The sequence below is a fragment of the Salmo salar genome, chromosome 04 (genome assembly GCF_965601325.2).
Source record: "Salmo salar chromosome 04, fSalSal1, whole genome shotgun sequence".
Lineage (NCBI taxonomy): Eukaryota > Metazoa > Chordata > Actinopteri > Salmoniformes > Salmonidae > Salmo > Salmo salar.
Genome location: NC_138294.1, coordinates 11,520,943 through 11,665,121, shown reverse-complemented (window position 1 = coordinate 11,665,121; position 144,179 = coordinate 11,520,943). Strand labels below are relative to the sequence as shown.

General features: G+C 40.4%; 1 protein-coding gene and 1 long non-coding RNA gene across 5 annotated transcripts; both read right to left on the bottom strand.

The window, feature by feature from the left end:
- Positions 1-36,074: 36,074 nt before the first annotated feature.
- On the bottom strand, positions 36,075-119,787 carry LOC106569656 (uncharacterized). Of its 3 annotated transcripts, XM_045711689.2 has the most exons (10): positions 64,454-64,698; positions 50,857-51,160; positions 49,933-49,975; positions 46,667-46,936; positions 44,830-45,099; positions 43,238-43,321; positions 43,077-43,160; positions 42,818-42,960; positions 37,988-38,082; positions 36,075-36,774 (listed from the first exon to the last, which is right to left on the bottom strand). In XM_045711689.2, exons 2-10 carry the CDS (start codon positions 50,938-50,940, stop codon positions 36,633-36,635), a joined length of 1,215 nt encoding a protein of 404 aa, XP_045567645.1. In that variant the 5' UTR covers positions 50,941-51,160; positions 64,454-64,698; the 3' UTR covers positions 36,075-36,632. The 3 variants fall into 3 exon arrangements, with proteins under 3 accessions (XP_045567645.1, XP_082830232.1, XP_082830233.1); XM_082974106.1 differs by lacking the exons at positions 46,667-46,936; positions 49,933-49,975; positions 50,857-51,160; positions 64,454-64,698 and adding exons at positions 102,432-102,522; positions 114,751-115,137; positions 119,577-119,730; XM_082974107.1 differs by lacking the exons at positions 36,075-36,774; positions 37,988-38,082; positions 42,818-42,960; ... (5 more) ...; positions 50,857-51,160; positions 64,454-64,698 and adding exons at positions 75,410-76,065; positions 77,407-77,516; positions 77,783-77,922; ... (3 more) ...; positions 114,751-115,137; positions 119,577-119,787.
- Positions 119,788-129,753: 9,966 nt separating this feature from the next.
- LOC106592304 (uncharacterized) lies at positions 129,754-133,488 on the bottom strand. 2 transcript variants are annotated; one of them, XR_014392086.1, is made up of 5 exons: positions 132,383-133,488; positions 131,168-131,549; positions 130,910-131,052; positions 130,513-130,563; positions 129,754-130,312 (listed from the first exon to the last, which is right to left on the bottom strand). It is a non-coding gene; the product is annotated as an uncharacterized LOC106592304 (long non-coding RNA). The 2 variants fall into 2 exon arrangements; XR_014392087.1 differs by lacking the exon at positions 130,513-130,563 and having other exon boundaries at positions 132,383-133,484.
- Between the last annotated feature and the right edge of the window lie 10,691 nt (positions 133,489-144,179).

Below are 144,179 nucleotides of genomic sequence, written 5' to 3'. Positions count from 1 at the left end.
CCGGAAGTTGTTAAAAACACCCTAAAGGTGTTTTGATTTAACCAGCTTGCTGATTGTGAAAATCACTGCATTCAACCCTATGTAGATCAGTCAATTCTTAACATAAAGACTTTAAACTCAGGATTCTGTAAGAGCATACCCCAATCAGGATATGTGTTTACTTATATCTTCTTGTGCCAACCGGAAGTGCCTTAAATATGGGTCACAGGGGCTGTTTCGAAGGGTTAAAAAAGTCAGATAATTTCGAAACTTCACATGTGTGACTAGGTAACCCTCATGAACTGTAAATCAGTCATTTATCACATCAGATTTCCCCAGAAAACTAACACACACACATAGCTAGGACATAGTGACACAGTGTGGGGCTTAGAGACATACAGAGCCTGCAATAGTTACCTTCGTTCAAACTATCAAAGAACTGTCAGACCTAGAGCTCTGAAACTTTAGAAACCAGTTCTAGAGCTCAATTCAATAGTGCACGGTGAGTTATGTGGCTCTAGACGGTTCTCAGACCGAGAAACAGCCTCGTAGATTTGCAATTACTTCAATTCATTTTGACATCACGAAAATGACGACATTTAGAAATGTCCCAGAGTCGCAAGACCAGGTTGTAACGGTCGTCGTAGTAATTGGACCAAAGTGCAGCGGGTTGAGTGCTCATTATATATTTATTTTGAACACTGAAGAAAACAAAACAAGAAAACGTATGAACGAACAGGATTACAGGCTAAACACAGCTATGCAATCACAACTTCCCACAAAACCCAAACAAAACACACCCCTCTATATAAGACCTTCAATGAGAGGCAACGAGGAACAGCTACCTCCAATTGAAGGCCAAATCAATAAACTAAACATAGAACTAAAAAGACTAGACTAGAACATAGAAATATACTAACATAGAACATAGCCCAAAAACCCCGGAAAACACTAACCAAACACCCCTCTACATAAACACACACCCCGAACCACATAAAACAAATACCTCCCTACCACGTCCTGACCAAACTACAATAACAAATAACCCCTTTACTGGTCAGAACGTGACACAGGTGCATTGAAACCGCCTCGGCCCATAGAGACGGACCTCAACGTTTCTCTCTGATAGCTCATTCAAGGACCCCGTAGCAACGCCCGGATAAAGTGGATTTTCAGCACCAATTAAGGTCGTTGCTCGGGCACTGAATGACCTATCGAGCCGAAACTCGGGATTCGGGTCGCCTCACATAGGCCTACACATAATGTCAGAGCTGGACCCGCAGTTAGAACGTAACTATGTGTTTTATGTTTTTATTATGTTTTAAACTAAAGGCGCTATGAATTATGGGCCTGTTCTGAAATATGTGATAGTTGGCTTCTAAACGAGTTGGAAAAAGTGGATTTGGTGTCAGATGATATCAGTTTGGTGTCAGAATGATATCAAACTGACTGATGGACGCTGACTTGCTGGGTGACTTTTGTACATTTGCAATATGTTTAAACACTGAGTGTGAGTCCCACTTCTCTCATGTCACCATCGATCGATGGAGAGGAACCACAGTCACTGCCCGGCCATCTCGAGTTCATCGGGCCAGTCAATTATGCATTTCTGCAGTATTTTTGAGCATGTCAAATTCGTGATGCTAAATGCCCATTGAAACATATTGCAAATGTAACGCGCATTTGCAATATGATTCAACAGTGAAAAATCATCACCAAATGGACATGATGAAATCAACACAACGAGTGATGGAGAAGAACCACAGTCATTGCCCGGCCATCCCGAGTTCATCGGGCCAGTCAATTATGCATTTCTGCTGTATTTTTGAGCATGTCAAATTCATGATGCTAAATGCCCATTGAAACATATTGCAAATGTACAGCCGTACACCTGGTGATTGGAATGGGTCATCAGAAGCACATTTTTAAATGGTTTTTAATGCCTTTAGGGGGAGCAAGGGGTCTACGGTTGGGTAGGGAGCACCCCCCACCCGTGCCCATCCAATAGGGGGCGCCCGTGGTCATTTTGGACTTTTTTCAAAAAATCATTAAAAAACAACAGAGTCCCACTTCTCCCTCATCATACATGACAAATAGACCATCTTGGTTGATTCATAGCTTAAAATTGGGCTATATATCATTTGGGCAGTATAAATGCCATTTGGACATGGTTCACTGACTTTTGGGTTTGGAAACCGACTTCCTATGATCGTACATGGCAAATGGACAAACATCCTGATTTGGCACATTCAATACTTTCATATTGTATTTGAACATTTCTTATGGCATTTGGCAAAAAAAAGAAAAAAAAGTGACTTTTCACTTCAACTTTTTACTTCCTATGAAATCATATTGCAAATGGACAAAACATACGCCTTATGGACAAGTAAAAAAAAAATTATGACTATAAAATATGCCAAAATATATGTTCATGCAGCTCTTATACATGTATAATTGACAAAACAATCGAAAGAATTTAGAAAAACGGTCCAGAAAGCACTTTTTTAAGGGGGTGATACGTTTTTGAAAAAACTTTCAAATTTTCGACATTTTACTGTTGGTTCTTGACTTGTGTTACATTTGCAATAAGAAAGTTCACGGTGGAGCGCGTTCGCCATTTATTGGATTTTTGCTGTGATTTGGCACATTCAATACTTTCATACATGTGTAATTGACAAAATAATTTGTGGACATTTCATTTGGACATTTCTTAAGGCATTTGGCAAAAAAAAGAGAAAAAAAGTTACTTTTGACTTCGACTTTTGACTTCCTATGAAATCATATTGCCTTATGGACAAGCAAAAAAGATTTTAAAATGATGTCAATAAAATATGACAAAAGTATGTTTATACAGTTCTTATACATGTGTAATTGACAAAAAAATCTAAAGAATTTCGAAAAACAGTCCAGAAAGCACTTTTTTAAGGGGGTGATAAGTTTTCGATAAGTGTTGACTTGTGTTATATTTGCAATAAGAAAATTCACGGTGGAGCGCGCTCGCCATCTATAGGATTTTTTTGGTGTGACACTTGGCATTTGCCATATGACATTTGCAATATGTTTTGGATGAAAATGGGCCAAATTGAGTGGTATTGTCCATCATGTGTATGTTTCGTGCGGTGCCAATATGTTCCCATTCTATTTTGTCCATTTCATGGGGGTCTTCCCTTACAAGGCTACAGTGCCTTGCAAAAGTATTCATCCCCCTTGGCATTTAAAAAAAAAAAATGTTGCATTACAACCTGTCATTTAAATTGATTTTTATTTTGATTTCATATAATGGACATACAAAATAGTCCGAATTGGTGAAGTGAAACAAAAAAAAAGGGAAAAGTGGTGAGTGCATATGTATTCACCCCCTTTGCTATGAAGCCCCTAAAGAAGATCTGGTGCAACCAATTAAATTCAAAAGTCACATAATTGGTGAAATAAAGTCCACCTGTGTGCAATCTAAGTGTCACATGATCTGTCACATGATCTCAGTATATATACACCTGTTCTGAACACCACTAAGCAATGGGCACCATCAAGCAAGTGGCACCATGAAGACCAAGGAGCTCTCCAAACAGATCAGGGACAAAGTTGTGGAGAAGTACAGATTGGGGTTGGGTTATAAAAAAATATCAGAAACTTTGAACATCCCACGGAGCACCAATAAATCTATAATTAAAAAAATTGAAGAATATGGCACCACAACAAACCTGCCAAGAGAGGGCCGCCCACCAAAACTCACGGACCAGGCAAGGAGGGCATTAATCAGAGAGCCAACAAAGATACCAAAGATAACCCTGAAGGAGGTGCAAAGCTCCACAGCAGATATTGGAGTATCTGTCCATAGAACCAGTTTAAGCCGTACACTCCACAGAGCTGGGCTTTATGGAAGAGTGGCCAGAAAAAAAGCCATTGCTTAAAGAAAAAAATAAGTAAATCCGTTTGGTGTTCGCCAAAAGGTATGTGGGAGACTCCCCAAACATATGGAAGAAGGTACTCTGGTTAGATGAGACTAATATTGAGCTTTTTGGCCATCAAGGAAAACGCTATGTCTGGTGCAAACCCAACACCTCTCATCACCCTGAGACACCATCCCCACAGTGAAGCATGGTGGTGGCAGCATCATGCTGTGGGGATGTTTTTAATCGGCAGGGACTGGGAAACTGGTCAGAATTGAAGGAATGATGGATGGCGCTAAATACAGGGAAATTCTTGAGGGAAACCTGTTTCAGTCTTCCACATATTTGAGACTGGGACAGAGGTTCACCTTCCAGCAGGACAATGACCCTAAGCATACTGCTAAAGCAACACTCGAGTGGTGGGGAAACATTTAACCTGTTAGGGCTAGGGGGCAGTATTTACACGGCCGGACAAAAAACGTACCCGATTTAATCTGGTTACTACTCCTACCCAGTAACTAGAATATGCATATAATTATTGGCTTTGGATAGAAACCACCCTAAAGTTTCTAAAACTGTTTGAATGGTGTCTGTGAGTTTAACCTCTCTGGGCTAGGCAGATAAAACGCAGATACCCGGTCGGAATATTATCGCTTTTTTATGAGAAAAATGGCATAAAAATTGATTTTAAACAGCGGTTGACATGCTTCGAAATACGGTAATGGAATATATAGAAATTTTTTGTCACAAAATGCGCCGTGCTCCTAACCCTTATTTACCCTTTCGGATAGTGTCTTGAACGCACGAACAAAACACCGCTGTTTGGATATAACAATGGATTATTTGGGACCAAACCATAATTTGTTATTGAAGTAGAAGTCCTGGGAGTGCATTCTGACGAAGAACACCAAAGGTAATCAAACTTTTCTAATAGTAAATCGGAGTTTGGTGAAGGCTAAACTTGCTGGGTGTCTAAATAGCTAGCCCTGTGATGCCGGGCTATCTACTTAGAATATTGCAAAATGTGCTTTCACCAAAAAGCTATTTTAAAATCGGACATATCGAGTGCATAGAGGAGTTCTGTATCTATAATTCTTAAAATAATTGTTATGTTTTTTGTGAACGTTTATCGTGAGTAATTTAGTAAATTGTTAGTAAATTCGCCGGAAGTTTGCGGGGGGTATGCTAGTTCTGAACGTCACATGCTAATGTAAAAAGCTGGTTTTTGATATAAATATGAACTTGATTGAACAAAACATGCATGTATTGTATAACATAATGTCCTAGGTGTGTCATCTGATGAAGATAATCAAAGGTTAGTACTGCATTTAGCTGTCTTCTGGGTTTTTGTGACATTATATGCTAGTTTGAAAAATGGGTGTCTGATTATTTCTGGCTGGGTACTCTGCTGACATAATCTAATGTTTTGCTTTCGTTGTAAAGCCTTTTTGAAATCGGACAGTGTGGTTAGATTAACAAGAGTCTTGTCTTTAAAATGCTGTAAAATAGTCATATGTTTGAGAAATTTAAGTAATAGCAATTCTTAGGTTTTTGAAAATCGCGCCACGGGATTCAACTGGCTGTTGCGTAGGTGGGACGATTTGGTGCCACCTACCCTAGAGAGGTTAAATCTCTTGGAATGGCCTAGTCAAAGCCCAGACCTCAATCCAATTGAGAATTTGTGGTATGAATTAAAGATTGCTGTACACCAGCGGAACCCATCCACCTTGAAGGAGCTGGAGCAGTTTTGCCTTGAAAAATGGGAAAAAATCCCAGTGTCTAGATGTGCCAAGCTTATAGAGACATACCCCAAGAGACATGCAGCAGTAATTGCTGCAAAAGGTGGCTCTACAAAGTATTGACTTTGTTTGTCTTATTTCTTGTTTGTTTCACAATAAAAAATATATAGCATCTTCAAAGTGGTAGGCATGTTGTATTGACTTCAGGAAACAGAAGACATGCCCCATCGATGGGACTGCAGTGGAGAGAGTCAGCAGTTTTAAGTTCCTTGGCATCCACATCACCGAGAACTTGACATGGACCAACAACACCACCACTCTCGCCAAGAGGGCGCAACAGCGCCTTCACTTCCTAAGGCGGCTGAAGAAATTTGTCATGTCCCCCCCCGGGTACTCTCCATATTCTACCGCTGTACCATCGTTAGCGTCCTGACTGGCTGCATCATGGCCTGGTACGGGAAGTGCTCTGTCCACGACCGCAAGGCCCTCCAGCAGGTATTGAAGATGGCCCAGTACATCACTGGGGCCGTGCTCCCTTCCCAGTCAGGACGTCTACTCAAAGCGGTGCCTGAGGAAGTCCCGCAGCATCATCAAGTACCCCACATGGCCAGACACTATCTGAGCATTGGGTCTCAGACCAACAGGCTCAGAGACTGTTTCTCTCGACAAGCCATCAGAGTGCTGAACACTTGATCTGGACTGACCAACTGCAATCACTCACGCACACAAGCACACACCTACACATACATACACACACACACATCCACACACACATAGACCCCCCCCCCCCCCCCCCCCCACACACACACACATATAAACTAAATGGCATCATGAACTTTACCAGGCCATTTTAGCAAAAACCTGGTTGCCTCTTGGCCACAAGTGAATCTTCCAGCAAGACATTAACCTCAAACACTAATCAAAATCCACAAAGAAATGGTTAATTGACCACAAAATGAACGTTTTGCAATGGCCATCTCAGTCTCCAGACTTGAACCCCATTGATAACATGTGATTTGAATTGAAAAGGGCATAAAAACAGATGAAGGATATCAAGGATCTGGAAAGATTCTATATGGAGGAATGTTCTAAGATCCCTTCCAACGTGTTCTCCAATCCCATAAAACATTTTAGAAAAAGACTCAGTGTCATTATCCTCGAAGGGGAGGGTGCTAGAGTATTGAAAACAGGTTTGCCAATAATTTGGACCCCTGACTTTTCGAGTAAAGAAAATAATAAATTCAACAAAATCTTTCTCTGAGCAATTGTATTAGTATATAATTATATAATTTCAGATTTTTTTAAGCATACAATATAGCTCAGTGTTTTCATTACTTATTTTTTGCTCATCTTCATCAAGGGTGCCAATAATTATGGACCTCATGCTAAACACAACTTCTGCTACTAGACTTCGTATTTATGTACTGCACAATTTAAACACTTGCTCTTCCTGACACACGTGTAAATATTGTACTATACATTGTTGAGTGGTTTCCTGCTATATGTTTATTCTGTTCTACCGAGCCCATTTACTTTAAATGTTTTATTCTTATATTTTATTATTTCTTAATGGTGTCACTTTATTGAGAGAGAACATGCAAGTGAGCATTTTGTTGGACGTGAATACCATGTGTATCCTGTACCGATCCTGTATATTATCATCATATTATACAGAAGATGGCGTCGACAGACATGGAAGCTTTGCTTCTAGCTCCTGAGCAACTTTGCAGTATTTTTTTTTTTTTTGTGTGTTATTTCTGACATTATTAGCCCAGAAAGTATTTTGTGTTATTACATAAAGCCGAAAAGAGCTTTTGGATATCAGAGCGGGGGTAACTCAGCAGCAATACAAACAGTTTTTCCTAGGGAGTTTTTCCTAGCCACCGTGCTTCTTTCACATGCATTGCTTGCTGTTTGGGGTTTTAGGCTGGGTTTCTGTACAGCACTTTGAGATTTCAGCTGATGTACGAAGGTCTATATAAATACATTTCATTTGATGATTTCATTTGATTTGCCTCTGAGAATAACATTTACATGTACATGGACACGGTGACTGAGTTCATCAGGAAGTGTATAGGGGATGTTGTTCCCACTGTGACTATTAAAACCTACCCTGGTGACCACCTCCTCTGATAGCTTGTACATTATTAGAAAAATCTAGAAGAAAAGCTTTACTATTTTTTGCAAATTTTCATTTTGGAATTAGTTGGAAGCTGCAAAGACAAGTTTAATCTATTTATAGATGTTACCGAACCATCAGTACTGTACCAGTAATGTGGAAGTTGGACGTGAATCAATTTGCAAAAGCAAATTGAATTAATTAATCAATGATAATGATTAATCATATCTGGATAGGCTATCTGGGAATTACACTTTAATTGACCTGAGAAGTTAGGTTATCCAATATGCAAAGTTTAAAAGTGTCTCATTTGAATGGAAGAACATTAAGGTATGTTCAACACTTTCTTATTAAATTGAATGAGACGATAATCCATACAATCTCCATTGATTGGATATCTTAAGTGTAAACCGTAGTTCAAATGTTAGGGTACATTCACCACTAGGTTCACTTTTCCCTAAGGCCGAAGCCACATGGGATTCCCGCTGGAGGCGGGACTTCTGTCAGTACTCGGTCACTGAATGTGTTTTGCAAAAACTGCTCAGCAAGCTGGATGTAATCTATTACAGTGCCATCCGTTTTGTTACGAGAGCCCCATATACTACCCACCACCGCGACCTGTGTGCTCTTGTTGGCTGGCCCTCGCTACATATTCGTCGCCAAACCCACTGGCTCCAGGTCATTTGTAAGTCTATGCTAGGTAAAGCCCCGCCTTATCAAAGCTCACTGGTCACCTTAGCAACACCCCCCATAGCCCGCGCTCCAGCAGGTATATTTCACTGGTCATCCCCAAAGCCAACACCTATTTGGCTGCCTTTCCTTCCAGTTCTCTGCTGCCAATGACTGGAACGAAATGCAAATATCACTGAAGCTGGAGACTTATATCCCCCTCTCTAACTTTAAGCATCAGCTGTCAGAGCAGTTTACCAATCACTATACCGGCACACAGACCATCTGTAAATAGCTCACCAAACTACCTCATCCTCATATTGTTATTTGTTTTTTTGCTCTTTTGCACCCCAGTATCTCTACCTGCACATCATCATCTGCACATCTATCATTCCACTGTCAATGCCACATTTTTATTATTTTGCCTCTATGGCCTATTTATTGCCATACCTCCCTAACCCTACTACATTTGCACACACTGTACATAGATTTTTCTATTGTGTTATTGACTGTACGTTTGTTTATGTGTAACTCTGTGTTGTAGTTTTTGTCGAACTGCTTTGCTTTATTTTGGCCAGGTCTCAGTTGTAAATGAGAACTTGTACTCAACTGGCCTACCTGGTTAAATAAAGGTGAAATAAATAAATAAAACACAGGGGATAATGAGGGGAGATGGGAGACACTTGGTGGGGGGTGGAGGCAAGCACAAAGACATGTGAAACAGATCAGGGTGTGACACGAAGAGATGGTAGCATGACAGGAAGGATAGACCTAAACGGGAAAGAACATTTATGTAGAAGAGGTGGGGATAAGGTATAGAAACGGTAATTTCCTCTTCAAGTCTCTGTGCCATGAGTAGTAGTTTTTTTGCCAACACCTAAAGGTAGAAACTGTGGGCCTCCCATGGTCACAGAGGCAGGAATTTGAAATGTGACTTAAGTTGTGTGACTTACTTTACATAGCCGCTGGAAGTCATTTGGGGATGGGGGTGCCTGGTTAAAAAAAAATCTTAGATTTTTTGTTAAAATCATTTTCAAGGGGATGTAGAATTTTTGGGGCAGACATTTGCTCTAAAATCCAAAATGCTACATTGTAGACCCACATTTAACCATTTTGCATCACTGTCCAAAGACATATTGTGGAGGGGATATCGGTAGACATCAACAGAAAAGATTAGTGAACAATAATTTAGTACGAGTCAACACAAATGTTGTGTGTCAAGGGGCAAGACATTGTAATGCAAAGACACATTTTCTATATACAACCACGTAACTTAGAGGAAGCAGCCACTTTAGACTACGTTTACGTTTATGTCATTTAGCAGACGCTCTTATCCAGAGCGACTTACAAATTGGTGCATTCACCTTATGATATCCAGTGGAACAACCACTTTACAATAGTACAGCTATATCTTTTTTTTGGGGGGGGGGGGGGGTTAGAAGGATTAGAAGGACTTAATCCTATCCCAGGTATTCCTTAAAGAGGTGGGGTTTCAGGTGTCTCCGGAAGGTGGTGATTGACTCCGCTGTCCTGGTGTCGTGAGGGAGCTTGTTCCACTATTGGGGTGCCAGAGCAGCGAACAGTTTTGACTGGGCTGAGCAGGAACTGTGCTTCCGCAGAGGTAGGGAGGCGAGCAGGTCAGAGGTGGATGAAACCAGTGCCCTTCTTTGGGTGTAGGGACTGATCAGAGCCTGAAGGTACGGAGGTGCCGTTCCCCTCACAGCTCCGTAGGCAAGCACCATGGTCTTGTAGCAGATGCGAGCTTCAACTGGAAGCCAGTGGAGTGTGCGGAGGAGCGGGGTGACGTGAGAGAACTTGGGAAGATTGAACACCAGACGGGCTGCGGCGTTCTGGATGAGTTGTAGGGGTTTGATGGCACAGATGACAAGTGCCTGGATTAGGACCTGCGCCGCTTCCTGTGTGAGGCAGGGTCGTACTCTGCGAATGTTGTAGAGCATGAACCTAAAGGATCGGGTCACCGCCTTGATGTTAGCGGACTATACTGCTGTACTTTCATTACACTAATGGTGGCATAGATTTAGACCTACTCATCTTTCATCATATTATTCTTTGCTTTGTGCTTTGCATTTTGAAGTGAATAAAAATTGCTTTACAAATTAAGGTGTTATCATTAGTAGTATTGTCAGTATTATCATTAGAACTATTATTATTCACATTGTGGGGCCAAAACCCAATGCTGAAACCTGGTCTCAGAGCATTTTGTATTATTCTGTATGTAAATCCGAGACACTACATTTAGTATGATATGTTACATTTCGTATGCTATGTATTCATTTGTGGATGTCCATCACCCATTTTGTATATGTTACGAATAACAATTCGTATTATATATTACGAATTTGCAAAACGTGTGATATTTTATGAATTCTAACTAGGTGGCTAACGTTAGCTAGCTAGCTAACGTTAGCTAGGCTAGGAGTTATGGTTAAGATTAGGGTTAAGTTAAGGAGTTACGTTAAAGGGTTAATGTTAGGGTTAGGGGAAGGATTACCTAAAAGGGTTAAGGTTAGGGTTAGGGTTAGCTAACATGCTAAGTAGTCGCAAAGTAGCTAAAAAGTAGTATGTAGTCTAGAAGTTGCTAATTAGCTAAAATGCACAAGTTGTCCATGATGAGATTCAAACATGGCTCACAATCAGCTCCCGGAGCATTTTCCCAAATCGTAGGAAATCATAGCAAACCCTGAGTAAAACGTAATGCGACAGCCCAGTAAAGTGTAAGCACATACGTAATTTGCATTTGATTCCTTTCACAGACTTCGGGGCACTTAACATTTTTTTTGAATAGATTCGGCCTCAAATAAGTATCATTACAAGAGCAAATTACTACACTGTAGCTTTTAAGTATCCTTACAGGTATACAGAAACTACTACAACTGACATATCTTCACTCCAAACATGAACAGCAAAGTGTCTTATTCTGGTGAGAAGCCTTTAGTGTCCAGAAGTGGGAAGTGAAGTTAATTACTTGGAATAGATGGGTATTGATGATGTTTTTTCCTATGTGTTTTTTCCTTTGAACTTCATGTGCTCTAGAAATATAATGAGGGGGAGCATTACTGTCATGTTACCCCAATGCTTTTCTTTTTTTTGTCAAGTTCACAAAAATAGTTAATCGTATTTGTTACATTATAATATACAAGTCAGTGGAGTAATACCTTTTTTAAACGCAATTTGAGGATGATGGCTCTCACGAGCTCCCGGGCACTCTACGGCACTTACAGTGTCCTGAAAAATGTCAAACATGTTGAATAGATTCGGCCTCAAATAAGGCCATTATCGTCCAATCGTACATCCGATTACTAGTTCACTATGATTTGGCTTGACTGAATCGTTATATGTGAGAGGTTCTCCAATGGTTACACCAGGCAATTTTTTTTATTGCATTTCAGTCATTACTAGTGGGAAAGGATTTCAGTAAATGTATGACGGTGAAGAGAAAGCCTATGGGTGTGTCAGGGGGTGGGCACCTGAGAGATGCTGTATAAAGGAAGTGGGCAGACCCACTCTCACAATGTAGCTCTTTAGTATCCTTACAGGAGCATAGAAAGTACTACTACTACTACTACTGCTGCTACTACTACTACTACTACTCTCACATAGTGTTTAAGACTGACAGATCTTCACATGAACAACAATGTTTCTGTCACGAGAATTTTGTTCTCAATGTTCTAAACTGAACTTCAATTAAACTACTCAGTCTGTAACCCAGAGTTTGTAAGGTTCTGGTTGAATGAAACAGACAGAGTCCCAGCTTACAATGATCAGATTCTTTATTCAGAGAGCGCTCTGCCTTCAAATGAGAACACAGTCTTTTTATATGCACACACACACACACACACACACACACACACACACACACACACACACACACACACACACATACATACATACACACACGAACTCACATCAGTAGAAACTCCACCTCTCTTCAGGTAGGCTGTATTCTTCCACAATACTAACACATAGTTTCTCATTATCTTCTGCAAGCCTAGCCATTTCTAACGTTACTCCCCTACCTAGCCTCTCTAGGGTAGGTGGCACCAAATCGTCCCACCTACGCAACAGCCAGTCTAATCCCGTGGCGCGATATTCAAATACCTTAAAAATGCTATTACTTCAATTTCTCAAACATATAACTATTTTACACCATTTTAAAGACAAGACTCTCCTTTATCTAACCACACTGTCCGATTTCAAAAAGGCTTTACAACGAAAACAAAACATTAGATTATGTCAGCAGAGTACCCAGCCAGAAATAATCAGACACCCATTTTTCAAACTAGCATATAATGTCACATAAACCCAAACCACAGCTAAATGCAGCACTAACCTTTGATGATCTTCATCAGATGACAACCCTAGGACATTATGTTATACAATACATGCATGTTTTGTTCAATCAAGTTCATATTTATATCAAAAACAGCTTTTTACATTAGCATGTGATGTTCAGAACTAGCATACCCCCTGCAAACTTCCGGGGCATTTACTAACAATTTACTCAATTACTCACGATAAACGTTCACAAAAAGCATAACAATTATTTTAAGAATTATAGATACAGAACTCCTCTATGCACTCGATATGTCCGATTTTAAAATAGCTCTTTGGTGAAAGCACATTTTGCAATATTCTAAGTACATAGCCCAGCCATCACGGGCTAGCTATTTAGACACCCAGCAAGTTTAGCCTTCACCAAAATCAGATTTACTATAACAAAAATGTTATTACCTTTGCTGTTCTTCGTCAGAATGCACTCCCAGGACTTCTACTTCAATAACAAATGTTGGTTTGGTCCCAAATAATCCATTGTTATATCCAAACAGCGGCGTTTTGTTCGTGCGTTCTAGACACTATCCGAAATGGTAAATCAGGGTTACGAGCATGGCGCATTTCGTGACAAAAAATGTCTAAATATTCCATTACCGTACTTCGAAGCATGTCAACCGCTGTTTAAAATCAATTTTTATGCAATTTATCTCGTAAAAAAGCGATAATATTCCGACCGGGAATCTGCGTTTCGGTAAACAGAGGAAAAAAAAGAAAGACGGGGGCGACCAGTGCACGCGCCTAAGCCCACTGTCCCCTGATCGGCCACTTGACAAAGGCGATAATGTGTTTCAGCCTGGGGCTGGAATGACGACATTCAGCTTTTTCCCGGACTCTGAGAGCCTATGGGAGCCGTGGGAAGTGTCACGTAACCGCAGAGATCCTTTGTTTTGGAAAGAGATGTCAAAGAAAGCCAATAAATGGTCAGACAGGCCACTTCCTGTAAAGGAATCTCTCAGGTTTTTGCCTGCCATATGAGTTCTGTTATACTCACAGACACCATTCAAACAGTTTTAGAAACTTTAGGGTGTTTTCTATCCATATCTAATAAGTATATGCATATTCTAGTTACTGGGTAGGAGTAGTAACCAGATTAAATCGGGTACGTTTTTTATCCGGCGGTGTGAATACTGCCCCCTAGCCCTAAGAGGCTAGGTTGGGGAGGCCTCAGTTATCACAAGTCGACAGTTCAGTTGGCCTTGAATGTCTCAACTATACCCAGCTCTTATTGCAAAATAGTAACACAGTGTCCTAGTCTTAAACATTGCTTGTGATTCACAGCTTTCTCTCTTTATTCCTACTCAGAAATGATACAACTGTTCAGTTGATTTGCTGTAACTGGTGACATCTTACCTCCTTTTCTATAAAGTTGTTTGTGATAAATGCTGACTAAACTCAGTGTCATTACTGGGCCCAATGATGTCCACAAAATCTCATGAATCTGAAAGACCATCAAGTTTATACAAGATGTGATATATTGGAGACAAGGCTTAACATTTCCTTTGAGATGTATGTTTTAATTGTACATTGTCCAAATAAATGAATTAAATTGACCTCAGTGCATAGTGTGGACAATGAACCTTTCTTTGAATTATGAAACCCATGAGGTCATAAGGGTAAGGTCCCATGATTTTAATGTTGAGATATTCTAAAAGACTTTGGGCCATTCCTATTTGGTGAAAATACCAAGTTAGTATACAGTGGTATCAAGCAGCACTGTAGCAGGCGTAGTAAGATCCAATATGGCCTGGTCAAGTAGGCGGACCGATACACTATCTCTGGATGGTTTCACCAGACTACCTCCAAAATGCTCAACTGAGTAAATACATGCAATGTCTCTTTTAAAGTATTGCAAGTCGGTGTGTGGTGGTTAATTTCTTTACAATCAAATGAGGAGACAAACCTATCACACAAGTCAGAGTTATACTTAAACTAAATATTTAATAGTGAGTGCTTTGCAATAGCAATGGCATTTCGACGAATCACCGTTTCTGATGATCCATTGAAAAAGCCCCAAGACAAAAGTATAAAGGTATTTTATAGCCAAGATACACCCCTTTCAACCTACTTGATGAACAACAGATATATAGAATGGGTCACAATGTCCGACTTTTTAAATGAGAAAGGAGTATCCCGTAGCCAGATAGCATTCGCTATAAATTATCGTTCAGTTTGGTCCCTAAGACAAGGTTCCGATCTCATTCCTGGTACTCATAGCACAAAAACACCAACTCGACCAATGATATAAATCAATGGTCAACTCCAGACACTACCACACACATCCCCCAAGGCCAAAGGAGGGAGTGACTGGCGCCCTGACATTGTGGAAACCAGTAATTGGTTCCCCATTAATCAGGCCATCCCTTCACATGGTTTAAGAATACGTAAAGACACATTCACATATGAAGATAATGTTCCCTCCTGTCCTCTTCCCTTTCTCATATTCTGCATAGCACCAGGGACATGTGAAAGACAAGTCTGACTTCTCCCCTCTCTGGGCCCCAGTTGACGGAGCCCCAGCTGAGGGAAGAAGTGCAACTGCCAACACCAGTCTGAAGAGATACATTCTAATAACAAGTATATCACAAAGAATATTATGCACATAAGACATCTTAATGATCTATGTTACCCAACTAATTCTGATTCATCCGCCACAAGTGTTTGATATAATATACAAGGTCAACCTCTACTTGTCGTTTGATAAACTGTCTCTGGAGCTCATTGTCCCTAATACAAATTCTGGAAATTGCTAAATAACTTAAAAAAGTTTTGAAGACCATAGGGAAGACAAAAAGAAGCAACAATTTTTTACTAAATTTTCCCTTTAAAGCTTTGGCCTATTTTCACTCTGATTAGGATGTGGAACTGAAACCCCATTGTCGTGTTCCAGGCGGCAAAGAGCCACAAGTAATATATCATTTAATTACATAGGCAAGTCAGATAAGAGCAAGTTCTTATTAGCAATGACAGGGTTAACTGCCTTGTTCTGGGGCAGAACAACATATTTTTACCTTGTTAGCTCATGGATTCGATCCAGCAACCTTTCAATTACTGACCCAACACTCTAACCACTAGGGTACCTGCCACCCCACTGTTTTAATATACACGGTTGGTTTGGGTATGACATCATTCAGCACACAGACACTTCAGTTAGATGAAACTATTTTGGGCTCCTGAGTGGTGCAGCAGTCTAACGTACTGCATATCAGTGCTAGAAGTGTCATTACAGACCCTGGTTTGATCCCGGGCTGTATCACAACCTGCCGTGATCGGGAGTCCCACAGGGGGCGCACAATTGGCCCAGCGTAGTCCAGGTTAGAGGAGGGTTTGGCCCGGGTAGCCCGTCATTGTAAAATAAGAATTTGATCTTAATTGACTTGCCTAGTTAAATAAAGGTTAAATATAAATATTGTGTGTGTCTTTTAACTATGCTTATTATTCTGTTGAATGCTGCAGAAATGTTTTGGTACCCTTCTCCAGATCGGTGCCTCGACACAATCCTGTCTCGGCGCTCTACAGACAATTCCTTTGACCTCATGGCTTGGTTTTTGCTCTGACATGCACTGTCAACTGTGGGACCTTATATAGACAGGTGTGTGCCTTTCCAAATCATATCCAATCAATTTAATTTAAGGTGATCAATGGAAACAGGATGCACCCGAGCTCAATTTTGAGTCTGATAGCAAAGGGTCTGAATATTTATGTAAAAAAGGTATTTCTGTTTTTTATTTTTAATACATTTGCCAAAAAAATATCACTTCATCATTATGGGGTATTGTGTGTAGATTGATAACGTAAAAACATTATTTAATACATTTTAGAATATGGCTGTAACGTAAGAACATGTGGAAATAGTCAAGGGGTCTGAATCCTTTCTGAATTAACTCTTTATACAATTTAACAATTTTAATAGTTATTAATGCTATAATACACACTTTAGTCTTCCTGTGCCTTCCTGTGGCTCAGTTGGTAGAGAATGGTGTTTGCAATGCCAGGGTTGTGGGTTTGATTCCCACGGGGGGCCAGTATGGGGGAGAAAAAAAGAAATGAATTGAAATGTATGCTCTGTAAGTTGCTCTGGATAAGAGTGTCTGCTAAATGACAAAAAAAAAATGTTTAAAAAATGACATTGCAAGTGCAGATATTGCCCTTCTGTTAAAGCCAAGGTAACCTATGACATGTGGTCACTATCCAACCCTGCCTATAATAAGTAACCTTATAACTGTAGCTTTGTGGTATATTCATTATATAGCATGTCTTCCTGCAACAGCTCTCAGCATATATGTAGGACGATACACACTATTCAACCATTGTCCTGTAGAGCCAAAGGGAAAGTTGACTTGAGGTCAAGCCTTCCAGGGTGTATGTCCACATAGTGTTAGCTTGGACAAAAGCCTGCACACCCTGTGGCTCTCCAGGAACAGGGTTGCTGACCAATGCCCAAGATGCCATGACAGGTCAAGAATGCCTGATCCCTCATCCCTCTTTGGCTTTTTTCCAATTCTGTTGCATTACAACCTGCATTTTCAATTTATTTTATTTTGGATTTCATGTAATGGACATACAAAAATAGTCCAAATTGGTGAAGTGAAAAGAAAAAAATAACTTGTTTAAAAAAAAAATATATATATATATATATATATATATATATATATATGCATGTTGTGTAAATCAAATGACACAAACCCCCCAAAAAACTTTTAATTACAGATCGTAAGGCAACAAAATAGAAAAAATGCCAAGCGCGGTGAATACTTTCGCAATCCGCTGTATACTTTATAGCAGAGATAGTCTCTTGTTATTGTGGTGTTGGCCTTAAGACTACTCAAGGGTTTTGGTCCATTAGCGCTAATCCCTGAAACCCAAATCAACCCCTAGTCCCTGGGAACTTGTGTGGATCTGGAAGTATTTAATAGGTGTAAGCAATATGCTGGTAGCGCCATCTTGACCTCTGCCAGGTGGGAATAAGGAAATATCCTCTGTGTTATATGTTGTTTATGTACTTTTACATTGCTGGTACCTTGGATTTTATTTGTTTAGCTAGCTATGTTTCAAAATGCTTGCTGGAGCTCAGACCTCGACTTTGCAAGACACTGCTTCTCTCTGCAATACATATACAGGCAGGTAGCTAGCTAGCTAAGTATACGTAAGTATTAGCAGTGTATAAAATAACAAACGTTTTCCCCTGTTAAATACCTTAAATCTGCATTAACGTTACCATTCTAGCTAGCTAACGTTATTTGTTAGCCAACCAAGCAAACGTTAGCTGACCATATTGTAAACAGATAAATCATTAGCATCGCATTCAGGTTTGATTTCTTTACTTTGTAAAAAACTAGAAATATGATCTGTTGCATACCGACTAACTTGCTGGCTATCTATACTTATTTCTTGACATTCCATTCTCATCTATGATTTATTCTTGCGGTCTGTGTTGTATGTGTCTAGTAAAAAATGATTAGGACCAATTAGAGTAGAGTTGCTGACTCGGACATCAACATGACCGGATATTCGTCTTCTTCGTCTTTGCAAGGTTGCCAGATCCTGTCATGTCTGCTCCCGCTCTTCCCTCCCCCTGGTTCTTGAGGGTGCCAGATTACCCTGCATCATGCACTCCTGCCATCCATCACCCACACCTGCCTTCCCTCGTCACTCGCATCAGCATTATTGGACTCACCTGGACTCACTTATCTCCTGTTTATTTCCTCCCCTATATTTGTCTGTTCCCTTGCTCTGTTCCCCGCTGCTGCATTGATTGTTTTTGTCTTTAGTTTTTGACGCTGTTCCTGTCTCGTGTTATTTCAGTCATTTATTAAATGTTTACTCCCCGTACCTGCTTCGTCTCTCCAGCGTCATCTCATGTGACAGACCCATTACAATTTGACAAGGCTAGAAGGACGGGAACTACCATTCATCAAACTAATCCTAACCCTTTTCCTAATGTTAATCTAATTCTCCTAACCTGCTATGTTAATTATCCTAACCTGCTGTGTAAATTCTCCTAACCTGATACGAAACGTAAAATCGGACATTAATTTGACAAAATCTGGATGACTTCGAGACATGACCATTAAAAATGGACATAGAGAACAATAGTAATAGCGTCTTTTTGTAGGCACTAACTCTGACATGGTTCGTTGGACAAATTGAGTTTTTGTAGGGTTTTTGAATAAAAGCCGAAAATAAGGTCCATGCTAAACACAGGCTTAGGAGACCTTGTACTTTTTCCCTATGAGATTATCTTTATCAGCTAACATCACTTTTTGTGAATTTTGAAGCGTTTATGTAATTAAAAAATGTTTCTCATAAAGGTCAGGTTAACTGACTGATATTATCTCATAGAACAAAACATATAAGATCTCCAAAGCCTGTGGTAATAACCTCAGACCTTATTTTCGCCGTTTATCCTAAAACCCTATTCTTTCCCCATAAATTCCCCTTAGGAATGGCTGAATAACTAGAGGTAACTCCCTTCTGGGTTTTAGGACAACAAGCTGGTGAGCTTAAACATGCGGTGAAAATGCTTGCAACCTCTAGATCACATCACTAGACGCGAGCTGGACGTGATCCCAGCGCTGCCGCCAATGTAGTGGAAGAAAGTGAAAGTTGCAACAGGGACTTAAACTGTGGCTCATACAGTGGCAACGGGAGCTCTAACGGCCCTAATTGAGATGACTGTAATAATAATCAAACGGCCTCGGAAGTGGCATAAGTGTAAGCCAACATATTTCATTATTTTACATTAACCTGTTTAACTGCATTGATATGGCTGAATTGATCATAGTCCAGATAGACTTGTTATAGTTGCAAATACACCCATCTGTGCAGCAAATACCATGCAGAGTTGCACTAGGGGAATTTAAACCAAACATATTCTTTTACAGGTCTTTTCTTTCCCCACATTTATTGATGAAGTAATTTCCCATCATGAAAATGTATCCCCATTCCACAATCAAATACCTTCAATGATTTTTACTCCAATCTGGGAACCCTCATAAAATCTGACATAGAGTGCCCTCCACTAATTATTGGCACCCTTGGTAAATATGGGCAAAACAGCCTGTGAAAAAATGTCTTTGCTGTTTATCCTCTTGGCCTTTCATTCAAAATATTCACAAAAATCTAACCTTAAATTGAAGTCAAATTATTGAAAATAATACATGTGAAATAAATTAAATAATTATTTTTCTCAGAAACATGTGTGTCACAATTATTGGCACCCCTAGTAATTCTTATGAGTAAATCTAACTGAAGCATATTCCCATTCATATTTTACGTTTTTAAGTTCACCTGAGTGATTAGGAACACTTAAGAGGAAAGCCATGACTTCCTGTTTCACTGGGGCATAAATATGAGGTGACAGACAGGCCACGTTCCCATAGTCATCCATCACTGTGGGAAAGACCCGAGAATACAGTAATGATGTGCGACAAAAGGTCGTTGAGCGGCACAAATTAGGAAATGGCTATAAGAAAATAGCTCAATGGTTGAAAATGTCATTTCCACTATCAGGGCAAAAATTAAGAAGTTTAAAGCAACTAGAAATGTTAACAATCTGCCTGGAAGAGGACGTGCATCTATATTCACCCCACGCACAGTGAGGAGGATGCTTCGAGTGGGCAAAAAATTGCCAAGTACCATAGCTGGAGAATTGCAGACATAATTTTGGTCTTGGGGTCAGAAAGTCTCCAGAATTACGATCAAACGCCACCTGCATAACCACAAGTTGTTTGGGATGGTTGCCATAAAAAAGAATTTGCTGTCATAAAACAAAAAAACTCAAGCGTCTACAGTTTGCCAAAAGATTACTGGGACTTTCAATAGGACCGGGTTCTATGGTCAGATGAGACCAAAATAGAGCTTTTTGGAAATAAACACCAGTGGTGGGTTTTGCGTAGACAGAAAGATAGCCATGCAGAAAAGTACCTCATCCCCACTGTGAAGTATGGTGGTGGATCTTTGATGTTGTGTGGCTGTTTTTCTTCCAAAGGCCCTGAACAACTTGTTAGGATACATGGTATCATGGACTCCATCAAGTACCAGTAGATATTAAATCAAAACCTGACAGCCTCTGTTAGGAAGCTTAAACTGGACCGTGGTTGGATCTTCCAGCAGGACAATGATCCAAAATGATTCACTGTGTCACGTTCTGACCAGTATGAGGGTTATTTTGTTAGTGTAGGCTGGTCAGGACGTGGCAGAGGGTATTTGGTTTATGTGGTTCGGGGTGTGTGTATTATGTAGAGGGTAGTTGATTTATGTATTCCGGGGTTTTTTGGTCACTGCTCTATGTTAGTCTATTTCTATGTTCTTTCTAGTTAATCTGTTTCTACGTTTAGTTAATTGGGGTGTGGACTCTCAATTGAAGGCTGGTGTTGTCTAGTTGCCTTTGATTGAGAGTCCTATATATTAGGGTGTGTTTGTAAATTGTGGGAGGTTGTTTCTTGTTTTGTGTGTGTGTGTGTGTGGTGTGTGTGTGTGTGTGTGTGTGTGTGTGTGTGTGTGTGTGTGTGTGTGTGTGTGTGTGTGTGGCGTGCGCACGCGCGCCTGACAAGACTGTATTTTCGTCGTTCATCAATGTTGTTATTTTTGTAAACGTGTTTGTTTGGTTTACCTTCTTTCACCTATTAAAAGAACATGAGTATACAACCCGCTGCGCCTTGGTCCTCCTTTCCAGACGACAACCGTTACACACTGACTTCAGAATCAAGGTTTTGCTCTTGCCATCCCAGTCCCCTATCTTTAAACCCCATAGAAAACCTGTGGGATGAGCTGAAGAGGAGAGTCCACAAGCGTGGACCTTGGAATCGGAAGGATCTAGAGAGATTCTGTATTGAGCAATGGTCTCAGATACCTTACCATGTGTTCTCAAACCTCATTACGCATAGGAGAAGACTCAGAGATGTTATCTTGGCAAAGGGATGTTGCACAAAGTATTGAATGAATGGGTGCCAATAATTGTGGCACATATATTTATGAGAAAAATATTTGTTTTATGATAATAATTTATTTTTTCTTTCAGATATTTCACTTTAATTAAAGGTTAGATTTTTGTGAATATTTTGAATGAAAGACCAAGAGGATAAACAATAAAGACATTTTCTTCACAGTCCATTTTGACAATATTGGTGTAGCACCAGTATCCCAAAGTATTAATTATCCAAACACATTCATCATCATCAAATACTAAAATAATGAATGTAGTTTTTGAAGACAATTTAATAAACATGTACTCATTCCATAACTTGTGTATCATTAAAGAAGTAGTCGTTTAGTAGTAAAACATAATCCCCCACAAACTAATGGTGCAAACTGATCATCACACCATCTCTATCTGATACATGTTGTTAATCTTAGGGCTATGCCCTGTTTTTCTCCACTTCTGGTCTGAATAACGTGCCCAAAGCAAACTGCCTGTTACTCAGGCCCTGAAGCCAGGATTTGCATATAATTGGTACCATTGGAAAGAAAACAATTTGAAGTTTGAAGAAATGTTAAAATAATGTAGGAGAGTATAACACAATAGATATGGAAGGAGAAAATCCAAAGAAAAACCAACCAGAATTTTTTTTGAGAGAGAGACCATCCTCTTAGAAATGCAAGAGAAAGGTTGTATTGAAAATTAGCTTCCTGGATGCAATTCCTATGGCTTCCAGGGTGTCAGCAGTCTATGTTAAAGGTTTCAGGCTTCTAACTTAAAAAATAATAAGAAATAACAGTTTTAGGAAGGACACAGTCTTGGAAATGCATGTTTGCTCGCGCCATGAAGACATTACGCACCTGCTAAAATCGGTTTCCTATTGAACATACTTCTTTCCTAAATAAATATTCTAGTTTGATTACATTTTAGGATACCTGAGGAGTAAATAGAAACATATTTTGACTTGTTTAAAAAAAGTTTAGTGGTAGATTTTCTGATTCCTTTCTCTGCAAATTGAACGAGTGGATTACTCAAATCGATGGCGCCAACTAAACAGACTTTTTGGGATATAAAGAAGCTGGGACCCTTTGGATGACAAATCAGAGGAAGATTTTCAAAAATTAAGTGAATATTTAATTGTTATTGTGAATGTATTTAACCTGTGCCGGTGGGAAAATATTTTGATGTGGGGCGCCGTCCTCAAACAATCGCATGGCATGTTTTCACTGTAAATCGGACAGTGCAGTTAGATTAACCTCTCTGGGCTAGGCAGGACGAATTCATCCCACCTACGCAACAGCCAGTTGAATCCCGTGGCGCGATTTTCAAATACCTTAGAAATACTATTACTTCAATTTCTCAAACATATGACTATTTTACAGCATTTTAAAGACAAGACTCTCGTTAATCTAAACACACTGTCCGATTTCAAAAAGGCTTTACAACGAAAGCAAAACATTAGATTATGTCAGCAGAGTACACAGCCAGAAATAATCAGACACCCATTTTTCAAGCTAGCATATAATGTCACAAAAACCCAAACCACAGCTAAATGCAGCACTAACCTTTGATGATCTTCATCAGATGACAACCCTAGGACATTATGTTATACAATACATGCATGTTTTGTTCAATCAAGTTCATATTTATATCAAAAACCAGCTTTTTACATTGACATGTGACGTTCAGAACTAGCATACCCCCCCCCGCAAACTTCCGGGGAATTTACTAACAATTTACTAAATTACTCACGATAAACGTTCACAAAAAGCATAACAATTATTTTAAGAATTATAGATACAGAACTCCTCTATGCACACGATATGTCCGATTTTAAAATAGCTTTTTGGTGAAAGCACATTTTGCAATATTCTAAGTACATAGCCCAGCCATCACGGGCTAGCTATTTAGACACCCGGCAAGTTTAGCCTTCACCAAAATCAGATTTACTATTACAAAAGTTTGATTACCTTTTGTTGTCTTCGTCAGAATGCACTCCCAGGACTGCTACTTCAATAACAAATGTTGGTTTGGTCCCAAATAATCCATCGTTATATCCGAATAGCGGCGTTTTGTTCGTGCGTTCCAGAAACTATCCGAAATGGTAAATCAGGGTTACGAGCATGGCGCAATTAGTGACAAAAAAAATCTAAATATTCCATTACCGTACTTCGAAGCATGTCAACCGCTGTTTAAAATCCATTTTTATGCCATTTTTCTCATAAAAAAGCGATAATATTCCGACCGGGAATATCCTTTTAGGTAAACAGACAAAGGAAAAGAAGGTTTCGGTCGACGAGGGCACGAGCCTGAGTCTCACAGTACTGTAACCAGCCACTACCCAAACGCGCTACTTTGTTTCAGCCAGAGCCTGCAAAGCCACGATTCAGCTTTTTGCCGCCTTCTGAGAGACCATGTGAGCCGTAGGAAGTGTCACGTTATAGCAGAGATCTTTTGTAATTGATAGAGATGGCAAAGAAGTTCAAGAAATGGTCAGACAGGGTACTTCCTGTACAGAATCTTCTCAGGTTTTGACCTGCCATTTGAGTTCTGTTATACTCACAGACACCATTCAAACAGTTTTAGAAACTTTAGGGTGTTTTCTATCCAAAGCCAATAATTATATGCATGTTCTAGTTACTGGGCAGGAGTAGTAACCAGATTAAATCGGGTACGTTTTTTATCCAGCCGTGTCAATACTGCCCCCTATCCCCAACAGGTTAACCTGTTATGGATAGGGGGCAGTATTCTCACGGCCGGATAAAAAACCCGATTTAATCTGATTATTACTCCTGCCCAGTAACTAGAATATGCATATAATTATTAGCTTTGGATAGAAAACCCTCCAAAGTTTCTAAAACTGTTTGAATGGTGTCTGTGAGTATAACAGAACTCATTTGGCAGGCAAAACCCTGAGACATTTTCTGACAGGAAGTGGATACCTGATGTGTTGTATTACCTTTAAACCTATCCCATTGAAAAACACAGGGGTTTAGGAATATTTTGGCACTTCCTATTGCTTCCACTAGATGTCACCAGCGTTTACAAAGTGTTTTGAGTCTTCTGGAGGGAGATCTGACCGAACAAGAGCCATGGAACGATGATGGCCCATTAGACACCTGGCGCGCGAGTTCATGTTGGGTACCCTCGTTCCAATACGTTATAAAAGAGTATGCATTCGTCCACCTTGAATATTATTCATGTTCTGGTTAAAAAAGGCCCTAATGATTTATGCTATACAACGTTTGACATGTTTGAACGAACGTAAATATATTTTTTCCCCTCGTTCATGACGAGAATTCCGGCTGGCTTAGATCATGTGCTAACAAGACGGAGATTTTTGGACATAAATGATGAGCTTTTTTGAACAAAACTACATTCGTTATGGACCTGTGATACCTGGAAGTGACAACTGATGAAGAGAATCAAAGGTAATGGATTATTTACATAGTATTTTCGATTTTAGATCTCCCCAACATGACGTCTAGTCTGTATCGCAACGCGTATTTTTCTGGGCGCAGTGCTCAGATTATTGCAAAGTGTGATTTCCCAGTAAGGTTATTTTTAAATCTGGCAAGTTGATTGCGTTCAAGAGATGTAAATCTATAATTCTTTAAATGACAATATAATATTTTACCAATGTTTTCTAATTTTAATTATTTAATTTGTGACGCTGACTTGACTGCCGGTTATTGGAGGGAAACGATTTCCTCAACATCAATGCCATAGTAAAACGCTGTTTTTGGATATAAATATGAACTTGATAGAACTAAAAATGCATGCATTGTCTAACATAATGTCCTAGGAGTGTCATCTGATGGAGATTGTAAAAGGTTAGTGCATCATTTTAGCTGGTTTTATGGTTTTGGTGACCCTGTCTTTGAATTGACAAAACATTACACACAACTCTTGTAAATGTACTGTCCTAACATACTCTAAATTTATGCTTTCGCCGTAAAACCTTTTTGAAATCGTAAAACGTGGTTAGATTAAGGAGATGTTTATCTTTCAAAGGGTGTAAAATAGTTGTATGTTTGAAAAATTTGAATTTTGACATTTATTTGGATTCAAATTTGCCGCTCTTGAAATGCACCTGCTGTTGATGGAGTGCACCACGGGTGGCACGCTAGCGTCCCACCTAGCCCATAGAGGATAACAGAACTCATTTGGCAGGCCAAAACCTGAGAAGATTCCTTACAGGAAGTGCCCTCTCTGACCATTTCTTGGCCTCCTACACTCTCTTTATTGAAAACTGAGGATCTCTGCTGTAACGTGACACTTCCTACGGCTCCCATAGGCTCTCAGAAGGCGGCAAAACGCTGAATGATGTCTTTGCAGGCCCTGGCTGAAAAACAGTAGCGCATTTGGATAGTTGTCAACCAGAGAACCATGAGACTGAGGCGCGTGCACGAGGCGACACCATGTTTTTATTCTTTCGTCTTTGAACGAAAGCAACGACTCCCGGTCGGAATATTATCGCTTTTTTTACGAGAAAAATCTCATAAATTGATTTTAACCTCGTAGTCATGATTTAAAATCAAAACTTTTGGAGTATAGCGCCATAAGAAGAGAACATGCTTCACTGTACCAATAACTACAGAGGGTACTGTAGGTAGGGGTAAGGTCGAGGCAGGTAGTCTCAATATTAACAGAGGGTACTGTAGGTAGGGGTAAGGTAACAACAGGTAGTCTCAATATTAACAGAGGGTACTGTAGGTAGGGGTAAGGTAACAACAGGTAGTCTCAATATTAACAGAGGGCACTGTAGGTAGGGGTAAGGTAGAGGCAGAGTGTTGTTGAGTTCCTGAGTTGGTGTGGGTTTTTCTTTTAGTTTTTCAGAGGTAAACCTTAGTGGGCATCCATGGTGGGTGTCTTTAGAACCCCTTACTAGTGGCTTTGTCATCTTTCAGTGGGAACCCCCATGGTGTCTTCCGTCTTTAGAACCCCTTACTAGTGGCTTTGCCATCTTTCAGTGGGAACCCCCCATGGTGTCTTTCAGAACCCCTTACTAGTGGCTTTGCCATCTTTCAGTGGGAACCCCCATGGTGTCTTTCAGAAGCCCTTACTAGTGGCTTTGCCATCTTTCAGTGGGAACCCCCATGGTGTCTTTAGAACCCCTTACTAGTGGCTTTGCCATCTTTCAGTGGGAACCCCCATGGTGTCTTTAGAACCCCTTACTAGTGGCTTTGCCATCTTTCAGTGGGAACCCCCATGGTGTCTTTAGAACCCCTTACTAGTGGCTTTGCCATCTTTCAGTGGGAACCCCCATGGTGTCTTTAGAACCCCTTACTAGTGGCTTTGCCATCTTTCAGTGGGAACCCCCATGGTGTCTTTCAGAACCCCTTACTAGTGGCTTTGCCATCTTTCAGTGGGAACCCCCATTGTGTCTTTCAGAACCCCCGATCTGTATTGCCCACTACTTACTAAAACTACACAGTGTAGTAATCATACTACATACTATATAGAACATACTGTTTAGTAAAAATGAATGCAGTAAGTAAATACCTAAGTGTGTAATGAAGATTCTCTTCCTCGAAATCTACCAAAGCCGAAATTAGTATACAATCCTGGCATTTAAAGTACTCACTCTTAGAAATGTTACATTATTTTCCAAATTTCACATAATATAAAACTCCCTATTTTCGCCCATCCTGACATGCCTACTAATTAAAAGCATGTATGGGTATACACTGAACAAATGTAACGGAACTCAATTCTGCTTATAGCGCAGTCAATGACATGGCCGCCTTTCAAAGTGTGGAAGAAATACACTGTATACACTCGATTTCCTGTTGTTTCTTTCCACATAAGAATGTATTATTTTAGGATAAATATATTAATAGGTAGGTAGGTTGCATGCACATTTCTACAATAAAAGAATGCTGAGATTTTGAACAAAGAATCAATCTACTTTTCTCTCCCATACTGTATAGTTGTGTCATTATGCTTATATGAATCAGAGTCCTTGCAGCAATAATCCGTATATTCAAACAGCTCACTGATTGCAGTGCTATATTACCAAACACAGTTGAATGTACAGTGCCTTCAGATAGGATTCATAGCCCTTAGTCCACATTGTGTTGTATTACAGTCTGAATTCAAAATGAATAATATAAAAAAATCTCACTAAACTACACACAACACACCATAATGACAAAGTGAAAATATGTTTTTAGAAATGTTTGCAAATGTATTGAACGTACAGAACTATCAAATTTACATACGTATTCACACCCCTGACTCAATACATGTTAGAATCACCTTTGGCAGGGATTACATCTGTGAGCATTTCTGGGTAAACTGCCAAGAGCTTTGTCCGCCTGCATTGTACAATATTTACACATTATTCTTGATTTTTTTTTACCGCTGCTGGAGAGCCATTTTCAAGCCCATTTAAGTCAGAACTGTAACTAGGCCGCCCGGGAACATTCAATGTCATCTTGGTAAACAATTACAGTGTATATTTGACCTTGTGTTTTAGGTTATTGTCCTGCTGAAAGGTGTTTGTCTCCCAGTGTGTCACGTCCTGACCAGCAGAGGGCGCAATTGTATTAGTTTTGGTCAGGATGTGGCAGTAGTTTTGTGTTATGTGTTAGTTAATTGGGGTTGGACTCCCAATTGAAGGCAGGTGTGTTGAGTTGCCTTTGATTGGGAGTCCTATATAGTAGTGTGTGTTTTTCCTTGGGGTTGTGGGTAATTGTTTCTGTTCAGTGTGTTATGCTGTCAGTACTGTTGAGCTGTCGGTATTGTCTTGTTTTGTAGTGTTCCAGTGATCTTTTTTTGAATTAAATCATGAACACTAACTCCGCTGCACCTTGGTCTTCTTCTCTCCATGACGACAGCTGTGACACAGTGTCTGTTGGATAGCAGACTCAACCAGGTTTTCCGCTAGGATTTTGCCTGTGTTTATAGCTATATTCCATTTATTTTTATCCTAAAAAACTCAGTAGTTCTTTGCCGATGACAAGGACACCCATAACATGATGCAGCCACCACCATGCTTTAAAATATTAAGATTGGTATACAGTTGTGTGTTGTGTTGGATTTGCCACAAATATAACGCAGTATCATATCTGATCTACAAATTACCATATCTGATCTCATTACCATATCATATCTAATCTCATAAATGACCATATCTGATCTCATACATTACCATATCATATCTAATCTCATAAATGACCATATCATATCTGATCTCATACATTACCTTTATCTGATCTCATACAATATCATATCTGGTCTCATAAATTGCCATATCATATCTGAGCCCCTACATTACCATATCTGATGTCATACAGCATTTCATATATAATCTCATACATTTCCTGCCCAGCCTAGTGGTTAGAGCGTTTGGCCAGTAACCGAAAGGTTGCTAGATCGAATCCCCGAGCTGACAAGGTAAACATCTGTCATTCTGCCCCTGAACAAGGCAGTTAATCCACTGTTCCTAGGCTGTCATTGTGAATAAGAATTTGTTCTTAACTGACATGCCTAGTTAAAACTTCTCTGGGATAGGGTCTCGTTTCCTGAATTTCCGCCTGTCTGATGTGCTCAAAGTAAACTGCCTGTTTCTCAGGCCCAGAAGCTACGATATGCATATAATTGGTAGCATTGGATAGAAAACACTTTGAAGTTCCTAAAACTATTAAAATAATGTCTTTGAGTATAAACATATCATATCTTTTATCATAAATGATCATGTATCTGATTTCAAACAGCATCATACCTGATCTCATACATTAACATATCTCATCTGATCTCATATATTGCCATATCATATCTGATCTCATACATTATCATATCTGATCTCATAAATTACCATATCTAATCTAATAACAGCTGCTTTTGGAGCTATTACAGCTTGACGATGTCAGTGAGCAGCACTTTCTTAGGACATTTCTTTTCATCTTTTTAATATCAAAATGTAGAAATGTAACCAGGAAGGTTGTGGGTGGTGGAGAACAGATCCCCTAATGTCGCGTTCAAAACACCTGGGTACTCGAAAATCTCTGACTTCAGGGCTTGCAAACTATCACGGATTACAAAGGGAAACCCAGCCGCGAGCTGTCCAGTGATGCGAGCCCACCAGACAAGCTAAATTCCGTCTATGTTCGCATTGAGGCTAGTAACACTAATCCATATAAGCGAGCACTAGCTGTAGCCAGTGTGAGTAAGACTTTTAAACAGGCTGACATTCACAAGGCCGCAGGGCCAGACGGATTACCAGGACATGCGCTGAACAGATGGCAAATGTCTTCACTGACATTTTCAACCTCGACCATGACCCAGTCTGTAATACCCACGTTTCAATTAGATCACCTTGTTCCCTGTGCCCAAGAACACCAAGGTAACGTGAGAATGTTATTCATTGACTGCAGCTCAGTGTTCAACACCATAGCGCTCTCAAAACTCATCACTAAGCTAAAGACCCTGGGATAAAACACCTCCCTCTGCAACAGGATCCTGGACTTCCTGACGGGCCGCCTCAGGTGGTGGGGGTAGGCAACAACACATTCGCCACACTGACCCTCAACACGGGGCCCCCTTAGGGGTGCGTGCTTAGTTCCCTCCTGTACTCCCTGTTCACCCACGACTGTGTGGCCGTGAACAACTCCAACACTATCATTAAGTTTGCAGTTTGCAGACGACATGACGGTAGTTGGCCTGATCACAGACGAAGATGAAACAGGAAGGAGGTCAGAGACCTGGCTGTGTGGTGCTAGGACAACAAATCTAATCCAAATCAAATCAAATGTAGTGGTCAAATAAACATTTTTAGCAGATGTTACTGCGGGTGTAGCGAAATGCTTATGTTTCTAGCTCCAACAGTGCAGTAATATCTAACAATTCACAACAATACACACAATACACACAAATGTAAAAGTTAAACAATGGAATTAAGGAATATACAACAACAACGTCTCCCTCAACGTCAGCAAGACAAGGGAGCAGATCTTGGACTACAGGAAACGGAGGGCAGAGCACGCCCCCATCCACATTAACAGGGCTGTAGGGGAACAGGTCGAGAGCTTCAAGTTCCTCGGTGTCCACATCACTAATGGATTATCGTGGTCCACACACACCAACAGTCGTGAAGAGGGCATGACAATGCCTCTTCCTGCTGAGGAGGATGAAAATATTTGGCATCGGCCTTCAGATCCTCAAGAAGTTCTGCAGATGTACCATTGAGAGCATTTTGACTGGCTGCATCACCGCTTGTTATGGTAACTGCTTGGCATCTGACCTCACAGAAAATCATCAGACCGTCTTCTGATATGCATGTGGGGAAAGGGGATAGCTACTAAGTTGAACAACTGAATGCGTTCTTCCGCTTTTAACCCAACGCCTCTGAATCAGAGAGGTGTGGGGGGCTGCCTTAATCAACGTCCATGTCATCGGCATCCGGGGAGCAGATGTTATTGAGGGGTTATTTGCCTTTCGGTTACTGGCCCAACGTTCCTAACCACTAGACTAGCTGTCGTCTCTAGTGTGTTACTGGCCCAACGTTCCTAACCACTAGACTAGCTGTTAGACTAGCTGTCGTCTCTAGTGTGTTACTGGCCCAACGTTCCTAACCACTAGACTAGCTGTCGTCTCTAGTGTGTTACTGGCCCAACGTTTCTAACCACTAGACTAGCTGTCGTCTCTAGTGTGTTACTGGCCCAACGTTCCTAACCACTAGACTAGCTGTAGTCTCTAGTGTGTTACTGGCCCAACGTTCCTAACCACTAGACTAGCTGTCGTCTCTAGTGTGTTACTGGCCTAACGTTCCTAACCACTAGACTAGCTGTCGTCTCTAGTGTGTTACTGGCCCAGCGTTCCTAACCACTAGACTAGCTGTCGTCTCTAGTGTGTTACTGGCCCAACGTTCCTAACCACTAGACTAGCTGTCGTCTCTAGTGTGTTACTGGCCCAACGTTCCTAACCACTAGACTAGCTGTCGTCTCTAGTGTGTTACTGGCCCAACGTTCCTAACCACTAGACTAGCTGTCGTCTCTAGTGTGTTACTGGGTAAACGACCAGCCAGGCTTTTCAGTATCCCAAGAAGAGAGAAGTCAGGAACTTTGTTTCTTTCTACTCTTTGTAACAGAGATAATGGTGCCAATAGCGCAAAGGACATTTAAACACATCTTGACAATGTATTCATGTTGGCATTATCCAAATTAAACAGAGTTTACCCTTTTCACACTATCATGCCGACTGACTCAGACTCCAACTATACTATGTAGAAACTATCCTTATAATATTCACTAGTGGAGTCACCATAATGAATTCTGAAATTAGAATCATTTTTAATTAAGGCAATAATTAAAGCTCATGCTTCCTTCGTATCATGACACAATGGTAAATCTAAGCGCAGGCGGTAGCGCTATAGGTTCAGGGGTCAGAGATATTTTGGCTATTTTCACTATTACAATTATTGGCACACTTGCTGGCTTTGGCGCGAAAGGGCTGAGTTTTGATGAATAAACAAGTTGTGGGTGTGACGAGGCTTGGCCCCTCACTGGCCAATCAGAACGTTCTCTGTGGCAAAATATGTGGTTTCTTCAGGTTGTGTATTTACGGTCTTTTATGTATTTCTTTGAAATCAACTCAATTTCCAATGTTAGTCCGTTATAGTTTGTTAAATGGCTTATAGAAACAAAATAACTAAATGTAGACCTATGTCACGCCTGCTCCCGCTCCCCCTCCCTGGCGCTCCCCAGCATTACGCACTCCTGCCACCATCATTACGCACACCTGCCTCCCCCATCACACGCATCAGCTATTATTGGACTCACCTGGACTCAATCACCTGTGTCATTACATCCCCTATATCTGTCTGTTCCCAAGCTCTGTTCACGGCTTCAGGATTAATGTTAGTATGTCGTTATGTTACCTGGTGCTGACGCTGTTCCTGTCCTGTTTAATGTCTGTGCTATATTAAATATTGACTCCCCGTACCTGCTTCTCATGTCCAGCGTTGGTCTTTACAACCTATCCAATCTTTGTTAAATAGATGAACTTGGACCCATTTGCAGTCCACATTGTTCTAAGTAATTGCATGGCTTCAATAGTATTCACACTGATATAGGTGCTAGGCCTACTGTAAATTGCATTATGGCTAAGCATGGACATGCCAAACATTGTCAATAAGCAAGATTAAATTAATTGTTGATAAGGCCTAATAAGAGAATGAATAATTCGAATCAAATTAAAACAAAATAACTTGTTTTAAATAGTCTGTCACACTTACAGGCACCATCATTTCTCCCGTGGGCATATAATATTAAAACAATGCAGACTATGGAGGGTTTAAGGCACATCCAAAACTGGACCTGCCTACAATGCATAGAAAAAAGGGGAATGTCAGCTCACTGTTTACACCTCTCAAACCTAATATTTTAATAAAGCTTTGGTGATGAAGATTTATTTCCAAGCAGTCTCTAGAACCAAACCCTTTAACAACAGTATTGACTACTTCACGATTGCATTGGGGAGACATAAAATACAGCTTTAATTTAGAGGAGGGGAGGCTATGCTTGGTTTCTAATCAAATAAAATGAAATGGGGAAAAAACATGAGTGTTGTATGTGTCACATCTGCTCCTGCAACACCCTCTACTGCTCATCCTGTGTCTCTTTGACCTGCCGCCCCCCCCAGTGCTCTTTCTCTCTCTGTGTGTGTGTGTGTGTGTGTGGGCGGAGACAGGTGTGCTGGAGTCAGAGCAGATCCCCAGCAGCTGCAACCCATTCCATAATCAAGACCTCTACAAATACTCAGTCCTGCCATTTCCACTCTGCCAGATTGTAATCTCTGCTCAGTCAGTCTACGCTTCTATTCAGATCCTGTTACCCTGCCTAAAGCTGTTTTCCTCTCCGCTACAGTTCTGCCCGCTCTGACTCTGGTCCCTGTCTCCTGTCCCATGTCTCGTCATACTGCTACTTTGTCCTGGATTCCCCACTCCCTTGGATTCCTCCCTGGACCTGCTTACCCTGTCTCAACTCCTCTCGCTCCAGCCTCCGCACCTGGTCTCCAGCAACCCGCCCGAGCTTCAACTGACCTACACTCCATCTCCCCCTGTGTGCCAATAAATACCTTGGTTACTTCATCCCAGTTTCCTCGTCTGAGTCTGCTCTTGGGTTCACCCGTTCTGCTCCGCCTAACAGTATGTTTCTAAATATGAAGTGTACAGGCACCAAAAGCACATTAGGATATTCTTGTTCCATGTGCATAAGGGCAAATTGTGTCGCGACTGGATAGGCTGCATTTCTACTGTTTAAATTCATGCCATAACTAGCTGCATTACCGCTAAATCCAGCTTTTGGTTGGTCTTCGGTTGGAAAATGCCAGTATGGCAGTTTTTAAATGAGAAAATTGCAAACCAACATGTGTTTGACACTAGCGCCACCAGCCAAAAAAAGAGCATTTAACGTCCTAAGAACCGTTTTTGGAAGAAAGGGTTCTTTGATTCATTGGAAGGCATGAAGGGTTCTACATAGAACCATATATATTTCAGGGAGATTTTCTGAAGTTTGTTAAATGTAATGTGTTTTTGCATTGATGGGTAGATACATTTTATGCTATTTGGAATTTCCACTTCCTCTCCACCTGCATAGATCGGAGTTTATATGTATTTCTTATGTAAATAATTGAGCTTGACTTAGCTTAACCAGTACTAAGTGTTAGGTTCTAAAAGAGTAAAAACTCACGGACGATTAGTCCGGTCTGTTCAGACAGCTGAACAGACCAAGACATACTATTCCCACAAGCACTGGTATTTAACCCTCCCTCCTATGCTGAGTCTCCTCCTTACACATCTGAACAGCCAATACACCTCTGTTGCTAGACAGGACATGAGTATTATCTGTTCTTCCTCACTTCATCTGACCTGACCTCGGCCCAAATTCCTCACTCCTCCCCAACTCACGGCGGTCCTGTTGACTTGTACCAGACGGTGGCCCTTCTCCTTCCCATAGGATACCTGATGTCTAAAAATAACATGTTCTGACAGAATGTACATGTTCTGCATTCCCCTCTCTCCCTCAGTGATATGAATAAGGATGTTTCATATTTTCAAGTTTAGAACTCAGAAAGTCCCAAAAGTTCAAACTCAGCGCAACTATCAACACAATACTCTTACTGAGCAAAATATATTTAAGACTTAGTTCTACATCTCTAAAACCGATTGTCCTGTACGTATTCTGCACTCCCCCTCCCCCCCCCCATAAACAAGCATTTTCTGTATTTGACATAGCTATGTACTTTTGCCCAGTTGTTGTTCCATCTGCTAAGTCCCCCAGAACCACTAACACATTGCAACATAATCAGACAATGAACAACATAGCTGGTGAAATGGAGAAAATACTTACCAGTCTTTTAGAGTTGGAGAAAAAAAACATACATTTTTTTATATTGGTGTGTTGTCAAAAGGAAGATAAAATGTATTGAGTGAGCACGAAATGTAATATTAGAGTAAAGTGTCCTTGTGGGTCAGTAGCCTGCACTGGGTGTGACATTGGAGTAAAGTGTCCTTGTGGGTCAGTAGCCTACACTGGGTGTAATATTAAAGTGTCCTTGTGTGCCAATAACCTATACAGGGTGTAATATTAGAGTAAAGTGTCCTTGTGGGTCAGTAGTCTACACTGGGTGTATTATTGGAGTAAAGTGTCCTTGTGGGTCAGTAGGTGTAATATTGGAGTAAAGTGTCCTTGTGGGTCAGTAGTCTACACTGGGTGTAATATTGGAGTAAAGTGTCCTTGTGGGTCAGTAGCCTACACTGGATGTATTATTATCTTATTTGGACAAACAATTATGAACTAATAATAACTAATATACCTCTGGATGATAGGTTCAGATATACGGTAACATGTGGTTAACTTGGGCTTATTCAGAAAATGTGTGGGTGGTTGGTAAACAGACAGTATGTGGAACTAAAGTTCACAGTCAACTGATAGTTCCAGAAAGTTCCAGAAAGTTCCAGAATACTGCACTGATGTTCTAAATGTGAATATGTTATCCAACAGGAGTGTTATGTCGCTAGTTGGTCAGAGTTTGCACTTTTGGGACTATCCCATTGGTTTCTTTGTACTGGGTAAGCCAAGTCAAATATTTTACAGAAAAACATTACCAGAGAGAGGTCAAAGACAAAACTGATCCTAGTTCAGCACTCTAACTCTGGGACGCTTTGTGAATACAGGCTCTGGTCACGTGTCCATGCATGACACAACCCATCTAGTGGTCAATTCTGGTACTGCTATAACTTTACTGATAAGGACTATTTTCTATGTATTAACTAACGTGTTTTTACTGTGCTATGTCAACTAATAACTGACACCATTTAGAAGAAACACACTGGAGTTACTATTAGTACATTACAACACTTAGTAATACAGTATACCTGACAAGTAAATGACATACCTGGATCACAGTATATAGATGTATTTAATCAGTAGAATGAACACATGGTACATATGGAACAGAATGGATGCAAATATACAACACTGTATATACAGTGCATTCTGAAAGTATTCAGACCCCTTGACTTTTTCTACATTTTGTTAAGTTACAGCTTTATTCTAAAATTGATTAAATTAAAAAAAATATCATCAATCTCCACATCACAGTATATAGATTAATTTAATCAGTAGAATGAACACAGTACATATGGAACAGAATAGAAGCAAAAATAACACTGCTGCATTTTAAATGGATTGATAACTGCAAAAACTTAAATGAAAACAGTATCTTGTTAAATTTAAATTGTTAAAATGCTAAATTGTTATTTGCAAAATATGGTAAAAATGTTACATATGGAAAAAATAAAAATAAACCATAGTTAGAGCCTACTAGGTTTCTTTAAAGACATCAAATACGTCTTTCAATGTAGTTATACATAGAAACAAAAACAGGTTCAGCCTAACACAGGGAAAACCAGCTCAACTCTATAAGATAGGGGCTTACATTTAGCTATTATAATTAGACTACGGTGTAGACGGTTTTTCACACACCCAGTAATTTGAAGTGCATGGTACAGCCTTCCAACTCTTCAATGGGTCTGATGCCGTCTGTGAGATCTCAACACACTTGTCATTCAAGTTATTTGGTTCACCTTCCATCCAATAGCTATAAACAACACAGAGAATCAGAGTTGAAAAACATCCAATACAACATAGAGAATCAGACAGTTAACCTAGTCCCCAGGATCAGTTGTTACCATTCTACATAGAGAATCAGACAGTTAACCTAGTCCCCAGGATCAGTTGTTACCATTCTACATAGAGAATCAGACAGTTAACCTAGTCCCCAGGATCAGTTGTTACCATTCTACATAGAGAATCAGACAGTTAACCTAGTCCCCAGGATCAGTTGTTACCATTCTACATAGAGAATCAGATAGTTAACCTAGTCCCCAGGATCAGTTGTTACCATTCTACATAGAGAATCAGACAGTTAACCTAGTCCCCAGGATCAGTTGTTACCATTCTACATAGAGAATCAGACAGATAACCTAGTCCCCAGGCTCAGTTGTTACCATTCTACATAGAGAATCAGACAGTTAACCTAGTCCCCAGGATCAGTTGTTACCATTCTACATAGAGAATCAGACAGTTAACCTAGTCCCCAGGATCAGTTGTTACCATTCTACATAGAGAATCAGACAGTTAACCTAGTCCCCAGGATCAGTTGTTACCATTCTACATAGAGAATCAGACAGTTAACCTAGTCCCCAGGATCAGTTGTTACCATTCTACATAGAGAATCAGACAGTTAACCTAGTCCCCAGGATCAGTTGTTACCATTCTACATAGAGAATCAGACAGTTAACCTAGTCCCCAGGATCAGTTGTTACCATTCTACATAGAGAATCAGACAGTTAACCTAGTCCCCAGGATCAGTTGTTACCATTCTACATAGAGAATCAGACAGTTAACCTAGTCCCCAGGCTCAGTTGTTACCATTCTACATAGAGAATCAGACAGTTAACCTAGTCCCCAGGCTCAGTTATTACCATTCTACAGAGAGAATCAGACAGTTAACCTAGTCCCCAGACTCAGTTGTTACCATTCTACATAGAGAATCAGACAGTTAACCTAGTCCCCAGGCTCAGTTGTTACCATTCTACATAGAGAATCAGACAGTTAACCTAGTCCCCAGGATCAGTTGTTACCATTCTACATAGAGAATCAGACAGTTAACCTAGTGCCCAGGCTCAGTTGTTACCATTCTACAGAGGGAGAGAGAGAGCTAGCTGAGGATGAGATTATCTGACTGTAAAAAGTAATTTATTACAACAGAAAAAAAGAGTGTTAAAGTCCTCCAGAACCTGTTCACTCACGTAGTGTTAAATGGTGTGTTGTCAACCCACTTCCAGATTCCATCTAATTTAAGTGCACCAATCCAGACATTCTTCTTAAATCCATTGATAAATATCTATAATATAATTATGGAAGAAAAACAATGGCCATTATTTAATCTCCACAGCAGAGAAACACTTTTACATGTTATAAATAATAGTAGTAGTAGTCTAATAGTAGTAGTAGTAGTATAATGTAGTCAGCCTGGTCACTAGAAATACAAGGGGATTTAGGATGTTTGAAAAGGTCCTGAGTACTTCCATATATTACTTCCTCAGTGCTCACAAAAACAATACCAAACTGTTGCAGAACACTGGTTTAAACTCATGATGCCCAGAGGGGAAGCGTGCTCAGACCACACAGACCAAGCACTCTGCTCTGACGACTGCACCACGACAGTTCACAATGCTCTAGCAAGCTGGGAGAGTACTTGATGGAAAGAGAACGCTGTGTTTAATCATTTTTGTTTTAAGCCTTCCCCAACCCATATCCCAAACCTTAACCCCTAACCATAACCCTTTGAATTGTTTTGGCTGTTATCCCTGTAACCACACAGAATTAACCCTGTAACCATGCAGAATTAACCCTGTTACCACACAGAATTAACCCTGTAACCACAAAGAATTAACCCTGTAACCACACAGAATTAACCCTGTAACCACACAGAATTAACCCTGTCACCACACAGAATTAACCCTGTAACCACACAGAATTAAACCTGTTACCACACAGAATTAACCCTTTAACCACACAGAATTAACCCTTTAACCACACAGAATTAACCCTGTAACCACACACACAGAATTAACCCTGTAGCCACACAGAATTAACCCTGTAACCACACAGTATTAACCCTGTAACCACACGGAATTAACCCTGTAACCACACAGAATTAACCCTGTAACCACACAGAATTAACCTTGTAACCACACAGAATTAACCCTGTAACCACACGGAATTAAACCTGTTACCACACAGAATTAACCCTGTAACTACACAGAATTAACCCTGTTACCACACAGAATTAACCCTGTAACCACACAGAATTAACCCTGTAACCACACGGAATTAAACCTGTTACCACACAGAATGAACCCTGTAACTACACAGAATTAACCCTGTAACTACACAGAATTAACCCTGTAACCACACGGAATTAACCCTGTAACCACACGGAATTAAACCTGTTACCACACAGAATTAAACATGTAACTACACAGAATTAACCCTGTAACCACGCAGAATTAACCCTGTAACCACACGGAATTAACCCTGTAACCACACAGAATTAACCCTGTAACCATACGGAATTAACCCTGTAACCACGCAGAATTAACCCTGTAACCACGCAGAATTAACCCTGTAACCACGCAGAATTAACCCTGTAACCACACAGAATTAACCCTGTAACCACATAGAATTAACCCTGTTGCCACACAGAATTAAACCCTGTTACCACACAGAATTAACCCTGTAACCACACAGAATTAACCCTGTAACCACACAAAATTAACCCTGTAGCCACACAGAATTAACCCTGTAACCACACAGAATTAACCCTGTAGCCACGCAGAATTAACCCTGTAACCACACAGAATTAACCCTGTAACCACACGGAATGAATGCGTCAAAATTAGACTTTCATTCAGATTAGGTTGAATTCCGAAGTGAAACTATTAGATCAAGTTGCAGCCTCAGCTACTTTACTGTAGTATAATTAGAGATATCATCTCAAGCACACTTGTTTGCTGACAGGAAGTATTTTTTATAAATTTACAGTGACATGAACATTGGTGATACAATTGGTTACACATTTTATTTATTTCTTTTTATTTCACCTTTATTTAACCAGGTAGGCAAGTTGAGAACAAGTTCTCATTTACAATTGCAACCTGGCCAAGATAAAGCAAAGTAGTTCGACACATACAACAACACAGAGTTACACATGGAGTAAAACAAACATACAGTCAATAATACAGTAGAAAAATAAGTCTATATACAATGTGAGCAAATGAGGTGAGTTAACCTGTTAACCTGTATTGACACGGCCGGATAAAAAACGTACCCGATTTAATCTGGTTACTACTCCTGCCCAGTAACTAGAATATGCATATAATTATTGGCTTTGGATAGAAAACACCCTAAAGTTTCTAAAACTGTTTGAATGGTGTCTGTGAGTATAACAGAACTCATATGGCAGGCAAAAACCTGAGAAGATTCCTTACAGGAAGTGCCCTCTCTGACAAGATCTTGTTCTTCTTGTCTCTGTTTATTCAAGACTGAGGATCTTTGCTGTAACGTGACACTTCCTACGGCTCCCATAGGCTCTCAGAGCCCAGGAAAAAGCTGAATGATATCGAGGCAGCCCCAGGCTGAAACACATTTGCGCTTTTGGCAAGTTGCCGATCAGAGGACAATGGGCTTAGGCGTGTGCACGAGTCGACCCCGTGCTTTATTTTCTTTCGTCTTTTTACCTAAACGCAGATTCCCGGTCGGAATATTATCGCTTTTTTACGAGAAAAATGGCATAAAAATTGATTTTAAACAGCGGTTGACATGCTTCGAAGTACGGTAATGGAATATTTAGAATTTTTTTGTCACGAAATGCGTCGTGCTCGTCACCCTTCTTTACCCTTTCGGATAGTGTCTTGAACGTACGAACAAAACGCCGCTGTTTGGATATAACTATGGATTATTTGGGACCAAACCAACATTTGTTATTGAAGTAGAAGTCCTGGGAGTGCATTCTGACGAAGAACACCAAAGGTAATCAAACTTTTCTAATAGTAAATCGGAGTTTGGTGAAAGCTAAACTTGCTGGGTGTCTAAATAGCTAGCCCTGTGATGCCGGGCTATCTACTTAGAATATTGCAAAATGTGCTTTCACCAAAAAGCTATTTTAAAATCGGACATATCGAGTGCATAGAGGAGTTCTGTATCTATAATTCTTAAAATAATTGTTATGCTTTTTGTGAACGTTTATCGTGAGTAATTTAGTAAATTTTTTGTAAATTCACCGGAAGTTTGCAGGGGGTATGCTAGTTCTGAACGTCACATGCTAATGTAAAAAGCTGGTTTTTGATATAAATATGAACTTGATTGAACAAAACATGCATGTATTGTATAACATAATGTCCTAGCGTTGTCATCTGATGAAGATCATCAAAGGTTAGTGCTGCATTTAGCTGTCTTCTGTGTTTTTGTGACATTATATGCTAGCTTGAAAAATGGGTGTCTGATTATTTCTGGCTGGGTACTCTGCTGACATAATCTAATGTTTTGCTTTCGTTGTAAAGCCTTTTTGAAATCGGACAGTGTGGTTAGATTAACGAGAGTCTTGTCTTTAAAATGCTGTAAAATAGTCATATGTTTGTGAAATTGAAGTAAGAGCATTTCTAAGGTATTTGAATAACGCGCCACAGGATTCCACTGGCTGTTACGTAGGTGGGACGAAATCGTCCCACTGGCCCTAGAGAAGATAAGGGAGGAAAAGGCAAAAAAGGCCATGGTGGCAAAGTACATACAATATAGCAAGTAAAACACTGGAATGGTAGATTTGTAGTGGAAGAAAGTGCAAAGTAGAAATAGAAATAATGGGGTGCAAAGGAGCAAAATAAACAGATAAATACAGTAGGGGAAGAGGTAGTTGTTTGGGCTAAATTATAGATGGGCTATGTACAGGTGCAGTGATCTGTGAGCTGATCTGACAGCTGGTGCTTAAAGCTAGTGAGGGAGATAAGTGTTTCCAGTTTCAGAGATTTTTGTAGTTTGTTCCAGTCATTGGCAGCAGAGAACTGGAAGGAAAGGCGGCCAAAGGAGGAATTGGCTTTGGGGGTGACCAGAGAGATATACCTGCTGGAGCGCGTGCTACAGGTGGGTGCTGCTATGGTGACCAGTGAGCTGAGATAAGCGGGGACTTTACCTAGCAGGGTCTTGTAGATGACCTGGAGCCAGTGGTTTTGGCAATGAGTATGAAGCGAGGGCCAGCCAAAGAGAGCATACAGGTCGCAGTGGTGGGTAGTATATGGGGCTTTGGTGACAAAACGGATGGCACTGTGATAGACTGCATCCAGTTTATTGAGTAGGGTATTGGAGGCTATTTTGTAAATGACATCGCCGAAGTCGAGGATCGGTAGGATGGTCAGTTTTATGAGGGTATGTTTGGCAGCATGAGTGAAGGATGCTTTGTTGCGAAATAGGAAGCCAATTCTAGATTTAACTTTGGATTGGAGATGTTTGATGTGAGTCTGGAAGGAGAGCTTACAGTCTAACCAGACACCTAGGTATTTATAGTTGTCCACATATTCTAAGTCAGAACCGTCCAGAGTAGTGACGCTGGACAGGCGGGCTGGTGCAGGCAGCGATCGGTTGAAGAGCATGCAATTAGTTTTACTTGTATTTAAGAGCAGTTGGAGGCCACGGAAGGAGAGTTGTATGGCATTGAAGCTCGTCTGGAGGGTTGTTAACACAGTGTCCAAAGAAGGGCCAGAAGTATACAGAATGGTGTCGTCTGCGTAGAGGTGGATCAGAGACTCACCAGCAGCAAGAGCGACATCATTGATGTATACAGAGAAAAGAGTTGGCACAAGAATTGAACCCTGTGGCACCCCCATAGAGACTACCAGAGGCCCGGACAACAGGCCATCCGATTTGACACATTGAACTCTATCAGAGAAGTAGTTGGTGAACCAGGCGTGGCAATCATTTGAGAAACCAAGGCTATGTTGAATACTAGTCAGAGAAGTAGAGAATAATAATCATAATAACAATGAAAAGTAGTATTATAGTATTACTAATGTATTATCGATTACCTGTTCTTCTCTGCTGTTTATAATAACATCGTCTGCACCCATTGCTCTGCACTCCTTCTGACCACCCCTGCCTGTTTCCATTGTGGAGGAGACATAATAACAGCTGGTGCCAAACTTCCACCATCCGTCCAGACAGGGTTTCTCTGAAATAAACACAACAGAACAGCAGGCATTTAAAAGTCTACAAATATATTACATCTCTTCTAAGTATGAAATAAAATTGTTATTCTAAATTAGGAAAATTAAAGACTGCACTCACCATAGAACCTAAGTCTGGTCTTTAGCTGGTCTCTCTCAGTGGTCCTGGTATTTAGACTATTCTGCAACTGGTCAATCTCTGCATCTGTAAAAGGGAAAAGTCAATTAAAACGTGTAACAGTCTAAACATTGACTACAATTCTTTTCTTTTTTTTCACTTACAGGATTCCAACAGGCCTAGAATCACAGCCAGTAGAACACACACTGCAGCAACTCTTGAGGGTCTCTTCCACCACTGAAAATGTACTGAATAACAAGTTATTAAAGTCAGAACTTTGGTAATGTGTTAATGTGTTTTACTTGTATCATCAGTGCTTTATTTGAGCTGGATCCTGCGGGAACAGGATCTGGCACCTCTCTGTTTTGGACTGATGTGTTCCAGAACCTATTTGGTCGGATCCGCTACTTCTCATGGCATGAAAAATAATTGTTACTGTTTGCAACGTAAAAATTTGAATTAAAGCGCTCAAAGTTAATTTGAGTTTCCTCAATATTAACAGAGGGCACTGTAGGTAGGGGTAAGGTAGAGGCAGGTAGCCTCAATATTAACAGAGGGTACTGTAGGTAGGGGTAAGGTAGAGGCAGGTAGTCTCAATATTAACAGAAGGTACTGTAGGTAGGGGTAAGGTAACAACAGGTAGTCTCAATATTAACAGAGGGTACTGTAGTTAGCGGTAAGGTAGAGGCAGGTAGCCTCAATATTAACAGAGGCTACTGTAGGTAGGGGTAAGGTAACAACAGGTAGTCTCAATATTAACAGAGGGTACTGTAGGTAGGAGTAAGGTAGAGGCAGGTAGCCTCAATATTAACAGAGGGTACTGTAGGTAGGGGTAAGGTAGAGGCAGGTAGACTCAATATTAACAGAAGGTACTGTAGGTAGGGGTAAGGTAGAGGCAGGTAGCCTCAATATTAACAGAGGCTACTGTAGGTAGGGGTAAGGTAACAACAGGTAGTCTCAATATTAACAGAGGGTACTGTAGGTAGGGGTAAGGTAACAACAGGTAGTCTCAATATTAACAGAGGGTACTGTAGGTAGGGGTAAGGTAACAACAGGTAGTCTCAATATTAACAGAGGGTACTGTAGGTAGGGGTAAGGTAACAACAGGTAGTCTCAATATTAACAGAGGGTACTGTAGGTAGGGGTAAGGTAACAACAGGTAGTCTCAATATTAACAGAAGGTACTGTAGGTAGGGGGTAAGGGCTACAGGTTAACTCCAAAAATATACAATAGAAGGAATAGTAGTCAAAGTAAAAAAGGCAAATCCGCTTGATAAGCGGAAAAAAACAAGCTAAAAAAAGGATTCACACAACAGAAGTTGGATTTGTCAAGTAACAAATATTAGGGGTTTCTGCTGTATTCATTGAGCAACGGTGGTGCGCCGCTGCAAAATTGTCGCCGGCACACCATTTAAAAAAATATAAAATAAAAGAATACTGTGATTATAAATACTCTCCACTCTCCAATAACAAGTGTTTTACACTGTAGTACTGATAGCAAGCAGAGGCAGATCAACTCCTTGTGATAATGACTCACACTAATAGGAAACAAGCAAACATTTAGAAACCATAAAAACTTTGAATGATTTCAGCACCAAACTCCATTATGAGGTCTGGGGAATTCACCATATATTTCTCATCAGGGAAGATACTGCTGACACATCTATTATAATTAGTTCATAGTTATTTCGATAACTAGTTCAAGTTTAATCAACTTTGACACTAGACATAATACTTAAGCTGGGTACTTCGTTACCTGTGTTGAGGGTTGTTGACACCAGTTGACTTTGCTTTCCATTTTCCAGCACAGTGCAGACAGTGACAGAGTACTGAGTACCACGTTGCAGGTCAGAGAGAGTGATGCTGTGTGAAGATGTGGTAGTGATGTGTCGTTCTGTCCCTGGACAGTGGTAGGAGATCTGGTAATGATGTTGGGTTTGGTCCAATCCTGGTGGCTGGCTCCAGCTAACAGCAGCTGATGTGGTGTCCACTGAGTCAACAGTCAGCTGGTCTGGAGCAGGAAGTACTAAGGGAAACAGGTTTTTACCATTTGTAATTCATTTATTAAAAAAACAACAACTGAAATATCACATTTACATAAGTATTCAGAACTTTACTCAGTACTTTGTTGAAGCAACTTTGGCAGCGATTACAGCCTCGAGTCTTCTTGGGTATGATCCTACAAGCTTGGCACACCTGTATTTGGGGAGTTTCTCCCATTCTTTTCAGATCCTCTCAAGCACTGTCAGGTTTGATGGGGAGAGTCGCTGCACAGCTATTTTCAGGTCTCTCCAGAGATTTTCGATTGGGTTCAAGTCCGGGCTGTGGCTGGGCCACTCAAGGACATTCAGAGATTTGTCCTGAAGCCACTCCTGCATTGTTTTGGCTGTGTGCTTAGGGTCGTTGGCCTGTTGGAATGTGAACCTTCGCCCCAGTCTGAGATCCTGAGCACTCTGGAGCAGGTTTTCATCAAGAATCTTTCTGTACTTTGCTCCGTTAATCTCTCCCTTGACCCTGACTAGTCTCCCAGGCCCTGCCGCTGAAAAACATCCCCACAGCATGATGCTGCCACCACCATGCTTCACTGTAGGGATGGTGCCAGGTTTCCTCCAGACGTAACAATTCGCATTCAGGCCAAAGAGTTCAATCTTGGTTTAATCAGACCAGAGAATCTTGTTTCTCATGGTTAGAGTCCTTTAGGTGCCTTTTGGAAAACTCCAAACGGGCTTTCATGTGCCTTTTACTGAGGAGTGGGTTCCATCTGGCCACTCTACCATAAAGGCCTGATTTGTGGAGTGCTGCAGAGATGGTTGTCCTTCTGGAAGGTTCTCCCATCTCCACAGTGGAATTCTGTAGCTCTGTCAGAGTGACCATTGGATTTTCAGTCACCAACCTGACTAAGGCCCTTGCTCAGTTTTTGCCGGGTGGCCAGCTCTATGAAGAGTCTTGGTGGTTCCATTTATGAATGTTGGAAGCCACTGTGTTCTTGGGGACCTTCAATGCTGCAGACATTTTTTGGTACCCTTCTCCATATCTGTGCCTCGACACAATCCTGTTTCGGATTGTGGATCTATGGACAATTCCTTCCACCAAATGCGTTGGTTTTTGCTCTGACGTGCACTGTCAACTGTGGGACCTTATATACAGTAGACAGGTGTGTACCTTTCCAAATCATGTCCAATCAATTTAACAGGTGTACTCCAATCAAGTTGTAGAAACATATCAAGCAGGATCAATGGAGACATGGTGCACCTGAGCTCAATTTCAAGTCTTATAGCAAAGGGTCTGAATACTTATGTAAATAATGTATTTTTGTTTTTTATTTGTAATAAATTTGCAACAAATTCTAATAACCAGTTTTTTCTTTGCCAATATGGGGTATCGTTCATAGATTGATGACAAGCAAAATATATCAAATCCATTTTAGAATACGGCTGTATGTGTGGAAAAAGTCAAGGGGTCTGAATACTTTCAGAATGTACTGTATAAACAACGTTTATAGATTTCAGTACCAAACTGGATTTTGAGATCTGGGGAATTCACATAGACATTTTCATAACCAGAAATAATACTTAAGTAGGGTACTTCCTTACCTGTGGTGAATGTTGTTAACGCCAGTTGACTTTGCTTTCCATTTTCCAGCACAGTGCAGACAGTGACTGAGTATTCAGTACCAGGTTTCAGGTCAGAGAGAGTGATGCTGTGTGAAGATGTGGTAGTGATGTGTGGTTCTGTCCCTGGACAGTGGTAGGAGATCTGGTAATGATTTTGGGTTTGGTCCAATCCTGGTGGCTGTCTCCAGCTAACAGCAGCTGATGTGTTGTCCATTGAGTCAACAGTCAGCTGGTCTGGAGCAGGAAGTACTAAGGGAAAATACATTATTGTTAGTGTTACAGTTTAACTCCAGATATACACTGAGTGTACAAAACATTAAGAACACCTGCTCTTTCCATCACATTGACTGACCAGGTGAATCCAGGTGAAAGCTATGATCCCTTATTGATGTCACTTGTTAAATCTACTTCAATCAGTGTAGATGAATGAGAGGAAACAAGTTAAATAAATATTTTTAAGTCTTGAAACAATTGAGACATGGATTTTAGATGTGTGCCATTCAGAGTGCCTTTAAACGGGGTATGGTATGTGCCAGGAGTATACGTTTGGGTCAATAACTGCAAAGGTTCTAGGTTTTTCACGCTCAACAGTTTCCTGTGAGTATCAAGAATGGTCCACCACTCAAAGGACATCCAGCCAACTTGACACAACTGTGAGAAGCACTTGAGTCACATTGGGCCAGAATCCCTGTGGAACACTTTCAACACCTAGTAGAGTCCATGCCCTGATGGATTGAGGCTGTTCTGAGGGCAAAATGTTTTGTACACTCAAATGTAATTCAATGTTTAACAGATGTCCCACTTAACATTTCTCAAAAATGATATCTGAAAAATGTAAAAAAAAGAAATTCCTCAAGCTTTCGATAAAGAAATATATAACTTTCTCTCAGATAATGTCTGAACTATGCCTCTTTCAGCCTCCCAAAAAGGCCAAAATCTTTTGATTTGGCTGCTAGGTGTTGCACCAAGACTGCCATAGTGTTTTAAGATGTTCTACCTAGGGCTGTGGAGATCATGACATTTAGTCAGCTGGTTATTGTCATGCAATTGACTGCCGGTTTCACGGTAATTGACAGTGAATTAACATACCATTAAACTTCAATGAAATGCTGAGTATCAAATAGCCTCCTGTCCTTTTTAATAGACTGACAATGACACACATTTCAGTAAATAAACGCCTGTTTCAAATAAACGCCTGGTCTAAATTAATTGTTTACGAGGTTACCATGAATTACCATGAATTGTTTACAAGGTTTAATGTTTGATTTGTTACATTTAATAAATCAGTAATGACTCGAAACAATTATGTCAATCATCCATTTTTATAGCCAGTAAGAAACTGCTAGTCATTGCTAACAGCTGAACACTGCTAACTGGCAAGCACAAAAACAGTGAACAACTTTGGGAGTACAGACCACAAGAAATTGGATGATCGCCCTCTAGTGGTGCAAGTAAGAACTGCCCGAAAATGCACAGTCAAAGAGGAAAATATTTATTCAGTCAAGGAAGTTCTTTTTTAAATTTGAAATAGAGGCATACTAAGACAAAATAAATGTGACGGGTAAATGATAACACCTTAGTATATTTATTAAAATTCTGGAAGTGAATGCTGGAATTAAACAATTAACTATGCAAATGATCAAAAGCTGTGTGCATTAAGGAAATAGACGGCTGGCTAAAATAGAAGCCTGTCTCTAAAAATTGTGTCCAGTGATTTATGCAAATAAATGCCTGGGATATGATGCAAAGCTTTGCAATATCTATATTTAACAAAAGTCTAAATCATTTAATATACACCATCACAAATCAATGATTTATGTCAGGCAGGACTAAAGAAACATTATGATAAGAAGAAAATGTATTTCAGAAGAACAGAAGACTTGGCCTACTGTATGTTATCTGGCTATGCGCCATGCCTTAGGCTGTAGGCTGTTCATTTAGCAGACAAGATATGCTTAAGTCCCTTGCTATTATTTCATATTATATAATTTTATAGTAAGAAGAATATAATTGAACTTAGCTGAATAAAATAGAAATTATATTTGTCAGAATCCATAGCCAGTGCGCATATGAAGTGGCTATGTTGAGTGTAAAAGTGATCATTTGAAACAGGTCCTATATGCTAGATTTAAAGTTATTTGGCAACTTTAGTTTTGAATTATAGAAACCTTAGAATGTCTTAGAAATCAAAACATATATGGGCTGCATGATAGGACTATAGGGACAGAGTGCAAGCAAAAATGCTTCAGGCTGCACACACTTCTCTCATCAAGTGATCATATTTTCACCCATCAGACTATTCTTAATTTAATCTTGTCTTTACTATACTGAACAAAAATATAAACGCAACATGTAAAGGGTTGGTCCCATGTTTCATGAGCTGAAATAAAATATCCTAGAAATGTTCCTTTCGCACAAAAAGCTAACTTCTGTCAAATGTGTTTACATCCCTGTCAGTGAGTATTTCTCCTTTGCAAAGAAAATCCATCCACCTGACAGGTGTGGCATTAAACAGCATGATCATTACACAGGTGCTGGGGACAATAAAAGGACACTATAAAATGTGCAGTTTTGTCACAACACATTGCCATAGATGACTCAAATTTTGAGGGATTGTGCAATTAGCATACTGACTGCAGGAAAGTCCACCAGAGATGTTGCCAAATAATTGAATGTTCATATTTCTACCATAAGCCACCTCCAACATAATTTTAGAGAATTTGGCAGTACTTCCAACCGGCCTCACAATCACAGACCGCGTGCAACCACAGTAGCCCAGGACCTCCACATCCGGCTTCTTCACCTGCGGGATCGTCTGAGACCAGCAACCCAGACAGCTGATGAAACTGAGGAGCATTTCTGTCTGTAATAAAGCCCTTTTGTGGGGAAAAACTCATTCTGATTGGCTAGGCCTGGCTCCCCAGTGGGTGGGCCTGGCTCCCAAGTGGGTGGGCCTATGCCCTCCCAGGCATAGGCCCACCCCTGCCCAGTCTTGTGAAATCCATAGATTAGGGCCTAATGAATTTATTTCAATTGACAGATTTCCTTATATGAACTTTAACTCAGCAAAATTATTTACATTTTTGCGTTTATATTTTTGTTCAGTACAATACGGTAAATCTGTTTCGATTTCAGTAGCTGCGTGTGGGTAAAATCACAGGGGAACGTCTTACATTGAGATTTAAATTGAGATTTAAATGAAATGATATTGTTTGTGTCAGTTTATTCTGTGTTTCCATACCTACCATCATCTGAGGACAGCATTGCGTGCTGGTTGCCATCACAACTCTTAAAGTGTGAGAACAAAATAACAATGAGTCATTTCTTTGAAAACATAGAAATTGTTATTTTGCTAAATGTACAATAGATATTTTAAAGTCAAGATACATCAACTGCTTTTGACATACAGGTAACTGCCAAAATAAAGGGTACACTTGAGTAAATGAGTGATACAAAGTATATTGAAAGCAGTTGCTTCCACACAGGTGTGGCTCCTGAGTTAATTAAGCCATTAAAACATCCCATCATGCTTTGGGTCATGTATAAAAATGTCCAGTTGGCAACCATGGCTAGAAGAGATCTACGTGACTTTGAAAGAGGGCTCTCAAAGGAGCATAAGGCCTTTAAAGGGTGTGTGTCTGTCGCCAGGTCTCAAACCAATGGAATACTTATAGGAGACTCTAGAGCCACGCCTGAGGCAGCGTTTTACACCACCATCAACAAAACACCAAATGATGGAATTTCTCGTGGAAGAATGGTGTCGCATCCCTCCAATAGAGTTCCAGACACTTGTAGAATCTATTTAAAGGTGTATTGAAGCTGTTCTGGCTCATGTTGGCCCAACTCCATGTTAAGATACTTTATGATGGCAGATACCTGTATATTCCTTCACAGCGTTCCCACTAATACGGGCACTGAAGTTCTCCTGAATGTTTTGCCATGGTGAAGGAGACGTGCAGTGTGCCAGGAAACAAACACAACTGCACGTTTCATTGCATTCTAAAAACAATATCATGTTCGGATAAAACACAGACGGTGCCGTCACACCGTCTGTGTTTTATCCGAACAACAATACTTCTGCTGATACTTTACCTGACCTAACTTTTCAGCACATCAGAACTGTACTGTACAACCCTGAGTAATGAAACAAGATGAACCCCAGTAGCTACCTGTCTTCCTGCTTTCTTTATCTCATGGAGGATGGTATCATGTCCTTTGTGGTTTGTCTCTGCACACTGACTGCAGATCAGCATCTGGTCTGTCCTGCAGAACACGTCCAGAGGACTGTAGTCATGTTGACAGAGTTTCTCCTCCAGGTCTCCAGTCACATCCACCAGGGTGTGTCTCTGTAGTTTAGGTACTGTGTAGTGCTTCCTGACGTGGGTCTCACAGTAGGACACACTGCAGGTCAGACAGAACTTCACAGCTTGGACCTCAGAGCAGATATCACAGTCCACCTCTCCTGGTCGAATTCTGTTATGTTGATGATAAACAACAATAACACACAAAAAGTTATTAAATAAATACTTGTTGGATTAACTGACCGTTCTATTTTCAATTCCATTGGAGTATATTCATCATGATCCTTGAAACAAAACTGAATTGTTCTGACTCACTTAACAATTTCAGTCTGGTCATCACTTCATTGAACCCGGTAACCAAAGTTTTATTTTTTTATCTTAAAAAAGGTCAACCGGTCAGGCAGATGTGTAATGAGCAGCCATAGAGTTTGATAGAGGTCCTACACATGTGCAATGAGCAGCCTTAGAGTTAGATAGAGGACTCTAGAGCAGTGAAAAGAATAGCAAACATACATCAATGAATTCATGCTTCCATCAAATAAGACAACATAAATTCAATTACATCTTTTTTCTACCATAATCCCAACCATAAGTCTGTGACATTTTCAAGTAGGATCCCTGAGATGACTAATAAAATAAGTTATGGACATTCAATTTCAGCTATCTATATAAGCTGTCTGTAGTTTCCTGGTCATATTGGAACTCCTTGCTATATGTCGCTCTGATTGTCTTCATCTAATAACATATTTTAATATTTGAAATAAAAGCTCCAAAACCTATAGAATGATACATATAGTCAGCTTACTCCAATATATTTATGTTGTTCAAGACTCCAACTCCCATGACTCCATTCGGCAAAACCACTCCCACCATCACTGACTAAGTTGCAGCTTCAGTAGCCACTTCGCCCTTCTTCAAAATGAGTTCCAATAGGCCTACAGTGTTGTTGGATGGTTGCTTGGACAGTTGCTAAGGCTGTATTTGGCTGTTATTGTTGAAACCACTTTATTTCAGATGCAGCAGAATTAGCTACTTAGCTAGCTAGCATTAATGTTACCTCCAAAAATTCTTGCTTCATCATTAGAGACTAGGATTCAGTAATGATTTTCCTGTAAATTTCATAATACATTTTGTTTTCTAACAGCCCTACATGTCTTTTGGAATGTTGTTTAAGACAGTCGCTAAGATTAAACTCGGCTTGGAAACGTTGTTGTATCTGTTATATTGCCATGCTTTGATTGTTCTCTCTCTTTCAAGTCCCAGCAGTGTTATTGTTATCAGATTTATTTGGCGTAGACTACGGCCAGATAGTAGCCTGTGAGAGTTCTGGGTTAATTCGAGAACTGTTGTGGACTTTCTGTCATTTATGATCTATCGAGGTCATTACATTATGTTCAACAGTATATTGAAAATTTTGCCAAATTATTATACATATATTTTTTTTAAATATTCATGGTTATATTTGTCAATATTCATCAATTATCTGAATTGGTGACTCTGTTCTCTCTCGGCTGACTACACCTCCTAAGTCAAATTTAAAAAGTATATATATATTTTTTTTACAATTCATAAAACAGGAATTAAAAAGAATGCAATTTCATTAACATTTCATCCTTTCTAACAACAGTAACAACAATGTTTCCTTGTTTAAATCTCATCTGGCAGCTTGTTGCAAGTCTGTTGCAATGGCTAGCAGACTTTTGATTTTTGTTTTTTTGAAAAAAGTAACGAAAATATACATAACTTAAGTGTTTCATTAGATATGCAATGTAGAAAAAGTTTACAAATAATATTTATTTGGTGCTTCTTCACAGTTGGCTGTCTTCTTCAACGGACTAGAGTGAGTGAGATAGAGCAAGAGAAGGAGATGAGGCCTCACAATCCTGAAGAGGACTGGTCTAGTCCAATATCAATCTGTAAATAAGAAGAGTAAATACTAGATATTGACTAAACCTTATAGACTCAATAACACTGCTTCCATGCTCTGGGGGTTTATACTGGTGTTTTGTAGCCTAAACCACTTAGTGATAAATGCATTGGTAAAAAACACAATACACTGTAACCTCCATCTTCATGTTGTATTATCTTGTGACTATAAGAATGTAGGTCGAGTGTCTGATATCATTTGTTGAATTTTACCCAAAACCATTGTGGGGATACTGTAGATAGATACATTGTTGTTCACTAACTCAGTAGTTCAACTATTGCATGAATAAAACATTGTATGGAATACTGAGTGCAACAGTATAATGAAAACATGGACTAAAATAAATTATCACTAGTAGGCTACACTACAGTAGTTATCACTATAATGAAAACATGGACTGGACTAACATGAATGTTCACTAGTAGGATACACTACAGTAGTTATCAGTATAATGAAACCATGGACTGGACTAGCATTAATGATCACTAGTAGGATACACTACAGTAGTTATCAGTATAATGAAAACATGGACTGGACTAACAGTAATGATCACTAGTAGGATACACTACAGTAGTTATCAGTATAATGAAAACATGGACTGGACTGACAGTAATGATCACTAGTAGGATACACTACAGTAGTTATCAGTATAATGAAAACATGGACTAACATGAAAGTTCACTAGTAGGATACACTACAGTAGTTATCAGTATAATGACAACATGGACAGTAATTATCACTAGTAGGCTACACTACACCAGACACCATTAGAACTCCATTACCAATAACAGTGGAGGTTAGTATGTCTTGGGGGTATGATCTTTGACCCTCTCTAACTTACTCAATCATCCTTATTCACGATTCATTCAGGATGATCAGTAATCATGGTAACATCCACGTTAATGTAGACGTGCTTAGAAACATATTATATTCTTATTTGCAATAAAAGTGACTCCAAAATAACACAACGCATTATTTACCATAAAGTTTGTAGAGTCATAAGCTTGATGTAGTCATTGCGTGCCAGGAATATGAGACCAAATACTAAATCTCGACTACTTTATTTATAAGAATCTTTAGGGGTGTCAATCATTTTGACCACTACTTTTTTTTTTTTTTTAATAACCAAATATTTGTCTCTGAGCAATTGTATTAGTATAGATTCATTACTTTTTGGAGAATACAATATAGCTCAGTATTTGAATTACTTATTGTATGCAGTCTTTAATGCAAATCTTTATCAATGGTGTCAATAATTTCGGACCCCACTGATTTGGCATATCTGAGACATATCTGAGACACAACAGAATAAATGTACTTGTTACATAATGGAAATGAATCCTCTAACATGCATACATGTAACAGTAGTCCTCAATACAATACAACTCAATTGTATAAGATGAGGACTAGGGTGTACTCCTCTTACAAAACTACAAAAAACATTCATGTTCATAGACTGTAGAATACACCACCATATTTATCTAATGGAGAACTGTGATTCATTAACCTAGACTAGTAATTCATTAACACCTGACCCAAGTCGAGAGAAAGATGGCGTTCCACAGCATCTTTTTCTGCAGTTGTTCTACGAACGTTATCAGGGCCTGTATTCATAAAACGCCTCAGAGTGCTGATCTAGGATCAGTTATGAAATGACAGGGTGGGACCTGACCCTAGATTAGCGCTCCTACTCTTAGATGCTTTATGAAGGCCCAGATCTCACAACGCCTGGAGAAGTATTTAACACTTTAGGAAACCCGGTTCTGTGACATATCAATCTTATGAGACTCAAAGATCATCTGCAAAAAAGATGATCTGGATGACATGGTGTTTCCTTGTCCTGGGGTATCAAACGTGGTAAAATAACAGTTGCTTAGTACTTATTTAAACATTTGTGATGGCCCGTCCCAACCGGGGCTGATGTCGAAAAATCCTAAATGTTTTTAGTTTTTTTTACATATTACAAAAATTCAGATTCAGAACTCCAAAACGGTATGTCATACACTGTGATGGGAAAGTTATGCTGGTTTAAAAGTTGATAAATCCTACTTAGGAGACTAGAAAGATTTGGTTGAGTACTAGAAAGCTCTTTGTTGACGCCCATTCAGCATCATTCACATTGTCTTAACCTATAGACCCCCCCATCTCTTTAAGAATTCACATGGAAACACATTGCCAACCATCAGCATGGTCAACCCCTCCATTATCATATAAACACATTGCCAACCGTCAGCATGATCAACCCCTCCATTATCATATAAACACATTGCCAACCGTCAGCATGATCAACCCCTCCATTATCATATAAACACATTGCCAACCATCAGCATGATCAACCCCTCCATTATCATATAAACACATTGCCAACCGTCAGCATGATCAACCCCTCCATTATCATATAAACACATTGCCAACCGTCAGCATGGTCAACCCCTCCATTATCATATAAACACATTGCCAACCGTCAGCATGATCAACCCCTCCATTATCATATAAACACATTGCCAACCGTCGGCATGGCCAACCCCTCCATTATCATATAAACACATTACCAACCGTCAGCATGATCAACCCCTCCATTATCATATAAACACATTGCCAACCGTCAGCATGGTCAACCCCTCCATTATCATATAAACACATTACCAACCGTCAGCATGATCAACCCCTCCATTATCATATAAACACATTGCCAACCGTCAGCATGATCAACCCCTCCATTATCATATAAACACATTGCCAACCGTCAGCATGGTCAACCCCTCCATTATCATATAAACACATTGCCAACCGTCAGCATGATCAACCCCTCCATTATCATATAAACACATTGCCAACCGTCAGCATGGTCAACCCCTCCATTATCATATAAACACATTGCCAACCGTCAGCATGGTCAACCCCTCCATTATCATATAAACACATTGCCAACCGTCAGCATGATCAACCCCTCCATTATCATATAAACACATTGCCAACCGTCAGCATGATCAACCCCTCCATTATCATATAAACACATTGCCAACCGTCAGCATGGTCAACCCCTCCATTATCATATAAACACATTGCCAACCGTCAGCATGGTCAACCCCTCCATTATCATGTAAACATTTTGCCAACCGTCAGCATGGTCAACCCCTCCATTATCATATAAACACATTGCCAACCGTCAGCATGGTCAACCCCTCCATTATCATATAAACACATTGCCAACCGTCAGCATGATCAACCCCTCCATTATCATATAAACACATTGCCAACCGTCAGCATGATCAACCCCTCCATTATCATATAAACACATTGCCAACCGTCAGCATGGTCAACCCCTCCATTATCATATAAACACATTGCCAACCGTCAGCATGGTCAACCCCTCCATTATCATGTAAACATTTTGCCAACCGTCAGCATGGTCAACCCCTCCATTATCATATAAACACATTGCCAACCGTCAGCATGGTCAACCCCTCCATTATCATGTAAACACATTGCCAACCGTCAGCATGGTCAACCCCTCCATTATCATATAAACACATTACCAACCGTCAGCATGGAAAACCCCTCCATTATCTCAGCCAAACATGGCTAGCCAGGAATAATCCTTTCTTTCTCCCTCTATAGCTCTGATTTCTCCTTGGCTAAACTAGACTCATAATTGTAACATTTGTATTCATTTTTAGGGACCCTATACAAGTTTATAATTAAGGCACATGAAAGATCACATGTTCAAGAATGCATTTCTTTCAGGAACTAGCGCCATCCACTCCCCGATTAGCTGGCGTGTTCAAATGAACAATTCTCTCATGTGGGTGTAAGGGATGTCAAGCTGATTAGCGAGTACCACTTCCTCGTGATTCGACTCATACCAACTCACACACATGACCACCTGTAACGCGGGTCGTATAAAGGGGACCAAGTCGCAGCGTGCGGAGTGCTCATACTTTACTTAAATGAAAACACTTAAACAAAAACAACAAAACGACAGCCAACAGTTCCGTCAGGTATACTAACAAAACAGAAATCAACTACCCACCCCAACACAGGAAAAACAGGCTGCCTAAGTATGGCTTCCAATCAGAGACAACGATAGACAGCTGCCTCTGATTGGAAACCATACCTGGCCAAAACATATAAAACAAAAACATAGAATGCCCACCCACCTATCACACCCTGACCTAACTAAACAGAGAAAACACAGCTCTCCTAGGTCAGAGCGTGACAGTACCCCCCCCCCAAAGGTGAGGACTCCTGGCCGCAAACCTGAACCTATTGGGGAGGGTCCGGGTGGGCATCCATATTTGGCGGCAGCTCTGGTTACGGGCGTAGCACCCTCCCCCCCCGCCCCCTGATCCCCCCGCTTCTGTGTGTTCGGAGGAACCAGACCGTGGGTCATCGCCGGAGGCTCTGGAACGCCAACCGCCGCTGAAGACTCTGAGCTGAAAGCCGCCGCTGAAAACTGGGCTGCAGACTGCTGTTGAAGACTCTGGGCTGCAGACCGCCGTTGAAGACTCTGGGCTGCAGACCGCCGTTGAAGACTCTGGGCTGCAGACCGCCATTGAAGACTCTGGGCTGCAGACCGCCGTTGAAGACTTGGGGCTGCGAACCGTCGCTGAAGGCTCCGGACTGGGGAGCGTCGCTGGAGGCTCCGGACTGGGGAGCGTCGCTGGAGGCTCCGGACTGGGGAGCGTCGCTGGAGGCTCCGGACTGGGGAGCGTCGCTGGAGGCTCCGGACTGAGGAGCATCGCCGGAGTCTCCGGACTGGGAAGCGTCATTATAGGACCGTTGCTGCTGGCTCCATGCCATGGATCATCTCTGTAGGTTCCGCACCATGGATTATCACTGGAGGCTTCATACCCTGGATTATCTCTACAGCTGCCGGGCCATGGATTATTCCTACAGGCTTCGTGCCATGGTTTATCCCTACAGGCTCCGGACTATTTATAATCCCTACAGGCTTTTGCCAAGGATTATCTCTACAGGCTCCGGGCCATGGATTACCTCTGGAGGCTTCGTGTCATGGAACATCCCTACAGGCTCCGGGCCACGGATCATCACTAGAGGCTTCGTGACATGGATCATCTCCACAGGCTTTGGACCATCGATTATCACTGGAGGCTTTATTCGTGGAGCTGGAACAGGTCTCACCGGACTGGGGAGACGCACTGAGGGCCGAGTGCTCAAAGCAGGCACTGGCTGTACTGGGCTATGGAGGCGAACTGGAAGGAGAGTGCGAGGAGCAGGCACAGGACGTACTGGACTATGGAGGTGCACTGGCGGGATAACACGAGGAGCAGGCACAGGACTTACTGGACTATGGAGGCGCACTGGAGGGAGAGCGTGAGGAGCAGGCACAGGACGTACTGGGCTATGGAGGTGCACTGGAGAGAGAGTGCGAGAGGCAAGCACATGCTCACCACAATAAGCACGGTGAGTTGGCTCAGGTCTCACCCCTGGCCCAGCCAAACTACCCGTGTGTCCCCCCCAGGGGCGGAAATCCCGGGGGGGACGGGGGGACACGACCCCCCCATCCTGGGAAAAATATGATTTGTCCCCCCCAATATATCACTGAAACATAACTATGTAATTTAAATAATATTAATAATACGCAATGAAAGCAATTGTGCTGATTATAGACACTTAATAGCGTGTTTTTAAGTTTCAAAAGATTGCAACCCCCCCACCCTTTGCCTCACAATGGTTTGATCCACTGCCAGTTCCTTAGTTTGCTAGGTAAAAGAGAGGTCGTATCTACTGTCTGAAAGGCACTCAATGCACGTAACTGACGTGAGGTTAATCCAGTCAATCGCGTGCACACACTAGCTGAATATACAGAGCTAGCGCGCAAATATTATCTATTAAGCTAGCTAGTACCCATTCCATTTATGTGGCGTCGTCAAAGATGGAATCAGCATGCAGATGATGTAAGTTAGGGCTTCAAAGTCCCTGTGATAAGGTTAGCGATAAACAGAAATCCAAACTAAAAAGAACTACACTCTCTTCTACCATTTTCTTAAATATATTAAATGGTCTCGTTGCAAAAGCTAAATTGTCGCAAGGGAACTTTTATTTATTTATTTTATTTCACCTTTATTTAACCCGGGTAGCAAAGATTATAGCAAACACCACTGAAACTGAATTGGTGCTCGCTAGCTTTGCAAATTCAGCTATTGTTGGAAGCCAGCCAATATGAAACAAACTATTAAAATTACAAAAGGTTGCAGCATATGTTGTGTAAATGGTGAACTCATACAGCTGTCAACTCTTGTCATTTTAATCTGTTTCACATTTGCTAGCTACCTTTTAGATTGAAGCCCAAATAGAATGATCGAAGATGATAGAAGCCCATCTCCTACTGTAAATAACCTACACACTGTGTGTGTAGCCAGCCAGCCAGCCAGGTAGAAAAATGGCAGAAAAATAAAAGACGGACATCAGAGTATTTTTCAATACACCAAAACGCATAGTAAGAACCCTAGTAGCCTAATATCTCAAAGACTAGTTGATAAAATGTTCATAAGAAAGAAATGAAATTCTAATGGAAATGTTTCACAATGATGTCATTAGGCAGAGCAGACAACAGATGGCACACAGACAGCAGAGTTGGGGACAGATATGCAGAGACAGACTGGCAGAGACATGGAGTCTCAGGTAAGTTTGTTGAGTCTTTGTTTGGCAACATTATGAAAGGTTCTCAATTTTTTTGACTTGTAAAATAGGAACAGAATTGGAAAATGCCATGGATACCCCCACTCTCAACTTAAACTGGTGACTGAACTAAGATTTGTTAAAGGCAATGGTATTGCTGTTGTGATTAGTTGTGTAGTTTTGGGTACTGGTAGTTAGGAGTACGGCAAATACCTTATTTCTTTGGTTCCTCAATATACATTTACCATATTACAATGTAGGCTATGTGTTACAGCACTACTTTTGGTGTCCCCCTCAGGAATTGCTCTTGAGAAAATTTCATGTAATTGTCCCCTCCAAAGTTGATATCAGATTTTCGCCCCTGGTCCCCCCAAAAAATGTTTTGGGGGCTGCCTCTCGTTCTTCCCCGGTAGGCTCCAATCTCTCTCTATTACCTGGCCCCAAGTCCATTCTCTCCGTTCTGTCCACTCCTTATGTGACCCGATGTCAATTTCTGCCTGGGCACACCGCTTGATCCAATCATGGTGGGTAGTTCTGTAACGCGGGTCGTATAAAGGGGACCAAGTCGCAGCGTGTAGAGTGCTCATATTTTACTTTAATGAAACACTTAAACAAAAACAACAAAACGACAGCCAACAGTTCCATCAGGTATACTAACAAAACGGAAAACAACTACCCACCCCAACACAGGAAAAACAGGCTGCCTAAGTATGGCTTCCAATCAGAGACAACGATAGACAGCTGCCTCTGATTGGAAACCATACCTGGCCAAAACATAGAAAAAAAAACATAGAATGCCCACCCACCTATCACACGTTGACTTAACTAAACAGATAAAACACAGCTCTAATAGGTCAGAACGTAACACCACCCTCACTAGTCTTGCCATGGAAAAGCTACAGTAACTATTAGGGGGTGTGAGTGGGGACAATTCAGGCTGAGTAGTGAGTTTCACACATTCCCATGTGATACATGGGCATCAGTGGAAGAAGGGAAGGACCATCCTCAGTGAATTTCATAAACATTTTAATTGTAAGACATTTAAAAAGTTATCCTTTATAGATAAAACTATACTAAATATAATCACGTCACCAAATAATTGATTAACTTCTTAAGACGAAGGGGCAGTATTCGGAAGTTTGGATGAATGAGGTGCCCAAGTAAACTGCCTGTTACTCAGGCCCAGAAGCTAGGATATGCATATAATTGATAGTATCGGATAGAAAACACTCTAAAGTTTCCAAAACTGTTAAAAGAATGTCTGTGAGTATAACAGAACTGATATAGCAGGAGAAAACCCGAGGAGAATCCATCCAGATTTTTTGGGGGGGAGGTGACACCATTTATAATGCCTGTCTATGCGGAAATCAATGGAATACCTCCCAGATTGCCGTTCCTAGGGCTTCCAGTTGATGTCAATAATCTTTAGAAAGAGTTTCAGGCTTGTTTTTTGAAAAATTAGCTAGAATTTGTAGTTTTTCTAAGTGGCTCCCATTTTGGCTGTAGTGTTGTGGTGTGCGTTGGTGAGGGTGTGCACTTCGTTATTTATCTCCGGTAATGAACATACTATTCTCTGTCTTAAATAGTATCGTTTATTTACATATTAGGGTACCTGAGGATTGATTAGAAACGTTGTTTGACTTGTTTGGAGGAAGTTTATTGGTAACTTTCAGGATTCATTTGTATGCATTTTGAACGAGGGAAACCAGTGGATTACTGAGTCAAGCGCCAATTAAACGGACTCTTTTGGGATATAAAGAAGGACTTTATCGAACAAAAGGACCATTTGTTATGTAGCTGGGACCCTTGTGATTGCAACCAGAGGAAGATCTTCAAAGGTAAGTGATTTATTTTATCGCTATTTCTGACTTTCGTGACGCTTCTGCTTGATTGGAAAATGTATGTAATGCTTTTGTATGTGGGGTGCTGGTGTGCTTTTGCCGTAAAGCCTTTTTGAAATCTGACAAATCGGCTGGATTAACAAGAAGTTAAGCTTTTAAACGATGTAAGACACTTGTATTTTCATGAATGTTTAATGTTACAAATTTTGTATTTTGAATTTCGCACTCTGCAATTTCACCGGATGTTGGCCAGGTGGGACACTACCGTCCCATCTAGCCCCAAAACACACTGTTTTGCAAATAAGGTCTACAGTAGCCTCAGCAGCACTCTGTAGGGTAATACCATGGTGTAGCCAGAGGACAGCTAGCTTCCGTCCTCCTCTGGGTACATTGACCTCAATACAAAACCTAGGAGGCTCATGGTTCTCACCCCTTCCATAGACTTACAGAGTAATTATGACAACTTCAGGAGGACGTCCTCCAACCTATCAGAGCTCTTGCAGCATGAACTGACATGTTGTCCACCCAATCAAAGGATCAGAGAATTAATATAGTACTGAAAGCATAAGCTACAGCTAGCTAGCACTACAGTGTATAAAATGTGGTGAGTAGTTGACTCAAAAAGAGAGAAAGACAATAGTTGAACAGTTTAAAAAATTCATTTCTTCCAAAATTAAGGAGAAGCAAGAGAGAAATAGAGAGCAAGATTTTAATTTTTTCCCAGCTTCACTTACTTAGCCAGCAAATGCAGCTAGCTAGTTTAGCCTACTGAAACACCTTGCTCAAACAGAGGGATGCTATGTTAGCTAGCTGGCTATGACTTTCCAATAAAACACTCAAACTCTTCCAAGTCAAGGTAAGCTTTTGGTATTACTAATTTATTGCCACCGGGGCCCGCTGGTGTAACTGCTTACTGACTGTAACTTACACTGTCATCCAATATTCTGTAATAGAAATAAGACCATGTGTCACGTCCTGACCATAGTAAGATGTTATTTTCTATGGTAGAGTAGGTCAGGGCAGGGCATGACAGGGGGTGTTGTGTTTTTCTATATCTATGTTTAGTTCTAGTTTTCTATGTTGTTGTTTTTGGGATGATCTCCAATTAGAGGCAGCTGGTCCTCGTTGTCTCTAATTGGTGATCATTCTTATGTAGGCTTTTTTTTCCACCTGTGTTGTGGGCAGTTATTTTCTGTTTAGTTATCTGTTACCTGACAGAACTGTTGGCCGTCCGTTTGTTATTTTGTCTTTAGTGTTCTGAGTTGAATAAATATTCATCATGATTAATCAACACGCTGCACTTTGGTCCCCTCTCTTACGACAGCCGTTACACCATGTTCATGAACAAAAAAAAACATCCTCCCTTATCTTAACTGCCACTGATGGGCATAGTACAAATATAAGCCACGGCCTAATGTTAATTGTAAAACCCTTTTCGTGAACTTGAATGTGCACAATTACCATGACAATGTCCTGCTGCATTTCAAGTTCCCTGGAACAAATGTAGGTTATTACACAGTTTATACCATGTCATCTAGATCACCCTAGAGATAACATGGTCTATGAACGAGTCAGCACAGCATCAGTCTGTAAATATATAACAGACACTCCTATTACTGACAGTATGCAGAGAGTACCTGATAGTACCTGACAATATAATCATAAAGCCATCTGAACTCAAATACACTGTCACGGCTGTTCGAATGATCAGACCAAAATGCAGCGTCGGTTTCGTTCCACATATTTATTGGACAGTGAAACTTAATGCGATACAAAAATAAACAGAAGGAACAAAACAACAAACCGTGACGCAGGAGGAACAAACACACTCACAATTATATAATCACCCACAAAACACAAGTGGGACAAACATCAACTTAAATATGGCCTCCAATTAGAGACAACGACAACTGGCTGCCTCTAATTGGAGGTCATGCCAAACAAAAACCAACCTAGAAATACAAAACTAGAAACTAAACATAGAAATACAAAAACGGACAAACACCCCGTCACGCCCTGACCTACTCTACCATAGAAAATAACAACTTACTATGGTCAGGACATGACATACACTTGTTTGGAGGTTATAACTTGTCCTTTATGATTCTTATTAGATAAAGCAATGATATGTCAAAAGTATTTTAACATATTAACAAATATTATTTAATATCTAAATAGAAGGTTCTGTCATCAACAGTTTGAAATGACTGTCACAAACAGACTCAAGTCATACGTTGTCATAGTTTTGATGGACTGAAATACATTTGGTAAAAATGAAATGATGACCAACAATATAATAATTAACATAGAAAATTCATCTTCCTTGAGAATGTTCAAGTTGAATTGTCTACATACACCGTATATTTGAACATTTAACAATCTTTGACATTTTCTCTGGCACTGTTTTGACCGTAGACTGAGGGTCACTTTCAAAGACACGTTATTATGGTAACTGTTAGATCAACAACAGTAAATCATTTCCTAATTACAGAACACATATAGTACAAACAATAAACAAGATAACTTCATGAAAGCTATTTTAATGTTTTAGTGGTACATGTGTACACATTCAGGCACAAACAACCCCATTACTGACATTACAAAGAGAGTACAGCACATGATACATCATGCTACACCACATAAAGCCAGAAAGTCACTATCTTTGACTGAGTACGTTTTTGGGGGAAATACTCAATAATGATCAACAACCAAATCACTACCAGATGAGAAACTCAACCTTCAGTAAATATTCCCTATATCAATATATTCCATTTCTTTACCATTCTCTCTAACACCATTTTGATGAGTGACTGAGGGTCACTTTCAATGACAGTCAATCAAAGTTATACCAACTACTGATCATCAACAATAGAGCATATCTTAATCACAAAACACATCCAGTAACACATTATTAATAAAATAAAAAATGTCAACTTTTTTAATTTCAGCCTGTGCTTTATTCCAACAGATTAGACACTGGAAAAGAGACAGATGGCTCAAAACAACATATAGTTAATGAATGTTAATGTCAAATGATTGATCAGATACATACCTGGAAGAAGCCCAGGTGCTCAGCCAGACTGAACCACTTGCTGTTCAGAGACTAGTTGGGCTTTCCATGCATTGTTATTTTATAACTTTATAGGCCGTAATGAGAGCTATTAAAACTGTCTACAGTATGACATGTTTTCCAGACTTTGAACCGCCGTTAAGTTACATTAGGTCCTCACTCATTGTGAATGTGTGTGTCTCACCTAATTTTATGTGAGAACTAAGTAATGTGTCTGTTCAGTGGAGAGTGCAAGCGTATTTGAAGATTGTGTGTGTCCGTTGTTTATTTGTTAGTAAGAGGTATGCACTATGCAAGCAGTGGGTTCTGTCACACTATACAGGCAGTGGGTTCTGTCACACTATACAGGCAGTGGGTTCTGTCACACTATGCAGGCAGTGGGTTCTGTCACACTATACAGACAGTGGGTTCTGTCACACTATACAGACAGTGGGTTCTGTCACACTATGCAGGCAGTGGGTTCTGTCACACTATGCAGGCAGTGGGTTCTGTCACACTATACAGGCAGTGGGTTCTGTCACACTATACAGACAGTGGGTTCTGTCACACTATGCAGGCAGTGTGTTCTGTCACACTATACAGACAGTGGGTTCTGTCACACTATGCAGGCAGTGGGTTCTGTCACACTATGCAGGCAGTGGGTTCTGTCACACTATACAGACAGTGGGTTCTGTCACACTATGCAGGCAGTGGGTTCTGTCACACTATGCAGGCAGTGGGTTCTGTCACAATATGCAGGCAGTGGGTTCTGTCACACTATGCAGGCAGTGGGTTCTGTCACACTATACAGACAGTGGGTTCTGTCACACTATACAGACAGTGGGTTCTGTCACACTATGCAGGCAGTGGGTTCTGTCACACTATACAGGCAGTGGGTTCTGTCACACTATGCAGGCAGTGGGTTCTGTCACACTATACAGACAGTGGGTTCTGTCACACTATACAGGCAGTGGGTTCTGTCACACTATACAGACAGTGGGTTCTGTCACACTATACAGGCAGTGGGTTCTGTCACACTATACAGGCAGTGGGTTCTGTCACACTATACAGACAGTGGGTTCTGTCACACTATACAGGCAGTCCGTTCTGTCACAGACACATCTCTACTTTCTGGACAATATATAATGTGTCATTGACGTTTACATTACATTTACATTTACATTTTAGTCATTTTAGCAGACGCTCTTATCCAGAGCGACTTACAGTAGTGAATGCATACATTTTCATACATTTAATTTAATTTCATGCATTTTTTTTTTTAAGTGGCCTTGACCTTGGATTGGAGATATAAAGGAAGACAGTGCCAGAGTCAGCAGACAATCCATCGGTAAATATTGATGTACAATTTAACTTGATGTAATTGTTTCTTTTGACAGTTAATCTTGATATTGTTACTGGGAAGAGGGCATGGTTCACATATACATATGAGTAGCTCAGGGTTTCTTGAAGTGACGGGACAATCTCAACTTTTTTTCAGATACGTTTCTCAGTATTAACATTTGAAATATATATTTTGGGAACAAAGTATAAGCTATCACAACATGTAAAGCACACAGGTGTCCAACTCATTCCACGGAGGGCCCGAGTGTCTGCGGGTTTTTGCTCCTCCCTTGTACTTGATTGATGAATTAAGTTCACTAATTAGTAAGGAACTCCCCAGACCTGGTTGTCTAGGGTTTATTTGAAAGGAACAACCAAAAACCTGCAGACACACCAGGCCAGAGGTATTCAACTCTTACCCTGAGGTTCAGAGCTGGTTTTCTGTTCAACCTGATAATTAATTGTACACACCCGGTGTCCCAGGTGTAAGTCCCTGACTAGAGGGGAACAATGAACAAATGCAGTAGATGTCACAACGTCCACAGAAGGTGACGCCACTCCCCGGTCGGGCGGCGCTCGGCGGTCGTCGTCGCCGGCCTACTAGCTGCCACCGATCCATGTTTCATGTGTCTGTTGGTTATGTCTGTTTAGTACGCACCTGTTCCTTGTTTGGGGGGGTATATCAAGTCAGGGCCCATATTTATATTTATCAAATATTTTTCATATTTATCAGAGCCCATATTTATCAGGTGTGCTGATCTATGATCTGTTAATCCTTTTTGATCATAATGCATACGGTCATGTGGACAGGGTTGACTTGATCCCAGGTCAGTATACCTGAGATGGTTGATCTCTAGATCTGCATTTGCTTTGCATTGAGTCCAGGTTTGGGTTTATTTCACTGAAGAAGATTCCCTGCACTGTCATTCACACAGACCACACTATTTCATAAAACATCTCTTTGAAAGTACGGTACAGACACATTTTGGCATTGAGCCTTTCAAGTTTTTTAACTTTAGGGAATTTTGGAGGAACAGAATATTCGACCATTCATAACCTCAGGTTTTGTGCTTGAAACAGGGTGTTGTGAAAAACTTCTGTGCAGCAGTCAGCAACTGGAACTTTCAGTTGGACTTGAGCTTGAGTGTGAACTTTAGTTACACTTCCTTCTTGTTCCCAACCACCTACACATTCTGTTGTTGTCACATGATGTATATGAACCTATCAGACAGTGGTACATCAGTTCATTATTGTTCGGCCTATCTTAATAATACTCAATCACTACTGTTGTGTTATGTTTGTCTGACAACAAACCAATAGAACATATATGGATGAATGCATTTTCAACAAATAATCCAACTAGAGCGATGAAGACCATGGATATTGATGATGACACGTATGCCCAGAAAAATGGATGGTGTTAATGTTACATTTTCAGGGTTCAATGCAAGTACAGACAGACATATAGACAGAAACTCTCTCTCACACACACACACACACACACACACACACACACACACACACACACACACACACACACACACACACACACACACACACACACACACACACACACACACACACACACACACACACACACACACACACACACACACACACACACACACACTTTCTAGTTTAATAAGTAGAATGAACACATGGTCCATATTCAACTGCTGTAATTTCAATGTATTGATAACTGTAAAAACGTACAAATGAAATCAGTATATGGTTAAATTGTTATATCGCACCATAATGGTAAATATTGATATTGCAACCTCAGCCTATTAGACAACAGGTGTGTGTACCCTGGGCCTGATGAATGGTGGACCAGCTCACATAGCTCCAATACAACTCCATTAGACATGGGCTACAGCATGATACACTATCGGTCATTTAGGTTTGAAGCGACATGCACAGCATTTACCATTAATGCTGTTCCTGCTAACACAGGGTAAAGTGCCTTTAAAAGGCGCATTGTTGGCTGTATAGTGCTTCATGCTATAACACGCCTTGCATTGAATCCCAGTCTGTAGTCCTTTACACTTGTACCCATATAGGGGTTGAATATGGCAGATTTGAACACTGATAAACGCTTAAATTGGAATGCTATGGCTGTACAGTAACATGCTATACATGACGTCAGAGCTCAAGGTCTTCGCTTCACTCTCGCTAACTGGGAAACCTTTAAAATGTTTTGTTGTCTGAGTGAGGGAAATGCTATAAATTAAGAGGACTCAATGTATTTTAAAAGATGAGACATTGATGATCATAATAAATACCACGTTGATGTCACACAAGCAAGTCAAAATCTGTACTTCACATTTCCTTATCATACACTCATGTAATAAACAGTGTCAAAGTTTATGATCAGTATGTTTGAAAAAAACAAGATGACATGGCGTCATACCCTGGGTTGTCCTGAACAGAATGAGCCTGTTTGTTGTATTGTGAAGAAAATTTGCCGCAAGCTACTCATTGTATGCGCACCAACATTACCATCTGCTTGCCTGAATTTCCTTGTGATAGCCTAACACTGTAAAATCGTATTTTATAACTTAGCTAGTCTGGTTGGAAATGAACAAGATTTCAAATGATGCCAACCTGACCCAGATTGCGATATATACAGTGGTGTAAAGTACTTAAGTAAAAAAACTTGAAAGTATTACTTAAGTCATTTTTGTATTTGTATACTTTACTTTACTATTTATATATTTTTTTTTCTCACTACATTCCTAAAGAAAAATGATGTACTTTTGACTCCATAAATTTTCCCTGACACCCGAAAGTACTCGTTACATTTGGAATGCTTAGCAGGACAGGAAAATATTCTAATTCACACACTTATCAAGAGGACATCCCTGGTCATCCCTACTGCCTCTGATCTGGTGGACTCACTAAACACATGCTACGTTTGTAAGTTATGTCTGATTGTTGGAGCTTTTCCCTGGCTATCCGTAAACAAAAAAACAAGAAAATGGAGCCGTCTGGGTTGCTTAATATAAGGAATTTGAAATGATTTATGCTTTTACTTTATCTTTTGATACTTAAGTATATTTAAAACGAAATACTTTTAGACTTTTACTCAAGCAGGATTTTACTGGATGACTTACATTTTTACTTGACTCATTTTCTTTTAAGAGATCTTTACTTTTACTCAAGTATGGCAATTGGGTACTTTTTTCACCACTGGATATACAGTTGAAGTCGGAAGTTTACATACACTTAGGTTGGAGTCATTAAAACTTGTTTTTCAACCACTCCACAAATTTCTTGTTAACAAACTACAGTTTTGGCAAGTCGGTTAGGACATCTACTTTGTGCATGACACAAGTAATTTTTACAACAATTGTTTACAGACAGATATTTCACTTATAATTCATTGTATCACAATTCCAGTGGGTCAGAAGTTTACATACACTAAGTTGACTGTGCCTTTAAACAGCTTGGAAAATTCCAGAAAATGATGTCATGGCTTTAGAAGATTCTGATAGGCTAATTGACATCATTTGAGTCAATTGAAGGTGTCAATTGTACCAATTGAAGGTGCCTCTTTGCTTGACATCATGGGAAAATCAAAAGAAATCAGCCAAGACCTCAGAAAAAAAATTGTAGACCTCCACAAGTCTGGTTCATCCTTGGGAGCAATTTCCAAACGCCTGAAGGTACCACATTCATCTGTACAAACAATAGTACGCTAGTATAAACACCATGGGATCACACCGCCATCATACTGTTCAGGAAGGAGATGTGTTCTGTCTCCAAGAGATGAACGTACTTTGGTGTGAAAAGTGCAAATCAATCCCAGAACAACAGCAAAGGACCTTGTGAAGATGCTGCAGGAAACAGGTACAAAAGTATCTATATCCACAGTAAAATGAGTCCTATATCAACATAACCTGAAAGGCTGGATAACCTGAAGAAGCCACTGCTCCAAAACTTCCATGAAAAAGCCAGACTACGGTTTGCAACTGCACACAGGGACAAAGATCGTATTTTTTGGAGAAATGTCCTCTGGTCTGATGAAACAAAAATGGAACTGTTTGGCCATAATGACCATCGTTATGTTTGGAGGAAAAAGGGGGAGGCTTGCAAGCCAAAGAACACCATTCCAACCGTGAAGCACGGGGGTGGCAGCATGATGCTGTGGGGGTGCTTTGCTGCAGGAGGGACTGGTGCACTTCACAAAATAGATGGCATCATGAGGACGGAAAATTATGTGGATATATTGAAGCAAAATCTCAAGACATCAGTCAGGAAGTTAAAGCTTGGTCGCAAATGGGTCTTCCAAATGGACAATGACCCCAAGCATACTTCCAAAGTTGTGGTAAAATGGCTTAAGGACAACAATGTCAAGTTATTGGAGTGGCCATCACAAAGCCCTGACCTCAATCCTATAGAAAATTTGTGGACAGAACTGAAAAAAGCGTGTGCGAGCAAGGAGGCCTACAAACCCAACTCAGTTACGCCAGCTCTGTCAGGAGGAATGGGCCAAAATTCACCAAACTTATTGTGGGAAGCTTGTGGAAGGCTACCCAAAACGTTTGACCCAAGTTAAACAATTTAAAGGCAATGCTACCAAATACTAATTGAGTGTATGCAAACTTCTGACCCACTGGGAATGTGATGAAAGAAATAAAAGCTGAAATAAATCATTTTCTCTACTATTATTCTGACATTTCACAAAAATAAAGTGGTGATCCTAACTGACCTAAGACAGGGAATTTTTACTATGATTAAATGTCAGGAATTGTGAAAAAACTGAGTTTAAATTTATTTGGCTAAGGTGTATGTAAACTTCCGACTTCAACTGTATATTGGACCGTTTTTGGATTGCGTAAACAACAGTAATTGTGTGATGGCGTGGATGTTGGTTAAGGGCTTGTAAGTATTTGACTGTAAGGGCTAAATTGAAATGTTTCTCATTCGGCACATGTGACAAATAACATTTGATTTGATTTTAACTGTTGTCCTCACTTTTAGTTTAATAACTTCCCAAAATCTCCAAACTGTTCGCTTTTGATTGCTACCATGGTTATGGATATGCTTTCCATATTTATTCTGTAAGAAACATTTCAATTTAGCTCTATCCGTACATGCCAATTCCCAATATGGTGTGCATTTCACAATTTACCAACATACCATTTTCATAAAAGTTTTTACAGTTATTAATCAATGTAAATGTTTTACTTCCATTCTATTGTATGTACCAATCGTGACTTTCTGCTTATTACATTTCCCATTCTCTTACATACTATTTCCTAGATTGCCGTTTTGTACATTGGTATTGTATAGCCATCATAAACTGCAGTTGGGGAACACATGAGGAAGTTATGCTTATTTTATATGTGATAGACTTGACATTCCACCTTCTAGACAATTACCAGAACATCTGTATCATGTGATTAAAGATGTATGTATGCTGTACTACTAATATATATATATATATATATAATGTGATTAAAGATGCATGTATACTGTACTACTAAGATATATATAATGTGATTAAAGATGTATGTATACTGTACTACTAAGATATATATCATGTCATTAAAGATGTATGTATACTGTACTACTAAGATATATATAATGTGATTAAAGATGTAAGTATCCTGTACTACTAAGATATATATAATGTGATTAAAGATGTATGTATGTATGTTGTACTACTAAGTGTTGTAATGTACTAATACTATAATAACACCAGTGTTTCACTTCTAAATGGTGTCAGTTATACGTTGAGAAAGCACAGTTTAAAAAAAGGTCAGATTGAACAGATAGAAACCAATGACGTGTATAAACCCTGGATTGTTGATGCTATGTACTGGCCAATGAGAGGCTTTGAAGCCACCGGCTCCATAGTAATGAATGGAATTCTACAGTATTTCAATAAAATGTTTCAAGGACCAAATTACATGTATTTAAGTAGTTATTTGTTGTATTGGGAACAGTAACATTAGTACTCAAACATATTTGAAGGAATGTTTTTATATAGATGGGTTAGCTGACAATTTCACAAAAACAATGTGTGCTTCTATTGGACAGAAGTCAGACTATAGTATTCTTGAGCACGGCATTGCACAACATGGCAACAGTCTGTGGAATTCGCCCTGTTGGATGGGTCTGTGGTTTTGTTCCGATTTTCAGGAACTCAATGCCATTAGTAAGTCTGACTCGTACCCTTTGCCCAGGGTCGATGATTGTGTGGACCGTGTTGGCTCCGCTAAATACGTTAGAGACTTTGATTTGCTGAAGGGTATTGGCAGGTCTCTCTAACTCAGAGCGCCAAAGATTTGTCTGCTTTTGTCACTCCTGGTGGTTTGTTTTCCTACCTTCGTCTTCTGTTCAGGTTACGAAATGCTAAGACCCCTTTGGTCTCTGCACCGGTGCTAGCTGCTCCGGATTTCCGGCGTCCATTTGCTTCGTACACCAATGCCAGTGATGTAGGAACTGGGGCTGTGCTCCTACAGAAAGACAATAACAACGTTGAGCACACTGTGGGGCACTTTTCAAAGAAATGGGCCTCATATCACAAACACTACTAGTATCGAGAAGTAGGCCCGCATTGGTACTGGCTCTTCAGCACTTCAAGGTTTATGTATCATCTCTAGCCCTATGGTGGTCTGTACTGATCATAACCCCTCGTTTTCCTGCAAAGACGAGTTCCACAAACCACCGACTCCTTCGCTGGAGTTTCATATTGCAAGAGTTCCCCTTGAAATCAGACATGTCTGCGGTAAGGACAACTAGGTTACTGATTGTCTTTCAAAGGTAGGCAGTCGATACGTTTTTGTGTTTTCTGTTTAGTCAGTGTGTAGACCTGGCTCACTGTCAATTTTGACTGCATGTTTTGCCGTTTTGGAGATTAATTTTGTTTCGGTTGAGAGTTATAGAATCGTACGTGATTTTACATCTGTTTCTCAAAACGAATACGTTTTAGCCAAAAAAGATTATAAGAAAAAAAGTGTCTGTTTTGTCTTTAAGCGTTGACAGCCAGTAGACACCATTTTTATATTGACGGAGGCAAGACATTATAGTTGATCATATTGTGAGATGGAAGTTACCTTCTGTTTGTAGTGAGCAAACTTGTCCAACAAAAATGTAGGATAACAGGTGTTACAGGCTTTGGTTTTTCCATTTTCAGGTTGGATGTTAGCACATTTAGCGCGTGGGACGCACCGATTGGTGTCACCTCATTAGTCAGTATGTGTTACACCTGTGCTGGCTGGTCCATCTCGATAGTCAACAGTGTTGGCCCAGGTGATATTTAAGAGTGACTGGCCCAGTGCTCCAGTTGTGTTGAGAGATGGGGTTAACACCCTTAGTTGACTCTCGCTATTTTATAGAAAAACATTCCTTTATCTGATCTTCCCTGTTTTCATTTTGCTCCACTTTTTGGTTTTCTTCTTGTCTTTCAGTTTGGTGTGGGTTTTATTTTGTTTTCCTGTTCTTGGTCAAATTTAGTGGTCGCTCATGGCGGGTGTCTTTTAGGTCCCAGTTGTTGTTACTAGTCAACTTCCAGGGGACACCCCCATAAGCGTCTTTCAGAACCGCTCCTAAAGCCCACCTGTTTCTTTTTGGTTGTGTTCAGTGACTCTTTGTTAGTTCCTTCTGTTTGAGCTACATTATTTGGTTCTTGCTGGAGAACGTAAGTGGTTGTGATTCTGGATGACCAAATTGCTAGCAAGAATGACAAAACTTCCATGTGGTGAATTGTAAGTGGCTCGTTTCAGCTCGTTTCATCATTATTGATACCATTTCTTGTTTTAGGTGTTTTGACTGATTTCAAGTTAATATGTGTAGTTTTTGCTAGCCGTCTCACCAACAACAGTAATGATGTATTGTAGACTAGGGCTCATTGTTCAAATGTATTTGTTTTCAAACATTGGAGTTGAAATATAGTTTACATGCTGTCAACAATCTAAGCCAACCCTGTCAGTTATGCCTCATGGTTGCTCATTGATTTTGTTGTTGACCAACGTACCCATCTGTTATATATTTTAATCTTAATTTAATATAATTATAAAGAATGCATTAATTTGTCTAATATACATTAAGGTGTCTAATATAATATACTTGTCATTTAAATGTAGACATTAATAAATGCATTTCTGTATCTTCCAAAATCTTTACAATGGAGTAGCACCAAAATGAATGTGCAGAGGCTTCAAAACAGCGCCCCTGTAAGTTGTCTAGGGGTAATGCATATCATTGGTAGAAACTAGTCTTTATGAGGAAAGTTAAAGCAGTATAATAATTGACCAGTAGATGGTGGATTTGGTACTGTCACATCCTGACCCTTGTAAGAGGTCATTTTCTATAGTAGAGTGGTCAGGGGGTGTTTTGGGTGGTTTTTCTATGTTGTCTATTTCTATGTTTGGGTTGATCTCCAATTGGAGGCAGCTGATCCTCGTTACCTCTAATTGGAGGTCATATTTATGTTGATGTTCGTCCCACCTGTTTTTGTGGGTGATTAATTTGAGTAGTGTGTTTTCCTCTCTGCGTCACGGTTTGTTGTTTTTGTGCATTCAAGTATTTAATGTAAAGCATTTAGTTTCACGGTAAATAAAATATGTGGAACTACGAACACGCTGCATTTTGGTCCCATCCTTTGAACAGCCGTGACAGGTACATCATCTATGGACATGTGACATGACCAAGGGCCCGTTCAGCAGGATGCAATGTTTAGGAACTGAAATATGCTATGGAGTAAAAAACATGCCTCTCTGACGTGTAGAATAACAAATTAATTCCGCTTTATTGATATCATATATCTGCAACTTTTGACCAAGTTTGGCTTCTGAATGTGGCCAGGGGCTCTTTTGCAATTGTCTCCCTCTCCTTGTCTCCTCCCCTACATCTGCACTGATTGGCTTCACAGGTGAAAACAATATGGTGGAAGGAAGCTCATCATTAGACTGGCTTAGCTTTCACCTGGTCAGGTCTTTCAGATCAGTGGAGGAGAGGACTGACAAGAGTGATTTTCAGATTTAAAAAAAAGTGCCTAGTGCATTGGGTTAGTGTTATGTAATGCTGTTGTTGAATTAGCACATGCTGTAGTTCTTCTAGGCCAGTCATGCATAGTCACACGGAATGAATGTTTATTGGTGGAACCTTAAGTTTGGAGGACGGGCTTGTAATGGCTGGTGCAGAATTACTGGAATAGCATCAAATACATCAAACGCATGGTTTCTATGTGTTTGATGCCATTCTATTTGCTCTGTTCTAAGCCATTATTACATCCTCCCCTCAGCAGCCTCCAATGATTTATATGCTTTTACATGAATCTCATGCATTCTGTCAATCACACACACAAAACCCTGCTTAAGACTGTCTCTCTGATAACTGGAGGTCACTGCCACCTGTCCTACTGTAGTCAATGATTAGTCCCATTTGTTAGTTTAGTAACAAAACCATAGACTGCTTCAATAACTAATGGTTATTTATGATCCAACCCTTCGTTCTGGTGTTGTCACTGCAAACAGGAAGTTAACAAGATAAGTTCAAATGTAAACACTAACATTCATTCTCTATCCTAGTGGCAGAGAGGTGTCTTGTCCTTCTAGATTCCATGTTAGATAAAACGGTAAGGAGAACAATAATGTACTAGACAGGTAATTGTCATTAATATCAGTTGAATGATTTATTGAATAAGCAGGAAGTACACAGTTAATGTTCAGAATAATAAAAGCACAAGAAAACATACTGTATACCTGAAACATATACAGTCATTTTAAATGTATTTAGAAGTGTAAAACTTAAAAGTAATTGATTGATAGCAGCTATTGAATGATATTATACACCACATTGTTTGACATGTGAATAAATTATTTTGTGTCAGCTTGTGTAATGAACATGAGTTGGTCATGATTGGTTGCTCATGGTCATGTGATGAAGTAGCCCCTCCCGAGATTTCAAAATCAGTGTCTCTCGAACCAAAAGGGAATTTCCTCTTTGTCTATTAAGAGGTTTGTTTGGTTCAGATCTGTGTGTGTGTGTGTGTCTGAATGTATTTGTGTGTTTCTCTCCTACCTGTAGTTCAGAGTACCATTCTATTAAATCACACCAGTCTTCAAACCATCATTAACATACAGTAGAGAGTTCATTCATCAGCAGTGCAGAGAAAGTACTTATGAGAAGCCTATTTCTCACAGATCCATCTTTCTGAAGAGGAACAATAAAAATCCCACCATGCTCCTTGGCCTGATGACATGTGACGGATGAACGCACAGTTATGGTATGTTCCACCATTAGGCTGTCCTCTCCACCAATACCTGTAGTAAAAACAACACAGAGTTAGACTAACCACTCTCTCAGAACCTCTCAGAACCTAGAGTTTGAACAACACAGAGAATCAGTCATACTCCTTCCACTGTGGTCAGTGTTATTAGATCAGTAGTCTCTAACCTTGGGGTGGTCAGTGTTATTATAGAGCAGTAGTCTCTTACCTTGGGGTGGTCAGTGTTATTATAGAGCAGTAGTCTCTTACTTTGGGGTGGTCAGTGTTATTATAGAGCAGTAGTCTCTTACCTTGGGGTGGTCAGTGTTATTATAGAGCAGTAGTCTCTTACCTTGGGGTGGTCAGTGTTATTACACAGCAGTAGTCTCTTACCTTGTGGTGGTCAGTGTTATTACACAGCAGTAGTCTCTTACCTTGGGGTGGTCAGTGTTATTATAGAGCAGTAGTCTCTTACCTTGTGGTGGTCAGTGTTATTACACAGCAGTAGTCTCTTACCTTGGGGTGGTCAGTGTTATTATAGAGCAGTAGTCTCTTACCTTGGGGTGGTCAGTGTTATTATAGAGAGGTAGTCTCTTACCTTGGGGTGGTCAGTGTTATTAGAGCAGTAGTCTCTTACCTTGGTGGTCAGTGTTATTAGAGCTGTAGTCTCTTACCTTGGGGTGGTCAGTGTTGTTACACAGCAGTAGTCTCTTACCTTGTGGTGGTCAATGTTATTATACAGCAGTAGTCTCTTACCTTGGGGTGGTCAGTGTTATTATAGAGCAGTAGTCTCTTACCTTGTGGTGGTCAGTGTTATTACACAGCAGTAGTCTCTTACATTGGGGTGGTCAGTGTTATTATAGAGCAGTAGTCTCTTACCTTGGGGTGGTCAGTGTTATTATAGAGCAGTAGTCTCTTACCTTGGGGTGGTCAGTGTTATTATAGAGAGGTAGTCTCTTACCTTGGGGTGGTCAGTGTTATTAGAGCAGTAGTCTCTTACCTTGGGGTGGTCAGTGTTATTAGAGCTGTAGTCTCTTACCTTGGGGTGGTCAGTGTTGTTAGAGCTGTAGTCTCTTACCTTGGGGTGGTCAGTGTTATTAGACCTGTAGTCTCTTACCTTGGGGTGGTCAGTGTTGTTAGAGCTGTAGTCTCTTACCTTGGGGTGGTCAGTGTTATTAGAGCTGTAGTCTCTTACCTTGGGGTGGTCAGTGTTATTATAGAGCAGTAGTCTCTTACCTTGGGGTGGTCAGTGTTATTAGAGCTGTAGTCTCTTACCTTGGGGTGGTCAGTGTTATTATAGAGCAGTAGTCTCTTACCTTGGGGTGGTCAGTGTTATTAGAGCAGTAGTCTCTTACCTTGGGGTGGTCAGTGTTATTATACAGCAGTAGTCTCTTACTTTTGGATGGTCAGTGGGGTTCCGTCCACCCATTTCCAGGTCCCCTCAGTAACAGAGTCAGTCAGACCAATCCAGGCAAAAAGGAGTGATTCTAACCCTTTGATGAATGTCTGTTGTGGCACAGAAAACACATTGTTAATAATACATGATGGACTAATAAATAAAGTAGCTCTGTCTGTCTGTCTGTCTGTCTGTCTGTCTGTCTGTCTGTCTGTCTGTCTGTCTGTCTGTCTGTCTGTCTGTCTGTCTGTCTGTCTGTCTGTCTGTCTGTCTGTCTGTCTGTCTGTCTGTCTGTCTGTCTGTCTGTCTGTCTGTCTGTCTGTCTGTCTGTCTGTCTGTCTGTCTGTCTGTCTGTCTGTCTGTCTGTCTGTCTCACCTGTTCCTCTTCACTGTTAATGATCACCAGATCTGCTCCTCTCTCCAGACAGTCCTGTCTACTCTCCTCCCAGGATTTCTTCTCAGTAGAGAGGTAGTAACAGCCGCAGCCAAACCTTCTCCATCCTTCAGGACAGGACCCTAGAAGTTTGACATTTACCATATTTGACACTCAACTGTTATGAAAAATAATGTATTAAAAAGAACATGACAGACAAAGCACTTCTAATGAACCCTTCCAATGAGCTGATTAGGATTTTGCCTTGCAGCTTTAGGAAATAATTCAAATGTTCTGGTGATTTCCCACAGCAATCGTTTGTGTGAATTGCCTGTTTGCCTTTAGCTTTTACACTGAACAAAAATATAAACTCAACATGCAACCATTTCAAAGATTTTACTTAGTTTCAGTTCATATAAGGAAATCAGTCAATTTAAATGAATGAATTAGACCCTAATGTATGGATTTCATATGACTGGGAATACAGATATGAATCTGTTGGTCTCAGACACCTTAAAACCTGTTAAGGTATAGGGGGCAGTATTATCACGGCCGGATGAAAAGCTTGCCCAGAGTAAACTGCCTAATACTTGGGCCCAGAGTCAAATATGTGCATATTATTAGTAGATTTGGATAGAAAACACTCTGAAGTTTCTAAAACTGTTTGAATGATGTCTGTGAGTATAACAGAACTCATACGGCAGGCAAAACCTGAGAAATATCCAACCAGGAAGTGGGAGATCTGACACTTGTAATCTTTCAAACCATTGCTTATGAAACTAGTGTCTGTGGGGTCATTGTGCACTTCCTAAGGCTTCCACTAGATGTCAACTGTCTTTAGAAAGTTGTTTGAGGCTTCTATGGTGAACTTTGAGGGAATAACAGCCGGTTCAAGCAGTGGACTGTCCGAGCTCATGTAGTTACTTCATGTGCATTCACAAATGGCTAGCATTTTTATTTTTCTTCTGTAATGAATACGCTATTGTCCGGTTGGAATATTATCTACTTTTTATGTGAAAAACACCCTAAGGGTTGATTGTAAACATCGTTTGACATGTTTCTACAAACGGTAATGGACCTTTTGATCTTTTCATCTATTGAATTGCGCTCCCGCATCGTGCCTTTGGAATAGTGTTCTGGACGCGCCAACAAAACGGAGGTCTTTGGACATAAATGATGGACTTTATCAAACAAATGAACATTTCTGGTGGTAGTCCTGCGAGTGCATTCCGCCGAAGGTAAGGAAAGATTTATAACACTAATTTAGAATTGTATTGATGCCATGACTTGACGGGTAGCTGTATAGCTTGCATTGATGGCTGAGTTCTGTACTCAGAATATTGAACAATGTGCTTTCGCCGAAAAGCTATTTTAAAATCTGACACAGCGGTTGCATTAAGGAATAGTATATCTATAATTCTTTAAATAATTGTTATATATTTTGTCAACGTTTATGATGAGTATTTCTGTAAATTAATGTGCACATTCACAGGAAGTTTTGGGAGGCAAACATTTTCTGAACATCACGCACCAATGTAAAATGGTTTTTTTGGATATAAATATGAACTTGATCGAACAAAACATGTATTGTGTAACATGATGTCCTATGAGTGTCATCTGATGAAGATCGTCAAAGGTTAGTGCTTAATTTTAGCTGTATTTCTGGTTTTTGTGACGCCTCTCCTTGCTAGGAAAATGGTTCTGTGGCTTTTGTTGTTTAGGTGGTGTGCTAACATAATCTAATGTTTTGCTTTCGCTGTAAAGCCTTTTTGAAATCAGACAATGTGGTTGCATTAAGGAGAAGTGTATTTTTAAAGTGGTGTAAAATAGTCGTATGTTTGAGAAAATTGAATTGAGATTTTTGATGTTTTGTATTTCGCGCCCTGCTATCCCGTTGGCTAGGTGTCCCGCTGGCGGAACGTCTTAAAGGTAGGGGTGTGGATCAGAATACCACCATTTGTCTCATGCAGCGTGACACATCTCCTTCACATAGAGTTGATCAACCTGATTTTGTCCTGTGGAATGTTGTCCCACTCCACTTCAATGGCTGTGAAAACTTGATGGATATTGGCGGGAACTGGAACACGCTGTTGTACATGTCAATCCAGAGCATCCCAGACATGCTCAATGGGTGACATGTCTGAGTATTCAGGCCATGGAAGAACTGGGACATTTTCAGCTTCCAGGAAATGTGTACAGATCCTTGCTACATGCAGATGAGCTTCCCTGAGACGATTTCTGACAGATTGTGCAGAAATTCATCGGTTGTGCAAACACAGTTTCCTCAGCTGTCCGGGTGGCAGGTGAATTTGTCAGATGTGGAGGTCCTGAGCTGGCGTGGTTACACATGGTCTGCAGTTGTGAGGCCGGTCGGACGTACTGCCAAATTCTCTAAAATGACGTTGGAGGTGGCTTAATGTAGAGAAATTAACATAAAATTGTCTGGCAGCAGCTCGGGTCGACATTCTTGGATTCACCATAAAAATTGCATGCTTCCTCAACTTGAGACATTGATGGCATTGTGTTGTGGACAAAACTGCACATTTTAGAGTGGTCTCTTATTGTCCCCAGCACAAGGTGCACCTGTGTAATTATCATGCTGTTTAATCAGCTTCTTATGCCACACCTGTCAGGTGGATGGATTATCTTGGCAAAAGAGATATGCTCACTAACAGATAAGTAAACAAATTTGTGCACAACATTTGAGCTGTTTGTGCATATGTAACATTTCTGGGATATTTTATTTCAGTTCATGAGACCAACACTTTACATGTTGTCTTTTATATTTTTGTTCAGTGACATTTTCAAGTTAAACATAACTTTGCAACTATTATTTATTCCCACATTGAATATGTAGGTAGCTTTGCATGAGCCTTTGTCATAAATGTTGCCGTGTTGAATGGACCAAACTGCAGGCGAAATGTGGATACTCATCTATTAATGTAAAGAATAATATATCAAAGCAAAGTATACACAGGAAAACAATAACACAAAACTCACGACAGGCTAACCAGCTTACTACAAACAAAAGACTAGCAGTGTTAGCACAACCACCCACAAACCCAAGTGACAAACATACTCCTAAATATATGACTCCCAATCAGGAACAACGATCCCCAGCTGTTCCTGATCAGGAGTCACAAGACTAACACAGAAACAGACATACTAGACAACACATACAGACTTCTTCTGCCACGTCCTGACCAAAATACTACACCACTACTCCCTCTGCTGGTCAGGATGTGACAGTCTTGTCTTGTGAGAGGCCAGAACAGCTCATTGGATCTAGTCTCCTGCTCCTGTTTCTGTAGTGTGAGGCAGCTTGATGTACAAGTAAACACTTCCAATGTATCTGACATCTCTAATCTCTTCTAGAATTAATAATTATAAAACTGGGTCAATGAATTACATTACACTTCAGCTCCCCCCAGTTTCTACACAGATCGGAAAATGCAGTGGTGATGCACCTTACATGTGGAACAACTTACAAAAAACTATTAGAATTGATGGTCTGGTGCCTCTTTGGCTATTCAAAAAATTGATTTCTGATCTTAACTGTGATTGTTTTTCTTAAGGCGTATATGTATTGTGTCTGTGTAGTTGTGCATACAGTGGCAAGAAAAAGTATGTGAAACCTTTGGCATTAACTGGATTTCTAAATAAATTGGTCATCAAATTTGATCTGATCTTCATCTAAGTCACAACAATAGACAAACACAGTGTGCTTAAACCAATAACACACAAATTATTGTATTGATATTGAATACATAATTTAAACATTCACATTGCTGGTTGGAACAAGTATATGAACTCCTGAGCTAATGACTTCTCCAAAAGCTAATTGGATTCAGGAGTCAGAACCTGGAGTCCAATCAATGAAACGAGATTGGAGATGTTGGTTAGAGCTGCCCTGCCCTATAAAAAACACTGACAAAATTTGAGTTTGCTATTCACAAGAAGCATTGCCTGATGTGAACCATGCCTCGAACAAAAGAGATCTCAGAAGACCTAAGATTAAGAATTGTTGACTTGCATAAAGCTGGAAAGGGTTACAAAAGTATCTCTAAAAGCCTTGATATTCATCAGTCCACGGTAAGACAAACTGTCTATAAATTGAGAAAATTCAGCGCTGTTGCTACTCTCCCTAGGAGTGGCCGTCCTGCAAAGATGACTGCAAGAGCACAGAGCAGAATGCTCAATGAGGTTAAGAAGAACCCTAGAGTGTCAGCTAAAGACTTATGGAAATCTCTGGAACATGCTAACATCTCTGTTAACGAGTCTACGATACAAAAAAACACTAAACAAGAATGGTGTTCTTGGGAGGACACCACAGAAGAAGCCACTGCTGTCCAAAAAAAACCATTGCTGCACGTCAGAAGTTTGCAAAAGAGCACCTGGATGTTCCACAGCGCTACTGGCAAAATATTCTGTGGACAGATTAAACTAAAGTTGAATTGTTTGGAAGGAACACACACTATGTGTGGAGAAAAAGGTACAGCAACAACATCAAAACCCCATTCCAACTTTAAAGTATGATGGAGGGAACATCATGGTTTGGGGCTGCTTTATCGCCTCAGGGCCTGGACAGCTTGCTATCGCCAACGGAAAAATTAATTCCCAAGTTTATCAAAACATTTTGCAGGAGAATGTAAGGCTATCTGTCCGCCAATTGAAGCTCAACAGAAGTTGATGCAACAAGACAATTACCCAAAACACAGAAGTAAATCAACAACCGAAAGGCTTCAACAGAAGAAAATATGCTTTCTAGAGTGGCCCAGTCAGTCCTGACTTCAACCTGATTGAGATGCTGTGGCATGACCTTGAGCGGTTCACACCAGACATCCCAAGAATATTGCTGAACTAAAACAGTTTTGTAAAGAGGAATGGTCCAAAATTCCTCCTGACCATTGTGCAGGTCTGATCCGCAACTACAGAAAACGTTTGGTTGAGGTTATTGCTGCCAAAGGAGGGTAAACCTGTTATTAAATCCAAGGGTTAACATACTTTTTCCATCCTGCACTGTGAATGTTTACACGGTGTTCAATAAAGACATAAATGTATAATTGTGTGTTAAAAGTTTAAGCAGACTGTGTTTGTCTATTGTTGTGACCTAGATGAAGAACAGGTCAAATGTTAGGACCAATTTATGCAGGAAGCCATGTAATTCCGAAGGGTTCACATGCTTTTTCTTTCCACTGTATGTGTGTTTTTATTTGTATTGAAAACAGGGCTCTACTGCAAATGAGACCTTGGTCCTAGTTGATCCTGTTTAAATAAAAGTGTTTTTTATAAAGTACACCCGCTGGACACTAGTCTATCATAGGACCTTATCTCCTTAATGCTGAGTGCCAAGCAGACCCTCATCGGGTACCATTTTTACAACCTTTCATACGACTCGGTAGGGGATCGACCTCCCAAACATCCAATCTCAGGGCGGACACTAACCACAAGGCCACTGGTGGATTCTAAAAGATGCCACAGTGAATGATAAACGATGTAGAACTACATTATATATATATATATAACTTCCTTGACTGACAAAACAAAATCTGAGGGAGTTCTAGGTAGGTAGTTCTGATGACCTCCTGTGTCATGTCTTGAGCGCCACAGCAAAACCCAGTTCCTGTAATTTGTTACTGTTCCTAATGGCCACAGTTAGCGCTGACAATACTTCTTGAGTATGATTGGGTGTGCAATAACAGGTCAACTACCAAAACGTTGGGGGGGCTGTCCTTACCGTTGATCTTCCAGTTCAGTCTATCTGTCTCCTTCTGTAGCTGGTCACGCTCCATAGTTGTAGTGTTCAGACTCTTCATCAACGTGTCTCTCTCAGTGGTCCTGGTATTTAGACTATTCTGTAGCTGGTCTCTCTCAGTGGTCCTGGTATTTAGACTATTCTGCAACTGGTCTCTCTCAATGGTCCTGGTATTTAGACTATTCTGTAACCGGTCTCTTTCTATATCTGTAAAAGGGAAAAGTCAATCAAAATGTGTAACAGTCAAAACATTGACTTCAAATGTTTTTTTCTTTTTTTTTTTCACTTACAGGAATTCCACTGGCCTACGATGACAGCCAGTAGAACACACACTACAGCAACACTGGAGGGTCTCTTCCACCACTGAAAATGTACTGAATAACAAGTTATTAAAGTCAGATAATTGGTAATGTGTTAATGTGTTTTGAGCTGGATCCTGCAGAAACAGGAACAGCACCTCTGTTTTGGACTGATGGATTCCAGAACCTATTTGTTTGGATCCGCTACCTTTCTTGGCATTAAAAAGAATTGTTACTGTTTGCAATGTAAAAATTTTAATTACAGCGCTCAAAGTTAATTTGAGTTTCCTCAATATTAACAGAGGGTACTGTAGGTAGGGGTAAGGTAACAACAGGTAGCCTCAATATTAACAGAGGGTACTGTAGGTAGGGGTAAGGTAGAGGCAGGTAGCCTCAATATTAACAGAGGGTACTGTAGGTAGGGGTAAGGTAACAACAGCTAGTCTCAATATTAACAGAGGGTACTGTAGGTAGGGGTAAGGTAACAACAGGTAGTCTCAATATTAACAGAGGGCACTGTAGGTAGGGGTAAGGTAGAGGCAGGTAGCCTTGAGGATACAGTGCTGGGCCAGTAACCAAAAGGTTGCAGGTTTGAATACCGGAGTGGACAAGGTGAAAAATATGTTGTGCCCTTGAACAAGGCACTTCATCCTAATTGCTCCAGGAGCGCTGTATGTTGGAGCCATTGTGATCATTGTCAAGAAGTCACACCCATCCCACTGGAGTTAGAAGTTCAGTGTGAGAAAGTTTAGACTATATAGAAATAATTACGCTCAAATTGAAAATCATGAAATGAGGATTTCTATCCTCTTTAACAGGAGGAAAAGTAGAATAGTAGTCAAAGATAATGTACCTTTACATCCCATGCTGACACATCCATTATGATTACTTCAGTCATTTGATAACTAGTTCAAATCCTTTTGATATGGAAAGAAACGAGCAACAAAAAAAATAGAACACAAGAACAAATTGTTCTGCAATGTTTAAAATCCAATATGGATACCAAAAGTTATTTTCAATTTCAACTTATTTCAGAAGAAATGGGGAATTATTTAAGAAAAGTGCAAGGATGCCAATATATTTTGGAGCAACTTTATATAAATTAAAAGAATGTTGCGATAATTCCTCTGCACAGTAACAATATTATAATTTTAAACTATTTTATGGCATTTTAAGGTATTTCAAGGCACGTTATATTTATACTGTAGATGCCATTGTCTAATAAGGAGAGGGCTGCACGGCACAGACAAAAGATTAACGTAGATCCAGTTGCTAGGGAGGAAAGACTAGCCAGAAGAAAAGGAATGTATTGTTTTCCTGGTTTCATGCTACTATCAGCAACAGAATAGGATATAATAGGATATAAAGCTGGGTGGATAACACTTAACATTATGTTGCACTATTACACTGTAGTTCATGTTTTACTGAACTGCAGTTAACGTATAACTAATGGATTATATTAGTTAACATAATATTACACACACACACAATTATGCATTACAAATGGATTATAAATTCTATTAGTTAATAGATGCTTCACATTTGGGGAACTTTATGAAAAATTGAGACTGTACAAGTTTGAAATGAAGTAGTTTGATGGGCTTTTTATGTACCTATTTTGCGTAGGTATCTTGAAATTGCATTTGTGTACCTGCATTGAATAGAAATGTACCAGTTACAGTGTAACAATGCATAACTACAACATTAACTATCATGTAATAATCGTTAAATAATACAACTAAATGCAACGTACAGTGTTGCCGCAGGCTCAAATTATAGTAAAGTGATTATTATTAACATTAGCAATGAAATAGTAACAAAACATGTTCAGAGAGAAAGGGAGAGGGAGTTGATTTAACTTTTAAACTTTGATTAAGTGTTATCATTGTATAGCCTACTATTAATAGACTACTAATAACATTTAATGGATGCGAATCCTATTCTGTGCCAGTGTCATAACTATAAAAAAAAAAAAATGTTTTTTAGCTATCAGAGAAGTAAGAAGGATGTCAATCCTGTTACACTGATGCTTATACGAACTCGAACCCAGTCGCAGAGGAACACAGCAAGCTTCAAGCATCGGCTGTCAGAGCAGCTTACCTATCGCTGCAGCTGTACACAGCCCATCTGTAAATAGCCCACCAACTACATACCTCATCCCCATATTTGTTTTTTTCTGCTCTTTTGGACACCAGTATTTATACTTGCACATCCTCATCTGCACATATATCACTCCAGTGTTAATTGTTAAATTGTAATTACTTTGCCACTATGGCCTATTTATTGCCTTACCTCCTTACTTCATTTGCACACACTGTATACAGATTTTCTATTGTGTTATTGACTGTACGTTTGTTTATTCCATGTGTAACTCTGTGTTGTTGTTTTTGTCACACTGTTTTGCTTTATCTTGGCCAGGTCGCAGTTGTAAAGGAGAACTTGTTCTCAACTGGCCTACCTGGTTAAATAAAGGTGACATTAAAAATAAAAAAAATAACCTGGGAACTAGAAACCGGTAAGGGTGCCCTCCAGCGGTAACCTAAGGAAACACACCCAAAAATAAACAGAAACTGTGACAAATCCTGATCATCCACCGATCCATACAATGACACAATCTGATGCTGATAAAAAGAGAGGTGCAGTGAAAAAAATCTAACAAATGAATGTGGACATGAACTTAACTCCAGTATCCACTGAAGGAAACTTTTGAGCAGCCTCCTGAACAACTTGTACAAATACAACATGAACCTGCACCTCCAGAGCTGGAGCAACCATCTGGAGTAACCACTTGCTTCCTAAACTCCACTGTTTTTTTATACAGTTTTTTAACTTAAAAATTGCTAAAAGAAAAATACTATTGCTGCTACGAATAATAGTTCATAGGATCATTATTACTATTGCTGAAGGAATCACATTTGATCAATATTTGTGGGCAGTAGTGATATGTGTCATTCAGGGTAACAAAATATTGTCATACAGTATAACACCAGTATATTACATTAAAATACAATAACTTTGTTTTGTTGACTCAGAAAGACAAAAACAAATCTCAAAGGATGAAGTGAAAGATATTTTCATCGATTTTTTTTCAGTGTAAGGGAGGACGTTTTTGAAAATGTTAAGTTGTACCTGTGACACATCAAATGTGGTATTCAAAATGAAATGTCATATTTTTTGGGGTAGTTATATTTCTGCCAGTCTAAGCATGTTTGTTGAAAAAACACTTAGTGTTATACTGAATTTCATTTTACTAGAGTACATTCATATGAATCATTTTAATTAATTAATTATTGGCTTTATTTTTGAACATAACTAATATACAGTTAGGGCATAGGTGACACTCCATTGAACATAAAAAAGCCTATTAGGAAATTGTAATTGCTGTTTAACTTTTTTGCTACTTTGAAAACCTTATACGTCTTTGACCCAAACATAGCTGCAAGCAGGCATGCCGGAGTTCAAGCTTTGGCCCCATAGTGCCACCATCAGGATATTTTGGACAAATTTCCCTAGGATGAGATACTTCTGTACTCCTTACCATGCTTGCCAAATATCAGAACTCAACATTGAACAGATCATGCAATATGGGTTTAATGTATTTATGGACCATTTTAAATTATGTTGAATACTTTAAACATCTTCTCCAGAACCGCTGGACCGATTGGCACCAAATTTGGTATTGCATCTATGGACGCACATATATGAGATATAAATATGTACCAGTTATAGCTCCACCGTGTATCTGATCTGAATGTATTTGCATATATGCTGAGTCTTGACAGTGTTGGGAACATGCCTTACATTTTGTTACAATATGAATAACCGTGTCGGATTTATATGCATTTGTTCCAAGTCCAATAATGTTTATTGATCCATAGTATCGGCGTAGTATCTCAATAGTATCTCAAACATATTGCGTTGAGAGACATTGGTTCATAGGTCCCACTTTCTAACTGTCCTGCAGATCAGCCATTTGGTGCCAGAGGACTAACGTTAGCACTTTAACAACATTCTAAATGGCGAATATAATACGTTTAAACTAATTCTGTCTCAAAATGCAAATCAGCCAATTGAAATTGTTGACGTAGTTACACGTGATTAAACGCTATATATGTTAGCTGTTCCCATCAGATAACCTGGCAGACTTAGCCCTATGCTAACCTGCACAGATGGCCATGAGTATATCTGGTTCAAATTCCGTATCAGCCAGTTATTAATTGTTGACGTAGTTGAACGTGATCCAACACTTTTTTCATGAAAGCGTCCTTGTCCAACCACACGTTCTGATAATCAAAGCAACTAGGGAAAGGGAAAGTGGGTTGTAGTCAGTTGTACAACTGAATACATTCAACTGAATTGTGTCTTCTGCATTTAACCCAACCCCTCTGAATCAGAGAGGTGCGGAGGGCTGCCTTAATCGACATCCACGCCTTCGGCACCCGGGGAACAGTGGGTTAAATGCCTTGCTCAGGTTCAGAACAACACATTTTTAGATTCGAATTAGCAACCTTTCGGTATCTGGCCCAACGGTCTAATCACTAGGTTACCTGCCGCCACTAGATCACGTGTCTTTGACTGACTGGTTAAATAATTATCTGTGTAGAGAGCCTAGTGTAACAGTGCTCGAACCAGGGACCCTTGCACACATCAACAACTGACACCCACGAAGCATCGTTACCCATCGCGCCACAAAAGCCGCGGCCCTTGCAACTCAAGGGGAACAACCACTTCAGGTCTCTGAGCGAGTGACGTCACCGATTGAAACGCTATTAGCGCGCACCACTGCTAACTAACTAGCCATTTCACATTGGTTACACTAGCTCCAATTGTTGCAGAGGATTTGAATCTCAGATGAGTTTTTCTACCCCTTTTGAAATGTACAATTACATTTATTGTTTCAATGTGTTGAGAAGTGCAGTCAAAATTGTTTAATGTGGATCTTCGTTGGACTCCTTGCAGATGACACATAGGCTACTGCCACTGCAATATAAATAATCAGCACTACTATAGGCTATATTACATAGACATGTAGGCTACACTTACATGTACAACGTTTTATATGCATATCCACTTCATCACATGCGTTATTTGATTTGAGCATTGAGGACCAGCATTGAATAGTGTTTTACTTAACAAGTCAACCACTTTAAAGGTGTTTGCCACCAGATAGCAATGATGATGGTACATGCTATTTTTTTTCTTAGCGCCACCATGTGGTCAATTGGCATGGCATTGCATGAGAGGGTGTGGTCTTTGGCCCTTTACCATCATGCAAGGTTGTGTCCACCTAGGACTTATCATTTCTCATAGGAATTTGCATTCTTCACCAAATTATCATAGAATAATATAATGAAGGCCATGTGTAAAAATTTGTATGAACATAACAAGATTCAACAACTGAGACATAAACTGAACAAGTTCCACAGACATGTGACTAACAGAAATGAAATAATGTGTCCCTGAACAAAAGGGGGGTCAAAATCAAAAGTAACAGTCAGTATCTGGTGTGGCCACCAGCTGCACCCCTTAGGGATACCTTATGGATGGGTGGACCGCGACAACATCCGGTGAATTGCAGAGTGCCAAATTCAAAATATATTTTTTTAATATTAAACATTCATGAAAATACAAGTGTGTTACATCATTCAAAAGCTTAGAATCTTGGTAATCTAACTGCGTTGTCAGATTTCAAAAATAATTTACGGCGAAAGCATAGCATTCGATTGTCTGAGGTCTGAGGACAGCGCCCCACACCAACATATTTTCCAAACCAGCACAGGTGACACAAAATCACAAATAGCGATAAAATAAATCACTTACTTTTGAAGATATTCCTCTGTTTGCAATCCCAAGGGTCCCAGCTATACAATTAATGTTTTTTTGTTTGATAAAGCCCTTCTTTATATCCCAAATAGTCAGTTTAGTTGGCGCCATTGATTTCAGAAATCGACCCGTTCAACATGCAGACAAATGAGTCCAAAAAGCTACCGGTAAACTTCGTCCAAACAAGTCAAACAACGTGTCTATATAATCCTCAGGTTATCTAAAATGTAAATAAACAAATATTTTAGACGGAAAGTACCTCGTTCAATAGCAAAGCCAAATTCGCGCGCCGACAGACTGATTTGATACAGGTGGTCAGCTCACTGAAACTGCAAATACTTCTTAATTTTTCAAAATACAAGCCTCAAACCTTGAATATAGACTGTTGACATCTAGTGGAAGCGATATGAATTGCAATTTGGGTGACGGACATAGGGGTTTTCAATAGCTTTACAAAATAAGAGCCTGGGAGCTGAAAAAAAATAATTTCTGGACGGATTTTCTTCGGGTTATCAACATCTATGATCTGATCTCATAAATTACCAGTTCTGTTATAGCCACAGACATTATTTTTACAGTTTTAGAAACTTCAGACTGTTCCCTGTACCACACTGCGTTGAGATTGCCTGCAATGACAACAAGCTCAGTCCGATGATGCTGTGACACACCGCCCCAGACCATGATAGACCCTCCACCTCCAAATCAATCCCGCACCAGAGTACAGACCTCGGTGTAATGCTCATTCCTTTGATGATAAACACAAATCCAACCATCACCCCTGGTGAGACAAAACCGCGACTCATCAATGAAGAGCACTTTTTGCCAGTCCTGTCTGGTCCAGCAACGGTGGGTTTGTGCCCATAGGCGACGTTGTTGCCGGTGATGTCTGGTGAGGACCTGCCTTACAACAGGCCTACAAGCCCTCAGTCCAGCCTCTGTCAGCCTACTGCGGAGAGTCTGAGCACTGATGGAGGGATTGTGTGTTCCAGGTGTAACTCGGGCAGTTGTTGTTGCCATCCTGTACCTGTCCCGCAGGTGTGATGTTCGGATGTACCGATCCTATGCAGGTATTGTTACACATGGTCTGCCACTGCGAGGACGATCAGCTGTCCGTCCTGTCACCCTGTAGGGCTGTCTTAGGCGTCTCACAGTACATTGCAATTGCAATTTATTGCCTGGCCACATCTGCAGTTCTCATACCTCCTTGCAGCATGCCTAAGGCACATTCACACAGATGAGCAGGGACCCTGGTGTTTTTCAGAGTCAGTAGAAAGGCCTCTTTAGTGTCCTAACTGTGAGCTTAATTGCCTACCGTCTGTAAGCTGTTAGTGTCTTAACGACTGTTCCACAGGTGCATATTCATTAATTGTTTATGGTTCATCGAACAAGCATGGGAAACAGTGTTTAAACCCTTTACAATGAAGATCTGTGAAGTTATTTGGATTTTGACTAATTATCTTTGAAAGACAGGGTCCTGAAAAAGGGACGTTTCTTTTGTTGCTGAGTTTATCTGATCTCATAAATTACCATCTATGATCTGATCTCATAAATTACCATGTCTGATCTGATCTCATAATAGCTCCCTTTGGATGATGTCATTGAGCAGCTATTTCTTACGACTTTCTTTTTAATTACAGATTGTAGAAATTACGTTTTCACATGTGTAGAAACTGGAATAGTGCTGGAGATAATGAATATGAGGATGAAAAGTGGTGGAATTTTCCTTTAAATATCTCAATGGTTTTGCAGCTCTATATCGGAATTCACCTTTAAATGCGTGCTTCCATTCCTCTGATTCATTTGGCATACTTTTCCTCATCTTAACACTGTTGTCTAAACACACAGATGAACGCAACGTTTAAGATGCAATCTTTGAAGTTCAGTGTTCTACTCTAGCACTTTATCAGGAGGTGAAACAGCAGAGGGTATGTCATGTCTACCGTAGTAAATGGGCAGAATATTTGAATAACTAATCTCAATGTAATAATGTAATTAAGGTGCAGTGAATCAGTGTTATTACCATTCATGTTTGAATGGAGAGGCAATGGGAAAAGCAAGCAACATAGACAACGCTTCACACAGGTGAATTCTTGCGTGTAAAATATTCTCGCTCATTTCATTCTTAAAATACAGTATAGTGATAAAATGAGCAAAATACACTAGATATAAAAAAGTTTGTTAGACACCCCTTCAAATTAGTGGATTTGGCTATTTCAGCCAAACCCATTGCTGACAGGTATAAAAAGTCAAGCACATGGCCTTGCAATCTCCATAGACATACATTGGCAGTAGAATGACCTTACCGGAAAGCTCAGTGACTTTCAATGTGGCAACGTCATAGGATGTCATCTTTCCAACAAGTCAGTTCGTCAAATTTCTGCCCCGCTAGAGCTGCCCTGGTCAACTGTAAGTGCTGCTATTGTGAAGTGGAAAGTCTAGGAGCAACAATGGCTCAGCCGCGAAGTGGTAGGCCACTCACTACCGAGTTCCAAACTGCCTCTGGTAGCAATGTCCGCACAATAACTGTTCGACGGGAGCTTAATGAAATGGTTTCCATAGCCGAACAGTCGCACACAAGCCTAAGATCACCATGTGCAATGCCGTGTGTCGGCTGGAGTGGTGTAAAGCTCGCCGCCGAATTGGACTCTGGAACAGTGGAAACACGTTCTCTGGAGTGATGAATCACGCTTCACCATCTGGCAGTCCGACGGACGAATCTGGGTTTAGCAGATACCAGGAGAACGCTACCTGCCCAAATGCATCGTGCCAACTGTACAGTTTGGTGGAGGAGGAATAACAGTCTGTGGCTGTTTTCATGGTTCAGGCCAGGCCCCTTAGTTCCAGTAGTGGGAAATCTTAACACTACAGCATACAATGACGTTCTAGACGATTCTGTGCTTCCAACTTTGTGGCAATAGTTTGCGAAGGCCCTTTCCTTCTTCAGGATGACAATGTCCCCGTGCCAAAGTGAGGTCCATAAAGAAATGGTTTGTCGAGATCTTGTGGAAGAACTTGACGGGCCTGAACTTGACTGGCCTGCACAGAGCCATGACGTCAACCCCATCGAACCCCTTTGGGATGAATTGGAAAGCGAACCGCGTGCCAGGCCTAATCGTCCATCATCAGGACACGACCTCACGAATTCTCTTGTGGCTGAAAGGAAGCAGGTCCCCGCAGCAATGTTCCAACATCTAGTGGAAAGCCTTCCTAGAAGGGTGCAGGCTCTTATAGCAGCAAAACGGGGAACAACTCCATATTAATGCCAATGATTTTGGAATGAGATGTTGGATGAGCAGGTGTCCACATACTGTTGGTCATGTAGCGTATAAAATACATTAGTTTGTTTAAGTTAATGATGAATGCAAAAGAGAACCTGATCATTCGGAACTCATGTTCAAAGGGAAGTTTACTGATGTATGTAATGCTGCATTTAAATTCTTAGTCTACTTGCGAGAGCTAAAAAGTTATTTTAGCCAAATATATAAAGTAGGTAACAACACCAGCCTTGTTTGAAGCATAGGCCTATGATATGATGGAAAAACATTTCTTATCCCAGACCATTATTGTCCTTGTTTTATTCTCCTTATATCCTCTTGATACATTCATAAAATATAATTTTATGTGTAAAGGCTAATATGCATACTGTCCTCCTTCACGTCACACTGTCGTTTTCCCCATTCTTCCATGGCCTGTATACTCAACAGACTCTCATTTTCCTTGTCATGGAGTAATAACACGTTAGACTTTAACCCTGTTGCAACGTCTGTTGTCATGGTTACCTAACTGCTACAGCAAATAGACAGTGCAAAATACATTTCTCCTGTGGAATGCCCTGTTTTTATTTCGTCAGACACATACAACCCAAGCCTAAGCTATTTTCTGTAATTAGCTCATCATTACCTTGTAAATAATGACATGAGTTTCTATTCCAGTAATAATGAATACAAACATTTTAAAGTTATTAATGAATTAATACATTGTTTAGAAAGTTGCTTTTAGTTGCCTGGCTTGATAGATTGACATATATTATACTAAACAAACATATAAATGCAGCACACAACAATTTCAAAGATTTTACTGCTTTAAAAAAGAGGTAGGGGTGTGAATCAGAAAACCTGTCCGTATCTGGCCTGACAACCATTTGCCTCATGCAGCCAACACATCTCCTTTGCATAGAGTTGATCAGGCTATTGATTGTGGCCTGTGGTATGTTGTCCCACTCCTCTTCAATGGCTGTGCGAAGTTACTGGATATTGGTGGGAACTGGAACACACTGTCGTACATGTCAATCTAGACCATCCCAAACATGCTCTTTGGCTGACATGTCTGGTGAGTATAAAGGCCATAGAAGAACGGGGACATTTTCAGCTTCCAGGAATTGTGTTCAGATCCTTGTGACATGGGGCCGTGCATTATCATGATGAAACATGAGGTGATAGTGGCGGATGAATGGCACGACAATGGGCCTCAGAATCTCGTCAGTGTATCTCTGTGCATTCAAAATGCCATTGATAAAATGCATTGGTTTCTGTTGTCCATAGCTTATGCCTGCCCATACCATAACCCGACCGCCACCATGCAGATTTTGTTCACAACGTTCACATTGGCAAGCCGTTCTCCCACACAAAACCTACACACTGTCTGCCATCTGCCCGGCAGTTGAAACCGGGATTCATCTGTGAAGAGCACACTTCTCCAGCATGCCTGTGGCCATCGAAGGTGAGCATTTTCCCACTGAAGTCTATTACGACGGCGAACTGCAGACAGGTCAAGACCCTGGTGAGGACGATTTTCACATGGATGAGCTTCCCTGAGATGGTTTATGAGAGAAATTATTTGGTTGTTCAAACTGTCGTGTCTTTGGGCATCATTAACTTGAAGACATGTTTATCAAATAACTCTCTGTAATTATTATTACGCGAGTAACTGATTAATCGTGTAACTGTAATTAACTAGGAGGTCGAGGCACCAAGGAAAATATTCAGATTACACAGTTATAATTTTCCTAATATAACTGTCAGATATTATAACATTATATATTTTATTATAAGATCTGATCTATTATCTTCTTGTTTTAATGATGTGTTATTACCTCGCGTCCAGTCTCATTCCAAATGTCGTAAATTGTTGTTATCTGCACGAACCCAGTCTTCACTAAGTCATCCATACATCAATTGTCTTAACCTCTTGACGGTCGCCTAGGATAGGGGGCGCCACAGCGCATTTTGAAAATAATTCGTGCCCATTTTAAACGGCCTACTACTCAAACTCAGAAGCTAGGATATGCATATAATTAATACTTGTGGATAGAAAACACCCTAAAGTTTCTAAAACTGTTTGAATGGTGTCTGTGAGTATAACAGAACTCATATGGCAGTCAAAACTCTGAGACATATCGAAACAGGAAGTGGAATTCTGAATTGCGAACTCAACTTCATCACGTTGCCTATTAATCACACCGTGAGCTATAGTTCATTGAGCACTTCCTATTGCTTCCACTAGATGTCCCCAGTCTTTACAAAGTGGTTTGAGTCTCCTACTGTTAAAACTGAATGAATGAGACGCTGTTGAAATTGGTCACATGAGGAGGGCCATCACCATTATGACGCTGGCGGCCCTGGCTTCCCTCCCCTTTCGAAACATTTTGAAAGACAATGCAATCATCCTCCTTGAATCTTATTGGCTCTCTTGTTGAAAAAGTCCCTGAAGATTTATGTTATACAACGTTTGACATGTTTGAACGAACCTAAATGGAAAAAAAATGCATTTTCTCGAAATCTCGGAGCATTTGGATCAGCCTTCAGACGCGCTAACAAGAACTCTTGGAACATAAAGGAATACTTTTTTCAAACGAAAATACATTTGTTGTGGACCTGGGATTCCTGGAAGTGCTTTCTGATGAAGACAACCAAAAGTAAGGGATTATTGACAATAGTATACAAGACTAGATGTGATATGCTGGCTATGTCCCTTCCGTCTTCAAGAGAGCGAGAGTTGCACCCCTTCTGAAAAAACCTACACTCGATCCCTCCGATGTCAACAACTACAGACCAGTATCCCTTCTTTCTTTTCTCTCCAAAACTCTTGAACGTGCCGTCCTTGGCCAGGTCTCCTGCTATCTCTCTCAGAATGACCTTCTTGATCCAAATCAGTCAGGTTTCAAGACTGGTCATTCAACTGAGACTGCTCTTCTCTGTGTCACGGAGGCTCTCCGCACTGCTAAAGCTAACTCTCTCTCCTCTGCTCTCATCCTCCTAGGCCTATCTGCTGCCTTTGATACTGTGAACCATCAGATCCTCCTCTCCACCCTCTCCGAGTTGGGCATCTCCAGTGGCCCACGCTTGGATTGCGTCCTACTTGACAGGTCGCTCCTACCAGGTGGCGTGGCGAGAATCTGTCTCCGCACCACGTGCTCTCACCACTGGTGTCCCCCAGGGCTCTGTTCTAGGCCCTGTCCTATTCTCGCTATACACCAAGTCACTTGGCGCTGTCATATCCTCACATGGTCTCTCCTATCATTGCTATGCAGACGACACACAATTCATCTTCTCCTTTCCCCCTTCTGATAACCAGGTGGCGAATCGCATCTCTGCATGTCTGGCAGACATATCAGTGTGGATGACGGATCACCACCTCAAGCTGAACCTCGGCAAGACGGAGCTGCTCTTCCTCCCGGGAAGGACTGCCCGTTCCATGATCTCGCCATCACGGTTGACAACTCCATTGTGTCCTCCTCCCAGAGTGCTAAGAACCTTGGCGTGACCGTGGACAACACACTGTCGTTCTCTACTAACATCAAGGCAGTGACCCGATCCTGTAGGTTCATGCTCTACAACATTCGCAGAGTACGACCCTGCCTCACACAGGAAGCGGCGCAGGTCCTAATCCAGGCACTTGTCATCTCCCGTCTGGATTACTGCAACTCACTGTTGGCTGGGCTCCCTGCCTGTGCCATTAAACCCCTACAACTCATCCAGAACGCCGCAGCCCGTCTGGTGTTCAACCTTCCCAAGTTCTCTCAGACACCCCGCTCCTCCGCTCTCTCCACTGGCTTCCAGTTGAAGCTCGCATCCGCTACAAGACTATGGTGCTTGCCTACGGAGCTGTGAGGGGAACGGCACCTCCGTACCTTCAGGCTCTGATCAGGCCCTACACCCAAACAACACCTGCGCTCATCCAACTCTGGCCTGCTTGCCTCCCTACCTCTGAGGAAGCAGAGTTCCCGCTCAGCCCAGTCAAAACTGTTCGCTGCTCTGGCACCCCAATGGTGGAACAAGCTCCCTCACGACGCCAGGACAGCGGAGTCAATCACCACCTTCCGGAGACACCTGAAACCCCACCTCTTTAAGGAATACCTAGGATAGGATAAAGTAATCCTTCTAACCCCACCCCCCCCCCCCGTTGGGGCTCGGGGGCAGTATTGAGACATTTTGAAAAAAATATGTGCCCATTTTTAACTGCCTCTTACACCAACTCAGAAGCTAGGATATGCATATTATTAACACATTCGGATAGAAAACACTCTGAATTTTCTAAAACAGTTTGAATGGTGTCTGTAAGTATAACAAAACTCATATTGCAGGCAAAAACCTGTGAAAAATAGATCCAAAAAAAATGTGAATTTTGTGACTGTACTATTTAGTGTCATTGTTTTATAGATACCATAGTGAGAAAGGATTCATTTCGCAACACCTACGGCTTCCACTAGATGTCAACGATCTTTATAAAGTTGTTTGAAGCGTCTATGATAAACAGAGAGCAAATTAGAATCCAAGGAAGTTGACATGTCATCACTTCATTTTTTTGCGCCTGCGCATAAATCTGAGAAACGTGAGTTTTGTCTTCATTGTTTATCTAGACATAGGATAGGTTGTGTGAAAATATTACTGATGTTTAACGTTAAAAATGGACCAAAAGATTAATGCTAAACAACATTTGACATGTTTGAACGAACATAAATAGATTATTTACTAGGTTTTTTTTGCTTTTCGGCGTGATTTTACACTCCCCCCACCACGTTTTGTGGGAGCATAATGAACGCTAAGTACTTGGTGTTATTTGGACATAAATTATGAACTTTGTCAAAAGAAACCACATTTGTTCCGGACCTGGGATGCCTTCCGGACCTGGGATGCCTGCCTTCTGATGGAGATAATCAAAGGTAAGGGGATATTTACAATGTTATTATCGATTTTAGATGATGCTAACTGTATAGCATAGCCTGTTGTTCTTAGCATAGCTCCCCCGTTTATTGCAAAATGTGATTTCCCAGTAAAGTTATTTTGAGATCTGGCCATTCGGTAGCAATTACGAGATGATAATATATTATTCTTTGAATGACAATATTATAATTTACCAATGTTTTCGAATAGTAATTTTGTTATGTTCACCGGAAGCATTTCAGAGAAGAAAAAAATCTGAATTTCACGCTACTGTAAAATGCTGTTTTTGGATATAAATATGAACTTGATGGAACAAAAAATGCATGTATTGTATAACATAATGTCCTAGGAGTGTCATCTGATGGAGATTGACAAAAGTTAGTGCATAATTCTAGCTGGTTTCTGCTTTTGATGACGCCTGACCTTGAATTGAAAATGGATGTTTGTACTTTTGTGGCTATGTACTGTCCTAACATAATCTAACTTTATGCTTTTGCCGTAAAGCCTCTTTGAAAATCGAACAATGTGGTTAGATTGAGGAGATGTTTATCATTTAAATTGTGTAAAATAGTTGATTGTTTGAGAAATTGAAATTATTAGATTTTTGATGTTTTGAATCCCGACTCGGGGTTCATTGCTAACCTGTAGCCCCAACAGGTTAAAAGATTTAGATGCACTATTGTAAAGTGGTTGTTCCACTGGATATCATAAGGTGAATGCACCAATTTGTAAGTCGCTCTGGATAAGAGCGTCTGCTAAATGACTTAAATGTAAATGTAATATGCGATTGTTCCAAGATGGCGCTGACCTGTAACATTAGCCTATTTTTCAGAGTATCGCATCCCCTTTCATCGCAAAGTATGATTACCCAGTAAAGTTATTTTTAAATCTGGCATTACAGGTGCTTTCAAGAGATATTCATCTATAAATCTTAGAATGACAATATTACATTTTAAAAATGTTTTCGAATAGTAATTTAGTAAATTGTAGGGCTGTTTCATCGGATGCATTTGAGGGAAAATAGTTAGTCAACGTTACGCACCGATGTAAAATGCTGTTTTTATATATAAATATGAACTTTATCGAACCAAAGAATGCATGTATTGTGTAACATGATGTCCTAGGTGTGTCATCTGATGAAGATTGTCAAAGGTTAGTGCTGCATTTAGCTGTTTTTTGGTTATTTGTGATGCATGTGGTTGGTCGGAAAATGGCTATGTGGCTACTTTTACGAAATACTCCTCTAACATAATCTAATGTTTTGCTTTTGCTGTAAAGCCTTTTTGAAATCGGACGACGTGGTTCGATTCAGGAGAGGTGTATCTATAAAACGATATAATTAGAAACATTTTTTTTTTTTTTTATTAATAAAATTTTGTTATGCTAATGGCGATATGATTTTTCGCTGGATGTCCGTCCCGCATATGGGGTTAAAATAATTTATTTACAAAACTAAGTAATTCACAGAAAGCATGCAAAACAATAGGTATCATTACAAAGAAATGGTAGAGTAATGTGCCCTAGTGGGCTAAACCGGCATGGCGGCTTGTTAACCTCTTGGGGCTAGGTGGGACGCTAGCGTGCCACCCGTGGTGCACTCCATCAACAGCAGGTGCATTTCAAGAGCGGCAAATTTGAATCCAAATAAATGTCAAAATTCAAATTTTTCAAAAATACAACTATGTTACACCATTTGAAAGATAAACATCTCCTTAATCTAACCACGTTTTACGATTTCAAAAAGGTTTTACGGCGAAAGCATAAATTTAGAGTATGTTAGGACAGTACATTTACAAGAGTTGTGTGTAATGTTTTGTCAAGTCAAAGACAGGGTCACCAAAACCATAAAACCAGCTAAAATGATACACTAACCTTTTACAATCTCCATCAGATGACACTCCTAGGACATTATGTTAGACAATGCATGCATTTTTAGTTCTATCAAGTTGATATTTATATCCAAAAACAGCGTTTTACTATGGCATTGATGTTGAGGAAATCGTTTCCCTCCAATAACCGGCAGTCAAGTCAGCGTCACAAATTAAATAATTAAAATTAGAAAACATTGGTAAAATATTATATTGTCATTTAAAGAATTATAGATTTACATCTTTTGAACGCAATCAACTTGCCAGATTTAAAAATAACCTTACTGGGAAATCACACTTTGCAATAATCTGAGCACTGTGCCCAGAAAAATACGCGTTGCGATACAGACTAGACGTCATGTTGGGGAGATCTAAAATCGAAAATACTATGTAAATAATCCATTACCTTTGATTCTCTTCATCAGATGTCACTTCCAGGTATCACAGGTCCATAACGAATGTAGTTTTGTTCAAAAAAGCTCATCATTTATGTCCAAAAATCTCCGTCTCGTTAGCACATGATGTAAGCCAGCCGGACTTCTCGTCATGAACGAGGGGAAAAAATATATTTCCGTTCGTTCAAACATGTCAAACGTTGTATAGCATAAATCATTAGGGCCTTTTTTAACCAGAACATGAATAATATTCAAGGTGGACGAATGCATAGTCTTTTATAACGTATTGGAACGAGGGTACCCAACATGAAGTAGCGCGCCAGGTGTCTAATGGGACATCACCGTTCCATGGCTCTTGTTCGGTCAGATCTCCCTCCAGAAGACTCAAAACACTTTGTAAAGGCTGGTGACATCTAGTGGAAGCAATAGGAAGTGCCAAAATATTCCTAAACCCCTGTGTTTTTCAATGGGATAGGTTTAAAGTCAATACAACACATCAGGTATCCACTTCCTGTCAGAAAATGTCTCAGGGTTTTGCCTGCCAAATGAGTTCTGTTATACTCACAGACACCATTCAAACAGTTTTGGAAACTTTAGAGTGTTTTCTATCCATATATAATAAGTATATGCATATTCTAGTTACTGGGTAGGATTAGTAACCAGATTAAATCGGGTACATTTTTTTTATCCAGACGTGCAAATGCTGCCCCCTAGACCCAACAGGTTAACCAAACAAGGGGGTTGGGGCAGCGGAGAAGGCACAACAGAGTTGATAAATATTAACAATTGATATGCTAATCCTTTGCACATGAACGCTCACTCATTCGGGAACAATTGCAATCGGTATATATTTATGCTCAGTGTGTCTTCGGATCCTTGTTGGAGAGTTTGGTTCTGTTGGAGAGTTTTTGTCCGTGTTCTCTCTCTCTCGGTTAGATGGATCTTTCAAAGCGACATTCGTTCATGTCGTTATAGAATGGATGTTTCGTCGGTCTTTGCGTTCAATGATACCGAATTTCTAGCTGCAGACTAGTAATTAATATCAAAGACTTGTTATTATTCTGTCGGTATCGATAGTCTAAAAGTTTAACCATGTGGTATGGTTAAAGCTCAGTAGAGGAATGCATGGTCAAACCTATTGGCCAACTCATAATGGAGTGGAGGCCTGGTCTAAGAAAGAAATTCTGGGTGGGGGTTTATATACTGAACTTAGAAAAGGCTGTCACATGACGCCTTGTCCTGTCTGTGTCCCTGGGGGCGTGCCGATGACTTAGTTCAGCTTTGAACAGAAATACAATTCTCTCACATTAACATCAGTACATAGCATCTCAACATATTCCAAATAGCTTTATCCTTATTAATACATTTTATACAACCATTTAGATGTAAGTCCCATAGCTGAGGCTATCAAATAAACATTATTATGGTAATATGGCAATATTGTCTCTCACGAGTTTCATAAAATTGTACCAAGTGGACCAGTTCGTAGCTGGATTCTTCACCGATCTTTTATACCTTCTCCAGAACATAAATGTCATTCGGTTCCCCCGTCCGGTGAGGTGGAAGAATTCCTTTGTCTCTTTATGAAACCATTCTGTCTCAAAACTATGGCCTGTGAGGCAGGACATTCCCTTTGGAATTTACGACCGCATTCTGACCACATGGTGCATAGAAAAGGCCTGGTGCAGAGGGAGGGGGTTCAACTGTGCTCGCTGTACCTAGAGAGAGGGCAACGTCATGACAAAACCCACACGTGGTTTGTGGTTATGAGGCCGGTTGGATGGACTGCCAAATTCTCTGAAACAACATTGGAGGCGTCTTATGGTAGAGAAATGAACATTAAATTATCTGGCAACAGCTCTGGTGGACATTGCTGCAGTCAGTGTGCCAATTGCACGCTCCCTCAAAACTTGAGACATCTGTGGGATTATGTTGTTTGACACAACTGTACATTTTCGAGTGGCCTTTTATTGTCCCCAGCACACTACATGTTGCATTTATATTTTTGTTCAGCGTAAATTCGTTTTTAAAATACAGCAGTTTTTGTGTTTTATACCTTTTTCATAACGGCAAGGACAAGTTTAATGTCATATGACAATATAATGTTCATTATGTCACTGTGAAAACTGGCTCCAGACATGTCGATAGACCAACTGTAAACCAGCCTATACTTATAACCTTTAGTTTAGAAATGCTAATTAATAAAACATTTATGACAGTGTTACCAGATCATATGTTATTGAAAGAGGAGTATGTCGTGGTAAATATTTACATTTTAGTCATTTAGCAGACATGATGTGTAAGGCCAATGAATGGAGCTGGTATGAAGAACTTTAACAGGAGACAATACCTTGGGATGTTTCCCTGTTTCTTCCTGAGAATCCCTCCTCTGGTTTCGACTCATCTCTGACTTGTTTCAGTGGCTTTTCCTCTTCACAGTTCTATAAAAAGTAGAATTCACAGGTTAACATGTTTAATACATTATGTTGAATCTACAACTGCAGGTCTGTTGAGAATAAAGCACAACAGGTTCAGAATTAGGGATATTTAATGCCGTGTTCAGCATGTATAGTTTTGGTTTAATGCACACTAAGGGTACAGTCAGACTGATCGCATGAACATGGCTGAAATCGTATAGAACATACATCATTATCAGTTTTTGTGTGTCAAAAGTATCACTCCAGTCAAATAATTTCTGATGCCTGACGAGTTGCATACATTAAAAGACGGAGCGTTTGTGTGCTTTTTTGTTTTGTTTTACAATCATCTCCTTCGTCATTCATCCAGCAACAGATAACTCACATAAAAAAAGCAGAAGTTCCACACAAAATCCCAATGTGTCTACATTGATAATGTCACATCATAGGGGATAGACAATACATTTGGAAAAAGTTACTTTATATTTTTTACATAAAAATGTCCTACTTTGAGCCCAAACTCTAGTGGATTACTTGCTACCAACCCGTTTTTGGAAAAGTAAAGTAACGTGATGGCAAGCCATTTTATTTCCATGGCTATTTCCAAACGTCCACTAGGGGCAACGTGCGTGCCTGTTACCATCTAGTACAGGGGGATTCAAACCTTTCATTGGAGACCCCCAGACATTTCACAATTTTGCTGTAGACCTGAACTAGCTCACTGATTCATCTAACCAAGGGCTTGATGATTAGTTGACAAGTTGAATCAGGTATGCTAGTTCTGGAATAGTTCAAATCCATGGAACGGCTGGGGGTCTAAGAGGAGAGGTTTGACTACCTCTGATCTAATAAGCTCGTGACGAGTCAGGGTGATTAGGATGGGTGTGAGGATGGGCTAAAACTGCAAGCTACAGCTCTGAGCATTGTGGGTTCAATCCTAGGCACAATTTTCTTAAATATATATATATTTCTTTTACCCTATCCTAAACCATAAAGCGACAATCTGTGATTGCTACATCCACGTTTTTACTTTTAAATGAATGATAGGTAGCCACTTACTCATGAGCTTAGTTCAACAGTCAAACCCCATCAGAACCCATAATATACGCTATTTTTTTTACTTCATTCATTGTAAACAAACAATATAGGCTCAGGTTTCTGTTTTTACCAAATCAGAGGTTGGCAGACGCTTTGTTGTTTCAACTGCTGATTGGCCCTTTAAAAGGTGAAGGTACAATATATCCATTTAAAACAGCAGCCATAACATCACCAAACAGTCCATGATAACTTATTCAACTTTTATAGTGTACCTAAAAGCAGTGCAACAATGTCACCTTTTTCCCCCGGATACAAATGTGGAAAAAAAATAAATCAAGGCTTTCTATAATCTCTGAGTTACTCAACCGTTCCACAGGCACAAGGTGTACTGGGCTTTCCTGGTGCTCTCAAGGAAGAGAATAGTCAACAGTGAGAAACACAGGCAGGAGATCACTACCGGTTTCCGGACTTCTTGTAGCAGTAGAAGTATGGTTTCAACATGTTGACATGACACAGCCAGGTTTGTTTTTCTGCGCTCCGGCCTGACGTCATCGCTAACGAAACCAGGACATGGTCACTCACATCGAAAGTGCGGGTTCAGGGCTTTCAATCATACCAAACTTTCATTTCTGTTTGGGCCTTCTCCAGATTCTTACTAGCAAACTCACAGGAGCGGGGAAATCTGTATTGAAAAGCGTAAACCTGCTCCAACAAATTTGTTTTTGAGGTGTTGTCCTGCAACAACTTCTCTTTCAGCAAGCACAAAGGACCTCTGACGTGATATCCAAACATGAGCTCATTCAGACTGAAACGCCCACGCTGTAAATAGCACAAGAGGGACCCCTTCATCCCTGTCTTTCTCGAACTCAAAGCAGTAAGCTCTCAATGTATACTTCAAAGTTTTATTAACTCTCTCAAGAATACCAAAGCACTCTTTTCTTTTGGCAAAGGACCAACACAGTCCACCAGAACCCTGCTGAAAGGTTTGTCAAAATCAGGAATAGGATACAAAGGTGCAACCAAAACAGCTTGATTTGGTTTACCCATCCGCTGGCAAATGTAACAGGCTTTACCGTATGCCACAGCATCCTGTTACAGACCAGATACGGTCAAACATACGTCTGCCATAAAACCATTGTGAGCCAACCTCAGTATCTGTTATCGAATTGCTTTTTGGGAAAACCAAAGGGTGTGCAATGTGTGTCCCTCCACTTTGAACAATACAAAGTTTGAGTGAGGTGTCTAGGTCATGTGACCAAGGAGCTATTGAAATTATAAGTCAGAAATGGAAGGTAAAATGAATAAATGAAGTTCAAAGAAATGTAATCATTTTTGAGAACTCCACAGGGTAGGGGCATACAACACTTTGAACTTTTGAATTATTGAATTTTAAGTGATTTATAAATACGTTTGGACATACCTACTCATTCAGCTTTGCACACTCTTGGCATTCTCTCAGCTAGCTTTACCTGGAATGCTTTCCCAACAGTCTTGAAGGATTTCCCACATATGCTGAGCATTTGTTGGCTGCTTTCCCTTCACTCTATGGTCCAACTCATCCCAAACCATCTCAATTGGGTTGAGGTTTGATATTGTGGAGGCCAGGTAATCTGATGCAGCATTTCATCAATCTCCTTCTTGGTCAAATAGCCCTTACAGAGCCTGGGGGTGTGTTGGGTCATTATGCTGTTGAAAACAAGTGATAGTCCATCTAAGCGCAAACCAGATAGGATGACGTATAGCTGCAGAATGCTGTGGTAGCCATGCTTGTTAAGTGTTCCTTGAATTCTAAATAAATCACAGATAGTGTCACCAGCAAAGTACCCCCACACCATCACACCTCCTCCTCCGTGAATCACGGTGGGAACCACACATGCGGAGATCATCCGTTCTCCTACTCTGCGTCTCACAAAGACACGGCGGTTGGAACCAAAAATCTCAAATTTGGACCAAAGGATAGATTTCCACCGGTCTAATGTCTATTGCTCATGTTTCTTGGCCCAAGCAAGTCTCTTCTTCTTATTGGTGTCCTTTAGTAGTGGTGTCTTTGCAGCAATTCGACCATGAAGGCCTGATTCACACAGTCTCCTCTGAACAGTTGATGTTGAGATGAGTCTGTTACTTGAACTCTGTGAAGCATTTATTTGGGATGCAATTTCTGAGGCTTTTAACTCTAATGAACTTATCCTCTGCAGCAGAGGTAACTCTGGGTCTTCCTTTCCTGTTGCAGCCCTCTTGAGAGCCAGTTTCATCATAGCGCTTGATAGTTTTTGCAACTGCACTTGAAGTTTTCCGGACTGACTGACCTTCATGTCTTGATGTAATGATGGACTGTCGTTTCTCTTTGCTTGTTTGAGCTGTTCTTGCCATAATATGGACTTGGTATTTTACCAAATAGGTCTATCTTCTGTATACAACCCCTACCTTGTCACAACACACCTGATTGGCTCAAATGCAATAAGAAGGAAAGGCACGGCACACCTGTTAATTGAAATACATTCCAGACAAAGGGTGGCTACTTTGAAAAATCTCAAATATAAAATATATTTTGGATTTGTTTAACGCTTTTATTTGGTTACTACATGATTCCATATGTGTTACTTCATAATTTTGATGTCCTCACTATTATTCTACAATGTAATAAAAATTTAAAAATAAAGAAAAACCCTTGAATGAGTAGGTATGTCCAAACTTTTGACTGGTACTGTACGTCCAACTCCTTTTCGTTGACAGGTGGGACAAGCCGGCTGTCTGACCAAGATCAAACTCCGTTGAGGGTGCAGGATAGCCTGCCTGGATTCGGAGTGTTTCCAAATCCAATTCTCTTAATCAAATGGCTGCTCACGTTCTTCTTGTTTTTCAATGTGCTCAGAACTCGTATTTTAGTTGCTCCAACTTTGCCTTTAGTTCTAACTCTCTTAGTTGTACATCTACGGAGTACTCTACCACATGTAGGAACCTTTTCATTATTCTTCCCTCTCTGGGAGGATTTCCTCCTCTACCAAAGCAGTACCAATTAACTGACTACTGCTTTTGGATCGACATGTACCACTTTGATGTCATAATGCCTTGCAATGATGAGCAGGTTCACCTTCGTACATGTATCTCCATAGTAGGATTTTCCACAAATGCTTTCCACAAAAACTTAAGGTCCATATTTTTCATTATTAGCCTGTGTGTTTATGCAACTTTCAAAATTATTTCACCAATCTTATAACCCCTCTGAGTGATTGTCAGTAACATAAACTCTACCACAAAATTGTATTTTAAACACTCAAATATCTGGGCACAGTAGAGCTTCAGAGTAGTTGATTAGAGCTCATGGGAAACAAAATCCCGGACGAGCCCCTATTTTGTTACGTTTATGGGGGTGTGCACTGAAAGTTGACTAGCAACAAGAATCTGGGACCGGGAAAGGCGGCGCACAATTGGCCTAGCGTTGTCCGGGTTAGGGAAGGGTTTGGCCAACCGGGATGTCATTTGCGCTATATCGACTCCCTGTGGCAGGCCGGGCACATGCACACTGACCTCGGTCGCCAGTTGTACGATGTTTCCTCCGACACATTGGTGAGGCTGGCTTCCAGGTTAAGCGAGCAGTTTGTCAAGAAGCAGTGCAGCTTGGCAGGGTTGTATTTCGGAGGAGTTTATGAGGCTCTCGACCTTCAGCTCTCCCAAGTTTGTACAGGAGTTGCAGCGATGGGACAAGACTGTAACTACCAATTGGGGAGAAAACTGGGTAACAAAAAAATAAAAAGAATAAAAAAGATATATCCACAGTTGCTAATAGTTACTGGTAGCTACTGTAGCTAGATTTATTGGTCCAGGGAGTAGGTTAGCTAGCCTCTAGCTTCGCCGGTAAAACTCCAATATCACAGCTAAACTCTGCATTCATCCATTATCATTCAATTCCGTTGCAGAAGAGGGAGGAGGAGAGTGGATAGTCTTTGCTATGTAGTAGCTACTGTTAACTGTGCTGTGCTCCATAGCAATTAGCACATGGAGGAAGGTGAAGATGTCCACGCCCGATGAATCAATTTTGATAAGGAACCATAGATTTGTGTTCTGAGGGTGGAATTACACAAGCATTTCCACACTACGACAGGAATTAGGTCTAAACAAAGTACCACATTATTAGTCATAATACCCATAAAACCTAGCAGTCAAACACAAAGGGGATTTTAGAAACACTTCAAATAAGGATTGTGTTTCGTGTAGACTTACTCTGTCGGTTAGCTGCTAATGTGGCTATGACACAGAACTACAAATACCTTTCTCAAGCTGCATGACACTCACCAGTGCCATGATGATCTGGACAAGACCGACAAATCAAGGCATTAACTAACTAATGTTAGCTAAATCTAGTCATTAATTAATTGGCTAAATTTGTTTAAATGTATAATTCTGTGAACTGTCTTGGGCATGTTCTAAAATTTACACAATACCTGTTATCTAGCTAGTTAGCTAGTTAGCAACATTAGCCTGGCTACATGGCTATATTAGCCTTCTATTTGTCTAGTCATTTAAATATATAATTCATTAAAAAAATGTACCTTTCTTTGGCTTTTATTAAACAGAGGTCTAGCTTGCTAGTTGCAACCCCCTAGAGTCAATTGATGCACCGGTGCATCAATCTAAATGACATTTTCTTTTAAATCCCCATCAAGTTTAAGGTAGAGATGTTTTTTTTTTATTGGATGTATCTCAATCCATTGCATCCATCAGTGTCGCACTTCCACATCTGTGCTGAAGGGTGGCACAGTTAGAGCACTGTTTGTCAGACCATGAGACTTCCCTAAGGGCTTGACTTACAAGCTAATGTGACCCCACTGTGGAAAGGAGAGATTCTCCCGACTACAAAGGTTAAAACATTTTTATGGAAGTATGAAGATAGTTTTGTCCCTACCCAAAAATATGGGTTAAATGTGTAAAACATAAAACCTTGTTTCTTAGAAGTTTTTATTGATTGTCTTTTTTTTGCCATTTATGAATATGTTATTCAATGCATTTCTCTGGGCTATAGTAATAAAGACGAAATTCAATATTTTGTCAATTAATTATTTTATTTTATACCTAAAGGGGTCCTAAAATTCAAATAGCTAAATGATTCATAGTATGACCATCTTAAAATAATTCCATATGTCAGTTTATAACCCCCGACTTCTTAGTCTCTAGAGAATGAACTAGCTAGCTAACTTACATGGTGAAGCTAGACGTTCTTGATAATGTTTGTTTGTGTCTGTGGGGAGGGGTTGGTAGCCTACTTGAAGTCCTACTCGACTTGTAGCTACCCTAGCCCTTTCCAGTCTGATCGGAATTTTCCACATCTTGCTGAATCATGACCTGTGCATATATGAAACATTATATATTTTGAAAGCTGAGATGATGACATACAATTGCATCCCATTAATGAAATTGTAATCCGTCAAGAAATAACACCTGTGGAAATGTGTATTTTATATGAAAATCTTTGCTTTTTACCAAACAAGTTAGAGAAAAACTATCTTCATTAGAAAGTGGCAGTTGTTTTGTAAGGACTGAAGATCTGAAATCAGAATAGAAATACATTTTACTGTGAACAAATTACAGCTGTCTTCGCGGCCAACAGTATTTGACACTCTTATCTGGATAGTATGTTAAAAACAAATCTGCACCAAAACACATTACAAATAGCATTGTCTTAAATATGATAAGGAAAGAAAAACAAGTAATTTAATATCAATGAAACAAGAACTTTATTGAAAGAATGAGGTTAGAGGAATACATTTTCTCCCTCTCCTTCCAGTCATCTACAGGATCACTGACCATGTTAAAATGCCCACAGTATTCCAGATAGTAGCTCATGTGCCTGTGTAATGTGTTATCTATGACACTGTTATGCAAGCAGACAGTATTTCAACCACAAAATATGTACCCAAGACCAACTGAAGTCTTATCAGAAACGTGTTTCATTGTTTTCTCAGCTTTTAATGTCCTAAAAAAACAGTCAACCTGACAACATTTTGACATTTTGCACAGTAGCAATCTTTCAACTGTATTGGAGTTTTTGCATTTTCTCCCCGGTCCCTAAACAAAACCGACAAATTTATCCTTGTCAACTAACGCATTAATTCTGTCAATGTAAGACATTATTCTGGAAAGCACTACTTTATTTAGTCTTGTGGGTCAACAAATTATGACAGAAGAGAAGCTGCATGTACTGTACAGTGCATTTGGAAAGTATTCTGACCCCTTCACTTTATCCAAATTTTGTTACGTTACAGCCTTATTCTAAAATTGATTAAAGTATTTTTTTCTCTCATCAATCTGCACACAATACACCATTATGCCACCACAATACCCCATAATGAAATAGCAAAAACAGGTTTTTAGAAATGTTTGTTAATTTATTAAAAATAAAAAAAGGAAATATATAATTTACATAAGTATTCAGACCCTTTACTCATAACTTTGTTGAAGCACCTTTGGCAGCGATTACAGCCTTGAGTCTTCTTGGGTAAAACACTACAAGCACGGCACATCTGTATTTGGGGAGTTTCTCCCATTCTTCTCTCCAGATCCTCTCAAGCTCTGTCAGGTTGGATGGGGAGCATCGCTTCACAGATATTTTCAGGTCTCTCCAGAGATGTTCGATCGGGTTCAAGTCCGGGCTCTGGCTGCGCCACTCAAGGACATTCAGAGACTTGTCCCGAAGCCATTCCTGTGTTGTCTTGGCTCTGTGTTTAGGGTCGTTGTCCTGTTGAAGGTGAACCTTCGCCCCAGTCTGAGGCCCTGAGTGCTCTGGAGCAGGTTTTCATCAAGGATCTCTCTGTACTGTACTGTGGGACCTTATATAGACAGGTGTGTGCCTTTCCAAATCATGTCCAATCAATTGAACTTACAACAGGTGGACTCCAATCAAGTTGAAGAAACATCAAGGATGATCAATGGAAACAGGATGCACCTGAGCTCAATTTCGAGTCTCATAGCAAAGGGTCTGAATACTTATGTAAATGAGATATTTCTGTTTTCATTTTTTATACATTGGCAACATAAAAAAATACTATTTTCACTTTGTAATCATGGGATAGGCAAAATGTTTATTTAATACATTTTAGAACAAGGCTGTAACGAAACAAGATGCTTAAAAAGTGAAAGGGTCTGAATACTTTCCGAATGCATTGTATCTAACCATATTTGACAAACAGATGGCCTACCAAATGTCAGAAGTTATAATATGGCCTAACAAATGTTGGAGGGCATTGTGTCAAGAAGCAGTGTGGCTTGGCTGGGTTGTGTTTCGGAGGATGGATGGCTCTCGACCTTCGCCTCTCCCGAGTCCGTACGGGAGTTGCAGCGATGGGACAAGACTGTAACTACCAATTAGATAACATGAAATTGGGGAGAAAAATGGGTAAACAAAATAAATACAAATAAATAAAACTGGCCAACTACCCCAGTAGAGGGGGGTCTTTAAAACTTTGGTTAGCCAGCACCTTTGATCTCCATCCAGGAGGGCAAGTCATGACAGCCAGGACCAGCCTTTCAAAGTACTACATGGCTACAGATGTGAGTGCCATGGGTCCGTAGTCATTTAGGCAGGTAGACTTAGTGTTCTTGGGCACAGGGACTATGGTGGTCTGCTTGAAACATGTTGGTATTACAGACTCAGACAAGGAGAGTTTGAAAATGTCTGTGACGACACTTGCCAGTTGGTCAGCGCATGCTCAGAGTACACGTCCTGGTAATCCATCTGGCCCTGCGGCCTTGTGAATGTTGACCTGTTTAAAGGTCTTACTCACATCGGCTACGAGAGCGTGATCACACAGTCGTTCGAAACTGATGCTGATGCTCTGATACATGTTTCAGTATTACTCGCCTCGTAATTTAGCTCATCTGGTAGACTCGTGTCACTGGGGAGCTCGCGGCTGTGCTTCCCTTTGTAGTCTGTAATAGTGTGCATGCCCTGCCACATCCGATGAGCGTCGGTAGCCAGTGTAGTACGATTCGATCTTAGTCCTGTATTGATGCTTTGCCTTTTTGATGGTTAGTCGGAGGGCATAGCAGGATTTCTAATAAGCTTCCGGGTTAGAGTCCCACTCCTTGAAAGCGGCAGCTCTACCCTTTAGCTCACTGCAGATGTTGCCTGCAATCCATGGATTCTGGTTAGGGTATGTACAGTCACTGTAGGGACGACGTCATCGATGCACTTATTGACAAAGCCAGTGACTGATGTGGTGTACTCCTCAATGCCATTGGAAGAATCCCGGAATATATTCCAGTCTGTGCTAGCAAAACAGTCCTGTAGCTTAGCATCTGCTTTATCTTACCACTTTTTTATTGACCGAGTCTCTGGTACTTCCTGCTTTCATTTTTGATTGTAAGCAGGAATCAAGAGGATAGAATTATGGTCAGATTTTCCAAATGGAGGGAGAGTTTTGTATGCGTCTCTGTGTGTGGAGTAAAGGTGGTCTAGAAATGTTTCCCCTCTGGTTGCACATTTAACAGGCCGGTAGAAATGAGGTAAAACGGATTTAAGTTTCCCTGCATTAAAGTCCCCGGACACTAGGAGCACCGCCTCTGGATGAGCATTTTACTGTTTGTTTATGGCTGCATACAGCTCACTGAGTGAGGCCTTAGCGCCAGCATCGGTTTGTGGTGGTAAATAGATAGCTACGAAAAATATAAATGAACACTCTTGGTAGATAGTGTGGTCTACAGCTTATCATGAGATACTCTACCTCAGGCGAGCAAAACCCTGAGACTTCCTCAGATATCATGCACCAGCTGTTGTTTACAAATATACATAGACCGGCACACCTTGTCTTACCAGAGGCTGCTGTTCTATCTAGCCGATACAGTATATAACCCGCCAGCTGTATGTTATTCATGTCGTTTTTCAGCCACGACTCGGTGAAACATAAGATATTATAGTTTTTAATGTCCCGGTGGTAGGATATACGTGCTTGTAGTTCATCCACTTCATTATCCAGCGATTGTACGTTGGCCAAGAGTACCGATGACAAAGGCAGATTAGCCACTCATCGCCGGATCCTTACAAGGCACCCTGATCTCCTACTGCAATATCTCCGTCTCTTTCTCCTGCTAATGACGGGGATGAGGGCCTTGTCTGGAGTAAATCCCTCTTGTCTGACTCATTAAAGAAAAAAAATGTTTCCAGTTCAAGGTGAGTAATCGATGTCCTGATGTCCAGAAGCTCTTTTCGTTCCTAAGAGACTGTAGCAGCAACATTATTTACAAAATATGTTACAAACAATGCGAAAAAACAAACACAATAGCACGGTTGGTTAAGAGCCCATAAAACGGCAGCCATCCCCTCCGGCGCCATTAGAACCTTCACCCATTTTCCCCATGTTGCTTCCATCACTTGTTCTTCTCCAGATTTGATAACATCTAGAATCAAAAACAAGTTTTATAAGTGTTGTGGTGTACAGTTGTTTAGGGTTGTGCGGTATCCAGATTATCATACCATTTCTATTCCATACCAGGGTATACGGTATTACCGGAAGTGCACACAAGGGGCAATTAGCATTTTCCAATCTGAGATTAAATAGAGCTGGATAGGGAATAGAGCCAGGGAAAGCCTACATGAAACACAGACCTTGTTTGAAGTGGTTCTTAAAATCCCCTATATGAAAAATTGATGGTGAAAAAACTATTGGAACAATTTCCGTGTTAGACAGCTAGGTTTTAAGGGAATTATGACGCGTCCACTTAGGCATCTCTGCCTCTGACGTAAAAACATTTTTGGCTTCCACACAAAATTACTTCTTTATTTATTTTTTGTGATGGGATGATTGATACTCCAACATTCTGATGCAGTTTTCAAAGCACTACTGATTCAATATAATGTACTGATGCTTATATCAAAGTAACAATACAATGTGATGATGACGTTCGAAGCTTCAGACATCAGACTACCATCTGACAGGTGTCGGAACTCGGAACTGATGCACTGCGACATCTGCTGGAAGCTTTTTGTTTTTATCTAGATATTTTACCTTCTTAGCAGGTGGAAAGATCAACAAGATCTCACAGTCTCACCTCAGAATTAGATGTTCATCCATGTTTCACAAACAACACATTTCCAAATTGTTCCAAACGTCAAATTTCTAAGTTTTGAAGCTCAGGTCGAGTCAAGTTCTTAATTTTGGCCGCTGGTTCAAACTAGGTGAACAATATGCCAATGTGTCCTTCAGCAAGGCACTTGACCCTATTTGCTCCTGTAAGTCACTTTGGATAAGAGCGTCCGCTAAATGACTCAAATGTAAATCGGGTCCCTCTCCTATCATTGCCCATATAAAAACATTTTCCAACTAATTAATCACTGTCAGAACCTATAGGGTTCTGATTTATACCTGGATAGGTAACCAGATTTAAAAAAAGCTCTGGGCCCCAGCGAAAAAAACAATTTCCTCCACCACTCTGGGACCTGTGGTGCCACCTCTGCATCAGGGCATCATCGTCCCAGAAATCGTTGCATTCGGTTGGGTGGGGGGGATTGTGAAAGGATGCAGTTTGGCATAAAAAAACAACAATTGATTTGACCACTCGAAACCCAAAATTAGGGACTTGTGACTTGACTCGACCTGAGCTGTGGAACTTGGCACTTTACTTGAGACTTGCCCATTATTACTTTGGACTTGAAGGTTAAGACTTGAGACTTGCTCATGATTTTTGCAAAATTGTGACTAGGTTCCATCTCTGCGGTGCAGTGCGTGCTTTGCATCGAGCTTTGTGCCTAGCCTGCGCAACCTGTAATTTCCGTGAATCTGATTGGTCAAGACACAGAACACAACGCACAGAATCTGCAGCACTCCAATATTGTGAGCGAGATGACAAATCAAGTCATACAGCTCAAGTCCTAGTTAAGTCAAGAGTCATACAGTAGATGCTCAAGTCGATTGGCAAGTCACAAAATGTGCAACTCGAGTAGTACTCAAGTCCAAGTCACATGACTCGAGTCCACATCTCTGTCCATTTGTATGCTTCCCATCCTTAAAGTTTCCTTTTTTGCATAATTTTACTTTCATTTTTGTACACCAGCTTCAAAATAGGATATTTTTGGTTATTACAAAGATGGTACACTGATCCTCTACACTATACATTGCTTGCTAGGTCACATAAACAAGTTTTAATTAGCAAAACTAAAATAACATAACACATTACAGGAACATGCTTACCACTGAGGATGTAAATTATGTAAGTGTGTCTTACCATCTCTGCCTCCTTATCCTTGTCAATGTTTTCACTTAATACTTCCTCTGCTGGGCATTTCTTGTCAAGGTGTTCACCTAATACCTCCTCTGCTGGGCCTTTCTTGTCAAGGTATTCACCTAATACCTCCTCTGCTGGGCCTTTCTTGTCAAGGTGTTCACCTAATACCTCCTCTGCTGGGCCTTTCTTGTCAAGGTGTTCACCTAATACCTCCTCTGCTGGGCCTTTCTTGTCAAGGTGTTCACCTAATACCTCCTCTGCTGGGCCTTTCTTGTCAAGGTGTTCACCTAATACCTCCTCTACTGGGCCTTTCTTGTCAAGGTGTTTAACATCTCTGCAACATCGACTTCCCATGAGATGCCAGATGTTACTCCCTTGAGGGGTGCCCTGTTCCGAAGAGACACATGACATGTAAAACTTCTCAAATCGGCTGAGACGCACCACACATTCCTTCTGATCCTCAGAAGTACAAAAAATATCGAAACAAGCCCGCCTTTCGTGATCCTCACACCCTTCACTTTACCCAGTACTCTCTCCACAATTGTGATATCTGAAATAGATTTTTTAAGATTGGTAATCCGATCAGCTGCTCCTCATTATCAAACTGTACTCCTACAAGATACTGTAAGAAGGGATATTCTCAGCACTGTACTCTACCTTGCTCCGTTTTCCATTCTTTTGGACAATAGTCCAATTGTCCTTGATTCCACCACCATTAGATTCAAGATCCACATCAGCTTCCGCCATCTTTCATTGACCTTTGCAAAGCATCCGTTCCGCAGTATACCTTTGAAAACCATTGAAAACTACACGCAGAAAAGTCGTGCTATTTGTATTTGAGCATAGATGGGTTAGCTGACAAAGTTTAGAAAATGATGTGCACGCTTCCATGGGGCAGAAGTCAGCGTGTTGTTGTGTTTCTGGATGGCCAAATTACCAGCAAGAATGACAAGAATCTTCCATGTGGAGAATCGTAAGTGACTCATTTCAGCTCATTTCATCTTGTTATTGATACTATGTCTTATTTTGAGGGGTTTTGATGAAGACATGCAATGCTAAAATTCGCTAGCTAAGCAACAACTGTAATGATGTATTTGAGGGGAAACAAGTGCTTTCTTTGCAAATGGACACTGCTCAAAAAAATAAAGGGAACACTTAAACAACACAATGTAACTCCAAGTCAATCACACTTCTGTGAAATCAAACTGTCCACTTAGGAAGCAACACTGATTGACAATAAATGTCACATGCTGTTGTGCAAATGGAATAGACAACAGGTGGAAATTATAGGCAATTAGCAAGACACCCCCAATAAAGGAGTGGTTCTGCAGGTGGGGACCACAGACCACTTCTCAGTTCCTATGCTTCCTGGCTGATGTTTTGGTCACTTTTGAATGCTGGCGGTGCTTTCACTCTAGTGGTAGCATGAGACGGAGTCTACAACCCACACAAGAGGCTCAGGTAGTGCAGCTCATCCAGGATGGCACATCAATGCGAGCTGTGGCAAGAAGGTTTGCTGTGTCTGTCAGCGTAGTGTCCAGAGCATGGAGACGCTACCAGGAGACAGGCCAGTACATCAGGAGACTTGGAGGAGGCCGTAGGAGGGCAACAACCCAGCAGCAGGACCGCTACCTCCGCCTTTGTGCAAGGAGGAGCAGGAGAAGCACTGCCAAAATGACCTCCAGCAGGCCACAAATGTGCATGTGTCTGCTCAAACGGTCAGAAACAGACTCCATGAGGGTGGTATGAGGGCCCGACGTCCACAGGTGGGGGTTGTGCTTACAGCCCAACACCGTGCAGGACGTTTGGCATTTGCCAGAGAACACCAAGATTGGCAAATTCGCCACTGGCGCCCTGTGCTCTTTACAGATGTAAGCAGGTTCACACTGAGCACATGTGACAGACGTGACAGAGTCTGGAGACGCCGTGGAGAACGTTCTGCTGCCTGCAACATCCTCCAGCATGACCGGTTTGGGGGTGGGTCAGTCATGGTGTGGGGTGGCAATTCTTTGGGGGGCCGCACAGCCCTCCATGTGCTCGCCAGAGGTAGCCTGACTGCCATTAGGTACCGAGATGAGATCCTCAGACCCCTTGTGAGACCATATGCTGGTGCGGTTGGCCCTGGGTTCCTCCTAATGCAAGACAATGCTAGACCTCATGTGGCTGGAGCGTGTCAGCAGTTCCTGCAAGAGGAAGGCATTGATGCTATGGACTGGCCCGCCCATTCCCCATTCACCAACGCCACGTTGCACCACAGACTGTCCAGGAGTTGGCGGATGCTTTAGTCCAGGTCTGGGAGGAGATCCCTCAGGAGACCATCCGCCACCTCATCAGGAGCATGCCCAGGCGTTGTAGGGAGGTCATACAGGCACGTGGAGGCCACACACACTAGTGAGCCTCATTTTGACTTGTTTTAAGGACATTACATCAAAGTTGGATCAGCCTGTAGTGTGGTTTTCCACTTTAATTTTGAGTGTGACTCCAAATCCAGACCTCCATGGGTTGATAAATTGGATTTCCATTGATTATTTTTGTGTGATTTTGTTGTCAGCACATTCAACTATGTAAAGAAAAAAGTATTTAATAAGATTATTTCTTTCATTCAGATCTAGGATGTGTTGTTTAAGTGTTCCCTTTATTTTTTGGAGCAGTATATTTATGTTTTCAATAATCATTGGAGACCAAATATAGCATACTTGTCAACAATCTAAACCAACCCCGTCTGTTTTGCACCATTGTTTTACACGAGTCAGTTTTGTTGCTAAACAACCAACCCACCTGTATGATTGGCCAATCAAACACCACTATGCTACCGCAAGCCACAACATCTGGAGCAGTACAGCTACTGACAGAACAATGAGACAGATGTTTCACTGGACGTTTCAATGTGAAGCGTCCGCTTGGCGTTTCCACTCACTACCAAATATAGTAGTGAGAGGAAGCCCATTGGCCGGAGGTGGGAAAAGATGGAAGGGGATGGATTTTAGCAGACATTCTGCTCATTTGGAGTATAGATATGGGTATCAAATCAAATTTTATTAGTCACATGCGCCGAATACAACAGGTGTAGACCTTACAGTGAAATGTTTACTTATAAGCCCCTAACCAACAATGCAGTTTAAAAAAATAAGAATAAGAAATAAAAGTAACAAGTAATTAAAGAGCAGCAGTGAAATAACAATAGCGAGACTACATAAAGGGGGTACCGGTACGGTTCAATGTGCGGGGGCACCGGTTACTCGAGGTAATGGAGGTAATGTGTACATGTAGGTAGAGTTATTAAAGTGACTATGCATAGATAATAACAGAGAGTAGCAGCGGTGTAAAAAGGGGGGGCAGTGCAAATAGTCTGGATAGCCATTTGATTAGATGTTCAGGAGTCTTATGGCTTGGGGGTAGCAGCTGTGTGGAAGCCTCTTGGAACTAGACTTGGCACTCCTGTACAGCTTGCAGTGCGGTAGCAGAGAGAACACTCTATGACTAGGGTGGCTGGAGTCTTTGACAATTTTTAGGGACTTCCTCTGACATCGCCTGGTATATAGAGGTCGTGGATGGCAGGAAGCTTGGCCTCAGTGATGTACTGGGCCATACGCACTACCCTCTGTAGTGCCTTGCGGTCGGAGCCTGAGCAAAGGCAAAGGGTGGCTATTTGAAGAATCTCAAATATAAAATATATTTTGATTTGTTTAACAAACATGAACACCACACAAGGGTTATCACTTTTTTGTCCCTACATTTTGCCTAAGAACACAGCCATGAATAAAGAATGGCACCAACGCATCCTCCAAGAGCAACTTCTCCCAACCATCCAGGAACAGTTTGGTGATGAACAATGCCTTTTCCAGCATGATGGAGCACCTTGCCATAAGGCAAAAGTGATAACTAAGTGGCTCGGGGAACAAAACATCTATATTTTGGGTCCAGACCTTAATCCCATTGAGAACTTGTGGTCAATCCCCAAGAGGCGGGTGGACAAACAAAAACCCACAAATTCTGACAAACTCCAAGCATTGATTATGCAAGAATGGGCTGCCATCAGTCAGGATGTGGCCCAGAAGTTAATTGACAGCATGCCAGGTCGGAATGCAGAGGTCTTGAAAAAGAGGAGTCAACACTGCAAATATTGACTCTTTGCATCAACTTCATGTAATTGTCAATAAAATCCTTTGACACTTATGAAATGCTTGAAATTATACTTCAGTATTCCATAGTAATATCTGACAAAAATATCTAAAGACACTGAAGAAGCAAACTTTGTGGAAATTAATATTTGTGTCATTCTCAAAACTTTTGGCCACGACTGTACATACAGTTGAAGTCGGAAATGTACATACACTTAGGTTGAGTCATTGAAACTCGTTTTTCAACAACTCCACAAATTTCTTGTTAACCTGTTGGGGCTAGGGGGCAGTATTGAGAATTTTGAAAAAAATATGTGCCCATTTTTAACTGCCTCCTACACCAACTCAGAAGCTAGGATACAAAATATAGTTTTGGCAAGTCGGTTAGGACATCTACTTTGTGCATGACACAAGTAACTTTTCCAACAATTGTTTACAATTTACACATTCTTTGATTTCTGAACCTATATACATTTTACGGACACAGTATATTTTACATGCGTTCTCTTGTTGTTATTAGTCCCACCCTTCATCTCTACTCAAGCCTCCCATCTATATCTTAACACCATCCAGCTTTGTAAAAAATAAATTACATATAGCCTTTACAAAAGTCATACTTAATTTTATGTCAATTTAGAAAAACAAAACACCCATTTATTGTATCAGGCTTGTGTCTTGTAATAGTGACTATATAGATGTCCTTACCTGCTTGCTGAGTTGGGTATCTGGAGTTGTATGTCTACAAGTGGAGCTACAGCTGATGTTTTATAGCGATGTGGGTACTAGTTGTACTTCATGAAGTGACAGGTCACCCTTAGCTTGAAGGCTTACCCTTTCTAGACAGTCAGGTGATTTCTTGTTAATCACAGAGGTTGTTCCAGTCTGTCTCGTTCAGGTGCAGGAACAGTTGCCCCACCCTTGCATGCCGCATGCCTCACCTGCAACAACTTCAGGGATTCCTGTTTTTCCACAAGGCTGTTGACAACCAAAGCAACTGTGACTGTTGTTGTTTAACAAAGCAGTCAACCTATTTCCTGTAGTCTCAAACTGATTAAACGTTTTGTTTAATGTAATAAAGTTGACTTTTAATATATTCTTCAGATGGAGAACATGTATTAAATCATGTAAAAATAATGCCATTCAAATAAATTGACTCACCCACATACAGTGGGGTCTAGAATTATTGGGTCCCTTGATAAAATTTAGCAGAAAATACTATTTTAAAAAATCATACAAATACTGAGCTATATTGTATGCAACAAAATATATATATATATTTTATACTAGTACAATTTACGATCTAGTATGATCTTAATTAAAAAGATAGGGGTCCAAATAATTGGATCCCTTGTATAACGACGCAGGGCGAGACCCAGATGCAGACACCGGAGGCAGATGGTTCGAGTTGCTGATATTTATTAAGAAGCAGAACAAGAGAAAACAAGGATGTCGTCAAAGTAGACAAGGGGCAGGCAAGAGGCAGGTCGAGGACAAGCAGAAGTTCATAAAGCAGGCGAGAGTCCAAAAGGTACAGGGCGGCAGGCAGGCTCGAGGTCAGGCAAGGCTAATTGTTCAGGCAGGCGACCACAGTGTCAAGGCAGTCAAAGTGTCAGAACCTAGGAGGACTACAAAAACAGAGACTATGAAATCCAGGAGCCCGGAAAAACACGCTGGTTGACTTGACAAGACAAGACGAACTGGCCACAGACAAACAGAAAACACAGGTATAAATACACTGAGGATAATGGGGAAGATGGGTGACACCTGGAGGGGGTTGGAGACAAGCACAAAGACAGGTGAATCAGATCAGGGTGTGACACCCTGTTTTCAATACTCTATCACCCTCCCCTTGCGAGGATAACAACGCTGAGACCTAAAACAAAGAAAAAATATAAAAGAGATTGGAGAACACATTGGGAGGGAATTTAGACCATTCCTCCATAGAGAATCTTTCCATATCCTGAACATCATTCATCTGTGCTTATGGATGCCCTCTTTAATTCAAACCACAGGTTTTCAATGAGGTTCAAGTCCGGAGACTGAGATGGCCAAAATGTTGTGGCCCTACAAACTATAATATGACCCCACCATCGAAAGTTGAGATTCACATGAACACGTACATTTCGGTTGTTTTACTCTTCGATGAACACAAGCCTCACAAGACTCATCTGAACCCGGTACCAATTAAAAACAATTAATTGAATTACTTTAATGCCAAAAAATGGGTTCAAACTTTAGAACCCAGTTCCTACATTTGAATATAAACATTTATTTTTATCAAACAAAACTATACTACATTTTATCTTTGGGACCCTCAGGATGACAAATCAGAGCAAGATTACTGAATATAAGTTCATGATTTACCTTCAGAGGTCAATGTATTGTTGTGCACTCTCCTCAAACAATAGCATGTTATTTTTTCACTGTAATAGCTACTGTAAATTGGACAGTGCCGTTAGATTAACAGGAATTTAAGCTTTCTGCAAATATACGACATGTCTATGTCCTGGTTGGATGTTACTTACAATGTAATTCTAGTCACATTAGCGCACGTATAGGGACACCAATCCCATAGAGGTTAACTTATCCAGCAAGTTATTACGTTATTCGGTGGTAATTACATTATCAGGTGAGTAGCAATGTTTTGTATTAATAATGTAATAACTTCAACTGATCATGTAATAACTACAGTCAGTGTTTTTATGCATTATTTCCCTCATTTTGATGAACATACCACACTCCACTAATTGGAAGCACAAACACAAACCAATGCACATGAACGCATACACACACACTCACAACCACACATGGGATTGTACACACACACACACACACACACACACACACACACACACACACACACACACACACACACACACACACACACACACACACACACACACACACACACACACAAACCAACGCACATGAACGCATACACAAACACACACTCACAACCACACATTGGATTGTACACATGTACACACACACATACACACACACACGTTACCCTTTATGTGAAGGGGTATTCATAACACCTTGATGAAACCAGATACTGTGTTGCAGTATCATTCATAACAACTGTCATAACACATTTATTCAGCCAGGGATTCTTAAAAGTAGGGATGATCCTTGTCCAGCAGGGAAATTACATTTGTATATATATATATATATATATATATAGATATATATATATATATATATATATATATATATATATATATATTTATTTTTTTATCTTACAAATTACTTTAAGGGGAATTTTATAAGGAAAGAGTTTTGGTTTTGTAATTTTCTAAATATTTTCAATATTATTAATTTCTATGTCGGCTCTGTGCAAAGAAATGCCCTTGTCCAGAGAAAAGGATCACAAGATTTCAAACTCCCCCCAAAAGTGTTTAAAATTAATATTAACTGAAAAATAATGTTATGTTGTTTCTTGCAATAGCCCTCGGTGACTCTTTGAAAATGTATATCAAAATTGTGATTACAAATTTGGAGATATAGTCAACTCTGTTAGATTTGTCTAAAATCCTGAATGAATCTGTAATTAGAAGGGTCATGAGCAGCGTCATGAGCAGGGTCATGAGCAGGGTCATGAGCAGGGTCATGAGCAGGGTCATGAGCAGGGTCATGGGTCCAGCAGGGTCATGAGGACCCTGTGTCGGTTTCGTTCCACCTACATATATAAAATATATATATACATTATTTGATGAAATATTGAATTTGACCTTACTGCTATTAGCCCATAGAAACGCACATTGAATAACAGATTCATACATGTTAAAACTGTACAAAAAAAAAAAATTCTAAAGGAAGTTTGTTTTAAAGTTTCTGCCCTATATCTGAGACATATAAGAAAGATCAGGAAATAATAGTTATATTTTTTGCCACATATTTAATGCCTTTTTTTAGGCACTAAACTACCTCCATATATATTACTTTCATTCATTTTTTAAACGTACCGGACTACCTTCAGATGAGTCTTGTGAGGGTTGTGGGCGTTCTTAAGCAAAATATACTGATGTGGTTACATTTCTCCTGGCCCATCCTTCAACTTTTTAACAAAACAGAGGCAGGGGTGCCCTCTTTGTTATTTTTTGAACCGGGGATTGGTCCTTTAAAGTGTTTTGGCTGTATAGACAAATATATTGTAGGTAGATAAGTGATAATCCACTGAGGGACTTTTATCTTATTATGAAGGAATTTTGTATGCTTATCAAGCATGAACACATGACCTATGACCCCTAAAATGCTGATACTGCACCTTGCCATTGTATGACCTTAAACAACTATATGGGTAATGCAGATGGAAAGTGCAATATCTAAAATCTAAATGTGTAACAGTTCACCCATATTACAAAATTACATATTGGTTTCCGTACCCTGTAAGCAGTCTATGGACAAGTTATGACAGCAATCAATGCTTTGGTTTTGTTTCCTGGCAACAGGGTCGGTGTTATGGGCGGTCCTTAGGAGGCCTAGCCCGCCCTACCATACCTCCTAGCCCGCCCTACCATACCTCCTAGCCCGCCCTACCATACCTCCTTGACCGTCCAAATAAAATATTGATATATTGATCATTTACTTGACCCAGACGAGTGCCGACAGAAAGAAGCATAAATCTCAGATAAAGCGTCCAAGCGAGCGAAACAGCGCCCCTCTGTCTCAGTAGGTGTAGACCATGTATCTGATGCTGTCTGGACAGTGAAACAGCACCCCTCTGTCTCAGTATGTGTAGACCATGTATCTGATGCTGTCTGGACAGTGAAACAGCGCCCCTCTGTCTCAGTAGGTGTAGACCATGTATCTGATGCTGTCTGGACAGTGAAACAGCGCCCCTCTGTCTCAGTATGTGTAGACCATGTATCTGATGCTGTCTGGACAGTGAAACAGCTCCTCTCTGTCTCAGTATGTGTAGACCATGTATCTGATGCTGTCTGGACAGTGAAACAGCACCTCTCTGTCTCAGTATGTGTAGACCATGTATCTGATGCTGTCTGGGCAGTGAAACAGCGCCCCTCTGTCTCAGTATGTGTAGACCATGTATCTGATGCTGTTTGGACAGTGAAACAGCGCCCCTCTGTCTCAGTATGTGTAGACAATGAATCTGATGCTGTCTGGACAGTGAAACAGCACCCCTCTGTCTCAGTATGTGTAGACCATGTATCTGATGCTGTCTGGACAGTGAAACAGCACCCCTCTGTCTCAGTATGTGTAGACCATGTATCTGATGCTGTCTGGACAGTGAAACAGCGCCCCTCTGTCTCAGTATGTGTAGACCATGTATCTGATGCTGTCTGGACAGTGAAACAGCACCCCTCTGTCTCAGTATGTGTAGACCATGTATCTGATGCTGTCTGGACAGTGAAACAGCACCATCTCTGTCTCAGTATGTGTAGACCATGTATCTGATGCTGCCTGGACAGTGAAACAGCACCCCTCTGTCTCAGTATGTGTAGACCATGTATCTGATGCTGTCTGGACAGTGAAACAGCACCCCTCTGTCTCAGGATGTGTAGACCATGTATCTGATGCTGTCTGGACAGTGAAACAGCACCCCTCTGTCTCAGTATGTGTAGACCATGTATCTGATGCTGTCTGGACAGTGAAACAGCACCCCTCTGTCTCAGGATGTGTAGACCATGTATCTGATGCTGTCTGGACAGTGAAACAGCACCATCTCTGTCTCAGTATGTGTAGACCATGTATCTGATGCTGCCTGGACAGTGAAACAGCACCCCTCTGTCTCAGTATGTGTAGACCATGTATCTGATGCTGTCTGGACAGTGAAACAGCACCATCTCTGTCTCAGTATGTGTAGACCATGTATCTGATGCTGTCTGGACAGTGAAACAGCCCCTCTGTCTCAGTATGTGTAGACCATGTATCTGATGCTGTCTGGCCGGAAATAGTATGACATGCCATACTCTTTTGGTCCAGACAGCATCTGATACATGGGCTACATACTGTGTAGTAAGACAGAGGGGCTTTGTTTCGCTCGCATGGATGTGTCTTCCATTGAGATTGTTTAAGCAAAGAGGAAGAGGTGAAGCGAGAGGGCTCACTCTCGCCAAAATCTGTCCAGAACTAACCCAATGTGTTTCTATTGGCATAATATGCAGACCTAAGCTTGTAGCCTGCCTTCCTGCCTTTGGGACAACTAATCCCATTGTTCGGGCGGAGCATCACGTCATTATATACAGATCTCTGGTTTCAGCCTCTTGCGAATTGGAAGGGAAAGTTGCCGGGTGCATCCTGTGCACTGTTTGGATGCTGGCTTCCCCTAAAGTAAATTGATGTTTTGCCAAAATGATATAATTACTCCTGCCTAAATATAATCATTCAAAATACTTCACCAGAGGGCATGACTTCGCCACAGAGGATCATTAGCTTATTTACAAATATGTTTTTGTTATGGATTGTTACACATCACAAGTGCGTAGGCCAAGGCCTATGTGGGAAGCCTGCAATTTGGGCAGAGCACGTGGCAATAGGCCTAGCTGATTGAGTTGTGGATGCCAGTGAAAAGCATCTAAAATATGTGTGAAGATAATGTGTCTTGAGTATAATGGAAAATGTTGCAACAAGAAGAAGGGGAGGTGGGTGTGGTGGAGGCATCTCTCTCCAGAATGGATGCACTTCATCAGCAATTCCAGAATGCGCTCAGCTGTCGCCTTCCAATTCTTGAACATTCATTGTTTAATTGTGTGAATTGTTTGCCCTTTGTTAATTGTTTATCAATTCCCCATTACATATGTCACCAGTAGGCCGTGTAAATATACTGTTTATACCCTGTCATTTGGTTACATTAAATTCTGTTAATGCATGTATTAATTACAGTCAATTAGCCTACCGTTCTCATTCTCGGAGTGGAAACATTATTTGCAGAGTTCACAAGCTGTTTGCACTCCCCCTTTGTATGACCTTAAACAACTATATGGGTAAATGCAAAGTATAGGATCTGAAATATAAATGTGTTAATCCATCTTTCTTGTTGTTTTTCTGTTTGATGGAAACAGTTTGAGAGTTCTAACTACATTCTAGATGTATTTAATGGTTTTATGTAGACATGTTTTCATGTTTTGAATGTAATCCTGAATCATTTTTTCAGTATTAGGCCTTCCCTGTAGCTCAGTTGGTAGAGCATGGTGTTTGCAACGCCAGGGTTGTGGGTTCGATTCCCACGGGGGGCCAGCACAGACAAAAAAATATATTAAAAAAAAAATGTATGAAATGTAATGTATGCATTCACTACTGTAAGTCGCTCTGGATAAGAGCGTCTGCTAAATGACTAAAATGTAAAGGTAAAAATGTAACGATTTAATCATGGAGAATGTTTAAACTTAATATTTGACATTGTATAAATATAGTTACAATGGTGTCAGTTGCTTAATGTTAGCTAACTTTTACATACTTTGTTTGCTATCTTACCATTGTCTGGTTATTTACATTTCAATGAGAGTTCAACCAAACATTTTCCGTGGGAATGTGCCATCTTTATTCTGGGGATCACTGGCTGTCTCATGGTGTGTCTGAGGGTGTCATGATTGGTTTGACCTGAACTCGGAGCCTGACAGAAAACCAAGACAAACCACAGTAACTGCAGTCAAATCACGGTGGATCAAAGACAGAGTACAGTAACTTCACTTACTGCTGTTTGCCTTGGATTTTACTTGGATTTTGTAGTCACTATTTGACACTCCATTTTCTCTGAAACTGAATATAATTGAACCAGGACACTTTGTGCCAAGATAAACCAGATACTACAAAGCTGGATTTCAGTCTTAACTTTTGACCAAAATGTGAACAGTAGTTACTGCTGTTTGCAATAGTATGGCAGAATAGCTGTTCACATAATCCTAATAGACCAACCTCTTCATGGACTGCATTGGAACCTTGTCTTATTTTAGGGAGTGAACTAGTATGCTCAGATTGAATTAAAACTGTTATTTTAACAATGCTGGGTATGCATCTTGTTGACACTCATCCAGTGATACATTAACCCCTGAATGCGTTGTCTGCAGCATTGTCACATGACAGCTACATCAGCTGTTCAATTTCACTTACAGGCAAGTCAACTGATTTCGGATTGGGAAGTAGGTCCCAAAGTGCTCTTCCAAGTGTTAGAGGTGAGCAGTCATCACTCGTGTGGGACACTTACTGATGCTGTTGTTTGTTAGAAAAATGCACAGTCGAGGGAAGGGGGCATGGTTCGTTTTTGAAAGACTCTCTCTCCAATAATAATAATTTCCTCTGAATCCACTGATTCGGTATCTCATCTGTAGAATGTTTTTGTATTTCCCCTGGATACTTTTGTTCAGTTCGTTCAGTTTCCCAAATATGTCTGTTACCTCCGCAAGGAGACACATTTTCTTTTCCTTAAACATAAATTCTTCTTTTTTTCAGTGGCGATTTTAGCATGGGGGGCAAAAAAATATATAAAATGTTGATGAATGCCAGCAAAGCCACTACACAACAGAACACAACACTAAACAATACATTAACTGTACTATAACGGTGACAAACAGTGCACACAAACCTGAACCAACAGCAGAGTCCCAACATTTTACCACTGCTACACCTGGCTATCAGCGGAGCCTTGTCTGGCAGCGAAACATTTAATTCAGCCTCATTTACTGCCTTGTAAAAAAACCAAAGCTGATATGGCTGACTTGCTTAAACAAATGTAGTTTCTACTGACAATTGAGATGTACAAACTACGGCATAAGGGAACGGTGAGCGGATAAGAGGCATTCTGTAATTTCGATGAAGACACTAATGAGCGAGCTAAGAAGGACATAGTCAATAAAACTATTTGTTCAGCACTTTTGAAATGTACAGTGACAAATTTCAGAACATGGGCCTTTCTTACAGTATTCTCCCTGTACTCCAAGTCAGAACCGTAGGATAAATAAAGGGGGTCTATAAGCAGAAAATGAAAGCTCTTACAATATTCGATGAAGACATTTCTCTAAAACAGGCTACAGGCTACATGTGCATCACCAAGTCAGAACAGTAGGCTAAGTTATGAGAGGGAAAGGGACCACATGTTTAGGGCGATGCACATGGGTTGATAACAACTTACTACACAACATACACTTAGTATTACTTTCTTAGCTACAGTATACATATCTCCCTGGCATATTACATCATTTATGCAGTACCATACAAGACATTTTTGGACTCTCCTTGTTGTGCTGTACTCACTTGAACAGTAAAGTGGTGCAGGGGGTCCTTCTTGTGGGAAAATCTTGGATTTATGGTGGATTTATGGTGCTTTCAAGACAACTGGGAACTCTGGAAAAAAACAAGGTTGAATCATGATGTCGGTGATCTTCAGGTTGGATATCTAGAAAGAGGCCCGAGTTCCCGACTTGGAATTATGAGTTAGATGACCGTTCAAAACGTATTTTCCCAGTCGGAGCTCATTTTTTTCCAATGTCTCAGTTGTCTTGAACTCACTCAAGTCTGAGATTTCCCAGTTCCGAGTTTCCAGTTGTTTTGAACTTAGCAGAAATCATGCTGGATTGACAGCATCGCCAATGTTTTCAACCTTTTCTGGCCCATGTTGTTGCATGTGTTTATCCTTTTAAGGTTGGAAAAGAGACCCTTAAACCCAGACTTGGACCACACACCCTCTCCACTGAATAGCAGGAATGTGATTGCTATGCAACACTTGCTGTTAGCCACTGATTCCTTCTAAACCACTCATTGTTGAATTTGTTATTTCCAACTTGTTGTGTAATGTTTATGTCCAATGGCCGATGAGCACCGATGTGTTTTATCTATAATTTCTCTTCATATGACAAGGATTGAAAAGGTTTTGCCAGTGGATTGTCAACTTGATTAATGATGATGACTGATGACTGCTTGTCTAGCTTGATAGCTAAGATTTTGAAAGTATGATATTGACATGATCAGCCTAATAAAAGCTACGGTAGATGTAATGGTGATTTGACGTCATTTTATTTATGGCCAATGACTTTGAGCCTTCTTGGATGGGCACTTCTAATGTAAATCTATGGCAGCACCAAAGGGGCTTGAATTGTCGAGCTCTCCTTGTAGATTTTGTGGTGACGTAGTGTCCCATGTGTGACAGAACACTGAGCCAATCACAGCGCAACTAGAGAATGCAGAAAATGATCATATCTGGTGAAATGGAGAAAATAAGTATTTGAGAAGTGAAAACATATGCATCCAACTGTAATATATTGGTTTGTAAATAATACAAATGTAGCAAAATGTACCGAGTGAAATGTAAGATTGGAGTAACGTGTGTTTTAAAGTTTAAACACCCTGCATTATGTGTTTACATCAGGATATCAGTTACCTTATTTGGCCAAACAATAATGAACTAACGTACCATTGGACGGTGGGTTCAGATACAAGGTAACGTGGTTAATTTGGGTTTATCCTGAAAATGTGTAAGTGGTTGGAAACGGGTAGTATGTGTAGCTACAGAATACTGCACAAATGTTTTAAAAGTGAATATTTGATCAAACAGGAGTATTGTGCTGCTGGTTGGGCAGAGTTTGCACTTTTGGGACTATCATATTGGTTCCTTTGTACTGGGTAAGCTAAGTAAAAAATATATACTAACATTACGAGAGAGAGGTCAAAGAAAAAAACTGTTTCTTGATCAGCACTTTCTCTGGGACGCTTTGTGAATACAGGCTCTGGTCACATGTCCATGCATGACACAACACATCTAGTGTTCAATTCTGGTACTGCTTTAACTTTACTGATAAGGACTATTTTCTATCTATTAACTAAAGTGTTTTTACTGTGCTATGTCAACTAATAACTGACATCCTTTAGAAGGAAAACACTGGAGTTACTATTAGTACATTACAACACTTAGTAATACAGTATATCTGGATCACAGTATATAGATGTATTTAGTCAGTAGAATGAACACATGATACATATGGAACAGAATGGACACAAATATAGAACACTGCTGCATTTGAAATGGGTTGATAACTGTAAAAACTTCAATGATATTTTTTTATATGCACACCACAATGGTACATTTAAAAAACATAATAGTAAATTATGGTAAAAAATAATAATATGTAAACCACAGTTAGAGACTATGAATCCACAGTTCCACTCCCCTGGGCCTGATGAATGGTGGACAAACTCCACATAGACATGGTCTCTTTAAAGACATCAAATACGTCTTTCAATGTAGTTATACATAGAAACAAAAACAGGTTCAGCCTAACACAGTGAAAACCAGTTCAACTCTATAAGATAGGGAATTACATTTGCTATTGCAATTGGACTACAGTGTGAATGGTTTTTCACACACACAGTATTTTCGAGGAGCACATGGTCCATCCTTCCAATTCTTCAATGGGTCTGATGCCGTCTGTGAGATCTCAACACAAGCCACCTTGTCATTCAAGTTATTTGGTTCCCCTTCCATCCAATAGCTATAAACAACACAGAGAATCAGAGTTGAAAATCATCCAATACAACATAGAGAATATTAACCTAGTCCCCAGGCTCAATTGTTACCATCCGACAGAGAGGGAGAGAGAGAGCTGGCTGAGGACGAGATTATCAGACTGTAAAAAGTAATTTCTTACAACAGAAAAAATTGTGTAAAAGTCCTCCAGAACATGTTCCTTACGTAGAGGTTAAATGGTGTTTTGCCAACCCACTCCCAGATTCCGTATTAACCCTGTAAATACACAGAATTATACCTGTAACCGCACAGAATTAACCCTGTAACCATGCGGAATGTATGCTTGAAAAATAGACTTTCATCAAGATTACATCAAATTTTGAAGTGAAACTATGAGATCAGGTTGCAGCCTCAGCTATAGTATAGGTCTAGATATAGTCTCATGCAAACATGCTATTCTGACAGGAAGTATATTTTATAAATTGACAGTTACATGAACATTGGTGATACAATTGGTTACACATGTTGAATACTAATCAGAGAAGTAGATAATAATAATAATAATAACAACAACAACAACGAAACAGTAGTATTATAGTATTACTAATATATATTATATTACCTGTTCTTCTCTGCTGTTTATAATAACCAAGGCAGCACACATTGTTCTGCACTTTCTCTGACTGCCCCCAGCTGTTTCCATCCTGGAGGAGACATAATAACAGCTGGTGCCAAACTTCCACCATCCATCCAGACAGGGTTCCTCTGAGATAAACACAACAGAACAGCAGGCATTTAAACATCTACAAATATATTACATCTCTTCTAAGTATGAAATAAAATTGTACTTCTAAATAAGAAAATAAAAGACTGCACTCACCATAGAACCTAAGCCTGGTCTGTAACTGGTCTCTCGCAGTGATCCTGGTATTTAGACTATTCTGCAACTGGTCTCTCTCTTTAGTCCTTGAGTTAAGACTAATCTTTAATTGATCTCTTTCAGCAGTCATAACTTTAAGATTATTTTGCTGCTGGTCCCTGTCTTTGGTCCTTGTGGTGAGACTATTTTGTAGCTGGTCTCTCTCTGTGGTCCTGGAATATAGGCTATTCTGTAGCTGGTCTCTCTCGGTGGTCCTGGTATTTAGGCTGTTCTGTAACTGGTCTCTTTCTGTGGTCCTGGTATTTAGACTGTTCTGTAACTGGTCTCTCTCAGTGGTCCTGGTATTTAGACTATTCTGTAGCTGGACTCTCTTTAGTTGCATCTGAAAAAGGGAAACGTCAATCAAAATGTGTAGCTGTCACAACATTGACTACAAATGTTTTAGTAAAAAACAATAGAGAGAATACAGTAGATGGTTTGTGTTCAAAAATGATTGATGATCTATTTTATGTGTCACGTGGTTATGCCCATATATGTACATCCGGTCATGCCATTCTCACGCTATCGAGTGAGTGCTTATGTAACCTGATAGTGCATCTGTTTAGGGTAAAGCATGTGTTTGCATTTAAGTTGTCAAGGTGATTGATGTGTAGTGACCTTGTTGAACTATGGAATGTGTTTGAACATTTGAAAGAGTAGGGCAATGTTGTAGTGAACTTATGTCTCTACTGTTTAGTGATGTTGTATATGCAACAGTAATTTCCGGGGTGGTAGAGTATTGGTCAGTATAAGTAAAGAGCTGTGAACACCACGAGCGACAAGAAACCTTGAGAGATAAACCACAGAAGACTCTAATAAAGATATAAAACATTGCTCCTAGATCAATTTTAGGTGTATTGTGATTTAACTTCAATGAATGAGATCGCTGTCTCTCTCTCTCTCTCCGTGTGTGTGTGTTTGTGTGTGTGTGTTGACAAGGATCTGTAGCGTCTGGGGGGGGGAGCTAATGACCTATGTCACCCCCCCCCCCCCAACATGTGGCTGTGTGTGGGAGGTTGTTCGGTTACAAGCAGAGAAACATGCTGATAACATTATTTTATAGGAAAGGAATTAAAAAATAATTATACATGTAAACATTTAAAGGATATAAATGGCATTTATGTATAAACATTTTAGAAGAAAATACAAGGGTTTTAAAAAGAAAAATGTATTTACCTTCAATGAATGACAGCTCTTCCTCTGGCCGGGGCGGCAGCGTAGCCTAGTGGTTAGAGAATTGGATTAATAACCGAAAGGTTGCAAGCTCAAATCCCTGAGTTGACAAGGTACAAATCTGTTGTTCTGCCCCTGAACAAGGCAGTTAACCTACTGTTCCTAGGCTGTCATTGAAAATAAGAATTTGTTCTTAACTGATTTTCCTAGTTAAATAAAGGTTAAAAAAAAAAAATCTTTGTTTGTGCAGGCTGCATGGTAGGTGTCAGGTTACGAGCTGTGGGTTGACACAGAGAGAGAATCCTGATCAAGGAGCAAATGCCTTATTTTATATGAATACAGTAAAAAAAAAGATATATACAGTGGGGAGAACAAGTATTTGATACACTGCCGATTTTGCAGGTTTTCCTACTTACAAAGCATGTAGAGGTCTGTAATTTTTATCATAGGTACACTTCAACTGTGAGAGACAAAAATCCAGAAAATCACATTGTATGATTTTAAGGAATTAATTTGGATTTTATTGCATGACATAAGTATTTGATACATCAGAAAAGCAGAACTTAATATTTGGTACAGAAACCTTTGTTGGGAATTACAGAGATCATACGTTTCCTGTAGTTCTTGACCAGGTTTGCACACACTGCAGCAGGGATTTTGGCCCACTCCTCCATACAGACCTTCTCCAGATCCTTCAGGTTTCGGGGCTGTCACTGGGCAATACGGACTTTCAGCTCCCTCCAAATATTTTCTTTTGGGTTCAGGTCTGGAGACTGGCTAGGCCACTCCAGGACCTTGAGATGCTTCTTACAGAGCCACTCCTTAGTTGCTCTGGCTGTGTGTTTCGGGTCGTTGTCATGCTGGAAGACCCAGCCACGACCCATCTTCAATGCTCTTACTGAGGGAAAGAGGTTGTTGGCCAAGATCTCGCGATACATGGCCCCATCCATCCTCCCCTCAATACGGTGCAGTCGTCCTGTCCCCTTTGCAGAAAAGCATACCCAAAGAATGATGTCGGAGCATGGTTCCTCTCTAGTTTTAATCCTAGGTTTATGACTTCTAGGGAGTGTTTCCTAGATGCTGTGCTTCGACATATGCATTGATGGGTCTTAGATTTTTAGACTGGGTATCTGTAAAACACTTTGTGACAACAGCTGATGCAAAAAGGGCTTTTAAGAAATACATTTGGTTGATTGACAGATTTGTATTATTATAAAAAATTATATAATAATTTAATATAATATAATAATATTTCATAATCTTTATTATTATTATGTTACAGGTGAGACATACCCATAAATGTCAACGTCTTGTCAAGTGGTCAAATCTGTACAGCACCCCCAGACAATCATGTACAGTAGCTCCAACTTACAAGAATGGGTTTACAAGGCAGTGATGAAAACAGTTTATATGAGCACTAATTCAAACATACAATGATATATATTTGATAGAATTACCCATTCAACACTGCTGTTGTGTCTTTGGCATCATTAAACTGAAGACATGTTTATCAAATAAATCTCTGTAATTATTATTACGCGATTAAACTGATTAATCGTGTAACTGTAATTAACTAGGAGGTCGGGCACAAAGGAAAATATTCAGATTACACAGTTATCTGCAAGAACCCAGTCTTCACTAAGTCATCCATACATCAATTGTCTTAAAATCATTTATTTACTAAACTAAGTAATTCACAGAATGCATACAAAACAGTAGGTATCGTTACAAAGAAATGGTAGAGGAATGTACCCTAGTGGGCTAAACCGGCATGGCGGTTTGTTAATAACCTCTTACATCTAGACGTTCCGCTAGCGGAACACCTGCTCCAATATCCAATGATAGGCATGGCGCGAATTACAAATTCCTCAAAAATACAAAAACTTCAATTTTTCAAACATATGACTATTTCACAGCATTTTAAAGACAAGACTCTCCTTTATTTAATGGACGCTGTTGGTACGACATCACCGATGCACTTATTAACCTCTTGGGGCTATGTGGGACGCTAGCGTGCCACCCGTGGTGCACCCTATCAACAGCAGGTGCATTTCAAGAGCGGGAAATTTGAAACCAAATAAATGTCAAAATTCAAATTTTTCAAACATACAACTATCTTACACCCTTTGAAAGATAAACATCTCCTTAATCTAACCACGTTGTCCGATTTCAAAAAGGTTTTACGGCGAAAGCATAAAGTTAGATTATGTTAGGAGAGTACATTGACCATAGCTGTGTGTAATGTTTTGTCAATTCAAAGACAGGCGTCACCAAAACCATAAAACCAGCTAAAATGATGCACTAACCTTTGACAATCTCCATCAGATGACACTCCTAGGACATTATGTTAGACAATACATGCATTTTTAGTTCTATCAAGTTCATATTTATATCCAAAAACAGCGTTTTACTATGGCGTTGATGTTCAGGAAATCGTTTCCCTCCAATAACCGGCAGTCAAGTCAGCACAACAAATTAAATAATTAATATTAGAAAACATTGGTAAAATATTATATTGTCATTTAAAGAATTATAGATTTACATCTCTTGAACGCAATCGACTTGCCAGATTTAAAAATAACCTTACTGGGAAATCACACTTTGCAATAATCTGAGCACTGCGCCCAGAAAAATACGCTTTGCGATACAGACTAACGGCCATGTTGGAGAGATCTAAAATCGAAAATACTATGTAAATAATCCATTACCTTTGATTCTCTTCATCAGATGTCACTTCCAGGAATCCCAGGTCCATAACGAATGTAGTTTTGTTCAAAAAAGCTCATCATTTATGTCCAAAAAGCTCCGTGTTGTTAGCACATGATCTAAGCCCGCCGGACTTCACTTCATGAACGAGGGGGAAAAATATATTTACGTTCGTTCAAACATGTCAAACGTTGTATAGCATAAATCATTAGTGCGTTTTTTAACCAGAACATGAATAATATTCAAGGTGGACGAATGCGTTCTCTTTTAAAACATATTGGAACGAGGGTACCCAACATGACCTCGCGCGCCAGAGTCTAATCGGCCATCACCGTTCCAAGGCTCTTGTTCGGTCAGATCTCACAGTAGAAGACTCAAAACACTTTGTAAAGGCTGGTGACATCTAGTGGAAGCAATAGGAAGTGCCAAAACATTAATAAGCCCCTGTGTGTTTCAATGGCATAGGCTTAAACGTAATTCAACACATCAGGTATCCACTTCCTGTCAGAATCTGTCTCAGGGTTTTGCCTACCAAATGAGTTCTGTTATACTCACAGACACCATTCAAACAGTTTTAGAAACTTTAGGGTGTTTTCTATCCATATATAATAAGTATATGCATATTCTAGTTACTGGGTAGGATTAGTAACCAGATTAAATCGGGTACGTTTTTTTATCCAGCCGTGAAAATACTGCCCCCTCCCCCAACAGGTTTAATGAACTTGCACACCGAGTCAGCGTATTCGTCAATGTTGTTGTTCGCAGAAATGCGGAACATATCCCAGTCCACGTGATCGAAGCAATCTTGAAGCGTGGATTCCGATTTGTCGGACCAGCGTTGAACAGACCTGAGGGCGGGAGCATCCTGTTTTAGTTTCTGTCTATAGGCTGGGAGCAACAAAATGGAGTCGTGGTCAGCTTTTCCAAGGGCGGGCGGGGGAGGGCCTTATATGCGTCTCGGAAGTTAAAATAACAGTGGTCTAGGGTTTTGCCTGCCCTGGTAGCACAGTCGATATGCTGATAGAATTTGGGGAGCCTTGTTTTCAGATTAGCCTTGTTAAAATCCCCGGCTACAATAAATGCAGCCTCAGGATATGTGGTTTCCAATTTACATAGAGTCCAATGAAGTTCTTTCAGGGCTGTCGATGTGTCTGCTTGGGGGACATAGGTCATTAGCTCCCCTCACAGACGCTACAGGTCCTTGTCAACACACACACACACACACACACGCGCACACACACACACACACACACACACACACACACACACACACACACACACACACACACACGCGCACACACACACACACACACCCACCACACACACACACACACACACACACACACACACACACACACACACACACACACGGAGAGAGACAGCAATTTCACTCATTGAAGTTAAATCACAATACACCTAAAATTGGTCTAGGAGCCATGTTTTATTTCTTTCTTCTTTAGAGTCTCTGTGGTTTATCTCTCAAGGTTTCTTGTCGCTCATAGTGTTCACAGCTCTTTACTTATACTGACCAATAGCCTACCGCCCCAAACCCCCACCCACCCACGGAAATAACTGTTTTATATACAATGTCACCAAACAGCAGAGACATAAGCTCACTACCACAGTGCCCTACTCTTTACATTTTTTCAAACACGTTCCACAGTTCAACAAGGTCACTACAAATCAATCACCTTGACAACTTTAATGCAAACACATGCTTTACCCTAAACAGATGCACTATCAGGTTACATAAGCACTCACTCCATAGCGTGAAAACGGAAGGACCGGATGTACATATATGGGCACAACCACATGACACAAAAAATAGGTCATCAATCATTTTTGAACACAAACCGTCTACTATATTCTCTCTTACATACTATTTAGAAACGTAATGTTTAGTAAAAATGAATGCAGTAAGTAACAAATATTAACATACTAGGCTCACATTTAATTTGGGTACACTGCATCCCCTTATCTGGTAACTAGCTGTCAAATACCTGTGTCTTTAACAGATGAATCAAGATAGGTTTCATGCCCTTTTCTACAATAAAAGAATGCTGAGATTTTGAACAAATAATCAATCCACTGTTCTCTCCCATACTGTATAGTTGTATCATTATGCTTATATGAATCAGAGTCCTTGCAGCAATAATCTGTATATTCAAACAGCTCAGTGATTGCAGTGCTATAATACCAAACACAGTTGAATGTACAGTGCCTTCAGATAGGATTCATAGCCCTTATTCCACATTGTGTTGTGTTACAGTCTGAATTCAAAATGAATAATAAAAATAAATCTCACTAAACTACACACAACACACCATAATGACAAAGTGAATATATGTTTTTAGAAATGTTTGCAAATGTATTGAACGTACAGAACTATCAAATTGACATACGTATTCACACCCCTGACTCAATACATGTTAGAATCACCTTTGGCAGGGATTACAGCTGTGAGCATTTCGGGGTAAACTGCCAAGAGCTTTGTACACCTGCATTGTACAATATTTGCACATTATTCTTTTTACAATTGTTGACCATTGCTGGAGAGCCATTTTCAAGTCTTGCCATAGATTTTCAAGCCCATTTAAGTCAAAACTGTAACTAGGCTATTCGGGAACATTCAATGTCATCTTGGTAAACAATTACAGTGTATATTTGACCTTGTGTTTTAGGTTATTGTCCTGCTGAAAGGTGTTTTTCTTCCAGTGTCTGTTGGATAGCAGACTCAACCAGGTTTTCCTCTAGGATTTTACCTGTGCTTATAGCTATATTCCATTTCTTTTTATCCTAAAAAACTCAGTAGTTCTTTGCCGATGACAAGGATACCCATGACATGATGCAGCCACCACCATGCTAGAAAATATTAAGATTGGTATACAGTTGTGTGTTATGTTGTATTTGCCACAAATATAACGCAGTATCATATCTGATCTTATAAATTACCATATATCTGACCTCATACAGTATCATATCTGATCTCATGAATTACCATATCATATCTGATCTCATAAATTGCCATATCATATCTGATGTCATGTATTACCATATCAGATCTCATACATTACCATATCATATCTAATCTCATAAATGATCATATCATATCTGATCTCATAAATTACCTTTATCTGATCTCATAAAGTAACATATCATATCTGATCTCATACATTAACATATCATATCTGATCTCATAAATTACCATATCTAATCTAATAACAGCTCCTTTTGGAGCTATTACAGCTTGATGACGTCATTGAGCAGCACTTTCTTAGGACATTTCTTTTCATCTTTTTAATGACAGAATGTAGAAATGTACCCAGGAAGGTTGTGGGTGGTGGAGAACAGATCCCCTAATGCCGCGTTCAAAACACCTGGGAACTCGGAAATCTCTGACTTCAGGTCTTGCAAACTATCACAGATTACAAAGGGAAACCCAGCCGCGAGCTGTCCAGTGATGCGAGCCCACCAGACGAGCTAAATTCTGTCTATGCTCGCATCGAGGCTAGTAACACTGATCCATGCAAGCGAGCACTAACTGTTCCGGACGACTGTGTTCAAGCTCTCTGTAGGCAGTGTGAGTAAGACTTTCAAACAAGCTAACATTCACAAGGCCGCATGGTCAGACGGATTACCAGGACATGCGCTGAACAGATGGCAAATGTCTTCACTGACATTTTCAACCTCGACCCTGACCCAGTCTGTACGACCTACGTTTCAAACAGATCACCTTATTCCATGTGCTCAAGAACACCAAGGCAACGTGGCGGGCTGCCCCAGGTGGTGGGGGTAGGCAACAACACATTCGCCACGCTGACCCTCAACATGGGGGCCCCTCAGGGGTGCGTGCTTAGTTCCCTCCTGTACTCCCTGTTCACCCACGACTGTGTGGCCGTGAACAACTCCAACACTATCATTAAGTTTGCAGTTTGCAGACGACATGACGGTGGTAGGCCTGATCACAGACGACGATGAAACAGGGAGGAGGTCAGAGACCAGGCTGTGTGGTGCTAGGACAACAAATCTAATCCAAATCAAATGTTCCCGCTCCTCGCACTAGCCTTGAGGTGCGTGTCTCCAGTCTGATACCTCCAGTACCAGCCCCACGCACCAGGCTTCCAGTGCGTCAGCCCAGTCCCGAGCTTCCGACGACAGTACCTCGTCCAGAACTTCTGGCAACAGTGCCTCGTCCAGAAATTCCGGCAACAGTGCCTCGTCCAGAGTATCCGGCAACAGTGCCTCGTCCAGAGCTTCCGGCGACAGTGCCCCGTATAGAGACGGCCCACTGTCTGGAACCAAGAGAGACGGCCCACTGTCCGGAACCGAGTTAGACGGCCCACTGTCCAGAACCGAGTGAGAGGGCCTACAGTCCGGAACCGAGTGAGAGGGCCTACAGTCCGGAACCGAGTGAGAGGGCCTACAGTCCGGAACCGGTGAAGCCAGAGTCGCCCTACAGTCCGGAACCGGCGCAGCCAGAGTCGCCCTACAGTCTGGAACCGGCGCTCCCAGAGTCGCCCTACAGTCCGGAGCTCCCAGAGTCGGCCTACAGTCCGGAGCTCCCAGTCGCCCTACAGTCCGGAGCTCCCAGAGTACAGTCCAGGGTCTGCAGTGACTGGCTTCAGGCAGAGGTATTCAGTGGGGGTGGATTGGTCAGGTAGGGGACTAAGGCCTGAGCCTGAGCCACCTCCACTGTAGGAGGTTTGGGGAGGTGGGGTGTTGCACTGGAGCCGTCGGTGATGGCAGCCACCCTCCCTTCCCTCCCTTTAGATTAGGGGTTTATTTTGTAGATTTTTTGTTGTCAGGTGCATCCGGGGTCTGCACCTTTGGGGGGGGGGGTACTGTCACATCCTGACCAGTAAAGGGGTTATTTGTTATTATAGTTTGGTCAGGACGTGGCAGGGGGTATTTGTTTTATATGGTTTTGAGTGTGGGTTTATGTAGAGGGGCGTTTAATTTATGTTTCCGGGGGTTTTTGGTTTAGTTCTATGTTGTACAGTTATATGTCTGTTTCTAGGGTGTTTATTTCTATGTTTACATAATATAGATGGTTACTTAAGGCATACACTAAAATAGGGTGATTGGTCAGTGTGGACAGGTAGGCAAACGTCTAAAAAACCCAAATTTTGGGATTGGACAACTTTAGCATTTTCATCACGTTCAACATTTGCGTTTTAGCTAATTAGCAACTTGTCAACTACTTACTATATTTTAGCTACTTTGCAACTACTTAGCATGTTAGCTAACCATTCCCCTCACCTTAACCATAACCCTTTTAGCTAACCCTTCCCCTAATCCTAACCTTAATCCTTTTAGCTAACACTGACCTCAACCTTAAACCTTTTAGCTAACCCTGACCCTAACCTTAAACCTTTTAACCCAACATTCTGTAAAAGGGAAAAGTTCATCAAACACTATCACACCATTGAATCTGAGAAATGTTTCAGTCAAAACAAACAGTAACTCACTATTAACGTATAGCAAACTTACAGTAGACAAACAGGCCTATGATCCCAGTGCAGATACTCCAGAGGGTGTCTTCCACCACAGAAAATGTGCTGAATCACAGAGTATTATGTCAGATATTTGTGGCTTATCTCTGGTTGTAAGGGTTTAGTTGCTCTATTGATCATTAAGGAACATGTATTTACTGCAGTACTCTCACCTGTTAAAGTGTGTGTGTTTCCATCTGTGTGTTATTTGATTTATACTTTAATATTTAACACGAACACCATCATCCTTTTCCTGGGCTTGTTGGCGTACATGTACTGTAAGTGTCATCATCAATATCCGGTCTGCATTGTTGGATACTCTTATTGAGTAAAATATGTAAAAAAAAAGTTATATACCTCTAAACCCATTGTCCCGTATGTCCCGTACGAACGTAACAAAATATACTGAGTGATCGTGAAATGTAAAATTGAAGTTACGTGCCCTCGTGTTTTAAAGTCCAAAAGACCCCACATTCTGTGTCAACATCAAGATAGCTGTTACCTTATTTTGATAAGCAATTATGAAATAATATACCTCTGGATGATAGGTTCAGATATACAGTAACATGTGGTTAACTTGGGCTTATCCAGAAAATGTCTGGGTGGTTGGAAACAGACACTATGAGTAACTTAAGTTCAGTCAACTGAAAGTTTGTATTGTGTCGCTAGTTGGGCAGAGTTTTCACTTTTGGGACGATCCCATTGGTTCCTTTGTACTGGAGTAAGAGAGGTCAGGTGTTTTTACTGTACTATGTCAACTAATAACCATTTAGAAGGAAATCACTGGAGTTACTATCAGTACATTACAACACTTAGTAATACAGTATACCTGACAAGTAAATTACATACCTGGATCATAGTATATACATGTATTTAATCAGTAGAATGAACACATGGTACATATGGAACAGAATGGAAGCGAAAACAGAACACTGCTGCATTTGAAATGTATTGATAACTGTAAAAACTTATATGAAAACAGCATCTTGTTAAATTGTTATATGCACACCATAATGGTAAAAATCTAAACCACAGTTAGAGCCTACTAGACCACAGTTCCACTCCCCTGGGCCTGATGAATGGTAGACTCCACATAGCTCTGGTCTCTTTAAAGACATGAATACATCTTTCAATTTAATTACACATAGAAACAAAAACAGTTTAAGACTAACAAAGGGAAAACCAGTGCAATTCCATAAGATAAGGGCTTACATTTAGCTATTATAATTAGACTATGGGGTGAACGGTTTTTCACACACCCAGTATTTTGGAGTAGCACATAGACCATTCTTCCAACTCTTCAATGGGTCTGATGCCGTCTGTGAGATCTCAACACACTCGTCATGCATGTTATTTGGTTCCCCTTCCATCCAATAGCTATAAAAAACACAGAGAATCAGAGTTGAAAATCATCCAATACAACATAGAGAATCAGACAGTTAACCTAGTCCCCAGGATCAGTTGTTACCATTCTACATAGAGAATCAGACAGTTAACCTAGTCCCCAGGATCAGTTGTTACCATTCTACAGAGAGAATCAGACAGTTAACCTAGTCCCCAGGATCAGTTGTTACCATTCTACATAGAGAATCAGACAGTTAACCTAGTCCCCAGGATCAGTTGTTACCATTCTACATAGAGAATCAGACAGTTAACCTAGTCCCCAGGCTCAGTTGTTATCATTCTACATAGAGAATCAGACAGTTAACCTAGTCCCCAGGCTCAGTTGTTACCATTCTACAGAGAGAGAGGGAGACAGAGAGCTGGGTGAGGAGAGGATGATCACACTGTAAAAAGTAATTTATTACAACAGAAAAAAGAGTGTAAAAGTCCTCCAGAACCTCTTCACTCACGTAGGTTTAAATAGTGTTATGCCAATCCACTCCCAGATTCCATCTTTTTTATATGTACCAATCCAGACATTCTTCTTAAATCCATTGATAAATATCTATAATATAATTTTGGAAGAAAAACAATGGCCATTATTTAATCTCCACAGCAGAGAAACACTTTTACATGTTATAAATAATAGTAGTAGTAGTCTAATAGTAGTAGTAGTAGTATAATGTACTCAGCCTGGTCACTAGAAATACAAGGGGATTCAGGATGTTTGAAAAGGTCCTGAGTACTTCCATATATTCCTTCCTCAGTGCTCACTAAAACAATACCAAACTGTTGCAGAACACTGGTGCAAACTCATGATGCCCAGAGGGGAAGCGTGCTCAGACCACACAGACCAAGCACTCTGCTCTGACGACTGCACCACGACAGTTCACAATGGTCTAGCAAGCTGGGAGAGTACTTGATGGAAACAGAGAGTTGTGTTTAATCATTTTAGTTTTAAGCATTCCCCAACCCATAACCCAAACCTTAACCACTAACCGTAAGTGTTTTAACCCTGTAACCACACCGATTTAACCCAGTAACCACACAGAATTAACCCTGTAACCACCCGATTTAACCCAGTAACCACACAGAATTAACCCTTTAACCATGTGGAATTAATGCGTCAAAAAATATATTAATCTAGATTACATTTGAATTTAGAAGTGAAACTATGAGATCAGGTTGCAGCCTCAGCTTCTATACTATAGAATAGGTCTAGATATAGTCTCATGAAAACTTACTTTGCTGACAGGAAGTATATTTTATAAATTGACAGTGATATGAACATTGGTGATACAATTGGTTACACAGGTTGAATACTAATCAGAGAAGTAGATAATAATAATAATAATAAAGAAACAGTAGTATTATAGTATTACTAATGTGTTATCTATTACCTGTTCTTCTCTGCTGTTTATAATAACCAAATCAGCACCCATTGTTCTGCACTGCCGCTGACCGGCCCCAGAGCTGTCCATCGTGGAGGAGACATAGTAACAGCTGGTGCCAAACTTCCACCATCCATCCAGACAGGGTTTCTCTGAGATAAACGGAATAGAACAGCAGGCACGTAAAAGTCGATAAATATATTATGTCTCTTCTAAGTATGAAATAAAATGATACTTCTAAATTAGGAAAATTAAAGACTGCACTAACCATAGAACCTAAGGCTGTTTTTTAACTGGTCTCTCTCTGTGGTCCTGGTATTTAGACTATTCTGTAACTGGTTTCTCTCAGTGGTCCGGGTATTTAGACTATTCTGTAGCTGGTCCCTCTCCCGAGTTATTGTGGTGAGAATATTGTGCAACTGGTCTCTGTCTTTAGTTTTGGTTGTGAGACTATTCTGTAGCTTGTTTTTCTCTGCGGTCCTGGTATTTAGACTATTCTGTAACTGGTTTCTCTCAGTAGTCCTGGTATTTAGACTATTCTGTAGCTGGTCTCTCTCCGTGGTCCTGGTATTTAGACTATTCTGTAACTGGTCTCTCTCAGTGGTCCTGGTATATAGACTATTCTGTAACTGGTCTCTCTCAGTGGTCCTGGTATTCAGACTATTCTGTAACTGGTCTCTCTCTGTAGTACTGGTATTTAGACTATTCTGTAACTGGTCTCTCTCAGTGGTCCTGGTATTTAGACTATTCTGTAGCTGGTCTCTCTCCCGAGTTATTGTGGTGAGAGTATTGTGCAACTGGTCTCTGTCTTTAGTTTTGGTTGTGAGA

Coding starts and splice junctions, on each gene's coding strand:
- LOC106569656 (XM_082974106.1), bottom strand. CDS start 115,104: ATGGGAAGTCGATGTTGCAGAGATGTTAAACACCTTGACAAGAAAGGC. Junction 102,523..114,750: donor AGGATAAGGAGGCAGAGATG/GTAAGACACACT, acceptor TACTTTTTATAG/AACTGTGAAGAGGAAAAGCC. Junction 45,100..102,431: donor AAACAGGGAAACATCCCAAG/GTATTGTCTCCT, acceptor TGTTTCCCTTAG/TACTTCCTGCTCCAGACCAG.